General features: G+C 39.8%; 2 protein-coding genes and 1 pseudogene across 3 annotated transcripts; 1 reads left to right on the top strand and 2 right to left on the bottom strand.

Annotated features, from left to right (window-relative positions):
- Window positions 1–3,531: 3,531 nt before the first annotated feature.
- ZGRF1 (zinc finger GRF-type containing 1) lies at window positions 3,532–56,030 on the bottom strand. The gene is made up of 31 exons (XM_074950752.1): window positions 55,873–56,030; window positions 53,273–53,380; window positions 52,470–52,546; window positions 52,295–52,375; window positions 52,099–52,155; window positions 51,017–51,202; window positions 47,583–49,950; window positions 44,962–45,041; window positions 40,406–40,495; window positions 39,819–40,004; window positions 38,937–39,042; window positions 38,770–38,852; window positions 38,393–38,546; window positions 36,736–37,412; window positions 34,617–34,755; window positions 33,462–33,646; window positions 32,874–33,061; window positions 30,965–31,104; window positions 28,728–28,874; window positions 24,496–24,610; window positions 22,937–23,190; window positions 21,522–21,681; window positions 19,937–20,014; window positions 19,120–19,267; window positions 18,479–18,606; window positions 17,459–17,582; window positions 16,515–16,691; window positions 16,228–16,362; window positions 12,762–13,023; window positions 9,023–9,154; window positions 3,532–3,642 (listed from the first exon to the last, which is right to left on the bottom strand). Exons 3-31 carry the CDS (start codon window positions 52,488–52,490, stop codon window positions 3,626–3,628), a joined length of 6,618 nt encoding a protein of 2,205 aa, XP_074806853.1. The 5' UTR covers window positions 52,491–52,546; window positions 53,273–53,380; window positions 55,873–56,030; the 3' UTR covers window positions 3,532–3,625.
- Window positions 56,009–92,130, top strand: LARP7 (La ribonucleoprotein 7, transcriptional regulator). Of its 2 annotated transcripts, XM_074950754.1 has the most exons (13): window positions 56,009–56,219; window positions 60,149–60,364; window positions 61,814–61,914; window positions 62,018–62,101; window positions 66,846–67,010; window positions 68,235–68,343; window positions 70,128–70,502; window positions 72,655–72,790; window positions 78,303–78,457; window positions 79,562–79,680; window positions 82,684–82,843; window positions 85,151–85,242; window positions 91,841–92,130. In XM_074950754.1, the coding sequence occupies exons 2-13, from the start codon at window positions 60,157–60,159 to the stop codon at window positions 91,919–91,921; spliced, it is 1,785 nt and encodes a 594-aa protein (XP_074806855.1). In that variant the 5' UTR covers window positions 56,009–56,219; window positions 60,149–60,156; the 3' UTR covers window positions 91,922–92,130. The 2 variants fall into 2 exon arrangements, with proteins under 2 accessions (XP_074806855.1, XP_074806854.1); XM_074950753.1 differs by lacking the exons at window positions 56,009–56,219; window positions 62,018–62,101.
- Window positions 92,131–93,585: 1,455 nt separating this feature from the next.
- LOC141986199 (NADH dehydrogenase [ubiquinone] iron-sulfur protein 3, mitochondrial-like) lies at window positions 93,586–94,392 on the bottom strand (annotated as a pseudogene).
- Between the last annotated feature and the right edge of the window lie 49,787 nt (window positions 94,393–144,179).

Below are 144,179 nucleotides of genomic sequence, written 5' to 3' on the forward strand. Positions count from 1 at the left end.
ATGGCAAAAAGCGATTTCAGTTCGTCGTCGATTTTGAGCCAACCGTGACCAAAGACCAATGTACTAAGCTAGGGCTGGGCTTTCTAGCACTCTTTTAACGTAGCTAAATTCAAGAGGCACTTGTGTGGTCTAAAAAACTGGCCAAATGAAACGAAGCTGAACTGTTATGCAAAGACCGCTGAATAGCCCCGGGGGGGTGGAAAAGAAGTGTCGCCTACTGCCCACGGCATGAACTGTCCCCAAAGGGTCAAACTGTTCAGCTTCAGCCCCTTTGCCAGGCTCAAGCCTACTTTGCAGGAACAAAAGCCCAAAGCAGGCAGTGATCAAGAAACAGAAGCACAATGATTTAAGCTCATCACACAGCCCAGAAATAAAGGGCACTGAGCTGGCGTGTGAGTGAGTGAGAGACCTTTAGAAAGGCTTTGTTCGTCATAAGAAGCTTGAACTCTGAGGCGACCCAAAAGTCCTAAAAGTTTAGGGTAGGTGTTGCTCAGGGACCTTTGGCTCCAGCCCATCCACGCTTCGACCTCACAAGTTGCGAGCGAGCATTAATGGCTGGCTGCTGCCCCAGGTGAACAGGGGCCAGGGCGGGGGCCTGAGCAGGGAATGGGGGCTCAAAGTGTGTGTGTGTGTGTGTGTGTGGATGTCGCTGTACTGTCACTAAAACCTAGGGCGCTCTGCACGTGCTGCGGATTGCAGGGAGGGGCTGGACGGCGTGAGAGGTGCCGCGAGCCCATGGCGCTTAGCTGCAGTTCTCGGGCCCCTCTCCTGTGTGGGGCAGTGTTGGGAGGCGAGGGCAGAAACTCAGTTCCTGTTGGCATTTCTGGCGTTGAGAGAGGCAGCCCGGGGCACCCTCCCCCCCCTTCAGTGTGTTACAGGGCCAGGGCATCGAAATACACACCACCTCTGGGAGCAGCCCCCGCCCCCCCATCCCAAAGACTCGCTTTCCTCCCCCCATAGTGTCTGTGGCAATGAAGCAGCGGGCCAGATTGATGCACTGGTTGGGTTTCACCCGGAGCTGTCCTTGCCCCTGTGGCTTCAAGGCGTCTTTTCCCTCTAGCACAGAGCCCCCCCCCCGGTGTGGCTGCGCCCCCGTTTTAGGCCGATTGTTCCCTTCCAGATTTGCATGGCAGGTGCAGGCCCGCGGAGTGATTTTTAGACCCATGGCCCCTCCCGTCTCCCCCAAAGGGTGTCTGCGTGCCTGTGAAAAAGGCCGCCGGTCCCCTCCTTTCCAGAAGAGAAGACTCTGCAGCCCGCGTCAGCATGCTTCAGTTTTCTTATTATTTTCTATAGATCTGGGCAAAAGAACAGCCGATTGTGTGGAAAAACCCGGTGCCTGCAAAAGGGACATTGGCCATCCAGGCGAAGGTGCGAGAGCGAGCGAGCGCTAATCACTGAACCAGGAGACAAATACGATTACCAGCTTCGAGCCTTGAGTCAGAAAGTCTCATAGACTTTAAGATGTTAATCCCCAACATAATCCTTCCTTTGGCGTGTCGGAATAGTGCAGCCACAAGAGTTGTTTTGTTATTTATATTGGCGTTTAATAAAACTCAGCCAGTGGTGAATGGGCTGCCCACTCTCCAATGGTAATTAATTCCCTATTTCAGTGACCCAATTGTGCTGGGATAGAGCAGTGGGACAGTCCCACTGCCCCAACCCGCCTTTGTGCCGCTACACGGCTCTCGTGCTTCAACAGCTATGGAAACTCGTTCTTTTGATGTCATTCAAGGAGTTTTCCTTGGGCATCTTCTAAACTTCAAGGACCCTTTTCTTTCTCAAATGCATGAAAAGCAGGGCTAGCTTGACCACCTCTGTAGAATGTAATGATTTGGTGAAAGGGCCTTTTTGGGGGTTGTGTAAGGGGAGAGAGAAAGAAAATTGGGCAGGGGGCTATCCAAACTTGAGCGCACCCACCTCATTCAGCTCCTAATATATACAGATCTTGAAAGCCATCCTTCCTTATTACACATACTTCTGGGCTTCTCTTGGCCAAGCCATTTTTTCAAAAACGATCTGCTGGGAAACATGTATTATTTCACACTCTTGCCACACATTCGAATAGGAGCATGTTGGCATTGTGCACTCTCAGCCCTGGGGAAAAAATGATTAAAAGACGGAATTTTCAGCCCTTAAAAGGGAAAGCTAAGATGGGTGGAATCAGTTCGGTTCGTGTTATAACCAAGGCTGCGCTATTTGCTTTTGTATGTTGGGGCTTAGGCGGAGCGGAGGAGAAAGCAAGAGCTATTCCGTGGCTGCGGGGGGAAGGTGTGAAATAAACACGTGAAGAACATGCAGTGGCGCTGCAAAGCGGTCCCACCACAAGCAGCTCCTTCTACGTCTTTATACACACTTAAAAAAAACACCCACCTTCGCAAGTCACAGAAACAAGTCCTGAATTCAACTAAGAAAATACAGAGTGAACCATATGGCCAGGGTGGCTCGAGTTGGCTGCATTTTCCCCCAGACAAAGAAGGGATTGAGAGTTGAAGGAAAGGAGAAAAAAACCAACTTTCCGGCTGATGAAGCTGTTGTCTGGAGGCAATGATCCCAAATCTCAAGGCTTTATTCCAGGCTCCGACTGAGACGTGATATGTCATATGATTAGCATCTTTCATATTTACAAGAGTAGTATAGGCTGCCAGTCTTTAGAGAAAGGCGAGAGAAAGAAGGGGCATATGCTGAAATGGATTTAGCATTTGAAAGAGTGAAAAGAGATCGGATAAATACACTTAAACGAGGATTTAGTTTTACTCCTGTTGAGTTCTAATGGATTGTTGATTGAGATTTTAGGGAGCTGTAACAGAGGTGTCAGCAGTAATTTAAAGGAGCTATTCAGTCGTCTACTGTTTCTTCTCCTTCCACACTTCACTTATTAATGTCTTCAGTCACTCCCTGGGCCCGAAACACTTATCAAATATGATTGTGCGCGCGCTCTCTCGCAAATTTAAGAAAATGGATAGCTGCAAAGTTTAGGCTGTGTAATGCAGTTCTGTTTCTTCACTCACAAAGAACAGCACTTCAGCTTCTGCTGGCAGCAGACTTGCATCAGATTTAAGTCATTATCTGTACTGATGTCGTGTGATTATTCAAATGTTCTTTCTTCACTACCTTTCTTTCTTAAACCTTTGATAGTTCAAAAGGATATTCAGATTGGTCTAGCAGAAAGAAAGAGTGCACTGGCACCACCTAGTGGACAATCTTTATGTTATCACAAGATCATTTTTAGGCTCTAGAAGAACATACAAGTACAATGACCAACACATGCATATTATATTAAATCACATTGCAAAACCAAGCTTTCTACATGATATACAAGAAATACCAGTTACTGGTTTCAAGTTGTTTCAGAAACTAGGAAGATTGGCTTGAATATCTTAACTAAGTGACTTTTTTCTAAACAACTAATACTTTCAACGTAAAACATTATTAGACCTGGGGCCTACACTTATTCTTTGATTAAAATATATTTTCAAGAAGCTACAAGAGGCTTCTCTGGGTTGTTTTTTTTTTATCATTTTATAAGAGGCTGTTCTGGTTAGTTTCTAGACTTCTTGTACAGGTTTCCTCTTTTACATCCAGCTCTGTCATGGAATACCATGCTATGAAGTTGTATTCATATCATTCAGGTGGACAGCAGCACTGAAAAGAAAGAATAAGTATTTGCGGGTGGCTAAAGACACATTCTTCTTTTTCAATTCTCACCACAGATTTTATTTTTAATGGGAGTCACGGAGTGTTTCATTTACTCATGAAGGAAAAAATAAAAAAGCTTCAGTGTCTTATATCAATGGATTTGCAAGTAAGCCAAGTAAGAACTCTTCTGAGATAGGCCATGCTAAATGATGATGTAATTCTAAAGATCAATTAAATACTTTTCAAAGGTTATTTTTAAAAAAAGGGAAAAATGCATTTTTTTCTTTATAAAAAGCTAACCCAAATTTTGTAGGATTGGCTGAAAGAACCCATGTTCTCAGAGAGTGAAAACACTTTAGTTTTTATTATTGTTTGAAATACTGTGTCTAAAATGTTTATCCACACACCAAAAACACATTAGGTTACACTCTTATACCTTCAGTCACAATGATTAACATTTCACTCCACAAGTGGTCCCACTGGAAACAAAGGTGCCATTTAATGTGAGTAAGGGTATCATCATCTGGCCCATAAAGAAGATGAGATAATCAGCTTGTGAAACAACCACTTATTAAATCATAGCAAAAATCCCTTTGAAGTCACTGGAAGCAAGAGTTGGCCCAAAGTAAAGAATTACTCCATCCTTTGTAAAAATTCATAAAGGGCTGCCAGCACATGTAATAGATTCAGGTGGTGGCTATGGTTTGTTTCCTGGTATTTAGAGCCTGGGATGATGGCAGTAATATCTTAAGTTTTCCAGCACGGCTACATGAAAAATGCTTTTATCACACCAACTCCTGATAGTCACGGTCACATAAGAATGCATATAACTATCGGCAATTAATATACGGGCAATAGGAGAGGGGAAGACACTGCATTAACGTATGGTCTGCGAATATACCATCTTAACTTAAAACATTATGTTTTCAGCAAGTATTTAATATCTCAACTACAGCATTAGATAAGGCTGGAAAGGACTTCTTGGATCTACAGAACCTATTCTGCATTACACCCATCACTACGTTATTTGAGCACCCAGTCCAACCTATATGTGTGGTAAATAGCATAAAACACACCATGTGTGAGAGAGATGGATGTTTTCTTTTTCTCCATTAACGATACAGCCATGTGGTATTGCTGGAGATATTGCATATTCTCTCTCCACTAGGTATATTTCTCTCTCAGTTAGTCCTAAACAATGGCTCAGGTCACCAATAACCTGAGTCCTATTTTCAGTGTGTATTTCATTTTGCCCTCTTGCTCTTACCACTGTAATTACTTTCAGTGCTAGACTAAATTACCAGGAATATATTTAAAACTAGGAAAACAAACTTTAAAACTTCTATTAATTGTTATGTTTCAGAATAGCAGCCGTGTTCTTCTGTATCTGCAAAAAGAAAAGGAGTACTTATGGCACCTTAGAGACTAACAAATTTATCTGAGCATAAGCTTTCGTGAGCTACAGCTCACTTCATCACTCCGATTAAGTGAGCTGTAGCTCACGAAAGCTTATGCTCAAATAAATTGGTTAGTCTCTAAAGGTGCCACAAGTACTCCTTTTCTATTAATTCTTATGATCATTATAACAGTATATACAAAATTTGGCATAATAATTTGAATTGCTGCTTCACACTAAAAATCCTGGTGGCACCTTGGAGACTAACAAATTTATTTGGGCATAAGCTTTCATAGGCCCATGAAAACTTATGCCCAAATAAATTTGTTAGTCTCTAAGGTGCCACAAGGACTCCTTGTTGTTTTTGCTGATACAGACTAACACGGCTACCACTCTGAAAACTAAAAAGACTGTGTGTTGCCAAACCAGCCAGAGCTTTTTCAGGATGCATGGTTTCATTCCTAGATATAAGTGGCAATAATTAAGCCTGGAGGTCACACAGACACAGATAACCAAAGCTAGATCTGTGTTGGATAGGATGGGGTATAATCTTGTGACTATTTGTAAATGGAAATGGTTGTAGTTTGCTGACATGTCTATTTGAGCATCCCGCAGCAATAATTTGTTCCCCATGTAGGTAGTTACATACTGCAATCAAGTCACCCCCTTAACATTCTCTTTGATAAGCTAAATATATGTGTGTTACAATTTGTTCTGAAAACACGAGTCCTTCTTCACCCTCCAATCCCTATACAAATTGTCTGATTTATGGTACAACTATTTCTTATTTTCAGGTTTTTAAAAAGGCTGAAATTTGATCAGGAGTATCAACAATACATGTGGCAAAAGCATACCCACCATTAGACAGATTCCAGAAAATCCCAAACTTGATATTTATGTTAATAAGGAACACATACGATCATCCATAACTCAGTGCCTCCAGCTACTGGGCCTTCTGATTTTGTGTATAAGAATTACCCCATAGGCAAAATCCCATATCCGGAGTCTCCAGGCATTTCTTTTGAAAGGAGGAAACCATTCACTGTAATGTATACAGGATCATGGTTCCAAGCCAAGTACTGGACTCAAATGGTGGACAATCCCAGAGAACATCTGCAGGGGTCTTCCAATATTCCTTCCAGACTCACGGGTACACACATCAGATGCCTGATGGGGTGAGGAGCAAACTTGGGGCACAGAACAGAACAGGGCACTTGGAGCTCCACAGGGCAGCTATGAAGCTCCTAAAGGTTACTTTCTATGAAGGTTCCAGAGACACCTCTAGGGTGACCACATTTTGTTCCAGTCAGACAACACTACCACTGTGGCTTATCTCAACAACCAAGGGGGAATTTCGGAGCTCATTTCTACATGTAGAAGCAATGGAGATAATGAAATGGCAGAGAAGAATGTATTTTCCATAAGAGCAATATACATAAAGAGAGAACGGAGTCAGAAGGCTAAGGAGACATGAAGTCAACAGCTCAGATTGGTGTATAAATCAGGACATTGTTAACCTGATTTTACAGAAATACGGCCTCCTGTCAATCTGTTTGCCAGTCAGAACAGAATGTCGACAAAGTACAGTACTTCACATCGGGGGAGCGGATGCCAGGTCCCTGGGGACAGATGCTCTCTTGCACAGATAGCCACAGGACCTGTTTTACACAGTCCCACCTCTTCTACTTCTAGGGAAGGGAATTCAGAAGATAAGGTGAGAAGCAGCAAAAGGTGATAACCCTGGTCTCCTTAACCAGTATGGAGATAGAACTTTCTTGGCATTAGAACCCCCCACTGCATCTACTAGTGAGACTGGTTATTCTTCACCAAGGTCCTATCCTCCATCCAGGCCGTCTACTCAGACTATCTACCAAAGTGATTGGGACTCTCCTCTCTTCCAGAAAGGATTAATTAGTAAAGGATTTCCTCTTTTGTCAGGAAAAGATATAGCTCAAAACAAAAAACTCAAGGACCCTGGCATCTCAGCTATTCTGGACTTTCTTCAGGACCGTATAGACCAATTACTTCAGCCAACCACCACAGTGCATCAGGTGTCAGCCATATGTAGTATCTTACATGCAGATACTTGGCAGGGAATCCTCAAGTATCCAGATTTCTCAGGACTATCAGATTTGTTAGACCTGCAGTTAGCCCAATCTTTCCCAAATGGGACCTACCACTGCTGCTGAAAGCCCTCACCCACCTTCTTGAACTACTGACATCCGTCACTCCCTTCTATCAATTCCATCAAAACCTATTTCTGGTCACTATCACATCTGCTAGATCAGTCTCGGAGTTGGCAGCGTTATCCAAGCACTGATTCATAGACTTTTTAGACTCTGATGACAAAGGTGGTATTAAGATTCACATAATCTTTCTTGCCAAAAGTGAGCTCATGTTTCCATGCCTCACATTAGGGCATCCTACAAAAAACTGTGGCATAATCAGGATGTTTGTAGATCCCTAAAGAGCTATCAAGCATATCAAATTGACAATAAGATCGGGCTCCTTGTTCATCTCCTTTCATCCGAAGTGTCAATGGCTCCAGGTAGCCAAACAATTTCTGATCAGACGGATCAAGTTATGCTTCGTAGAGTTGTACAATGCATCAAGAGCACTTGTTCCTGATAGAATCAAGGGACGCTCCACAAGGTCTATGGTGACTTCATGAGCAGAAAGAGCCTATACTTCCACTGAGATCTGTAGTGCAGCAACATGGTCCTCTATTAATGCCTTTATTAGACACTATAAGGTGGAATTTCTATCTTCCACAGAGGCTTCCTACATAGCCTTAATCATTCCCATAACTTTCTCTGAGCCCCTTATAATTCTGTGATATGGTTTTGGAGATGGGATGGCCAGTACTGCACACAGTATTCCAGAGTAAGCGGCACCACTATTTCACATAATATCATTATAATATTTTCCATCTTATTCTTCATTCCATTCCTTATGCATCCTAACATCTTATTTGTTTTTTATTTTTTCTGACTGCAGCTGCACATTGAGCAAAGGTCTTCATTGAGTTATCCACAATTATGCCCATGTCCCTTTCCTGAGCTAATACAGTTAATTTAGAACCTGTATGATGTATGAGTAATTCAAATTTCCCCTTCCAATGTGCATTATTTTGCAATTATCAACATAGAATTTCATCTGCCATTGTGTTGCCCATTCACCTACCTATAGTAGGTCACTATGGAGTTACTCTATCTTGGACTTGACTAGCACATAAAATTTTGTGTGGTCTGCAAATTTTGCTACCTCGCTGCTTCAACTCTCTTTCTTGATTGTTGTTAAATATATTAAACAACACTGGACCTAGTACAGAACCTTGAGGCACCCTTGTATTAATCTTTTGCGATGATTAATGATTTATTCCTACTTTTTGTTTCCTCCTTCTAAGCTAGTTTTTGGTACATGACAATATTTTGCTTCTAAAACTAAATAGTTTTTGAGTAGTCTCTAACATCTCTGAGAGATTGTCATAGGCCTTTTGAAAGACTAAAGTAAGTGTCAACTTTTCTCTTCTGTCCACTACTCACTAACATCTTTAAAGAATTCTAATAGATTACTGAGAACATTTTTCTTTGCAGAAACTGTGCTGGTTAGACCATATCTGATGTTCCAGGTGTTTTGTTATTCTGTTTGTAATTATTGTTTCAACCAATTTGCAGGTATAGATATAAGGCTTACTACTGGCCTGTAACTTCCAGGATCACTCCCAGGGCCTTTTAAAGTTAGATCTATCATCTAAACGAGGGAGTTAACAGAGAGAGACAATGCAAGTTACAGTGCTCTTAAATTTAAGGACTTCAGTTATCAAGCAATTAGATGTAATTATTTTAGTGGTTCATATATGGAGTAAATACAGAGGTATGCATGCACTGGAATATAAAAAAATTATGTTACAAATGCTTATTTATTATATTATACTATCTATTTAAAATATTCTTTGGCGTTACATAGAAAAGCACACAATTTTTATACCTTTTTCCTGCTGTGAAAGAGATTTTTTGATTTTTCTTTTGCTTATTCTTTCTTTTTTCTCCAAGTAATATTTAAGAATGTTGTTCAGTTGTTCCTCATACTGGCTTACATGTTGCAATCCATTCTCTCTTCCTAAAAGCAGTCACACAGGACAATTACACCTTATGTTGCAACATCTATCATACAATCATATTGTCATGATGAAAATATCTAATTCCCAAAACACACCAAAAGGAAATGTTTCCCTAACCTTGAAAACTGGATTTCTGCAAGGAGCCTAACCATTATAAATCAATGGGGCTCTTCTTCTAATGTCAACAGGTAGTTAACTAATTTAGTGGGTAGAGTTTTGGCATCCAACTCTTCTCTTGCAGCAGCTCCTACCTCTTTTCTTTTTTTTTTCCCCACCAGCTGAGAACGGCTGTAGCACCTGCTAACATGCTAACTCAATGTTTCTCAAAGTGTGTGGTGTGCCCCACACATGGGTGTACAAAAGCCTAGCTGAGGCTGTCAGTTGTACTTTAGCTTTCAGAGTAGCAGCCGTGTTAGTCTGTATTCGCAAAAAGTAAAGGATGCATCCGATGAAGTGAGCTGTAGCTCACGAAAGCTTATGCTCAAATAAATTAGTTAGCCTCTAAGGTGCCACAAGTACTCCTTTTCTAGTTGTACTTTAGAGTCTCCGTTTTCATTTTTAAAAGTCTCTGGCTGTCACGGTTCCAAGGAAAACTTTAAAGATCTGATGATGGGAATATGGCCTGGTCTATGGTGCTCAGGGGTGTGAAAAATCCACATCCGAGTGCTGTAGCTATGCCAACCCAACCCGTGGAGGACACACAGCAAAGTCAATGGAAGATTGTTTCAGTTGACCTAGTTATCGTCATCTGGGAGGTGGTATTCCTACAGTGACAGCATTTCCATTGCTATAGACTGCATCTACGTTACAGGGGTTATGCTGGCATAGCTATCGTGTTGTAGTTATGCCACTAGAGTCCCCATAGTGTAAACATGGCCTATAATTGATTCAGTAATGTCTGCCTGAGTTTGCAGAGAGCCTGAAACAATAGCTTTGAGGTGTGAACTGCCTCGTTTATTTTATTGGGACTAACTCAGATGCCAATGATATTTCAGATGTCAACACAGAATCATAGAACTGGAAGGGACCTCGAGAGGTAATCTAGTCCAGTCCCTGTACTCAAGGCAGGACTAAGTATTATCTAGACCAGTGGTTCCCAGACTTGTTCCACCGCTTGTGCAGGGAAAGTCCCTGGTGGGCTGGGCCGGTTTGTTTACCTGCCGTGTCTGCAGGTTCGGCCAATCGCGGCTCCCACTGGCTCCAGGCCAATGGGAGCTGCTGGAAGCAGCGCGGGCTGAGGGACATACTGGCCGCCGCTTCCAGCAGCTTCCATTGGCCTGGAGCAGTGAACCGCGGCCAGTGGGAGCTGCCATCAGCCAAACCTGTGGACGTGACAGGTAAACAAACCGGCCCGGCCCGCCAGGAGCTTTCCCTGCACAAGCGGTGGAACAAGTTTGGGAACCACTGATCTAGACCATCCCTGACAGGTGTTTGTCCAACCTGCTCTTAAAAATCCCCAATAATGGAAATTCCACAACCTCCCTAGGCAACTTATTCCAGTGCTTAACCACTCTGACAGTTAGAAAGTTTTCCTAATGTACAACCTAAATGGGCTGCAAATTAAGCCTACTGCTTCTTGTTCTATCCTCAGAGGTTAAGAAGAACAATTTTTCCCTCCTCCTTGTAATAACCTTTTATGTACTTGAAAACCGTTATGTCTTCTCTCAGTCTTCTCTTCTCCAGACTAAATAAACCCAATTTTTTCCATCTTCCCTCACAAGTCATGTTTTCTAGACCTTTAATAATTTTTGTTGTTCTTCTCTGGGCGTTCTCCAATTTATCCACATCTTTCCTGAAATGTGGCGCCCAGAACTGAACACAATACTCCAGTTGAGGCCTAATCAGCGTGGAGTAAAGTGAAAGAATTACTTCTCATGTCTTGCTTACAATACTCCTGCTAATACATCCCAGAATGATGTTTGCTTTTTTGCAACAGCGTTACACTATTGACTCATATTTAGCTTGTGATACACTATGACACCCAGATCCCTTTCCACAGTACTCTTTCCTTCATAAACATACAGATAAGGGTAGCATAAAATCCCTCCTGGACAGCTGTACTAAATCTTTACCTGTAAGGGGTTAAGAAGCTCAAATGACCTGGTTGGCACCTGACCAAAAGGACCAATAAGGGAAGAAAATACTTTAAAATCAGGGGTGGGTTGGGGGGGGTTGTTTGTGCTCTTTTTGTTTGTTCCCTCTCCAGCCGGAGAGAGAAGCCAACAGGGACAACATCTCCTGAAAATATACCTGGAATAATCCATCTAAGAATTACAAAAATTGTAAGTGAGGCAAGGAAATGTGTTAGGTTATCTTTTGTTTTTAGCTTGTGAATTTTCCCTATGCTAAGAGGTAGTTTTATTCCTGTTTTTTTGTAACTGTGAAGCTGAGTCCAGAGGGGAGTCCTCTGTGTCTTAAATCTTTTTATTACCCTGTAAAGTTACCTTCCATGCTGATTTTGCAGGTGTGATTTTTTTACTTTATAATAAGGCTCTTCTTTTAAGAACCTGATTGATTTTAGTGTCCTAAAGATAGAGGGTTTGATCTGTGCTTACATTGTAACCAATTGGTTGGTATATTATTCTCAAGCCTCTCCAGGAAAGGGGGTGAAGGGACTTGGGGGGATATTTTGGGGGAACAGGGACTCCAAGTGACCCTTTCCTGAATTTTTGTGTAAAATCACTTGGTGGTGGCAGCAATACTGTCCAAGAACAAGGAAAGGAATGTGTTTCGGGGAAGTTTTTAACCTAAGCTGTAGAATATAAGCTTAGGGGGTCTTTCATGCAGGTCCCCACATCTGTACCCCAGAGTTCAGAGTGGGTCGGGAACCCTGACAGCAGTCATTTCCCAAGGAACTGGAGTGGACTCTGGGGTAGGAAGCTCCCTTTTCATCACTAATTCCCTAACTGTAGATTTTGAAAAAAAGTTTTAGAGGGAAGACAGGGAATATAACCAAAGAGGAAAGCTGCAATTTTTAGCGCTAATTATGCTGCTTGTTGTGTTGGAGGGGAGAAGAGCCTTAGTTGCCAAAAGGAGAGATTTCAGTGAGTGAGGAGGGAAGATGGACAAGAGGAAGTCCCTGTATTGATAAGAGAGAGCTAAGTGGAGGGACTGATGGCTAAAAGGTCAAATTCAACGGGTGTATAGGGCTGAGGTTTGAACTGCAGAGTCTGTAAGAACTTCAGGCCCCTACCCATATTGTACCTTGTGCTGGGTTTCAGCTGTGCATCCACAGGCCCTGAGGGTTGCCTGGTGTTGGGCAGTTTGGTGGACCTCACTTCTTGAGGATTTCACTTCCTCTTTTCACCTGACTTGACTGAGTGATCTGATTGTTACAGGGGTAGAGAAGACCAATGAGAAGTTGGGAGCTGCTCCATTAGAGGAGCTGGCTGTTAATACTTTTTTTGACTTGTTGGCTACCTGCTGATATCAGGAAAAGAAATAGCAGCCTCATACTTGCAAACTGATTACAGGCTGCTAAGCATAAATAACTGTTTGCAGATACACTGCAGACATTTAAATAAGGTGCAATACAGTTTTATTACAGCCAGAAAAAAACTATATCAATTAAGAGGTGGTTTTAAAATTAAAAATATTAATTTTTACCTTCACAGTGGTCAATTACGCGTCCCCATAGTTTGTTCTTACTCAAACAGGCCAGATTTCCCACAATCAACAAATGCCTCTTTCCTCTTGTCAGAGCAACATTCATTCTCTTTTCTGAGTCTATGAACCCAACTTGTTTTGTTCTCACACACGACAAAACAATGATTTCCTTTTCTGCTCCTTGGAATGCATCTACAGTAGACACTTGGATGGCTTTAATCTCAAGAGCATCTGAGTGTACAGCACTAAGTAAATTATAAATCTGTGGACAAAAGAAGTTGATGGAGAGTCATTGGTTTATAAATATACCAGTTACATAGTCACACTCATTCATGTCTCCAATAAAAATACTGATAAGGAGTCTGAGTCTACTCACATTAAACGAACTAGCAACTCTATTGATTATATATTACAGGAGTACCTCCATCAAGTGCAAACACAAAATTTTGCACTGAGTCTATCCTGACACAACATCCATACATCTAATGAGGGACAGCATTCCTTCCTGGCAACCAGACAGCCCAACATAAGACTTTGAGGACAGAGTGACAGGTACATATGACATACAACTCCTCATTTGCTAAATAGAGAGCACCATGTTAGACACAATGATTCCATTCCTGGCATACATAATCAATTCACAATGGGCTTCCCATCCATTAGTTAAAATTAGAGAGGTTCTGATGTATTATCAGTCAGTTTTCTATAATGCTGATTACACTTGGGGGAGGGAATGAACCAAATTTCTGAGACAGTGAATCTCAGCTGTACGAATTAACACAATCCTTCTGAGTTGTTTATTAGCAAAGTTATGCAAATTTATGTAAATGTGTTTAACAGCAAAGTAAATGCAAACTTTGGTCTATCTATGATCAAATGTTGTTTAGCGCTCCTTCCTCACTATTGAATCCACCAGGAAAAAAAAATCCAGATTGCTCAGTTCAAAGACACACTGTTTATAACAAGATATATTCTTTTGGAAGAAACAACTATATAAACATTACCATTTTTAATAAAGAATAGAAACTTACATTATGAAGAAAAATACTTTATTGCAACTTCTTAAGAACAGCCATACAGGGTCAGTATCCTGTCCCCTGAGAGCTGCTTTAGAGGGAATGAACAGAACAGGGCAATTTCAGTTGTCCAGTCCCAGCTTCTGGCAGGTGGAGGTTTAGGAACACTCAAAGAATGGGGTTGGGTCCCTGACCATCTTAGCTAATAGCCACTGATGGACCTATCCTCCATGAACTTTTCTAATTCTTTTTTGAACCCAGTTATACTTATGGCCATCACAACATCCCCTGGCAATAAAGTTCCACAGGCTGACGGTGTGAAGAAGTATTTCCTTTTGTTTTACACCTACTGTTTATTATTTGAATCAAGTGATCCCTAGTTGTTGTGTTATGTGAAGGGGTAAATAACACTTTTCCTGTAACTTTCTCCACACCACTCACGATTTTATAGACGTCTAGCACTTCCTGCCTTAGTCATCTCTTTTCTAAGATGAACAGTCACAGTCTCTTTAATCTCTCCTCGTAGGAAAGCTGTTCCATACCCCGATCACTTTTGTTACCCTTCTCTGTACTTTTTCCAATTCTTTTTAATGAGACAGGGTGCCCAGAACTGCACACTGTATTCAAGGTGTGGGCATACAATGGATTTAGATATTGGTATCATGATAGTTTCTGTTTTATTACTTATCCCTTTCCTAATGGTTTCTAGCATTGTTAGCTTTTTTGACTGCTGCTGCACACGGAACAGATGTTTTCAGAGAACTATCCACAATGACTTCAAGATCTTTCTTGAGTGCCAACAGCTAATTTAGACCCCATCATTTTGTATGCGTCGTTGGATTATTTTTTCCAATGTAAATTACTTTGCACTTATCAACATTGAATTCCATCTGCCATTTTGTTGCCCAGTCACTCAGTGTTATGAGATCCCTTTATAACGCTTCAGTGTTTTTGGACTTAACTGTTTTGAGTAGTTTTGTATTGTCTGCAAATTTTGCCACCTCACTGTTCATCCCCTTTTCCAGATCATTTATTGATATGTTGAATAGCACAGGTCCCAGTACAGATTGTTGGGGGAACCCTGCTATTTACCTCTCTCCACCGTGAAAACTGACCATTTATTCCTACCCTTTGTTTCCTATCTCTTAACCAGTAACTGATCTATGACAGGACCTTCCCTCTTATCCCATGATTGCTTAGTTTACTTAAGAGCCTTTGGTGAGGGCCTTGTCAAAGGTTTTCTGTATATTATATCCACTGGACCACCATTGTCCACATGCTTGTTGACACACTAAAATAATTCTAATAGACTGGGGCATAATTTCCCTTTAGAAAAGCAGTGTTGACTTTTTCCCAACACATTGTGGTCATCTGTGTGTCTGATAATTCTGTTCTTTACTATAGTTTTAACCCCATTTGCCTGGTACTGAAATTAGGCTTAACAGCCTGTCATGCTTACCTCTGGAGCCGGTTTTAAAAATCGCCATTATATTAGTCATTCTGCAAAATTTCATATTTGAGTTCCTTCAGAACTCTTGGGTGAATACCATCTGGTTCTGGTGATTTATTACTGCTGAATTTATAAATTTGTTCCAAAACCTCCTCAATCTGGGACAGTTCCTCAGATTTGTCACCTAAAAAGAATGGCTCTGGTGTGTGGATCTCCCCCACATCCTCTGCAGTGAAGACTCATGCAAAGAATTCAATTAGCTTCTTCGTAAGTCTTCCTTGAGTGCTCCTTCAGCATCTCAATCATCCAGTGGCCCCCACTGACTGTTTAGTAGGCTTCTGATGTACTTTAGGACTAAATCAGAAATTGCCTCTTCCCTTGTGGGCTTCAGGACAAACTATTCCAAGAAGCAGTCATTTATGTTGTCTGAAATTTTATCTCTGCATCTATTCCTGAGATAACATATCCAGTCAATATGAGGATAGTTGAAAATCCTAATTATTTCTGAGTTTTCTGCCTTTGTAGCCTCTCTAATCTCCCTCAGCATTTCACAATCACTGTCACCATCCTGGTCAGATGGTCGCTAGTATATTCCTACTGTTATACTCTTATTGTTCAAACATGGAATTCCTATCCAGAGAGATTCTATGGTGTAGTCTGATTCATTGAGGAGTTTTATTATATTTGCGTTAATGCTTTCTTTCACTTATAGTGCCACTCCCCTACGTGCGCAACTTTCTCTGTCATTCCATATATTTTTATCTCGTGCTATTACTGTGTGCCAGTGATTATCCTCATTCCACCATGTTTCTGTGACAACTATTATATCAATATTCTCATTTACTGCCAGGCACTTTAGGTCACCAATCCTAGTATTTAAACTTCTAGCAGTTGTATATAAGCACTTGTACATTTTGTCAATATTCAGTTGCTTGCCCTCATGTATTACATTTAAATGGGACTCATTTATGGTTGACTGTTCATCACTTCTTATACATACCTTATACATCTGTGACTTATATAGTGTAATCACTCCAATTATGGATCCGTCTATTCCACTTGCAATCAGAGACTGGATAAGCTTGATTATAAAATGAACTTCTGCCATATTATAAAAGCTATTATCTCTTTCAATCTGGAGATGGGAAAGAGATTTCAAATTATGCTCTGCTGAAAGGCTATTTAAAAAAAACATTTAGCCATCCAAGGATAATGCAAAAACCCTAACAAGTAAAATCCCAAACCAAGATATCTATTGACTACTTTTGAAGTTATTTAAAAACCTACCTGCTCTGTCCCATTAACATTAAAGAAACATAGTGTTGGAAGCCAATCCAATAGTGGACTTCTGTCCATCTCTGAAATGCCATCCAACACATTTCCTTCATAGAACAGATCATTGACTACAGCACTAATAGCAGGGTGACAGCGATACTGTGTCCTAAGAAAGACTGCATCATGTCCCTAAAGAAATGCAACACAAAAAATATGAAGAAAATGTAAATAGTTGCTAATCACTGGGAAATTGCTTAATAATTTATATCAATCAAGCAACTAATAGAAAAGATTTATTTAGATCAGTGGTCCCCAACCTTTTTTGCTCGTGCGCCCCCCCACATTTATCTGGTCTGTGTCCCCCCAGAAGCCAGAGTTGGGGGCCTGGAGCACGACCAGAGCCGTGGTGGGAGCTGGGGCCAGGGCCAGGAGAAGAGCTGGGGGAAGAGTGGAGCTGGGTGGCACTCCCTTACCACCCCTGCGTGTGGGCTGACCTAGGCCTTCCCATGCACCATCCCCAAATGTTCCTCCACACCCCCCTAGGGGGCATGCCCCACAGTTTGGGGATCACTGACTTACTCTATAGTAAAAAACAAATAGAGATTAAACTATTAAGATCCAGTTGCGTCCCTGGATACATTCCTGAAGCTCTCACTGATGTTTATGGAAACTGTACCTGCACAACTGAGGACAGAAGCTGGCAAGTATACTGTAATTCACTCCCATTTTATTCACGCACATGATGTTTTCAAGCTTCTATGAGGGGTTCAATTATTGATAAGTAATACTTATAGAAAAAAAAATCTGGACAAAACGACAAAAAATCACTCTCCTACTAAGATGCATTTAGATTAACTACCTCAGAGAACACGGGAGTGAAATCCTGGCACCACTAAATTCAACAGGGCCTGGATTTCATCCCATATCTTTTAAAAGATGTGTTTAGCAGCACATACCATCAAGCAAAGCCGGTCAAAGAGAGTCTGCTCCAATCCATTATCATGAGCACCTTCAGACCCTTGAATAGTTGGTGGAAGCTGCTTAGGGTCTCCAACTAGAATCAGCTTTTCACACTCAAACCTGCAATCAGTATTCCAATGAAAATCCAAAACACAAACTCTAATTGTTGTTAGTACTGTAATTAATTCATTTTACAATGTGGTTCACTTTATAATTAGCAGTTTGCTTTGTACTGGGCTCCTCTTCTATTAACCCCTTGTGACAGAGTGAACTGTCACATGGGAGAAAAAACAAAAACAAAAAACCCCCAACCCCACAAGCAGGTGACTCCAATTAACCTCTTAGGGGCTGCTAAGAGTGGGAGGGGTCTGGGCCAATATAAACCAGACATAGCTCATTCCAAGGGAAGTGAGAAGGAGAGGTAATATCCAAGAAGACTGAGATGCTGAAGGAGGCAAAACAGTGTCAGAAAGGGGAAGGGGAAGAAAACAAAATCACCTGGGCAAAAATGTTCCCAGTTTAGGAAAAGTTGGGCACAAGCTGGGGCTTGCCTCCCTAGGAAACCTTGGACTTGCCTGAGAGAAGATAATTCATGGGAAATGGGGCTAAAGACTTTGGGTGTAGATGATGGTAAACTCAGTAGTGATACACCTCTTCTAAAAGTACTCCCACATTCTCTCTAGTATCTTTTTTCTCCCCCCACCTCTTCTGTGATGGTGAGATCATCCTGGCCCCCCCAGGCAATGGCTTAGTGACATGTGGAATTTGGGGCTTAGCTGGCCAAGTCATATTCATGATTAAATTCCTGGAGCTTTTAAGAATCCACCAATTCACACACCTCCTTTGTCAACTGAATTAAATGGGTGTCCACTTAATGCATACTAGTCCAGACTTTGTTTTCTTGATGAGTGCAAATTAATTATGTTCTTAAAATACCAAAGTGTGATCGTTATTTAAAGTTGTCACTATTAGCTAAAAGTCATTGCTAAACCGAAATCTAAACAGTTGATTTGTACCTTGCAATGGGAAGGAGAGAAACAGGTTCTGTCATCTGACTGCACTCATCCAGTACCACCACAGGAAACTTAAGGTCATTCATGGAAGGGAATGGGCAGGCGGCACAGGTTGCTCCAACCACTCTCACCTTTGTGATGGGATGTGTGGGGAAGAGATTTAATAACCTACACAAATACATTGCTACTGGTTCCATGATAGCATAAGTTACATAATTAAATTTCCATCTCTCTAGGCATTTCTAGTGTACCCATCACTGTGGTATACAGACACCAAAGACTGAAGTTCAACTTCTATAACATCTCCTGGTACACATGCTTCTTCAAAGCTGCATTAACAGTTTTGCCCCCTCCCCCACAAGTAAATCTTTTATATTATATTTAAAGTTCCAGCGGACACCTCTTATCTTGTGATTCCCTTTCTTTAATACATTTGAAGTAGAACTCAATCATACAAGCTTCATTTACTAAAGTATATTGGAAAAAACTTGTCAGGGTCTAGGGTATATCTCATTCTATACGAGTATAAGGCTTTGGCAGCATCAGACATCAGAGGGGACCGCCAGTTTATACATGCTTGGCCTCTCAAGTAAAGACTTCTAAACTATTTATTCTCTCTTCTTTCAATCACTGTGTTTAAGTACCTGTTGCAGAATAGCTTTATTGGTTCCCAGCTTATGATGATCAATACTCTTCCTCACATATATTTTTTCTGCTGGAGTTAAATCTTTTTTCATCAAGGCAAGCAGTTCTTTTAATTGTTCATTTTCACTTCCAGAGCCTGCATGTAAGCTTTAAAAATATTTTGAAATGAGTTATGAATATTGAATATAACTGCTTTTAGCACTCAAATACAGGAAGTATATAAAACAGTCGTATTAACTACTTCAGTATGATTGATTTAGTTAATGTTTGTAAATCTTCACAATACCCATGTGAGAGATGTTTGTTTCTTCCATTATACAATGGAGAGAATCTTACCTAAGTCATGAGTGCCCAAAGCCACATAGCAAGTCAGCTGCAGTCTGGATTAGAATTGAGGAGCTTGTTTTTCACTCTTATGCAGGCATGCTTATATATGATATCTGAGTGTAACACTCAGCTGGCGATTCTGAGTAATTGAACACTTTTCCAAGCTCTTTAAGTTCATGCTATGCTTTGTTAACTTAAATTGCACAGAAAATGCTATCTCGATCACTTCTGCCTAAATCATACCAACTTTTAAACAGGTGTCTAAAACCCAAACCATTTTAGATTAACACAGCCATATAAGACTATTTGATTACAAACTATAAGCCATTACCACTATTACATTTTCTGTAAAATCAACTGCTCTGCAAGAGATGTTGAAAGACACATTAAAATCATACTTCCATAGCCTTCACAGCCATCACCTTACAGTACCACTTACTACTATCAATCATGTGATCTATTCAGTCCTCTGAAGATCTTAAGCCTTACCTGAAAGGAAGAATTGGCTTGGCAATTTTTCTAACACTTCCAACTCTGATAAAGTCCTCAAATCCAAGATCCAGTAGACTTCGAAAAAAGATGCAAGACACTTATTGTAGAAATGGATCAAAATGCAAAACTTGCATGGAAAATGACTACTCTTAAGAGTGACAGATAATCAAAACATTGATTTACACAAACTTTTTTACAGCCAATTTATTATGTGAAGTAATGCCATGTACTACAAAACATGCACTGGTCATTTATTTTGACAAGAGTAGATTAATGTTGATTAAATTTCTCTCAGTGATACTTGATACTTTTTGTAATAGTCCTCACCTGCATCTTGTTCCTTACTCCTTATCCCTCCTTTCATCCCCATCACTTGCTTCCACAAGCTGCACTAAACCTTAACCTCTCCAACTTCCTTCCCATGCTGGCTCCTCTTGTTGATCCTCTCAATCCCACACTCATGCTCACTTCCTTCTAATACTCATCATTGCTGATGATGTCTCTCTTTAACCCTGTCCCCTTTTATTTCTGACTTGTTCTCCTCTTGTTTTCACACCTACCACCTAACTTCATTCATTCTCTTCTCCCTCTTCCTCCCAACTCTTTTACTCCCCTTTTAGGAGCACTTGCTCCACTTAGCAACAACACTGACTTGGTACACAACTCTTAATATTCTGCTACCTATTTATGTTTGCCATCACACAATCTGGCTGTTTTCCTGCATCCATATCTGCCCTCTCCTGCAGTGACCTTGCTTTCTCACACGCTTTGTGTGCTAGATGCTGCTGCTCTCTCCTTTCTATTGTTTCCAGCCCCACGCTCTCACAGGGTCACTTCCTTTTGAAGTGTATTGTGTAACTTCCCCACCTGACTTTAGGTTGCAGTGAATCATTCTTTGACTCTGGATGGTTTTCCCTTTTCCTCAGTCCCCTTGTCTTATTCTTCGTGACTTCAATACTCATACTGACTTCCCCCTCACCCTCTTATCCGAAATGCCTCTTGCTGCTCCCACTTCCTGCTGATTTGGTCACTGATTTGACCTGGTGTTCACCATGAATTGTTGACACTCTACCTCTTCTCATCTCCAAATCACCTCTCTCTGACCATCAACTCATCTTTCAGCATCACTCCCTCTGCCTCTTGAGACTGCCAATCCATTAATCATTCTGGGCCAATAATAAAGGCATAGTGCTTCCTGAAGCTCCCAGAGCACAGGGGAGCTTCAGGTATGGCTGCTGTGCCACACCCCAGGAGGGTGCAATGTGCCTCTCCTCCATGACTGACCATCTGCTGGAAGTTAGTTTAAACTTAGCCTTGCGCAGTTAACACTGCTGGACTTACACAGTCCTTGAGCTCAGGTGAGCTGCTCTGGGGAGGAGCAAGAGCCATTACAAGAGAAGAGAAGGACACAATCTAGCCCAAAGGGTCTATACTGGAAAAAGTAACACAATTAAGTCTAACAGGGCAGATGTGCCACTAATAATACATACATACAAACAAACGTACACACAGACAAAAAGAAATGTCATTTGCTACCTATGTAGCAAAGAGTCTATAATCCTTTGAATTCAATGTTCCTTACCCAAGAAGTACCCTGTCAACAGCAACGTTAGTGGAAGAAGCAATCAGAAGTTTCCATGGGGTTGGTCTTGAGCCTTCAGCTGCTTCACTGTTTTCAAATAACTGTACCAGGAACAAGACCACAACAGACAGCAAATAGCTCTTTCCAGCTCCAAAAACACCTAGTATTTTGGGAGAAAACCCGAGGTTACAAATGAATAATTTCAAGGAAACATAATTTTATATTTATTGAAATTAGTTCAAGTATTATGGCTTGATTTTTCTCAGTACTTCCTTGGGAAGCAGACAGCTACCTGAACAACCAATAGTTGTGGGGAATCTTGTGGACCTACAATTTGCATTAATTATCTGGAATGTTTAGAAAAAGAAAAGGCTTGAAAGTTGCTAAGGCAGGAATCCCCTCAGAAGCAAATGCAAAGTGACTGTCCACAAGGTGTGCATTATGCCCCGAGGGACAGCATGCAGATGTTTAGAAAGGAGAAGAGAACAGTGACATGGGTTACTCTACAACTGGAATAATAAATTATAAAACAGATGCATGTGCCGACAGCATAACACAATTTTTTAAAAAATAGGCAGCTTGATCCAAACATTATTATAAATGTATTTATTTTAATAGGACCCAAGACTAAGAGATGTGCCTCCCAATACAGATTAAAAATAAGATCTCTGAACTAAGGAGTTTACAAACTGTTTGGATACAATACAATGAGAGGGCAAAAAGACTGTAGGGAAAAGTAGATGATCAAGGACAAAGACAGCAGCAAGCAGGTTCTGTGGTTATTTAGCAAGGCCAGTATACAGCACGATGGAGCAAAAATCACTTTTTATATTAGATAAATTGATTGAATGAATAAGCGAAAGAAACAAATCCCGACTCTGCAATTGGATCTGCTAGAATGGAACCCAGAGTTCATGCAAAGTCCTACAGAATTTAGTGGGATGCTGCAAGGGCACAGGTGACTGTGCTGATAATCCTGAAATGGAATCAAAGCCTTAATCAGCATGTTTCCTGTAGGCCTCATGGAAGAAGTGGATCTTCAAGAAAGATTTGCAAGAGAAGAGGGCAGTAGTTTTGTAAACCAGCTGAAGAAAGACATTCCATGTATAGGGGCTTCCAGTAACTTCCACTTGGTTCACTTTGAGATTAACCAGCATTAAACTGGGCATAAGGATATCCTGCACTATGGGGTATTGCAAATGGAGTGGAGCCTATGATAACTGTACAATCTATTATGTTAGCATTTAAAGAATTTAGATATGAATATTCCACTAACAATAGCATCAAGTCAACTTGTATTCTTACACAGATCAAGTCATCTAGCATCTCTTTGGGTGCTTGTGTATACAGTAAAGGGGCTCAAAGGATCAGTCAAAAATAAGGGCTGTAACTTCATGATTTTATTTGCTTTTTACCATGTATGATTGTGATAGGGAAGGCCTGTTTTTCCATTTGTGCATCGTTTTCAGGTGATGCCATCATCTGAGCTATCTGAATCAGTGCTGAAGCTTGATCTGGGTTCAGCTGGAATATCTGGATCATCTTTCTGGCCAATCCCAGTGTTACTTCTGGACTGAGAAGTCCACACATCATTGTGCTCTTGGTATTTAAAGCTGGCGGAATAAATTTTCTTTTGTTGACTCTGTTAGCATGTTCAACTTTGAAAGGCCTAAGAAACACAAGAGTTGACAGATCAGTAGATTCAGACCATTTGCAACACAATGCATCTATACGTAACTTATAAACATGATTTTAGGTGTGCGTACATACATGTAAAATTGCTGCTCTAAGGGGAGGGAATCAAAGTGTACTGTAGTTTTGACTTACTTTCACCAGATTTTCAAGTAAAAAAGGAGAAAATATTTTCACTTTCATCTCTGTATATTTAAATATAATCCCAAATTCATACATTGTTTTTCTGAACTTCCTTCTATTTTGAAATATAGTAAATCTGTATATGGCTGCCAAATATTTTCATATTCTGTTACAAATAATCTAAATATCAATTTGGTTTAAAAAGCCCACTGTCCTTTTTATTTTTTTTTAAATAAACCATACCCTCACTGCTTATCTGGGCCAAAGATTTCTGTTTGCTAAACATAATCTCACGAAGTTTTAAAAGTTACTGGTATGCTTATCAATACAAGCCACCTCATGAGTCTAGGGTTATAGCTGTTAGATTGGCTCTCTTTCCTCCCCCCCCCCTTCTTTCCCCCCAGGGAATATATATTTTAAATCTAATATATATTTTAAATCTAATCTTCCTGTGATTTCTTAGTCTTGCATGCTTTTTCTGACACTTCTCTTGAGTGAAGGATAGTTATCTGAAATGTGTGGCAAACAAGTTTGCATATCTATGCATTTGTACTGTACATGTGGTTTATAAGTTTATTATTAGAGGTCTATATTTCCATATGGTTAAACAAGTCATTATACATGTGAATGATAACTTTAATGAGATCATTGCAATTATCTTATACACTGAACAATTACTTTGTGACTACTCAGAACATTTTTTACCTTTGGCATGAATTTGTTCCTATGTTACAAATGTAGGGAGGAAATACTGGAAGATTAATTAATGGAATATAAAGGCTGTTCCCATTAAATTAGTATGGTTACTGACTTTGACATTAAACTTGTATTATAAAGTTTCACAATCCAGAAATCATTAAGAAGTCTAATATTAATCTCCAAGTTACAAGAGGTGGGGCACAGGTGTATGTAAATCTAAACAAATACTTCAAACCCTTGAATGAGATTTAAGCAAGGAATTACTTGCATCATAGATTAATGAAAACTGAAGTGTGACAGTAGGTGCTAACTATACTTGATTTATAGTTCCACATTTTCCAGCTTTTTTTTTCACACTTACTTTTTGTCCAGAACACACAAATGAAAGCTTGCTTGTTCCTGTCACATATATATAACACACACGAGACAGTGTGCAAGCACAGAGGTTACTTATACTTACATTTCTAGTAGGTATTTCATTAGTGGTAGAGTAGCTGGATTGAAGTACTCCAGCATATTTCTCAAAGTTGTGAGCTCAGTGCTAGCATTACAAACCAGCAAGGCATAAACAATCACTGGAAAGATTACAAAGCAGGTTACAAAGTATAATCAGCCACAGAAAACAGTCTAGTAATTTATTTCTAATGTTGAGTAAATAACTTTCCCTGTTGTAATGGAAGCCAAACTGAGGACTTTACAATGTCTAACCTATGATTCTAGAGCAAAAGATCAATGAGAATGTCCTTTAAGCCCATTATTTTGAGGGATTTCTAGTTCTGGCATGAAAATCCTTCAGGGATGGAAACCTGGATACAAAATCTCAGCATTTCCTCTAATATTTTAAGGAAATTATTTCATTGGCTACGGAGTTTAGGAGATGAACTTTTAAAGTATTATTTGTTCATCAATAGACCAGCTTCATTTCCATTTTGTAAATCTTATAGGTGGAGTTTTCTTTCAAAGCATGAATTACAATACATAGCCTGCAATCTTTGGTCAGCTAAATAGCTTGTTCTTTTTAGAATGTGGTGGTGGTGTTTGTGCAGAACAATTAAACTCAGGGTATATCTATACCACAATTAGACACCTGCAGCTGGCCTGTGCCAGGTGACTCATGCTCATGAGGCTCGGACTAAGTGGCTGTCCAACTGCAGTGTTGATGTTTGGGCTCCGGCTGGAATTCAGGCTCTAGGCCCCTGCGAGGTGTGAGGGTCCCAGCCAAGCCTAAACTGCATTTAAACAGCCCCTTACCTCAAGTCAACTGGCACGGGCCAGCCATGGTGTCTAACTGCAGTGTAGACATATCCTTAGTTTGCAGATTATTTTTAGTGCCTACCTTACTACTATAGACTCCATCTGAGGTGTATTTTACAAACTATGCAATGAAAAACTTTACCCAACGAAAACTACAATAAAATGATGGGAAGATAACAAAAACAAAAGTTCACATTTAAGCATCTTCCAATGTCTTCTGACAATAGCCCACACAAGACCTGAAAGTTGTTCCATTTTTCTGCAGTAATGAATGCTGCAATTAAAGTCACAACACCTATTTTTACTTTAGTCTTTCTGCAGTCTGAAATGATGGAAAAACATTTTGTGTTTGGTTTCAGCTCAAAAGTGTTTAAGAACTAAAAAATTCATTAAGCTTTTCTGAATTAGCCAAATGGGAAGGAAGAACTACTTTTTATTATGGGAAAATGTAAACGTTGTTGCATATGGATAATACAAAAATAGCTAAACCTTAACATTTCAAGTTTATGTAGCTAGACCTCCATGAAGAAAAATTTGTTTTTTAAATCTAGTGTCTTACAATAACATTATAAGCTATTTAAAAGTCTCTTTAGACATGCTTAATCAGGACTGGCTCTGGGCACCAGCAAAGCAAGCACATGCTTGGGGCGGCACAATTCCAGGGGCAGCATTCCGGCCACCCTTTTCTTTTCTTTTCTTTTTTTTTTTCTTGGGCAGTTGCGCTCTCAGAGCTTGGGGAGGCAAATCTTTTCCTTGGGGCAGCAAAAATCCTAGAGCCGGCCCTGTGCTTAATTTAACATCTCCATTAGGGTTTTCAGCTTTGTAATTGACCAAAGTAGTATGAAATAGCCCTATTTCAATGCCACAGATAGGGTTTTTTCTCGTTTTAAAATCTAAAAGGAAAATAAATGTGAAACCTTATACTAAAACATTAAAATTGCAAAGCTAGACACAATAGTCAGGGAATGGAAGAGTTAAGGGCCCAATCCTGTGGTTCTCACTCCACGCAAAACTCCCGTTGAATTTTGGGCACCTGGCTATGATAGGTTTCAGAGTAACAGCCGTGTTAGTCTGTATTCGTAAAAAGAAAAAAGAAAAGGAGTACTTGTGGCACCTTAGAGACTAACCAGTTTATTTGAGCATGAGCTTTCGTGAGCTACAGCTCACTTCATCGGATGCATAGCATATCGTGGAAACTGCAGAAGACATTATATACACACAGAGACCATGAAACAAAACTTCCTCCCACCCCACTGTCCTGCTGGTAACAGCTTATCTAAAGTGATCATCAGGGAGGGCCATTTCCAGCACAAATCCAGGTTTTCTCACCCTTCCCCCCCCCCCCACAGACACACATACAAACTCACTCTCCTGCTGGTAATAGCCCATCCCTCTTTGAAACCTCTCTTTATAATGCGCATGATAATCAAGGTGGGTCATTTCCAGCACTAATCCAGGTTTTCTCACCACCCCCCCCCCCACACACACACCCCCCCCTCCAAAAACCACACACACAAACTCACTCTCCTGCTGGCAATAGCTCATCTTACAATGTGCACAGCAATAATCCAAGTTTAACCAGAACGTCTTGGGGGGGGGTTTGTAGGAAAAACTTGGATTATTGCTGTGCACATTGTAAGATGAGCTATTGCCAGCAGGAGAGTGAGTTTGGGTGTGTGGTTTTTGGAGGGGGGTGTGTGTGTTGGGGGGGGGGGTGGTGGTGAGAAAACCTGGATTAGTGCTGGAAATGACCCACCTTGATTATCATGCGCATTATAAAGAGAGGTTTCAAAGAGGGATGGGCTATTACCAGCAGGAGAGTGAGTTTGTATGTGTGTCTGTGGGGGGGGGGGGGGGGAAGGGTGAGAGAACCTGGATTTGTGCTGGAAATGGCCCTCCCTGATGATCACTTTAGATAAGCTGTTACCAGCAGGACAGTGGGGTGGGAGGAAGTTTTGTTTCATGGTCTCTGTGTGTATATAATGTCTTCTGCAGTTTCCACGATATGCTATGCATCCGATGAAGTGAGCTGTAGCTCACGAAAGCTCATGCTCAAATAAACTGGTTAGTCTCTAAGGTGCCACAAGTACTCCTTTTCTTTTTTCTTTTGGCTATGATAGAAATGTTTGCTTGGCCACATTGCACATATGCACAGTGATATTTCTTCTTAATCTTCAGTCTATTAAATGAGTAACTTGGTATATAAAGCATGTGCAGTGTACCTGTGTTAACAAAGCTATTGAAAACATAACTCTTGAATTCTTTGTATTTGTGTAAACTCTTAAAGTTGTATCAAAATAGTGTCAACAGGTGTAGGCCTCTATCCTGCTCCATAAAGAACATACGCTGCACTACAAAGAGTTCCTACTTACTTCCTCCTTGGCTTATTTGTAACTCCAGCAACCAAAAACCATAATCCTCAACATAAGCTTTCCCCCGTGTTTGGCTGTTCCTTGCGTTTCTCTGTAGGACCGCCTCTGCTCTAGCACCCACTTCCCTCTGGTCAAGCAATGCTCCAAACCCCCTAGTATCACTTTCCAAAATACCACCACAAAATATAACAAACTGATAATGAGTGGGTCTAAAATGAGGCTGGGGTGGAGGGGAGAAGAACAAAACTAAAAGAAGGAAGATAGCACTAATTTACTTTTGAAATATTTGGCAAATAATAAATGTCACTGTGTCACAAAACAACTCCAACTCTCTCTCTACTGGCAGTGTTCACTTTCCGAAACATTTACAAAAATAACTCAAAACTGAAAGCCCTTTAAAAATTTATCCAACTTTATTTTTCTGAACATTCCAAACACTTTGATTTTTAAGGTGTACCAGGGTGTGGGAATATAACAACACAGGACGGAAGATCAGCTGAGCCGCAGAATAGATTAAAAGAAAAGGAGGACTTGTGGCACCTTAGAGACTAACAAATTTATTTGAGCATAAGCTTTCGTGAGCTACAGCTCTTCATCGATGAAGTGAGCTGTAGCTCACGAAAGCTTATGCTCAAATAAATTTGTTAGTCTCTAAGGTGCCACAAGTCCTCCTTTTTCTTTTTGCGGACACAGACTACCACGGCTGCTACTCTGAAACCTGTCAGAATAGATTAAATAACTCCAAACTTTATTATGTAAAATTACATTTTACCTAGCAAGTTCTTAAAACACTAATGACATACTTCCTCAGTTGTAACTGGTGAGATAGTCACTGTCTACCACTTTGCCTTATGGGCCCTTAACTTCTTCAGCTGCTCATTGCTCAACCAGTAAGGAATTGTTTAAATGACTGACCTGAAAATAATACTTTGCACAGTTGGATAATCAAAAAATAATTCATAATAACGTTTGAGAAATAGTCACCCTATTCCTCATCCCTACTCAGATACTTCTCATAAGTATTGGTCTATTAATGTATTAAACAATTCTTTGGGATAAAACTTACTATTTGAGCACCAATTTGAGGGATAATAGCCTTTAAGAGGCAATAATTCAACTTCATTGCTAGATGATGGTCCAAAGAAAGCACTACATGCAATGAAAGTGTCCAGGGATTCAAAGTATAGAGTCTTTGAAACAACCCAAAGGTCATCTGTCAAAACAATAGATCAATTTATTTCACTTAAGTTTCTGCTATTGCAGGCTTTTAAAAAAACTTAACATTCATTATTTTGCAAATTAAGCCATTAATACTCTTTAAAATAAAGAGGGGGAAGGTAGTACAAAATTTAAAAGATTTGTTGGTACAGTCATTTGAAAGGGGAGTCATCAGATAATTCACAAGCTTCTTAATACCTTCTTTACTTACCATGAATTACAGTAAGCACACAACTAATGTACTAAAGGTTTTTCCCTATGGTAACTAGTATCAAGTGACTTCCGACTAATCTAAAACATTTTTTTAATGCTTTTCACACTATTTGGATTTCAGACAAATTGTTTAAAAGAACAGTAATCATTGCCAGCCACTAAACCAGATTACAATTATACTTAGCAGCTATTTTGCTAAAGAACAGTAAAACACTAAACACAAAAAATCCTCTTCACGCTAGATTCTGATACCTTTAGGCTATGTCTATGCTGTGCACCTTACAATGGTGCAGCTGTGTCACTGCAGCTACACTGTTGTAAGGTGCGCTGTGTAGCCACTCCTTATCCACAGGAAAGAGCTCTCCCAGTGACACAATAAAACCACCTCCAGCGAGGGGCAGTCACTCCTGCCAACGAAGTGCTGTCCACACTGGTGCTTTTCGTCATTAAAACTTTTGTCACACCCCTGAGCGACAAAAGTTTTAACAACGAAAGTGTCAGTGTAGACATAGCCTTAGTAATGCTGGATAATACTTTAGTCCACATGTAGTCCCAATGAGGTATAACTTCGTAAGTAAGGTGCTACTCATCATGGTTTAGGCTGTCAAAATCTGGTCCTTAGTTTTGTATGGTAGACCAACATTTTCCTCTGCTCCCTTAAAGGGTACTGTGCTGGCAGAAAAGAGTGATGCAGGATGAAGCCTGCAAAAGCTCTATAAATTCTTTGCCATACATTATGAGAGTAAAATGTAATTACATTCTCAATTCGCCATATAATGGAGAACATAGAAAGGGGGATTATGAATTGTGTTAAAAGTCAAGTTTTCTGAACTGTGCAGGTATAGGCACATAGTTGCCCACACTCAGTTCTGGCACAAAGTACTTCAGTGTATGCAAGTCAGAGGTTTGTCCACACAGAGTTTCAGTATCTCTCTGTAAATGCAAACCTACACTTCAGATACTGATGTACCTAGTGTGCGCAGAGGCAAATGTGCATGTACACTTCTGAATTGTCCCATAGTTATATTCTACCTTTCAATTAGAAAAATCTCAAAGTGCATAAATTATGTAGATATGAGAATCACCTCATCTACCACTGAAGTGCAGCCACTCGAGTGGAATGCAGTAGCTGTCAGACAGAGGACTACAACACTAAATTTAAATCAAGAAGTGAAAAATACCTTTTCCAAATGAAACTGCAGAGAACTTTAGGTAGGCAGGATGTAACTATAAAAAATGGAATATGATTGTAGCACTAGGGCAGACAACTTCCTTAATCTTGTGAAAAGTTCTTTAATGACCACAGTGGTCAAGAACCTTGGAGGTTTTTTTTTTTTTTTTTTTTTTTTTTTTACATTAAACGTCTACATTGACAGTTCCTCTCGCAGAACACTAATCCCTAACACGGCAATGGGTCATTAGGTCAGAACCAGTTCAGAGAGAAGAGTGATACCTATTGAATAACCTACACTAATTTCTATGACCTGAGCTTTTCTTAAAGGCTCTCCATTCAAATACTGACCATTCCTGACTCTACATAGCTTGCTAAATCTAACAAAATCACAGCCCAAGGTGGCATGTCTGTAGACCATAAATACTATAAAATCACATAAGCTTATATTAAATATTTTTACTTTGTACAACATTCACTTTCTATTTTTCTGAACATGGTTTTCAATGTTCATGATTACAAAAGCAAAAGCTGACAATACATCTAGCTACCTTTCTAAAATCAGAACTAAGCGTCATTGCTTGCCAGGATTGATGGATTTGAGGTTTTTCTCTTCTGTGATAAATGCTTTAGAAGATCACTTTAGAGACAAAACAGGAACCTGTATTAGACCTGACACTGAGATACTCAGATTCACTTACCTTTGCTGTACACAGAGGAGTATTCCTTTCTGCTCAATTTAAGATATAACTTGCTTTTAGAATCCCCATCAAATCTGTCATTTGCAATCATTGATTTCTTTAGCTTACTACAATGTTTTCTTTGAACATCAAAGGCTCTTCTGTTTTTTTTAAAAAAAATCATATTACTTCGAGAGTCAGCATGTAATCTAAGCAAAAACCTTGCAGATTTCTGATTCACCATAAGAAACAAATTAGTCTTGTCAAATAACAGCAAAAATATGAAAAGATTTTAATGATTTTTTTCAGTCTTTTCTCTCCTTTGAAGAGTTTATGAAACATTTATACCTACTAAGAAATACTTTCTTACCTTCCCACCTACTTAACCAGGCAAGAAATGGGAATGTAAAACATTTTTCCCCTTTGCTATTAGTTGTGTAGCTGAATATGAAAGCATTAACTTCGAGAACACAAACATTTAGTGTTTAAATTTGTTTTCCTCTGCTATACGACTTCAGTAGCAAGGAACGCATGACATATTAAGCCTAATTTTTAGAGCTGTTTGGAAAACTTTAAGCATTTTGCAATTTCTACAAAAATGGAAAATATTTTTCACTTAAAATGATTTGTTTCAAGACTAGCCTTACTAATTTTCTATCCATTATCAAACCTATACATTTTACCTGTAGAGTAACCATGAGCTTCCTGAGCAGCTGCCTCTGCTGCTGCCCATAAATTGCAGCAGCAGCATGAAACTTTGACAATTGCCTGCAGGATTTTAAATGGACTGCTGTGAAAGCACTAGAGTTGGCTGTCTGCTGACTCAGAAAACACCATAGAGTCATTTTTTACCTTCAGTTAACATCAGGAAGTTTATCTCCAAAGCCAGGAGGACTAGTTTTCGGTTGGTTTTTTTTTTTTTGTTTTTAAATTGACAGTGTGAGCTCTGCAAAAATGTATGGCTTAGACCCCCACAACTTGTTAGGGAAAGTTTCACATTCACCATTGGCAAATGGCCAGGTGGAGTTTCAAATGGTAATGATTTTTAGTTACTACCAAGCTGGGCCACAATGAACTTATTGTTCTGAAAATGAAAAGCTCAATATACCACTATTAGTCACCCAGTCAACACTGGAAATTCTTATCTGGTGAAGAGGCTGCAGCAAGTTGCTGGCTAGTGAATTATCCCATTTTAATCACTTTAATGGAGAGAGCACTTGTAGCAGAGCTGTTAAATAGAAAATGCAATAAACTGAGGTGGAATTTTACTTGTCCCACCATAGTCACACTGCTAGGGCAAAGATCTGGGATTCAGGCAATTCACACCTTTATTGCTACACTTTGTTGTAGATTCATGTTAACATTCAGAAGTTTTTCTTTGCTACCTCTCTACTCCTACTCAAGCTGCCCTGTTTATGCATCCCTGATGCAGCTCTTCTGGCCATAGCATCCCACTGAGAGCTCTGTTCAGCTGATTATCCACCAAAGATGGAAGCTTAAATTCTGGAGAAACTGACTAGTAAGCATGCTTACCAAAGAACATTTCCAATTTGGCTTTATTGAGTGGATTTTTGTCAAATCCTGCTCAACAGAATGTATTTATGGGAAAAGTTACACTAATGGTAACAAATGACAATCAGAAGGGGCTTAAATGATTTATCAGATAGCAGGTATGCAATAACATTTTCACAAGACTGATGAAGAAAGCAAAGTTCTGATACTGACAGTATCTTTCTCAGTCTGAACTTCTGAAAATTTCCCCACAGAATCATTATCTCATTAGAAAAGATGGTGAACGTGGGCCAGATTCTCTGCTGGTATAATTCCACTGAGGTTAATGGGATTACAGCAGCAGAACATTTATACCTGGGTATTTACAAATGTTAACTCTTATAGTGCCATATGAAGTATATTTTGTACTCCACTATACCTCACCAAAAGCTGGCATTCCTCATAGATAGAAATCTTTTGACATCTGAGGTAAGCTCCAATACTCTTTATATCATGAAGCACTAGACTGGGTCTGGATTTTAGCTGTCCTGGGTTCACTTCTTCTATCCACTTGAAAAACTTACACTGGTCAGCTTTTGGGGCATCACAGGTATAAAAAAGGCGACCCTAGAACAAAGATAAGTCATACAAATTATATTTTGAAAATGAAAATCTGTAAATTTGCTAGCCCATATTGCATGCTATTCGTATAAGAGAACAAATCTGCTTTTTCAGTATGCTCCATAAACCTGTTGGAAAACCAAGCAGCTTCCCAGAATACTCATTTCTGTAATTGTGTACTAACTGTGTTTCACCACTATCCACAGAATCTGATATTTAGCAAATTTATAGATTTAGAAACTCAAGTCTCAACTTAACTACATATGTGTGTAAATAAAATGTTTATAGATGAAGATGTATTAATAATTAAATTGATACTAACACTGATCTTCACAATATTGTAATCCATTTTAATTTGTAAGTGTTAACAGAATATAATCTAAGTACCATAAAAAAGAAACAGCACCTTATTTTGACCTTCTTTTTTAACCATAACAAGCTTTGCCGGATACTTGTGATTGCAAAGTGGAACACAGTTTTCCTTCCTTTCCTCTTGACCATCTTTCACTGAAGTGCAAAATGATGTGTTCACTTTGGAAAGAGCCTTGTGTAGCCTTTGTGACAGCTCAAAAAGCAATATGTTTAATTGCTCTTTACATAAAAAAGAGAAAGGGGGATTAAGATTACCGTTAAATAATACTTGTGTACATAAATTAAGTAAACAAATGCATCTGAATTTGTTACTATCAACCTCAAATCTAGAAGGCCAATTTTTCAAAGGTGTAAACCTGACCTCTAAATATGATACCATCTTCTGAGTGGTTTCAGAGTAACAGTCGTGTTAGTCTGTATTCGCAAAAAGAAAAGGAGTACTTGTGGCATCTTAGAGACTAACACATTTATCTGAGCATAAGCTTTCGTGAGCTACAGCTCCGATGAAGTGAGCTGTAGCTCACGAAAGCTTATGCTTAAATAAATTGGTTAGTCTCTAAGATGCCACAAGTACTCCTTTTCTTTTTGCATCTTCTGAGTGTGAACAATTAGAAATTTAGTTCCAACTACCTTATTTCCACAAGTCCCATTTAGGTGTGTAAATTGAAGGATTTACATATTAAAATGATTGTACTTGAAAAAAGTTAAGTACAAATTTTGATGTGGGACTTAAGTGGTATGTGGGCCTTGGGCTAGACAACAGCACAGAGGTGAATTTCGCCCTTAGTCTGTTTTTTTTGAAAAATTGGATAAAAACAGCAATCAGTCTGAACCCACTGTTGTCAGAGTAACTAAGACACAGTCAAATCAGATAGAAGTTACTGTTCCCCACCATGAAAACGCACTACTTTGAGCAAAGCTACATATATCACGACATGGCATATGACGTTCTTTAAATAAATGGTCAAGGAGTGAAGAGGCAGAGGAGCCTAATAGTCTCAACCATAACTAAGTATATGTCAGAATTAAGGTGTGTGGCCAGGAGAGCCAGTCGGGTGCCAAAACAGATAGATAGAAATCTAATATTAACATAACATGGATACCACTTCTTCACTTTGTGAAATTTTAGAAATAAATTAATAGGTTGTAATTTTTTTTTATTATAGTTTCCAACAGATGTCAGCCATACCTGTCAAAGCAGCTGTAAAGATCTGTTTGTAATGAACATAAGACTGAAACACAGTAGGTATATATGTCTGCCTTTTAGGAAGATTAGTACATTTTACTTTATCCCCACTCGGAAAAGACAGCTCAGAGATAGATATATCCTGCAAAGTAACAAAATGAGGCATTAAAAAGCCTTGCCAAACCCTGATTCTCCCTTATTCTTTTTATAAAATAAGTAATCCCGAATGGGAGGAATTTTGATTCCTAACTGATATGCAAAAGTGGTCCGATTCACCTTCACCTTTACCCACGTGTGTAAAGATAAGCACATACAAGTTTGCAGTACTGGGGCTTTGGACAGCACTTTACACAGTACTAACATGTTCACTTCCAGTATGCTAAACAAAGTGAAGTTCACCCCTGTACTGAGGGCCTGCACAAAGTCTACGCACAATCTAAGTGCTATTTTGAGAGCTTTAGTGGAAATGAGGCATAGACATGGTACAGTTCTTAGCACACAGATGAATTCCACTCAATCCATGATAAGTACAATTTCTGCACTACAGCAAAACTAGTTTCACTTCTACAGTTCAGAAGACTTTTCGGCATTTCATTGTGTATATACCTTATTATCTGGGGGCTGAAATATGGCCTGCCAGGTTTGTACCTGGAAACAAATATTTTCACCAATTCTCAAACATCTATTTTCTTGATGTGTAAACTGTAAGACTTTTGTTTTTGGTCCCCCTCCTCCCCAATTCAATCCACTTTTCACTTGTTTTAGACACTGCTTTTTGTTCCGAACTCAAACATCTCTATTTGTATTTCTCAAGAAGTTCTTAGTTTATTATACATGACTCCTAATTGGTTTGCTTTTAATGCTAAAATGGATGAGAACTCATGAAAATTAACTACTGCATTTTGAAATAATACTTTTCAAGCCTTAATATTCTTACTTCTGTGAGCAGTCTATATTAATAACCATAACCCTCAAGCTATAACTATGAAATATTAACTTTAAATCACAAAAAAATTAATTTATTTTTATCTTTCACATTTTCCCCAATGTTCCTCCCTCCTTCTGCCACTGCTGTGTCAAAGGCAGGAAGAAAATGACTAATTATACAGGGGAACGATGAAACTTACTGTGCATTTGACTGTATTATGTAGATAAAGTACCCAAACCTTGTTTTAAACAGATGGAATCTTACATTTGTAGTAACCTTAGCTGTCACTTACTACAGTAGTAGGTAAAGTGTGACTTTTTTTTAAGTTGACTGTCACTAAAGATTGCAAAAGCATGAAATCAGCCATTATAGTCTATCAAGTTCATTTCCCCCCTCAAAACATTAACTTCTTTAACAAACAAACTAAAAATGGCTCTTTTCTCTGAAGAAAACATGAATTTAAAAATAAATTTGAAGGGGAACAAAACCTAGAAAATTTGGAGACAATTTTCATAAAGACCACCTGAAGTCATATGTTCATGCACAAGGAAATATAGGTACAGCTAAATATCATTTGCCTATAGAATTATCTATTTCCACCTGGTATGTGTGTGCTTGCTACAAACATGTTTTCAATCAGAATAGCCAATTTTTGAAAGTGGCCTTGCCAATTCTGGACAAGACCATAACACCACAAATGGCTTCTTGTCATCCCCCGGCATCAAAATTCAGAGCGTACAAGTCTATATCTGGCAGTGGATGAGTCAGGAGTTCGTCATAAAACAGTTATCAGAATAAAAATGTTTGTACCATAAACTGTCTTTGTGCAGCAGCTAAAGATATAGGAAATAGTTCAATATTTAGCTCTAATATCCCAAAGGAGATCAGACAAATGCAGTTAGAATGCTCAGTAAAATGTTTGTCTATCAACAATAAACATATCACACCATTCAGCCTTGCAAGTTTTTACATGCCAGGACTTTTTTTTAAACATAAGTAACATGTCATTGATCTTTTCTTCATCAAAAGTGTGGATAAGTAGGTGTGTTTTTTGTGCTTAGAATGGTGAACTTTCATGACTATTTTGCAAGGATGTTTTTGATAAGACCTGCTCCGGATAGTACAGCCAGACATGCATCGCCAGTGGATCAAACATGTAGTAAGTGTACACAGTCTGCTTGAACAGTTACACACCTGGGTGCCTCCTATTACACCACGGTGAGTCAGCTGACCTAACACCTTTTGTGCTTCTTCAGCAATAGGAATCTGGTTTAAGTGCAGAGAAAGTATCTTCCCTTCTGAAACAGAATCTTGGCTGCTAAAATTTCGGCCGTGTTTACCAAGTATGCCTTTTATCATTTGCAGATGCATAGAGTCTGGAAGGCTTTTATTCATGGCATCACTCTGACTCTCTCTAGTGTCAGCAAGTGGCATTCCAAAGACATTGTCAGCACAGAAGTAATCAGTCACTTTCACATCACCTCTGTTTTGAGTTATCAAATCACATTGAGCCGTGTTTTGATATTTCAGCCACTTGCTTTGTCTGTTTTGTGAAGTTGCATTAGAAAACACTGGCTGTATAAACTCCCCTTGTCTTTCTTCCAAGCACTCTACAGGCACAGAAGTTTCATACTTCTTGTCCTCAGGCCCAAAAGCACAGACAGGAAATGATGCTGACTTGTCATAAAAGTTGACTGTTGGAGAACCAAAGGATTGCTGGACTTCCTCACAGTCAATTACACCTGAATAATAAACTTCTGAGTCAGGAATCTCCTCAGTGGCAGGAACAGTGATAAGTGGCATTCTTGTTCTAAGTGTGGACGGGAGTCTTGAGAGGTTGCCATCTCCTGAAGAGAAAGACTCCTCTATTCCTATAAGGCAAATATGTCTTTATCAACCTGCTGCACCAATCCTTCAGACACCATATTAATTTTAAAGACACACAGAATAAGCAAAATATTCCAATTTCCTCATGCATCTTGACTTTATCATGTCTGTCCTCCTAGGCAGCAAGCCCTTCATGCTGGTGTACCCTGAATCGTACCAAACTAAATGCCAGCACTTAAATAGTCATTTCAAATGTGATTCTTACATCATTTAAATTCCTATTTTCAAATAAAAATTTAGAGGAGTTGCACTTAAGAACTATATTCCCTAAAAATTGTTTCAGTACTCAAGCAGTATAGCCTCTACTACTGCAGTTATTAATAAATATTTGGAACTAATAGCTGGGTCAGCAGCATGCTTTCAAAAAACATTATAGATTGCAGCTTTAACATTTGCAAGAAATAAAACAATACCACAAAGTTACTATTGTCCCATGTGAAAAATAAGGTTCTGGAATTACAAGAATCCTTTTGCCCAAATTCAATATGAGAAGAAATAATAGTCCAGGTGTTAATATAGTCACTAAAAGTAGGTTCAATGGAAGAAAATTTAAAAGCCGGCAAATAAAAAAAATTACTAAGGGTGAAAGCTTGGCTTTCAGCTTTTTTTTTTTTTTTAAATGCCTTATTATAAAAGGCATTTGATTTGTTGCAGTTTCTTACTGGAGGAAATACTATTTCGGGAAAAAACAGAGTACATCATTGCTCTAATTAACTTACCCAGGCCAGCGAGATATTTTAGATAATTGCTATTTACAACTTTACAAAAACATACATGAGACCTGAAACAAATGACAGTTGAAGGAGCTTGGCATTTGCCAGGAAGCACTCAGAACATTTCAGGATCTAGACCCAAGCATATAGTAGCAGGTTTATGCAATGGAATTTATTCTGTGTCACAGAACTTCAAAGCTCTGCAGGCAAAAGTAGCATAACCTGTAATTATAAAGAATATTTTTTCTCACTGAAAAAGTATGCTGAATTTTCTTTATCACTTGGTAAACATCTGGATGTGAGGAACTTCTGTTCTTGTATGTCTATCCTATTTTCTTCACTCCTTGGAGTTGGGGACGTAGAATCAGAATTCAACGAAGGAATCTGCTGCACTGATGAGAACACCTACATGCAAGGAAGCAATTCGTAAAGCTAAGTTAGGAAGAGAAACAAACGGGAGACAGTAAAAAAAAAAAACAGTAATACTCAAAACATTGTTTACAACTACATGAAACTCTTCCTCCAAAACTTTGAGGAAAGGCATCTAACAAAATATAATATGCATATTAGATACTACTGTTATTTCCATTATAGGAAAAGAGACCTAAAATAAACAACCTATTCACACCTTGTTGGGCTCCCAGGAAGTAGACTGTGTCAGTCCCAAATTAAAATCGGAATGAGAAGATGATGTAAAATTCAACATTGCCGCTGGGGGGAAAAAAGAAGGAAAGACAACATTCAGACAGAATAATCATTCTGGGGGTCAGTCACTATTACTTCACATTTACTTACAAGATGCACTGGGGATTGCGTCTTCAATAAAGTCAAATTTCTTTTGAAAATTATCTTTTGTAATAAAGTTCAGATCATCTTCTGTAAGACTTCTTGAGCCTGGGGACTTCAGAAAAAACTAACTTTATAAAGCTGATAAAATATTATTCATCTTTCAAAATAATCATTTTCATTTTAAATGGGAAGAACTCATTTCCAGTCAAAAACTTTCAATCAAAAGCAAAAAAATTTGCATTAGCAATGTTGCAGTTCTGGAAATAAGACATATAAATGGCTTTCCTCCAGTTTCTTCAGTACTGTAAAGGACACTGTTCTGGAGAAAAGGATGGCACAATATTCCAGGAATCTGAGACCAGACATTTAAGTCAGGACAATATGATCCAGACAGATTTTTTTTTCTTCTCCTTGATTCAGGACTCTAAAGTACGTCATATATTGTAACAGTACTGGGCAGTTACAGGTGCCACTGTCAAGAACAGATCAGAATAGAACGTTACACTCCTGATCCCCCCCCAAATGAGTAAATTGTAAAAGGCCTTGGTTGCTTTCCTCTAGGAGGAATGTATTCAATTTAATACCCCATGTTACAAATGTGTGTGTTTCACTGATCGGAGACCTTGATTAGAATAAAATTAGAAATTCAGTCTTATAAACTCTTACTCATATGAACAAGGCCTCCAGCAAAGTAAAGATTTGTAGGATCATTACTCATTATTACTCTTAAGCAAACGTTGTGAACACAAACTAACTTTTTTAGTTCTTAGTGATTTTGATATATTTATGGTGGTTTTAATAAACATTTAGGAGGAGAATTAGCTATCTTCACATGATGTTTTCCTGGATTAGACTAAGGAAAGGCAACTAGAACAAACCTCATTTTACCTGTATTAGGCCAGTCACGATAGAACTGCTTGGTAAGTGGGGTGACAATAAATAATTGTCTGTTGTGAGGCTTTCGTGCTCAACAGTATCTGGGTATTGATTCCATTTTAGCTGTGAGTAGGGAGGTCTCCTCACTAACTCACTAGCCGCTGATCCTTGTACGTGGTGCCCTTGAAATTCAACTGGCTATACAACATATTGTGATATTATTAAATGAAAGCAAAAACTGTTTAGCAACAATATATTTACAGATAATCTGTTTCCGATTATAGAAAGGCAAACACAATTTGTTTGCTCTTACAATACTGTATAGGGCAAGCATTCACGCATGTCTCTGCAACTCAGCACAAACTATTTTCCACATCTTTAATTCAACAGAAAATTGTGACATTCTTCTTTCATTTAGTGAACTATGAATTTGCAATCCATAATAAACTGCATACAGAAAGTTATATTAAAATGCGAACAAATTGGGAGGCCTAAGATGAATGTTTGTTAAATATTTTCGATTGGAACTTTACTCAGCATTCTATCTTAAATTTTAAAGACATATGGCATTGTTAGCACTTGAACTCCTTAGACTGTACCTTTGGTTGGTGGACAAAGGTTTCCTGGCCTGGTACTACAGCTAGGAGAGCAGCAACAGATTTCTCTCCTTTGTTGTTCATGGAAGATTGCTGGATACAAAGCAACAAGAGCAAATTCGTCAGACAGTGCGATTGGTTATTCTGTACATAGTCACTTTTGCAAAGGAGGACCTATTCTGGCTTGAAGTCAAAATTTGTTTCATGGAAAAAGTTCTGAATTTAACATGTAACCCGGATATAGATATCAAGAGTTTTCTGGCAGCTAATATGTCTATACACTGAAGAATACTGTAACTCATGCCCACTGTTTGGAAGCCAGAAAACTCGTGGCCCCACTGTTGACTAACTTTAGTACACAACTTGTATGGGGAGAAACAGAAGAATGTGCTTAGAAAGATGCCTATTTCTGTCAGATGGAAGAACATGATAAATTTTAATTCTTGAGGGTTAAAACAAAGGGCTAATAACAGTACTAGATAAAATCAACATAATGCAGGCAGGCACTGAGCAAATGTCATCACACAGTCTAACCATGAACCTCAATTCAATCAAGCACTGCAGCTCTTAGTAAAGTATGCTAGAAAGCAGTAAGAGAACTCTTAAATCGTGAAAAAAGAAAAGGAGTACTTGTGGCACCTTAGAGACTAACCAGTTTATTTGAGCATGAGCTTTCGTGAGCTACAGCTCACTTGCATCGGATGCACAAAAGCTCATGCTCAAATAAACTGGTTAGTCTCTAAGGTGCCACAAGTACTCCTTTTCTTTTTACGAATACAGACTAACACGGCTGTTACTCTAAAACCTGTCTTAAATCGTGAAAATTAAAAAAAAGTGGGAAAAATAGCAACAACAACGAAATGTCAGTAATAATACCAAGAGCTTGGGGAGTTGGGGGGAGATATCAGCATACTATAGCAGTGGGAGTAGGCAGTAAGTATTTTGGAATAGGAGATACTTAATCCCAGATTCAGCTCCACTACAGATCCTTTAACCATTTTAAGAAGATATGACACTTCTTTTCTTCAAACTGCAGTGGGACCACTGGGGGCAACCGTTACCCATCTTTTTGGCCAGGCCCTATTTCATCACACTGTAGTATCCCATTAAAGATTCTGGATATGGAATTGTTAGAAACAAAAAAATCAGTCACTGAGACCGCTTTGCCCAGGGTGGGAAGGGTCAATGCAAGAGAATGGCTGATGGATAGGAATGTAGGAAATAGGGCAGTGTATGAAGAACCTTAAAGAAATATTTATCAGAATGATTGCAGCAAGCAATGTTATGACTGCCATTATTTTCAAAATTTAATAGCATTCTATAACATTTTGCTTTTCAGCTTCCCCATTCTAATTTCCAAACCAGACTGAAAATATTCACTTGTATGCCCAATCCCATTAATCTCTTACTAAGGTGGATGGGAACTTTATCAGGGGAGTGTGGGACTGTAACTACTGTTTGTTTTACAACACTGAAAAGGGTGCCAGGCACCTCCCACTAGATCGACAAAATAAATGTGCTGCTGTGCTTAATGCCTTACAATCTAGTTTCAGGCAAGACAGAACAAAGCAGGCCCCAGAATAGTAGGGTGTGAAGGAGGAGGATTACATGAACAAGATCCCATGGTTAGCCATCAAAGGCATGTAAGCAGAATGATGAAACAATTGTTCTTTTAAATAGCCCTTAGATCCTTTATATATCGAGAATTGGAGCTGTAAGAGCATGAGATACATGTGTGTATACATGTCATTTCAGAGCAGAACCATTTGGTACATCATATTAAAGATGATAATATAAATGCAATGACATTTTTAAAATATTGAAAATTCTGGAATTTGTGTGTAGAATATTTCACTGTTTGAGGCTGAAACAAGAAGTGTGTTCTTTCACTTTGTAGGGCCAAACTGGTAAATTAATAACAATATCCTCTCCCTCTTACCTTCTCACCCTTCAAAAAATTAAACTTCAACATTATTCTGCCATCACTGATTTATTTGGTATGTTTTTTAAGGCAATAATGATTCAAGAAGGGAATTTTTACTAATACAATCACAGCTCATCCAAACTAAGGCCCCAATCCAACACACACACACACACACACTCTCAAATGTGTAGCTTTAAGCATGTGAGTAGTTCAGCTGACTTCAACATAAATATTTACGTGCTTGATTCTAAACACAAGCATTAGTATTCTCAGGTTTGAGCAGAATATCTTACAATGGAAAAACACATAAATATGCTATAAAGAACATATCTTTTAGCCACTCTTATTTTTAAAGACAATCAACCTGTAAAGGTTTAAATGGTTCATCCACTGCAGATAAAATGTCATACTGGTTTCCTTGCAGAAGCAATGGCATCTGTGCAAATAAAAACAGTGATTATCGATTGTTTATTTAATCCTTCGATATGAGATATATTTCAGTGGTTTGTCAGGTGTCTAGTATTCATTGCAGTTAAATTGTACAAAATATAGTTAATTTTTAATAAAATTTCAAATGACATTCACATTTTGTAGACTGTAAACAGGAAAAAAATTGAAGCAGTTTAAGTTTTCCTTAGATTAACTGTGGTAGGAAGGGCAGAAGTTCCGAGTACATTTACAAGAAAACTTGGCGTTATTAGTTCCCCATTTAAAAATTAAACTCGGTAGGAACATAAGAATCACCATACTAGATGGGACAAGTGATCTATCTAGACCTGTGTCTTTCCTTTAAAAGTGGACAGATGCTCTAGAAGAAGGTGTTAAGAAACCATGTAAGAAACAGTTAGAGAATAACCTACACAAAAGAGAAGTTTCTTTCTAATCCTAGGCATACTGTGGTTGGCTTTTCCCTTGAAGATGTAGCACTTTTATGGTATCGAATACAACTCTGAATATTTTATATAGATGTCCTGATAAGCTCTTAACCTAAATAATATAGTACAAAATGCAAGATCATGCATTTAGGGTCTAATCATGAGCACAGTTTATATCAGAAATTCTTATCAGTTGGAAGCAACAGAGGAGAAACCTGGGTCTGTAGGTTGATCCCAAGAGGACTACAAACCACCCATGCAGCTGTGAAAAAGGCAAATGCAGTCTCAGGACGTATTAAGTGAGGCATTTCCAGCACACAGAGAGAGAGAGAAGTCTTAATGCCATTGAACAAGACACTGTTAAGACCTCATTTGAAATACTGTGTATAATTCTGCTGATCCATATTCTAGAACAGTAGTTTTCAACTTTTTCATTTGTGGATCGATAAATTTCGAATAGAGGTACAGACCCCTTTGGAAATCTTAGACATAGTCTGTGGAACCCCAGGTGTCCACGGACCACAGGTTGAAAACTACTGTTCTAGAAAGATGAATTTAAACAAACAGGTGCAAACAATAGCTCTAGGATGATCAGGAAAATGGAAGACATATGAGAGACTGGAAGAGTTTGGCTTATATAGTCTAGCAAAAAGAAGACAGAGGGGATATGATTACTCTTTATAAATACATCAGAGGAGTAAGTACCAGGGAGGTGAAGAGCTATTTAAGCTAAAGGGTAATGTTGGCAGAAGAACAAATGGATATAAATTGGCCATGAACAAATTCAGGCTGGAAATTAGAAGGTTTCTAACCATCAGATGCGTGAACTTCTGGAACAGATGCATAATAGGAATTGTTGGGGCAAACAACTTCATTAGTTGTGAGAGAGAGCTGGACAAACAGGGTTGCTTGTGAAGGTACAAGACAGAGGTCAGAATCCCTGTGGCTCACTTCCGGTTTGTCTTATGTTCCTTAAAGCTCATGCTTCATGGCTTCAGCTAGCAGAAGGTGTCAGGAAAGGCTTTTTTCCCTCCTGTGTATTCTGGGAGGTGTGTGGGTTTTTTTGTTTTGGTCTCTTTCCCTAGAAGCATCAGGGGTTGCCATGACTGGAAATAGGACATTGGACAGTGAGTCTCAGGGCTCTGAAGTGGCACCAAGCATTCTCTCTCTCTCTCTCTGATACTTGGGCTGGCCGTTTCTTCATGTGCCCAGGGTCTAAGTGATTGCTATACATGGGTTCAGGAAGGAATCTTCCTCCAGGTCCAACTGGCAGTGACTCTGGGGTGATTTCGCCTTTCTCTGCAGTGAGTGGGGGTGGGTCACTTGGTAGGATTATCAGGGTTATCTCTCAGTCATTTTCCTGCCATTGTGAGTGTCCTGGGCACTGGTAGACCTCGGTCCCTCCTATTCTCTGCTTGTGACACATAAGAATCTAATCTTCTGTGGCTGTAATACTATGGTCTAATTTTGGTTGTTGGGTTTCACGTGTGTGTGGTATTGGTGGCTTGATATACAGGTGGTAGGACTAGATGGTCTGGTGGTCCCTTATGGCCTTAAACCTTATGAGCAATATATTTTGGCAATGAGGATCACAGGTTAATAATGTGTTGAATTAAAAGTATGTAGGTATATTACATTATTTGTTTATATTCCATCCTGCAGCTCAACCACTGTGGTTTCTCAAAGCATCAAGTGGATTTAATGAGTAGCATGGGAGCTGATTTTATTTTGTATAGGAACATGTACATGAGCTTTATTACCATCAATTCAGGAGAGTCAAAGTAGAAATAAGATGTCTGCATATCTTCTGAATAAGAGACTTCAGCTAACTGTTGCCTAGCTACAAAAGAAGGAAAAACATAAGTCTAAGTTACAATTTCAATTCAATCAGAAAAAATCTGAACGTTTATACAGTCTGATCCTGCAACCCTTACTTATATAAGTAGTTATCCCCTTGAAGTCAATGGCACTACTCATGGAAATAAGATATTCAGGTTTGGGGCACATGTTTAAGAAAGTTGCTACCAAGTACCAAAAACTGCAGAAGGTATCTTAGCACACATACTTCTTGCACATGCTTATGTCAGTGGTGTATATAAAATAGTCTGACAATACCACTCCAAAAGAGGCTGATACACTGTCGATACACATTTAAATCTGCAAATTACTATAAGAGGTCCTCTGGAGCTGTTACTACTTCATTCCAAGAATGTCAAATTTTTTTTAAAGCCATTTCCTAGGCTATTCAATGGTTATATATAAGAAAAAAACCCAACATTCCAGCATAATACCCTATCCCTGAAGACACTGGCAACTGCTCATATAAGTAAAGTTAAGTCTTTGAAGGATGAGGACCTTACTAATTAATATTTTTCTTCATGTAGTTTTGATATAAAAGCAAGTATATGAAAGTTTCACATGGGAAGAGACAAAAAAAATTGATTGACAAAAGATCCTAACATCTTTGGAACTAATCCAGTGTCAAAACACGCAGCTTCCTTTATAAAAAAAAAAAAAAAAAGCCAAACCCAGTGCTTTTAATGTAACCATTTTTTGATGTGGGAGTAGGAGGGTGGGGTGGAACTCTTCAAAAGGAATTGAAAAAGGACAGCTACATTAACTGAAAACTGCCAAAGTAAATGTTTCCGCTAAGGACCGAATTTGTATTTTTCTTTTTTTGTAATACCTCCTTAGATATTTGAAAAGCTTAAAGACTACTTAAACGATATTTAGCAATATCCTTTTTAAATAACTGAAAACAAATTTTAAATTAATTGAGGCCAGCAATTACAGTTGTTGGCACTGGAGGCTTGATATTTGCTAAAGTAGTTAGCATAAATTCTTTTTTTGGCTGGTTATACCTTTATGTCTGTTTTTTTAAATTATTTTCAGATTGTTATACCACACTTTTCAAATTAGCATCTCTAATTCACCACTGAGTAATCATGTTATCAGGGCCCACTGCTAGAATGGGAAATCTGAAATAAAATTGCAATATACAACAGATATTGCTTTCAGGTGGCTCAAGTATACATTCTCCTACCTGTTATACATTTTCCAGGAATTACAGCTGTTCACCCAGTTGTAAGAGTTGCTTTGTTTCCTCAACTACCACTAAGTTCAGAATTGATCCCCCTTATGTGTTTTCTATTACATATGCGGGGTCTGATTTTTATCATTTTAAATCTTTGTTTAATATACAAATGACAACGGCTTGAGGAAAACACTGTTTATTTTAAATCTCAAAATGAAAGGAAGCCATCTTCAAAAAAAATCTTACTTCTGGAGATTGCTCTCCCTTCACATGTTGTGCTGCTCACTTTAAAAACATATTAGGGCTAAATACTGTCCAATTAGTTTAAATGGCAATTCACAAATAACTGCAGACAGAATTTGACCCATAATGAGATTTTCAATTTTCTTTCAATAATTTTAATGGTATACTTTGATAAAAATTGTCAAATTTCAATGCTTACAAATTACCATGTTGATAAGTTAAATCCTTACCACAGACTCAAATGTTAGTGGGCCCCGCTCTCAAATCCACTGAAGTCCATGTAAAGACTTCAATGAGCTTTAGGTCAAGCCTAAGAGCCTACTCACTGTAGCCAAAACTGTGATGTTAACTAATTATCAATACAAAATGTTACTCTATTTGTCTTTTGCAGTTTTGTGTAACAAATCATCCATCTTCAATCCTTTTATTTTCTAGCTGTTCCAGCATTCTCTGGCTTGGGGTGGGGAAGTCGACCTCCAACTTTCAGGCAATAATGAAGCATAACATTCTGCTTAGTCACTATTATGGTCATCATTTTTCCTACAGACTCTGTTAAAGGGCCCAATCCTATATCCACAGGAGTCAATGGCAAAATCCCATTGTGTTCAGTGATGCAGGACCAGATCCTACATGAAATTAACTGTAAAAAAAAAAATTAAATTGTGAATTCTAATATTAGTGAAAAGTTATGACTAGCAGTTCTGGAAACTGAAGCATTTTATTTAACTACAGAACAGGTACAGTACAAAGTGATAGTGCAAGCTTCCCCTGCAGTATGTTTCAACATGACCTAAAATGATGACTTCTAGGGTTGAAAGGCAGTTCAGTCTCCATGCCCATTCAATCCTTGTCTCCTCTGTTGAGACTAGATAAAAATAAGTTTGTTCGTTTATCTATGCCAAGATACTCATGGACAGTATAAGATATCATCTGTAGAACATATAAAACTCATACCAAAATTTAATTTTCTGATTGGAAATACTTTTTTTCAATAGAATTAAATCTTTATGGGAAAATAAAGCAGCCAGGTCAAACACTAATGTAGAAATCAAATATTTAAAAATGTAATGCCATAATCCAATGTCAAATGGAATTTGACCTAACCTTCCAATTCTTCAGCTGGTTCACTTTTCTCTTTAGTAGTCTCTCGTTGATACAGCAAACTATTATTTTCCTCCATCATTTGTAAGCTTTCTAATGCTGTCTTATGTTCAGTCAAAGATCTTAAAAGAGTAATGCCATTTGCCAACTCAGGAAGCCCTGAGGAATTATCAATTTGAGCCAAATGTTTCAAGCAATCAGTTCCCATTCTTTCACCTTCCCTGGCTTCATGGATAGAAGGCATGATGCTTGATCCATTTTCAAACTCCATTTCACCTATTCCGGCTCCCTTTGAAGATGAATGCCCTTTTGTTAAAGGATAAGTGGCAGTTCTGGAAACCTGAGTATGTTCTTTATCTAATGTATCTAATGCAATACAATATTTACTTGTAATATACTGGCATGGGTCATTGGAATTGCAAGCCCTTAGTGGTAAGGCTAGTAAAGAACTAACTGGTTTAATGTCATCACCACTAGCACCCAAGTAATTTTCTAAAGAATTATCCTGGGAGTTTGTGCCTCCAAGATGTAGAACATCTTTTTCAGGATTTTTGTCCATGACAGAAGTTTGTAAAGTAGCAGGAATATATGAAATAATTTCAGTTTTCTCAAACTTGTTGTTCTTAGTATCACATTCATAATTACTGACTCCACTGTGCACAAAATCATCAGAGCACTTTTTATTCACTAGTAAGTCACTAACAGTACACACTGGTGAGAAATCAAAGCCTCTCTCACTGCCAGTGGTTTCAATATTTAATGTACTTGCACTCATCCCTTTTACAATGTTTTCAGCCTCTGAGTGTCCCAGTTCAATCAAAGAAGGAGTTAGAGCATCTTTCACACTCTTGTCAAAACCTTCATAAGTTTCATCACAAAGTTTTAATGGCAGAGACTCTCTGATCTGATTATCATCTCTCTCTCCCAGCATTGCTGAATATTTGACAACTCTTTCCTCATTACTATGTAGCATTACTTCACAGTTCCTGTGAACCCTCCTCTCACCATTTTGTGCCATAGCTCCCTTTTTCAAGCATGCTGAACCCTGTGAAAACATATTACTTTCACATACTACTTTATCTTCTGTGTCACTAAAATCAAAAGCATCCAACAGATTGAAGTTAATTTCCATGAACTGTTCAGCTTGATCACTAACATCTCCACATACAGTTAATTCCTCATTTATAGCTCCAGGACCAGCCCATGTTACGTCCCCAGAAATCCTAGACTCATTAACTACACTTCCTGAATTTATTCTTGGCAGAGGTTGACTTTGTGACTGAGCAGAAGAAGCTGCTGAATCTTTAAGACTCTCAGTTACTGCATGTTCATTGGATTTGGGGAGATTTATTTCAAAGGTAATGGACCCATTTGTGCTTCTAGAATAAACCTCTTCTGAAGATGAGACAAATTGAATGTTACTCTCTTTATTTATGTTTGATTCAGATAATACACAAGTATGTGGTTGGTCTTCGCCAGAACTTTCATTAATAGTTGACAGTTGAGTTGCCCAGTCACTTCTGCTGGATGCAGAAGCTTGAGAAGCTATTTTACAATCCCAGCTGTATTGCCTCTCATGATCTGATAGTTTCATGCAACTGTAATTTAGCTCTTTTTCAACAGGCTGCACAAAAGCTGTCTCGAACTGTGAAACCTTTGGGTTGTAAGGGTCTTGTAAATCCAAACCTAAATTACTTGTTTTGTCATGTCTCCTTTCTGTGACTTCTTCATCACAAGATAGTTCTGTTGAATTTGGCAACATATAAACATCCCAACAATTATTAGTTATAATTTTCTCTGTAGTATACTGGTGCTGTATATTCTTGGTGCTTTCTCTGTCAGAGTTATCCATATGTCCAGATAGAGTTTCACTCTTTCGTTTAAATAAAATGCCTGTGCTTTCTGATGGCTGACATCCAGAAAAACACTCTGTGATTTCAGAAGGTTTTTGCTCTTTGCACAGTTGTGTTGGCTTGGATTTCAGAAGTGCTATAATCTGTGCTTTGCTTCTGATGTTCTGTGAGACTGCCTCACCATTGATTATCTGACAATTTGATTCCATCTGTTCAGAAATGGAGATGCTGTGGTTTCTATTGTGTATCACTTCTTTGGGAATGCCAATATAAGAAGTGGAAACCAGTGAGGAGACAGGCATACCATCTCTATCGCTACTTGCGCAAGAATCATTATTAGAGTGTGACGGTAAATTAGTTTTTGCATCCTTCTTGCAAGTAGTAGAAAATAAAGGAGAGGTGATATGCAACTGAGACGGAAAGGAAGAATGAGACCACTTAGATGAAGGGGATATTATTGCTGCATTATCTTCCATTGGCACCATTTTCTTTTCAATTTGACGTGGCCCCTGGAAGCCCTAAGAGAAAAGTTTTTAATTTTAATCTTATTCATAAATCAGCTTTTAAATTTGAAACCTAAACTGTAAAAAGCAACAGGCCACCTTTTATGCTGCATGTTCTTATCAAACAATTTGACACATTCATTGAACAACCCCAAATTATGCTTCTTTTGTACTGCACCCTTAAGAGCAGCAATGCTGCTAAACATAACAAATCTATTAAACCAGGAAAAAATAACTTTTGATAATATTACAGTCCCCCCAAAGCACAAAAATGTATCAGTACATTTAATACTGAAACTCTGGCATTAAGCCACTCTGTTCCCAGGCACTGCAACATATACATTATTGTGCAAACCATGTAATGTTTTGAGCCCCTCTGAAAAAAGGTAGTAAGAGAAAAATTGATAGACGTTTAAGGATAATGGTATGAACAGAGACTGCTGAAATATACATGCATAAGAATTCACAGAATGATATGTATCAAAACAGTAGACATGCTTACATATGCTGAGCAAGCTAGTTTTGTTCATCTGCGGCAGCACAAATTTTAATTATATATTTTATTTCCAATACATCTTACTTATTTTATTTGTACTACCCAAATATGTACTAATGCATCCACTGGAAATTTAATACTCTTCATTAATACTTTAATGTTAACGACCTGTAACTAAATCGAACCTAATATGCTGTAAAATAAAGCTGGCTAGGATGACATATTTAGTGTGAATTTAACAAGTCACAGTTCTAAACAATATACTTGTATTAATGTAGTTTGCTGCTGAGAATTATACTCAAACATTTTATTTTTATCTTCTTGTCTACACACACCTCACTTGATTTCACTCCACTGGAATTCCTCCCTTACATGCCCAAAACACAGCCTTATTCCTTGGATAAGCAGAAAGCACTAGGAAAGACATTAAGTTGGATGCAGGTACAGGGAATACACAACCAGGAGGAGGGAAACAACTGAGTACTCTGAAATAGGTTTTCCCTGACACTAGTGCAAATTAAGAGGTTCCATTAATGTTTTAAATTGTATATGAATGTCAAATATACATAAGAAACAAAAACATACAGTATGTTTCCTTTTCAAGCCAACAGGTAGACGTGGCAGAGATAGACCAGTGGGCTTCAAACTATTTCTGTTCAATATAGGAGCTTCTGTTTTCTTTGGCTGCTCACTACCACAGTTTTCAGTAACTTTTGCTTCTTCAATTGTGATCAAATATCGATCACTTTCTAAGTCATCTCCAGGTTTCACCTAGTCGAGACAAAGAACAAAAGGGATAGTGTGTGTAATGGCCAGTGAAAATATGACAGTTTATCCTAAATGTTGCAAAACGTATGCATAGTGAAAGAATTTTTGTTTACAATATTGTCATAAATGAAAGCATAACACGCAATATTCACTCTGTCCTAGACAACTGGAGCAGACTAGATATGAAAGCAAACATTAGCCCTTAGTTTCAAATTACGTTTGTATAGGTTTTAATGTAAAAACTCCAATTTGCTCAGATTACTGAATACTGTAGCTTTAAAAAAATGAAGTTTTTAAACATCTAGCTCCTTAGATCCTAATTATTTATATAGGTCCATCAGTGTTTGGCTGTACAATAACTCAGTAATACCAAACAAACAGCTCTCCACCTCAGGAGCTTGCAACATGAAAAGGTACTACACAGATCAAAATCAAACATGTAATGGTGAGAGTACATTGCAGTTGTAATGCTTTCTAGAATAGGTAGGTCTATGAAGGATGTTTTTTTTTCTTTTTGTTTTTAAAGAAATGGTGTGAAAGAATTACATACTTTAGTAGGAGGATATAACAAGCATAGTGGGTTGCACAACCACATGCAGTGAAAACTTACTGTACGTTACTATTCATTATCCACCATAAGCACATTTGTCAGTTATCCACTGAATACATCTGCTATGTACTGCTTTACATATAGTGGCATACAAACAACCTGTCCAGATGATTGTTTTTTAATGCAAAAATTTAACAGCTGCAAGGATCAGAACATTAGCAATGATAAGCTAGACAAAACTGTAGTGTATGGAATTTTGGATCATGTGAAGATAAAAGATGCTGCCTCAACTTACTATCCAAACAAGGATAAAAGCTTTTAAATTATTATAAAAATAATAATGAAATACCTGAGATTTAACAAATACACTCTCCAAACATTGTCCTCTGTCATCAAATAAGGTTGCCTGTATCAAAATAGGATAATTTAAAACAACAATTGTGTTTCAAAAAGCAAACAGAGTGACACAAATAGAAGATGCAAGAGTAGTACTATATATGATACAGTATTAGAGTATCATACTGTACTAAACCTGAATTCTTCACCTTATTTCCTCCAATACTGGTCTTCAAAACTCCATCTTGCCATACTTTTAATTTCTTTGTCTTCTGATGAGTGTACAAGATCTTATTTTTTTAAAAAAAATGTAAATACAAATTATTTACAGAGGTCCTACATGCATATTTGAATTTTATATACAATTATAAAAATAAGACTCACAGTAAACTCCTGACAAGCCATTGCTTTGGTGAAACAAAGCAATCCAAAGGCTTACTGCAGATATTCAGATCTTCACCCTACCCAAAAGAGAGAAGGGCAGATTTGGAATTCAACTCCGCTGCAATGCAAGTGTCAGACAAAAAAGACACACATCCAGTACTTTCCCTATAAGGGAGTGGGAAGTAAGACAGGGTAAAAACTGGGTGGTGGTGCTAGTGAAGGAATTTTGGAGTTCTAAATACTCATATGATGAAAATAAGCTAACAAAAATAAAAAATATTAGCAAAAATAGCATTTTTAGTACATATCAAGAAGAGGTCTAATTTTCAGAGGTGTTGAGCATCTTTAACTCCTATTCATTTTAATGGAAGCTCTACCTGATAATATTAGCACATCTCTGAAAAATCAGTTTAATTAATGTTTATGCACACTTTGAAAATTATTAGGCTAATAATTTTCAAACAGAAAACAACATATCCACTACTAACAAATTAAGAAAGATTTTCAAGTCCCTAGTGATTTGGTGGGGCTTCATTTTTGGTACCTAACCTTGAACACTACAAAGGGGCCTGATCTTCTGAAAGTGCTGATTACACATACTGCAAAATCAAGCCTCTTTCAGGTGTCTCAATTTGGGCACCTAAAATCACTAGTCACCCATGAAAATCTTGGCCTAAGGCAGTCAACAGTAATCAGAACTTTATAAAACATTTTCTCATCTTCAAACACTGACACACCAATAGAGTAGAAAAGTAAATGTTAAACATAATAACTTATATTTAGATGTAAAGACTTGCACTTACATTGGGATCTTAATCATTATCAGTTGCTGAGACTTCAATTAAAACACAACCAAAGGAACACAGCTAACACTGGCAATTGCTCTAACTTCTTGAAATCACTGGCTGGCTCTGTAGACAGCAATATAAGTAAATGTTTAAAAGTAATCAAACATAAGAAAAGGCACACGGCAAGACACAAAACATGGGAAAGCTGTAGAGATTACAGAAAAAAATATGATGATTAGACTAGCTATTAAAACACAGCTGAAGGGATAATGAGCATACTTAATATATTTTAACATTCGGGTTAGGGTTGTTATATTTTAACAGTCGGAGCAGTAGAGACAAGTTGAAATATCTCATAGGATACTTTTCTAGTTGGTCCCCAAAAGGTATTTTTGAAAAATCATAATATGCTGATTATGCTGTTAGCAGATAAACAGATATTAAATTAGAATATATTTTCTTTCTACATAAATGTATTTACAACTGAATCAAAAACATGTATTAGAAGATAAAATATATTCATGCTTTTTCTCATGACAATGTCTCTCAAGCTGTGCTACCTTTTTCATTATGAATTCCAGTTTTAAAGTGTCTTGTCTTTCAACTTCTTAAATTCTACACACTCACCACAAGGTGGCTCCGAACCTTTAGCTATAAATTTATTCTTCTCAGTCTTTGTACTGTTTAGAGAGATATATGGAAAATCATGTTCCCAACTGTGCAATTCACAGATTCTGTGGCCCATCACCATTCTTGTAACAATACTAGAAGTCTGCACTTACCCCTTACTTGAGCTAATAACAATGCTAAATCAAGCCATTTTACACAAAGATGGTTACTTAAGAGCAGAATGGGAATTTTCAGATAGTCTTCATCTCATCCCAAGTAACAAAATGGAACAAGAATAAGAATGGAAATTATAGAATCTGTCAGTCAATGGGTGGGCAGCATGGATCAGCATTTATGTTGCACTCCCCATCAGCACCCAGCCCAGGGGAAACTAATGATTAGAGCCTTGCACAGATACAAAATGTATATCTGCATCCAATCTGCAAACATGATCTGCGGATATAAAGCACATAACTGCAGATCCATACTAATGATCCAACCACCGGACCAAATTCAGTGATGAATCCTGATCATGTGCCGCCTGAGGCACAATGCGGATGTGCTAAGAAGAATCAATGGGTACAATATTTTAAGGTAGACTGAATTATAGGGCCACTAATACAGACTTCATGTTGCTTGTTTTATTGTCTCCTGAAAGAATATAACTGCAGCTGGTGAAAGCCTTAGTGACCTAGAATAAATCAGCAATTTTGATAATGCCTAATGTTAAAAATAAGACTGTACTGCATAGTTTCTATGAAAGACAGTATCTTATAATGTTTTCATAGTTACAAATTTAACAGCAGCAGAGGAAGAGAGAAATTAAAAGAATGAAAAATAATCAACTTTTCTTTCTGATCCAGCACTAATTCCTAGAAAGTATTATGGTTCTGAAAGGATTTGTACCAGAACAAACTGTACTCATATATTTCTGGCAGGGCATGAAACATTATTATTTTGCTCTCATATCACTCCCTTCATATTAAAGGTGATTAACAGCCACCATCTCAAACTATTTACAAGGGAATTTTCAAAAGTATTCCATGTTAGCTAAACACTGATCTTACTGAAGTCAATGGGGCTTTTACCACTGACTTCAATGACAGCAGAGTTCAGGCAATACCGAGTGCTTTTAAAAATGCCAATGTTAAAGACTAATACTTTTTACCCTTGAAAGTTGGGTTATTAGTGTAACTGAAGTTCTTAACATTTCAAAGTTATATATTATTTTTATCTTTTTCTGTCTGATAGCAAGACATTAGGTGCTATACTTTTTAGTGGTTTCTTTGGTATAGCAGAGCTTTAAGAAAAAAAAGTGAACCAGGATTGACTTATAGCAAATCCTGTCTCTGGGGCAAGCTGATGGAAAGCACTAAGGTGACCTGCAATGGAAAAAAGTTGGGCTTCTGCTCTTTGCCTCTAGAGGCCAGAGTACTGTACAAACATCGACCAGAGGCAGTCCCTGCTCTGGAGAGCATGCATGGAGCAATCCACCCATCAGCAATTCACACGCTAGCTAGGCTGGAGGACGCGGGTGCCGGAAGGACTAGACAGGAGGCGAGGGTAGACATGCTGCCACGGAGCGGAGAGAGGGGTACGTCCCGACGGCCGGGGGCTCTTGTTTTCGTCACCAGACGCGTCATGTCACTGACTGACCGTTTCTATGGAGGCGGATGAGCCCCCTCCCGAGCACACAGGGCGAGCGGGCGCTGCACTCCTGCTAGTCCTGGTGTAATAAACAAGCAGCCCGAGCCGGCCTCCCCCGCCCTGGTCTTTCCCAACCCCCCTGGCACGGATCGCGAGCCCAGCAGCCCTGAGCCTCTCCGGTCACCGTTAAAAACGGCGGGGGAGGGAGGGCTGGCGACGTGAGACCGGACGCGGTTGCGCTAAGGGGCGATCGCTGTGCTGACCCCGATGGGGCCGGGTGGCGCCTGGGCTACGTCCGAGAGATGCGGGGCCGGGGGTGTCAGAGCGCCAGGAGCCGGCCTCCCCCTCTCTTCCCGCACCTCTCGCGGTCTCCCCCTTTCTCCCATGTTCGAAGGTTTCCCGCGCCGCCCGCTGTCGATGACGCTGTTTTCCAGCGCGACAGGATGGGAAGCCCCGCCCGGCCCGTAGGCGGCGCGCCAGTGGCACGCGCTCGCGAGCGCTCTTCGCAGAGAACTGACGCTAGGATCCGGCGGAAGGGCAGGCGGGGGCCTTTCTTCCTGCGGCCGAGCGTCGCGCGCTGGTGTCGATGCTGTGACTGCTGCTGCGCCAGGGAGGGCAGGAGCCCGGGGAGGAGGCGGGCTTGGGTTCTCTGGCCGCGGACTTCTGTGTCACGCCGCCAGAAGCCCGCAGGAGCTCGCGGCGGCAGGTGAAAGTCCGGCTCTCCGGACGGGGTGGGGGAGAGACGTGGGGATTTAGGGCAACGTGTAACCCCTTCCGCCCCGCGGGCAGGGGGCGCTGCCAGGTGCTTTCTCTGCGCATGCGTCAAGGCGCTTCCGCGCGGCTCGTGCGCTGGGAAAGAGGCGTTAGTGGCGTTGGGCGCGCTGGGGCGGGAGGCACAGCTCATCACTTGATCCTCCCTCTTGTCCGTCAGGGCTTGAGGGGGTGACTCCGAAGTGCTGTTGCTGCCCCCTGTGTCACCCCCTCCCAGCACTCCGGAGTGAGGCCATTGGCACGGGGAGGGGCAGGTCCTTTGCGATCACTGCAGTGGTGTAGCGAGGGAGTTGACTTCTGCCCTGCTGTGGTCTGCACTCGCCTCTCTGGCCATGTCTACACTGCATTGTAAACCCGACCCACGCTTGCGCATTGGGTTGAGTATCCAGGCTGTATTGTAAACCTGGGCTTACAGTTGCTGGAGTTGGGCCCACTTGTCCAGGATGTGCTACACCGATCATCTGACTTGGGTTTGTTGCTTGAGCTGCATTCACCCTACAAAATGATAGGGCTTGGACCCAAGTCTCACATAGTATCAGGCTCTTCCCTCCCCCCTCTTCCCCCCCCCCCACCCCTTGGATGGGCCCCTTGCTGATTAGTGTTGTGAGTGGATGATAAGGGGGTGGGCTCAAACCTGAGTCTGAGCCTAAGTTTCCAATGCAGTACTGTATAGAACATACTCTAAATGACTGCAATCTAAGTTCAGCTCTGCAGCCCCCAATTCAGTTTGATAACCCTACCATACTGCATTTACACCTGCTCAACATTGTAACAAAGCTGCCAGTTCTTTTTACATGCAGCACCTTGCACGTGTGAGAGTAGAATAGAATCTGGCATTGTACGTGTTAAACATATCTCTCAGTACCACTGTGACTCATGAACCTCTGACCCATTTCTGTTGGTCAAAAGAAGGCTTTTTTTCCTGACAAAACCACAGTTTCTTGACAGTCGCTTACATCCTGTAATTCTTGTAAATGTCTAACTTTCACTGAAGTCAACAAAAGCTTATCTGAGGAAGTATAGCATTGTTTGGCCCATAGCTTTTACTGATAAGTTCTGTTATTGTTTGTTCTTTCTGTTCTTTCACTCTTTGTACATAATGTGCTGCTCCATTTAAAATCTTTTCTATTTAAATTACCTGAGCAGCTGGTGTGCATGCCAGTTGGAAATTGAAGAATAATTAGAAAATACTCCTCTAGGTAATAGATGTTAACTGTGAAAATGCATTAATGCTGATTTTAATATAGTTATGTAAAATCAAGTAGTTCTGACCGTTGATATTGTGCTAGAGCAGGATATTTCTATAGCTAATTTGAGTAAGAAAATAGAAAAAATTGGAAAGTACTTTGGTGAGTGCCCCATTCATAAGACAATGATTGAGAGTGCTAGCTTTTTTGATCTTTGAGCATTTTCTATGACTTCACTATGGTTGAAACCCAAGAGACTTTTTTGTACAATCCTTTGTTTTTAAAATACAAATCCAATGAATGTCAATTGTTTGATTTGATGCTGAGGCCAAGTAACCTAAACCTCAGTGGTGAATGACTCAAAGGGAATAATATGAGTTTCTTCTTCCACAAATAATAGTGTTGGTTTCCACCAGTTTTACAATACAGTGTCAGGTTGTGACCCAGCTAATTCAAAGCATTTTCTTGTGCTGGCTACCAGAGTCATGACTAGCAATGAAAGAGGGAGGATTTCCGCTGTTGCAGGGGTGTCAATTATTTTTTGTCACAGTCTAAATTTCTTGGTCAAGATATAGTCAAGGTCCAGATTCCAGAGAAAATAATAATAATAATGATTATAATAAGTAAATAAAAAATTTCTGGGTCTATTCAAAAGCATCTGGTGGTTCAGATTTGGCCCAGGGTCCACCTGTTGACTACCCCTGTTCTGCAGGATCACTCCTCCTCCTACTAGAGCTGTGGCTCTCCCTTGTCTCCCCACAAGTACATCAGCCAGTGCAGCTAAGCTGGCATGTTGAAGAAAGGTTTCTTTGCAAGGTAATAGAGCATTCATCTTCACTTCTCATCCCCTTTCTTCCCTTGAGCATCTTATTGTGACTCCGAGTCCTGGGGCAGTGCATCTTCAAGCTAGCCTTGCTCAGGACTTCTGGCAAAGTCACAACTTGGGACCTGGTTAATGCTCCCAGCACAATCTAGAATTTGCCTAAACTAAAAGTTGGTTTTCTAATGTCCTTAATACTTGAAGCTTCCTAAATAGTTTACAGATTGGTTGGATACTGATAGTTAAGTGCTGGTGTAGACAAGACAAGCACAGCTGCCATTTTATGATGAGCTGTAGCTTTCAGAGACTTGGGATATTAAGGGGGGTGGGTGTTTGTTTTTCAGAGAGGGGATGTTGTCTGGAACACATCTATAATGCCTGAATATTTTATTTAGAGAATTGGCTTGCAGTCTTTAACTTCTAACTGGACATTCATCAGAGGCATCCTCTATCGGGGGGAAAAAGTATCTCTAATTAATAGTACAATTTTTCCTTTAGCCTCCTTCCAAGTACTGTATTGCATTGCTGACATTTGTCTTGCTGTGTGACTTGAACTCACGTTGAACTTCTGGCTCAGTGGTCAGAGTATGACCTCACTTATCTTTTCAAACTAATTGACAAGTTGTTGACCTTAAATCATCTTGAGCGGTCAGCTCACAGCAGGGAGATAAACTGGAATCTTGCTAAGAGGAGCCTGATTTACACAATAATCTGAAAACCATTTCCATTTTTATGCCATCTTGTTATAAAGATGAGCTTCCTCTCTGATGTTTCTCCCTACAAGCACCACTTCCTGGTATATTGTATTGCAGTACTAACCATTGGCCAAGCAATGGGAAGACTTATGTAGCTATCATGCATAAAATATTTCAACCGTTCTGATAACTTCATTTTTAGACAGCTTCCCACTTTTTCCAAGTTGTATCTGTTTTTATTTTACACATACAGAATAAAGTGGTCTGAAAGACTGGTCATTCTTAAGGTTGAAAAGTGAGCAGGGCTCAAAATGAATTAGAGTTTATAGATGCCCAAGACCAAGTTTGATATTTTCTCTCTAATTATATAAACCCATGTAACTTGTTATCTTTGCGCAAGTTACATTCTGTTTTCTAAGAGCTTCATTTTATTAGTTGCCAAGAGCCCTCAATTTGCCGGTTAGGTCAGTGGGAGTTGAGGATGCACAGCACCTCATAAGATCAGGCCCCAAATAACTGAGAAAAAGGAAAACATTATTTTTAAATACAGCATATCCAGATTATAATGTAGACTTGCAAAAAACAGTATTCATCAGTGAGCCCAAAAATATGGTGCTCTAAATCTTTGACAGAATATTAACAGTGTAGTGAAAATGCATTTTACTGTACTCAGAAGATGTCGTTTGAAAAATGTTGGCTCGCCACATCCTTTCCTGGTATAAGTACTCGCAGAGGTGTGTTTTAGCTTTTTGATTATCTGGCAAGGACCATTTTCTTACGTGCATCCCATTTCCACCACAAGTCCAATTGTGCTGAATACTACTGTCAAGTGTTAAAATTCATTTTGGTGTGGGATTCCTCTACAAAGAGACTGTTCTTAAACTTGGGGTTCAAACCAGAAACTCATACAGCCAGATCCTGTTGATAAGCAGCATAAGACTCTGGAAAGACAAGGTGGGTAAGGTAATAACTTTTACTGAACCAACTTCTGTTGGTGAAAAAGATGAGGTTTTTGTGCTTATGCAGCTCTTCTTATGTAGGACCAACATGACTACAGCAACACTGCAAACATAAAGCTCTTGGAAATTATTGGATGGGAGGTGCAATAGAAGAGCAAAGCAGTATTGCCTACTATTATTACAAAGTTATGTTTAATTTTCAGATGACAGAATGACTGGCATAGAGAATGAAACTGTAAGAGGCAAAGCCATGGAAGAGGAAAGCACTGAACAGAAAAAGGAACGAGAGAAAAAGAAAAGGTCCAGGGTTAAACAGGTGCTGTCAGATATTGCAAAACAAGTGGATTTCTGGTTTGGAGATGTCAACCTTCACAAAGACAAATTTCTCCGAGAACAAATAGAGAAATCTAGAGATGGATGTAAGTTTGCTCTTAAATAATAGAAAAAGTGGTAAACAAATTTCTGTTTTGAATTGTAATTTCATCTGCAGTGGTGGTGGTCTGAATTATTGCATATATAAATTATAGAGGCATTCTGTATGTGTAGCTGCTGTGGAGGAAAAAAGCCCATTCAAGCAACTGGAGCAATGACCGTCCACTCATAAGAGAGATATGGGTACTGCTCATACGAGGAATCTTATTTATTCTTATTCTTTTCCTTCCCTTACAGCCAATTATGATGGTGCTTTTGGAGAATCTTCATGGGTGAAAATTTGTGGTTCTTTTGATTTTGTTTTTGTTTTGTTTTACATCAGTGAAAATAATAGGAAAGCATACAATCTCACTATTAATATTTGGTTTATAATGTAGCTGGTATGGAATCATGGAAGCTCCCACTTTAATTTTGCTTTAGGTTTTGTTCCAGCTTTTTTTATTTTGTGTTTTAGATATGTCTGGATGAGCGAATGGTTGTTTCTTTGCATGGCAAGGAAGACTAGTGAGTTCTGTAGTCTGTCCTTTGATTTTTTGTTTGTGTGGTTTATTTGACTTTTACCTTACAAAGCAAAAAGCTACAGGTGTGTCAGATTTTTTGGTTAGGCTTCTTAAAGAACCACAGAATACCTGTCATTTAAGATGGAAAAGGTTCTTTCCGCTGTATTGTGCTATGTGATGTGATTTTATGATGCTAGTACAGGCTCAAAGGTCCTTTGATTTTTTGGTAAGGTATTGTGGACATCCTCCTACGTGGGATTGTATGCTAAATGAATGTACTAGAGTTACTTTATATCAAAAGCTATGCAATCTAAAAATAATGTTAAAGCCCTCTTCCAAATGGCTATATTTTAACCTTTTTTCTGCATGTTAATATTAAATAAACTTGGTAAAAAAATTTACCAGTACATATATTGCAACAGTTTCTGTCAAACTTTTAGCAACATAACTCATTACTACTAAATAGAGGGAGTGAAGGGATCTTTTGTAATGGAAGCATTGGGTTGAATCTGAACACTAAGTGAGTGCTTGGAGGAAAGGCACATCTTCAGTGCAAAAGATTTTTACATTATAAAACCACAATAGAAAGGGGGTTTTCTTCATTTATTTCCAAAGAGAATAGTTACCAGTGGGAGTTGAAAGAATAGATCAAAATTCCTTTGGGAAGAAGGTTAATGGGGAAGAGAAATAAAATCTAAGCTTACTGAAACCCTAAATTACAGATGGTAAAAATCTACTTTTATGTAAGTTCTTGTCAATACTCAAACCAGAGGTATGCTCTTGCGGTTCTTATGCATGGAAATGGTCCCAGTGGCTTCTATGATACTTTAGAACACCTAGATAATACTGATCTGCTGCTCATGTGAATGAGGCCTAAATATGCTTTCCTTTTGAACTTGCACTCTTTTCACCACTTGCTTTTTTTCTCTCCCCCAGATGTTGACATATCACTTCTTGTATCATTCAACAAAATGAAAAAATTGACGACTGATGGGAAATTGATAGCCCGAGCAGTTAAAAGCTCATCTGTTGTGGAAGTGTGTATTGTTTTTTCATTCTTTTTTAGCTGCTATTACTGTAGTTGGGGTGGCAGATAAGACTGTAGAAAATGCTGCCCTAATTTGTCTTTGTTGCTCTTAGCTGGATTTAGAGGGAACTAGAATCAGAAGACGTCAGCCACTGGGTGAGCAACCAAAAGATGTGGATAGTCGTACTGTGTATGTGGTAAGGTTGCATCCGTTACGTGTCTCATGTGTAGAAGGTTAATGGACTATTTTTTGTTTTTTATTAGGGTTAATTTTAAACTTATTTCTTACTGAATTGTAGACTGTAAATTCCACAGCACCTGGTCTGTTTCTGTCTTGTAAAGTGCCACGCCATGAGAATGAATAAAGGATTAGAAAGCATGCCTTATAAATATAGACTCAAGGAGCTCAATCTGTTTATCTTAACAAAGAGAAGGTTAAGAGCTGACTTGATTACAGTCTACAAGTATCTACATGGGGGAACAAATCTTTAAAACGGGCTCTTCAATCTAACAGTGAAAAAGATATAACATGATCCAATGGCTGGAAGTCGAAGCTAGACAAATTCAGACTGGACATAAGGCATACATTTTTCATAGTGAGAGTAACTAACCACTGGAATAATTACTAAGGGATGCATGGATTCTCTGTCACTGATAATTTTAAAATCAAGATTGAATTTTATTCTAAAAGATATGCTCGAAGTATTATTTTGGGGACATTCTATGGCCTGTGTTATACAGGAAGTCAGACTAGATGATCACAGTGGTCCCTTCTGGCCTTGGAATTATGAATCTGTGAACCGGTTAGGATAATGAACAATAAATAATGAATACTAGCTGGTACTTGAGGCAGCTTGTTAATGGAATTAGAAGACTGGAGAACAATGCAGCTTTGGTGAAAGGAAATGATCTACTTCATAACATGAATATTCTAATGTCCCTTTTACTACTGCTTTTCTTTTGCTGTTAAATCAAGATGTAGCATATAGAGTGAATGATTGAACTCAAATTAACTGTTAGCAAGATAAGCAAGATCTATTTTAACACACAAGGGGTTGTGTTATATTGGAGAAATTTTCATGTATTTTCCTGCACTATTGCTTCCACAGTTTGTAACATAAGAGGAGCTGCGCTGATACAGACGAGTGCTTATATATATATATATATATATATATAAAAAGAAAAGGAGTACTTGTGGCACCTTAGAGACTAACCAATTTATTTGAGCATGAGCTTTCGTGAGCTACAGCTCACTTCATAGAGTAAACAAGGCTTTAGGATGATGATGATAAAGATAACTTGATCAGAGAAGATGAGCTGGATGAGTCTGACAGATAATCTAGACCTATTTTATAGGTCGTTTGTAGAGCATACAGTACAATAGTAGTTATTAGTTTTAGAAGTACCAACATGTTTGTTGCAAATCTGGTTTGCCCTATAGTATCATCAGTCTTTTGATAGCAGAAAGCTCCTAAATTGGTTGGTTTCAGTGTTTTATTTTTGGAAAACCCTTCCAGTATCTATGCACTGTGTCTATACTGAGATTTTTCTGAAAATCGCTATATTGCTACAGCACCAGCATACCAACAGTGCTAGCAATGGCAGTAAAAAATGCTGCTGGCTGATGTAAGCTAGTGCTCCCTCTGAGGAGCTGTATTCTTGAAAGATTTTCAGAAGGAGCTCTGTGTAGCCAGTTCCCATTTCACTGGGGCGTTACCTAGGAGTCCCTTGGACTTCAGAGAGCTTTTATGGCTCGTATCAAAGTAGGTATGTAGCAGGAGCCATTAGGGGAATTGAGTTTTCATTGAACCAGCATTTTTTTTATTTGTAGTACCAAACTTTTTGTGATGGCATGTATTTGGTAACCACCATGTCGGTATATACATGTGCAAAGTACCACAGCTCTCCAGATCAGTAAATAACATGGGTTGCTCTGATGATTCTAGAGAATAAAGTATTTATACAGCAGCTCCTTTCTTTAACAACAAATAGTGATGGCTGGGCTTTTGTTAAGTGTGGTGTGATAGTGCTAATAGAATTCCCGAACGCAGTTGTAAGCTCTCCTTATTCCAAAGCTCTTCAAATATTTTGAAACTTTTCTGTCAATATTATTTGAAGTAAGCCTATTTTAATAAGCTAATTAGTTAGGCTTTGATTTGAAATTGTTGTAAAAAGAATCATTGGTGTATATTTTGTAGACCACCAAATTTCCAAAGTTCTTATATGGAAAGTAATTTGCAATATATATCTGATCCTTCTTACCACCTACAGATTTTTTTAAAAAGAGAGAGAGACCAATTTTTTTTTTTTTTTTATTCAGTGATTAAGTAAATTTCAGACCCTGCTAAATCACTTCTTTTGGTGTGCAACCATGGGGCGGTATAGTTCTATTAGGGTATGTCTACACCAGGGGTTCTCAACCTTTTTCTTTCTGAGGCACCACCCACCCAACATACTATAAAAATTCCACAGCCCACCTGTGCCACAACAACTGTTCTTCTGCAAATGCAGTAGATTAAAAGCCAGAGCCGGGGTTAGGGGACAACAAGCAGGGCAATTGCCCGGGGCCCCACAAAGCTAAGTTGCTTGGGCTTTGACTTCAGCCCTGGGCAGCGGGATTCGGGCTTCAGTTTTCTGCCCTGGGCCCTAGGGAGTCTGACAGTGGCCCTGGTCTCTGATTTATGTCGGTGAACCCCCCTGAAACTTGCTCGCAGCCCCCAGGGGGCCCCGGACACCTGGTTGAGAACTGCTGGTCTACACAACAATAAAACATCCTGCGACTGGCTCGGGTTTGCGGGGCTCAGGCTGGTGGGACTCGGGCTTCAGGGCTGTAAAATTTGTGGTGTAGATGTTTGAGCTCAGACTGGGCCCTGAGCTTGGGCTCCAGTCCAAGCCTGAACATCTGCACCACAGTTTTACAGTCCTGCATCCCAAGCCCTACAAGCCCAACTCACCTGACCCCAGCCAGCTGCAGGTGTTTAAATGCTGTGTAGGTATTCCCTAGGGCTATGTCTGTACTGCAGTGAGACACCTTCGACTGGCCTGTGACTAGAGTTTTGGGCTAAGGAGATGTTTAATTGCAAGGTAGACATTTGGGCTAGGGCCTGAGCTCTGGAACTCTCCCACCTTGCCGAGTCCTAGAGCCCAGGCTGCAGCCTGAGCCCAAATGTCTACATCGCAATTAAACAGCCCCTTAGCCTGAGCCAACTGACACAGGCCAGCTGAAGGGTTTTTAACTGCAATGTAGACACATCCTTTGAGTCCTTGATAAGTTCTGCTTCCATACTGGAGAAGGGGGGAGAGAGGTTTTTGTGCAGGATCAACACAAAGACCGCTTTTGTAGTTTCAGATGAATAGGAACACATCCTTTGCATTTCACAAAAAAATCTGCTACTGCACTTGGGCTCACGGGGACAATAGCGTATTTTTCAGCGTATGCAGCAATGCACAGCTCCATTTTTGAAACAAGAATAAAGGCCATGTAATGTATTCCTTTAAGGAGTTGCTTCATTATCTTACCTATAAAAAGAAACTTCCCTTAAGGCTTAATTGAAGTTTAAATTTCAAAACAAGTTTTACAAAGATAATCTTACGGTTAATAAACTTTCTCTGCTCTACTTTCGACTCCCTAGCAGTGCGTAATTGTTTCTGATGCTGTACATATCCCATTAAATATTTTATGTAGTTTTAAATTCACTGACATTTAGATCAGGCAGGCAGAGAGCCCATACTAAACCAATCATTTAACAAGAAGTTTCTCTCTGTTTTGGAACAGTGTAGTGTCTTGTCACTAAGTTCTTCAGTTAAAACCTTTTTAGAAAGATAAACCCGTTGGGAGACTATAAATAATGCTGACATTGCAATTTTTGTTTCTATAAGTGTTCGAAGGTGTATCTTGTCAAATGGGCCACCCATAAGGGCATCTTTAGAAAGGTATAGGAAGCTATTACTGAACTAGAAAGAGCTAATAGTTTGGACAAGCTTCCACTGTCAGCAGTAAGGGGAAGCTAGTAGGAATTGAGGCAGGCTGTCTGCAAGTTGCCAAAATGTGTAGCATAAAATTGCCAATTCATATGTGCCCCTATTGCTCAGGTGACTGGCTGAAAACCCCACACTGGTCATCACTACAAATGGGCAATTAGCATACTAGTGCTCATCATAAAGTTTAAAAACTAAAGAGCTACCAGGTTTAATTTACCAGTTTTTTCACTAGTGCTCGTTTGTTGTTGCAAATGAACACGTATTTCTCTGAAGTGTGAGTTACCCAAAGTCAAAAAACCATTGTGCTGAATTGAATTGAATTGATTGTTTCAAGCCAATGAGACTGCACTGGCTCAAGGTTCCTTATGCATGGATGTGATTGCTGAATTGAGTTTCTGGTACAGGAAACGAGAAAATAACATATATCAAATGTACATTGTTGTTTTTACCAAGGGTACAGTTTAAAGCTGTGGTGGGCAACCTGCGGCCCATCAGGGTAATCCACTGGCGGGCCGTGAGACAGTTTGTTTACACTGACCTTCCGCAGGCACGGCCGCCTGCAGCTCCCAGTGGCCAGGAATGGCAAACTGCGGGCAGCCGTGCCTGCGGACAGTCAGTGTAAACAAACTGTCTCGCAGCCCGCCAGTGGATTACCCTGATGGGCCGCAGGTTGCCCACCACTGGTTTAAAGTGACATTTCCAGATGAATACTAAAACCTGCTGTTCCCCATACTGATTAATTTGCTATTATTTATCTACCTATTTCATTCAGTAAGCAAACTTGTCTAGAAATGTGAAAATATTTCCTAAATTTTTCTTAGGTATTTCATTGAAAACTCTTAAATAGCTAGCAGTACTAGGCTACATTGAGCCTCTGATACTGTGGTAACTGACTATATGGGAATGTGTATATTATATTGCTAAAAGAGATATGTTTCATCTTTTTTTTTTTTTTTTAAGGAGCTGCTTCCCAAAAATGTCAACCACAGTTGGATTGAGCGGGTATTTGGGAAATGTGGTAATGTAGTTTATGTCAGTATCCCACGTTATAAGTCCACTGGAGACCCAAAGGGATTTGCATTTGTTGAATTTGAAACAAGAGAGCAAGCAGACAAAGCTATTGAGGTAGGCCCATCTTTAACACTTCTTTCCATGTCATAATTAAGACTACGATTTAGTCATGGGTATTTTTAGTAAAAGTCACGGACAGGTCACAGGCAATAGACAAAAAGTGAGAGCCAGTGACCTGTCCATGACTTTTACTAAAAATACCCATGACTAAATCTTAGGTGCTGGGGGAGAGGGGGTTCTCCAGCAGACGCTGCGGATCTGGGGGAGGGTGCTCTGGTGGTCGCTGCTGCTCTAGCGGGGTGGGTCCCCACCACTGCTTCTCTAAGGATGGGGGCAGCCCAGGGGGCCCCGCTGCCACCACTCCTCCGAGCCAGGGGGCGGCGCCTGGGACCAGCTGCCTGGGGCTGCCCAAACAGCGGCCGGTGTGGCTGGCCCCGGGCCAGGCACGGCTGCTTGGGCAGCCCTGGGGTCAGCAGCTGAAGCTGCAGAAGTCACGGAGGTCCTGGAAAGTAAAGGAATCCATGATTTCCGTGACCTCAGTGAAAGACTCGCAGCCTTAGGCATAATAGAGTGGCAAACGTGAATAGTCTCTAGTGCTGTAAAGGGAAGTGGAAGGGAAACTTAAATACAGGAATTCTCAGAAATGATATAATTTCAAAGCCTGGATATCACCTTGGTTTTTTTTTTTGTCATTTTTTCCCCCCAAAACCTGCAAATAGCTTCACAAACTATAAAGTTTTCTAATTCAATTAAATTAAGTGAAGCAAATAAGAGACACGCACACTGATATTTTCTCCCTTAATTTAATTGGGCTATTTTTTAGCTCCTTTTGAACCCAGAATAAAAGTGTCTGTTTATGACAGCAGCAAAATGGGAATGAAATGGCCTCGCACAGCTCACTGGAAGAGGATAGTGAAGGTATTAATACTAACTTTTATCATAGCTTTGTGGTGTGGTCTTAAGGTTTTAGAAATTATCATTCCATAGCACAACAAAAACAAAAGTAAAACTGTTGTATTGGCCAAAGGAGCTAGTAAACTAATGACTTGAAGACTAATAAACTTTTAAGCAGTGCTTGTGGACTAATTATCAAAAAGAAGGTGGTTCCCCCTTGGTTGGATTCTTCAGAGACCACATCTTTCTAGAATGAGTGTAGGGGCAGTATATATTTTTAGTAATTATTTCTTTTGGGGGAGGAGGGTATTCCGCTGTGAATAAATTTAGTTTTTAAATAATATTTTGTTGATCTTAAATACTTCCTGTTTTTTTTAATTTAAGTTTTTGAATAATCCACCAGAAGAAGCACCAAGAAAACCTGGGATGTTCCCCAGAACAGTAAAAAATAAGCCTGTTCCTGCGCTGAATACAAGTGACTGCAGTGTAGTGGGTAAGTATTTTGGGAGGGGGAGGGGAATATTTTGGGCATAATAATTTTTAATTCAGACATCTTAAACTCCTTTTGCGTAAACTCCTTAATTAATCTATTAATTTAAAACTTTATTGAAACGGAAATTTGTAATTTTTTTCGTTTTCCTTGGCAAATATGGGTTTATGAAGCATCTCTGTTTTCAGTAGTAAATTTCTGCCTCTCTTTTCTTTCTTGAATAAGGATGAAAATGTCCTTTCTTGCTAACCAAGAAGCAACACTGTTTGCTTTCATACTAGCAGACTAGGCTATACTATTTATTAATCATCATTTAAACAATCACCATGAGTCCCAGTCAAATTTGTCACACTTGCGTAAAAACATTTAGTATTGAAGAGAAGGCTATAAATTACAATAGCAAAATTACATTTAAAGATTGTTAAGGCCACTAAAACCAAAATGTGACCACCTAACAGGTCTTGGATGGCAACCATCTGGCATTTTTCTTTCTGTTGAACTTGTTAGCTGTATTTCTTTACCAGTTCTTTCACTAGTAGAACCAGAGAAATTTACCAGAATTTTACTGTCTGAACATCTCACTGAGGATCATTCACAGTCTTCATAACTCCATTGCCTCTGAGCAGAGACTTCTAAATGTCAGTAGAATGTTTGCTCACAGAAACATGGGAAAATTGCCAAGGGAAAGCCCTTCAATATGCTTGAGCAGTGGTTCTGTAAATGATCTGTAGATTAATTTTGATAGCATAATCTTTCAAGGAGCATGATTATAGTTTCAGTTGATTTGCCCAGCTCATTCTTACCTTGTTTTTGACGGAGGAGCTCACTTTGTCTCATACAGGGTCTTGAGGCTCCCTCCATTCATACAGTGAGTTTCTCCATCACATCCATCATTTTTCTGGCCAATGACTGACTACTCCTTTATTAACAACAAGGCTTTGCTCCTTAATCATTTGTAGTGGTGATTGGTGTGAATCAAAAGGTGGAGGTGCTGCTTCTATGTCAGGGCCTGACTGTGCTGCTTCTCAGTAGTGTTCCCAGCCCATGCCAGTCTGGAAGCAAATAAACAGTACTGGGTATCAGACCTAATTTTCCCACATTACAGTACAGATAACCTCCCTATTAGGTAATTTGGCAGGCATGTAGTTCTTGCTATATACAAATTGTGATAGATTCAGTGGGTTCATAAAAGCAGTTATGACATTTTCCCAATATCTACCAAAGGTTGGGTCTCCCCAATAGACCTCCTAATTTAAGTCAGCCAGCTTTCCTGTTTACGTGTCCATCTTGACTCAGTAAGGACCCTTCTCTTTCCTGCCAACCTCCAAAAGCAGCCAGTTCCAGGGAATGTTGTAATCACATACAAATCGTGAGGAAGAGCAGGACTTTACCTCCAACCCTTTCAGGCACTCTTGATTCTCTCTGCTAACTCAACAGGAAGCATTCTAGGAAACCTCTTCTCAACCTTCACTTACAAGACCATGCCCCCCCCCTATATTGGGAGATTCCAGCAAAAACCGCTCTAGTTTTATCTCATCACCCTAAAATAATCAGTAAAGCCCTCTGGGACCATCTCTTGCCTCTTTCCAGTAATTGAAAAGAAGTCTTACAGGATGATCCCCATCCTAACTTTCCCAGGAACTGAAAATTGAACTTAAGGCTCAAACTCTGATCCCTTCATATGAGGGCATGTTTTGCTACCTCTATGTAGTTAGGCTCTCTGATCTAAACTTTCATCAGGAATGCTAATTGACAAAGTTTTAAATGTGGTGTTTTGCTTTATACAGAAGAGAAGAAGAAGAAGAAAAAGAAAAAATCCAAAATGAAGAAAGAGAGCAGTGTACAGTCAGCTGCAGAAATGAAAGAATCAAACATGGACACTACTGCAGATCAAATAAGCAAGTCAAAGAGACACAGAACAACATCTGAGTGCTTGGAAATGGAAGTATCTGGAGTCCATAGGCAATCTTCTAAGAAAGAGAGAAAAAAATGGGATAGAATAGAAAGTCCAGAATTAACTGAGGAAAGTAGGCTAGGGAAGAGAAAAAGAAGCAACTCTGGAGATGTAGAGGCATTAGGTGCAAAAGTCAAGAAAACTGCTCAAAAAGATGATGTTCATTCTGCAAAAGAAGAAACGACAGAAGCTCAAAAGGATTCCAAAGGTAAAAATATTATTGAATTTTGTAACTTTTGTATTTCCTTTTAGCTGCAGAAAAGCAAAATTAAAGAGAGATGGATTTTGGCAATCTTCCAGAGATAGTGAAAGGTGGGTTTGCGGAAGAGGAAGAAGTGGGAATCAGGGAAGAGATTGGGAGCCAAAAAAGAATTTCCTTCTCAGTGTTAGAAATCTTATTGTTATGGTGTAAGTAAAGGCAAATCAGTTACTGAAAACCCACTTCCTTATGGAAAGGTGGAATTTTGGACGAGTTAGTATCTTGTGGCAGACAAGTGAAGGAGTAGGGAGCCCAGTAGGAGTCAAGGCTAGAGAAGAGCAGGGTTCCATGAAAGGAGGAGGGAGTGAAGGAGGTGTGCATAGAGGGAGGTGGGGGATACATGCTCATGGCTTTGGGAGGGATGGCTGCAGGGGTTACTAGGCCTAGTACTTGGACTAGTGTGTATTGGGTAAATTTATGTGCTAAGGAGAGTGGCAATGGATTCAGACATTGGACACCAATTCCTTTTTATCAAAAGGACTTTAGTCTTTTGAAGCATTCATTAGTGGTATTTGGGCCAATAGCTGGCAGATACATAAGGGTTCAGAGAGTGAGTTGAGGAATATGTAGAGTTGGATGTCATTGCTCATAGAAGTTCTGTCAAGTTTAAAGCTAGCACAGAGACATTCCAGAGAGATGAGCTTGATGGAGAATAGCAGAGCGACTAGATCAGATTTGAGGCTCTTATCAGAAATTAATACGGTTTACAGGGAAGGCTCAAATCAGACCTGGTGTGGGCAGCTGGAACGCCATTGAAATTAGGTGTAGATTTAAAAACTCAGACTATGTTGAAAGGCCCCATATAAAAACCTAGATGGGTAGGTTTAAAATCAGAAAAGGAATGTGTTGGAGACGCTTTTTTCTTTTTCTTTTTTTAACTAGAAATAGGAAAGATCTAGTGACACAAGATATCAAAAGCTATGTCAAAATTACATGTGAAGATAAGGATCCATGGTTAAAGCTAAAAGTAAATAGCTAATCACTTAGACTACAGCAATCTTAGTTTGGGGAAAAGGTTGATATCCACAGGTCAAAAAGTTTGTGTTGAGAAAACAACTTCAGAACAAAAATCATAAAATCCTGGCAGGGACCTTTTGAGATCGAGTCCGCACACTGTGGCAGAGTGGGTTGCGACCCCATTTTAATGGGGTCACCAGGGCTGGCTTAGATTTGCTGGGGCCCAAGGCCAGAGCCAAAGCCTGAGGCCCACCTCCCTGGGGCCAAAGCTGAAGCCCAAGCCCCCCCCCTCCCCCCCCCCCCCCCCCGGTCTGGGGCCGAAGTCCAAGGGCTTCAGGTCAGCAGGGCTTAAGTTACAGGGTTCTTGCTGGGGCGGAAGCCCTTGGGTTTCAGCTTTGGCCTCCCCACCTGGGGTGGTGGGGCTCATGCTTTGTCTTTGGCCCCCCCACCCGGTGCGATGGGGATCGGGCTTTGGGTCAGACTTCAGTCCCCCACCCTCCTGAGGTTGTGTAGTAATTTTTGTTTGAGAATCCCTGGGCTAGTGGCTCATGCTACTGATGAGGGGGAAAAAGTAGGGAGACAGCAACTATTGTTGGAAATCCATTAATTAGTTTCTCTTATTCACAGAGCTGGCGATGGTTTTGATGTGAACTGGAAGGGGTGTGGAGAGGAAAAGAATGATGGATTATAGGTGGATTAAGGGAGAATTAAGAATCTAAAATGAAGGAAGCAATGGAGTACAATGTCTTTTCAACTTTGTAAAGGATAAACCGAAAACTCAGTGCTCAGTGTAGTAAGGAGTGAGGGGTTGGGGATGAAACAAAGTAGAGAAGAATAATAGTCTAAAACAAGCACCATTGCGTTCTGCATTGTTTTTCATGTTGGCTGACAGAGACAGTTTGTACTTGTCTGTACTTTTTTAAATATACTGTGGAAATAAATTAGAAGAGACCTCCCTACATTTCACTGTGATATTAGCAGGAAAAATTCAAACGGAAAAAGTTGATCATAAATGTTGTGTCTCAGCAGTGCTTCTTAGAGCAATGTAAATGAAGGAACGTGCCATTTCAATTATGTTTATCGCTTTAAATATGATCTGTCCAAGTCATGTCCAGTTATCTTTCTTTTGGGGTTTTTCATTTAGAAGTTACTACAGAAGAGGAGAAAGACGGTGATAAGAAAGATACATCCCTTTCAAAATCAAAAAGGAAGCATAAGAAAAAGCACAAAGAAAGGCACAAGATGGGAGAGGAGGTCATTCCATTGAGAGTACTCTCAAAGTACGTTATGATACCAACTAATATGTTTATAGCATTCAGAGTAGGTTTCTGAAGCTAGTAGTCCAATTTTTGTGCTGATTGCTATATCTTTTTGAATGGTATGGTATATAGTCAATGGTATTAACCTGCTTGAACTGTAGGGCAGTAGAATTTTTTCCCCTCCTAATCAGTTAGCTGCTATAAGCTCTCAGTCAACATTAGTTCAAGTTAATGTGACTGCATTAATATATCAGATGAATTTATTTATTTGAGAACTTGTCAAAATTTGTCTTAAGACTGCTGTTTTAGGAGTAGTATTGGGGAAAATATTGTTTCCACCATATGGTGGGATGTTAGCTATATTCAGACCATGAAAAATACACAGAACCCTGCTGTCTTTGTGGCAAGTAACTTTCAGTAAAATTTTAAGGTCTACAGTTCTCACAGCATATGTTGATCACTAGCTGGGATCAAGATTAACCCTCCTTCTCTTCCCCACAATTAGGTTCATTATGGAAGCTTCTTAAACCTAATTAAGAATCTCTCATTGACCACTGTTGGATACTGAACTAAATGAAACTCTGGTCTGTACTTTGATGGCATTATACAGTTTGCATGAGGCAGACAGGTCTACTTTTTCTTCATGTAAACTGAGAGGACTAAATTACACCAGCGTTGCACCCTTTCAGTTTATGGACCATGCTTTTTTCCTTCCTATTAAAGGAATTAAAGTGCCTGAGATAGTAAAAAGGAAAGGAGTACTTGTGGCACCTTAGAGACTAACCAATTTATTTGAGCATAAGCTTTCGTGAGCTACAGCTCACTTATGCTCAAATAAATTGGTTAGTCTCTAAGGTGCCACAAGTACTCCTTTTCTTTTTGCGAATACAGACTAACACGGCTGTTACTCTGAAACCTGAGATAGTAAATGTTCAGGATTGAACTTCAGGCTTTCAGTTAATTCTTTCAACAAGTTAAATATTGTTTTTTGCACTTGTTTTCCAATTAATGAAAACTTAGCTTCAGTTATGATTTTACTATCCATGCAGACTGTGGGATCAGTCATGGCACCAAATCTGCTATTAGAAAGTCACTTTTCTCCTATGTAGTCCCATGATGTGTGTAGGTAATGTTTCATATATTTTACGTGTTTGTTTGGAAACCATATTAGGATACTCTTTTTTATAAATTTTAACAGGCAGAACAAGCTATGTAGCTTATCTTGTAACTAGCAATAAGTTGAGTCTTGTGTGTGGTAAGTATTTATGGGATAAAAGCATTAAGTTTCCATTTTAAATGCTGCTTTTTAGCCAAGCTGTGTTGCCAAGTCCTTTGAATTTAATGGGATTCCTTCAAAAAGGATACTTTTAAAGAGTTGTGGATAACTGTTGTACTTTCTTAGATCCTTCCAAGATCAAAATTTGAATTGTTCATGATTGTTGATTAGTATATTCTACAAGTGAACAGACCAAATTAATCCCCAGAAACAAGTTTATAAGCAGGATCTTTTACATGTTTAAACTGTTATATAGTTACCCAAATTTAAATGCCTTCATGTTTTGTCATAATGGTATATGTGAATGTGCATACTACTTTTACACCAACATGCCACTCTTAACTTTGTGTGACATTTGCAAATAAAAATAACTGTCCAATAAAATATCACAAGTTTCTAAAGTTTTACATACTTTATTAAATATTGCCAATCTGTGAAATTACATATTGAATACAATGCATCTTTTGATATTTATCTGAGAACATCTTGTTTCTTTCACTAATTTGTCCAGTATTATATTGCTATTTCCTGTAATATCTATTTGTATATCTTACAGTCCATCACCATTGCTAAAGTGCAATTCCAGCTTTTACACAACAGAGTTGCATATTAGCAACAGTAGTGGCCTGCAGTTAAGATATTTGACAAGAGATATTTACAGCGAACTTCAGATAACAAAACAGGCTATTCAAATTAAAAAAACAAAAAATATTTATGTTGCATCATGGAGTCCCGTATGTAGCTCGGTAAAACTTCTCTTTAAAAAGGTTGCCATTTATTTAAAAGTAAAATTTTAAAAAATCCATACTAAAAATAAGTATTGTTCATATAAAAATTGCTATTCTCCTTTATAATAGACAGTAGTATAGAAAATGTAAATTGAGTAGTTTTGTTTATTTACATTCCTTCTAATACTCTTAATACCAACATTTCATTAGATTTAAAAAACAGCTATCTGTTGCTCTGTCTGTTGTATGCTACCTGGAAAATACAAAAAATAGGTAGAAAAGCCCCAAAATACAGTACTATCAAATACAAACAACAAACTATCAAACACAAACAACATTCCAACTTGGGGGGCCTCCAGATAATCGGTGTACTTTTAACCAGAGTACTTAAAACAGCATTGATCTGTAAATAAGCAATTAGGATTCACCACAACTAAAACATGGAAGCACTTACTTTTTCAAGCATCCAGCAAGTACTTCCATGTTAAAGTAGAGGGGGTCCTTTACAACAAAGACTTAACTACTTTTGCAGGAGGGAGTGCATAGCTGTTATGAAAAGAGAAACTAACCTTGTATATAAAGATGCATTAGTGCTGTGGTGTCATGATGCCAGTCTAAGCCATGGATTCTGTCTAAGTGCTACTTACCTCATATGGGCAGGATTTCTCCCTTAGAGTATGTTTTAAATTACTATGGTAGGGTATTGTTGTATAGTTGAAATCTACAATGCATGGAATGTTTTTGCTACAGATTAATTACAATACTGTAAATCTGTACTGTAAATCTGTAGTTCTCTTAGGTTTCCACATCAAATGTTTTCTGTGGAAATGGGCATTTTTTTCAGTGTAGATGTTCTGCAGTTGGAAAAACCAGGATTCACCATCACTAAAACATGGAAGCACTTACTTTTTCAGGAGCAAAGCAAGTACTTCCACATTAAAGTAGTGGAGGTCCTTTAAGCTGAGACTGCAGACTTCTGTTATGCCTTTTTTCTGTAAAATATAACTACATATACAAATTTGTTAAAATATATATATATAGCATGCACATTCAGACTGGTATTTTCTAATAGTAGAGTAATATATACAATATAAAATGTAATCTTTAGGCAGCATTATTGTTGTGAAAAATCTGAAGTTTGAAGTACAAACAACAATAAGGGTTGATATTTTAAAGGACAGACTTGCTAGCATTTGTTACTTTTTGCACATTTTAGTTTTTCTTTCTGAGTTGTGATCAGTCTATTTTGTAGAAGTGTCATAAATTCAAGACACTCAGATCCACCACCACTGAAACATAGACGCACTTTTTCTAGGCAGCAGGTACCCCCATGTTAAAGCAAAGAGGGTCCTTTAAAAGTTGTCAGTAAATACCTCACCTGTAATAATCATTTATATTAATTACAACATACTCTCACTTAAATAAGTTGACCACCAAAATCATACTAATTTTTTAAAATATAAATATAATTGTTACCTGACCCATATACTGGTCTTGTCTGAACACCAACTATTGTATAATAAGAGATTTTACACAATAGGTAAACATGATTTCTTATTTTTCCTCTTGTTGTGTTTATTTCCTTTTATGGGTCCACAAATCCTGTGACACAAGAGCAGAGGCAAGGTTCCTGTTTTTTCCACATGCATATTCCAGGACTGAGATCAGGATTCACCTCTACTAAAACATGGAAGCACTTACTTTTTATAGTCACAGAAAGCACCTCCATGTTAAAGTAGAAGGGGTCCATGTAAACCAGTACTTTGCAGTGTCTGCTATCCTTTTCCACCAGTTCAGTACACCTGCTGCATGAAATATAACACAAGAATATTACATTTCTGTTCATTATTGCATAGTAGAAATGCTTCAGAAGAACATTATAAACACTGAATTACTTGCCTGGCTCATTCCTCATGGTCTTCTCTTCCTTTTCAGTCTAGTTAACAGGGAGTGCCTCCTCAGGCTCTTATTTATACCATACCTTACTACAGAGTGGCTGTTGCCTTTTTATCTCAAAGAATCATTACATGGCTCTTTTGTTATTTTAATGTCTTTGCTCTGTGAGAACGTATGATCCTGGGTGAGCTAGATGCTTTTTTGAAGTATACAGTTGTCAATGTTAACAGCTAAAACCATTACCACAAGATATCCTCCTCTTTAAAAATCCCCTATCAGCTTGTTTGATAGCACAGATTAGGGTAACAATGAGTCGTTCTCACAGTGGCACTATAGGCATTGTGTTTCTTTAGAGCAAAGCTCTAGCTGTTTGCAGAAACATCTCCATGTTAAATGTATGTAAATATATAAATTGCTTCCATGCAGTGTGGATTTTTTTAAAAACTCTAATGCATTTGAATAGTAAGGAATGTTCTTATCTCTACAGATTTGGGGGGAGGGTCAGTGAATTTTCTAGAGAAAAGTGACTAATTTTTAATGTAGTAAAACTAAAGAGGGCTCTGTGAACTAACCAGTACTGAATTAGTGTCTGTGCTCTGTGTAATTCCAGTTCCAAATAATATGTCTGATTTACCAAAGCATTCAGAATGCTTTCTGAAGAAGATGTAATACATATGGCAATTTTTCAGTAATTTTGTTCTCCTGTTAGTATTTATTGAGGCCATTTAGAAGATAAAACGAAGTGGTAATTTAGTCAGATAACCATCAGACCCTAGACAGCTATATAAAAAGATGGGGAGGCCATTAAGCACAACAGGGGAGAGTCTCAGCTGGTATATATTGCCATAGCTCCAATTTACACCAGCTGAGCATCTGCCCCCTGATGTCAGCTATAGTTTGCGTATTTTATTTGCAAGTCATTTTGACCATGTCAGCCTATCCCCACTCTGGTTCGCTATCAAGATGTTGACTGTCACCTCCAATCAGTCCATGATGCTCCATTGCCCACTTGTTAATTTTTCAAACAAGCACCCTTGTGCCTTTTCCATACTGTGCTTTGCGCTTGGGGGGCACTCCCCATAAACATCTTCAAAGCTATCTCATTATCCTCCTTCAAAACCCTCCTCAATACTTGTCTTTTTCATCATGCCTACAAAAATTTGATAAGTTAGACTGTTGATATACTGAGACCACGCATATCATGCTGACCATTGTTTCATGTTCTCTATGTATATAAATCTCCCCACTTGTATTTTTCACTGAATGCATCCGATGAAGTGAGCTGTAGCTCACAAAAGCTTATGCTCAAATAAATTTATTAGTCTCTAAGGTGCCACAAGTACTCCTTTTCTTTTTGCGAATGTTGTCTTGTTCTCTTGTGCTACCCCATCTGTCTCTATCTGTTGTCTCTTGTCTTATACTTAGATTACGTTTTTGGGGGTAGGAACTGTCTTTTTGTTCTGTGTTTGTACAGCACCTAGCTGGGGTTCTGGTCCATGACAAGGGCTCCCAGACTCTGCAGTAATACAAATAATATCATAATTTTGTCTTCATGTTTGCAATGGCTTTTTTAAGTCTAATTATTTTTGCACAAGTATTGACATTTTTATTCCTAAATCTTTGTTTTACGTAGGAGTGAATGGATGGATCTGAAGCAAGAATATCTGGCCCTTCAAAAAGCCAGCATGGCTTCCTTAAAGAAAACAATGTCCCAAATCAAATCTGAGTGTGTGGAGAAGATGGAAACAGATGGTGTACAAAAGCGTCCTCAAACAAAAAATGTCAAATGTAAAGGTTTTTCTGATCTTTATATTGTGTGTTTTTATGATGGGGTTGGTTTTTTTTAATGCAGTTGGTGGTCATTAGAGTTTGATATTCTAATAGAACTGGAGACTAGATCTATATCAAAATAGTTCCACAGTGTACTGACTTCTCTGAATGGAAAAGGCAGAGTGAAATAAAGTTTTTACTACACTTCATATTAAAGGAGCTATGTTATATAAAATAAATTGTATTAATATTGATTCTGATTTATTGCATTATCTGAATTAATGAATAATCAAATATTTAGAAAATAATCCAAGATTACAAAATGATCTTTGGTTTTGAGACGTTTAGTTTAATTTAATGATAATGTTTCATAGTAAACTAACACATGTATTGCGGTAGTTTCCATTTAAGGACTGTCTATATAAGCAGTGCCTCCATGGTAGTCAGAACCATGTTTCAACTCGGTTCTTGACAGTACAATGCTAGCAAGGTTTCTGTGGTGAGTGTAGATGGGATAAACAGTGTTCCAGAAAGGTTTACAAAACTATATGGTAGAAACAGATCAGGTTATGATTCACCCTGTTTAGTGACCAAGGTACTGTACACTGTTTGTACCTACTAACTCACAAGAACTACACTAAAACATTTTTCCAACAATAATAAGGAAAAGTGCCTTACGCTGTTACTGGGTTGCACTGGATCCCCTGAACTTCTGTCCACAAACTTCTAGCCTAGGAGCGTTAAACCTTTTTCAGCACTCTTCAGGATTTGGGGTGCAAAAATCCTTACCATAGGTCGTGTTTAAAACTGCAAAAGGACTTGTATATGGCCCTTTTTTAGGAGGGATTTCTAATTGATTCATTCATTATGCCACCTGGTATTGTCACTTTGGTTTTTATCCTTTGAAATACTAGTCATTGCCATCAATAGCCATATATATAAACTGATCCAAACTAAGTATATATCCATTGCAGCAGTGTTTGGTATCTGTTGTTTCATTCAATGTCTGAACACCACCACAAGATTTATTGCATTGTTTGTGTGATTTTTGTGGTTATCTTGTGTTTGTCAAGTTAATACATGTGAACTTTCATTATGCTCTTTTCCTCTTCAAATTAACAGCCACCAGTGAAGATTCTGGTCCCCCTGAGAAAGCTAACACAATGGGACCACAGTTTGTGAATGGAGTAATTGTGAAGATCATTAGCACCGAACCCCTACCAGGCAGGAAACACATCAAGGTAATGCCTTTGTAACCTCAGGGCAGCTGTTATCTTTTCCCCTTATACCATCCTGAAAATGATTGAATGCCATTTAAACAAGTCGTATTGAATTTCTATCTGGCAACTAGCTGTATACATATTTCTGAATAGTACCCATTAATGGAAGATTTCATTCAAGCAGAACCAGGTTGAGAGAACCTATATCAAAACCAAAAGTAATAAAAGCTTTGGGCAGAGGAAAGCGCTCTTCCAGAGAAGTCAAGTTTACCATGAAAATAAGTTTTATAAAACAGATTTACTTTTTACTGGGGGTGAGTTGTTTTCTCCCTCCATCACCAGCCCTGACTGCTCCACCCTTGCAATATAGGTATGACAGACATCAGTTGAATTCTGTATTGTTAAGAAAACAAACAAAATAACTATTTAAGTTACTGGTAAGCTGTTTTTACTTCATATAAAGGCAAAATGCATGATAGTTGCTTAATATAGAATAATCTCTATTAAAAATAATATACTGTGCCAGTAATTTTTTACTGAACTTTTTTTTTTTTACTTAATAACGTTTGTTCATCTAAGAGGAACTTGAGGCCAATAAAGTGCTGCCTGAATGAGAGTAATAAAATATTTCCCTAGGTGACTCACAATTATTCTAAAAATGCCATTTATGTTGCATGTGGCTATATGTAATTTGATAAATGAAATAACATGTAAGTGTTACTTATTTTTGTGCTTGTCAAATTGGTATTTTGGCCTTAGTTTACACAAAACTTGATATAAATTTGCAACGCTGTGACATGATAAAGGACCAGCATTTTTTTTTTATTATTTGCAACTTGCAGCTTCTTATGTATTTTTGGTTGAGATAAGAAAGAATAAATAGAGACATGAACTTGTGCCTGTTTGGGGAAACACAGAAACTGATGGTCATTTTTATCACTTGCCCCTAATTTAAATAGGAAACCTCCATTTCAGAAGCCCCGGCACAGTACTATATGAAGTATTAGTGTACGCTGGTTCTTTTTGTGTAGTTAGGGCCCTGAATTATTATATGGACTGAATCAGTTCTTTTATGACACTTAAATCAGAAGGTTTAACACTTGTTTACTGTTTGAAAAGCATTCATTATGTTATATTGGAATGAATACTCTGTAGATCATTTAAGGCAATGAGAGAACTATTTCAGCCCTGGTCTTGCAAAGAGTTATGCAGTTGCTTAATTTTACAATCCTGTGAATAATACAATTGAAGTCAGGGTGGCTAATCATAAGTGTCTAAACTTCAGCATGTGCGTAAATTTTTGCAAGATCTGGGCCATATCTCTCTCACTGAAAACAAATTGGTGATATGCTTTCAACTGAATCAGTCTTATCTATTTAGGTATTTATAAGCAGCTATCTAAGATCCAAGAGACATTAATGAGAGAATGTCTGACCTCCTCCCTCCCCCTCGCTCACTCATCACTTGTAATAGCTAAGCGCTATTCAACGTTTGTCTGCTCTTACATGTTTTATTATGTCAGGGTTTGTGTTACAACATGATGTAATATAGTCAAGGGGATAACAAAGTTTTGGTCTTGTTTGTGTAGATGAAATCAAACTGTATTAGACTCTGGTATTTTCAGATAAGTAAATCAAATTACTTGCCTGATTTGCGTCAGTCTTAAAAAATAAATGATCTGACCTGTGACTAAGCATGAAAATTCTCAGGGGAAAATAAAGAACTGTGAAAATATGAATTATAATAGAAAGTCACTCCCCATCTTAACTGTGGAGTCACACCATGACTAGAGAATAAACAGGGTAGACATAACATTTTACAAAATGTTACACAAAAATATTACTATGTTTTGGCTTACTTTAGGAAATTATGGAAATATTCTGTTGCTGGTCTAGTCACCTCTATGTTGTAAGTCTATGTTTCAAAGTACATTCTTGACAGATGTGCAAAATATCTTTTGCTGGCTTATTGCATTATTTTTAATGTAACATTATTGCTTAAACATTTCAATTCTTATTACCAAAATGTTGTTTCATGCTACTGAGTGGAGGCACTTTTCAGAGATCAACCAATAAGCAAATATTCTTGTAAAATTAATTTTGGTAGTCTGAATAATTTTCTGTGGAAATGTTAAGTGGGAATACCAAACTTGGGGTGAAAAGGTTTTGTTTGGACCACACATGGTCTTATCAACCTAGGTGCTGGGGGGGGGTTTAAGATTCAGCCTTGCAGCTGGAGAGTTAAAAGTAGTGCCTAATTCTTGCATAGAAACATTTTTACTTGAAGTAAGTACCTGCTGTGAATGAAATTGACTAGGAATGAGTGATACCAGTTAATTTCCCTCACAGCAAGTTTCACAGGTAAGGTATTTGATTGAAAGAGTGTGTGTGACTCTTCCTTCTTCGGCTGCTGGTGTCAGTTTTCAGGCGGAGATCATTTGGTATAGGAGAAAAGGAACTCCAGTATCCACCGTAGTGTTCCATGTACTGATTTCCTAACTTGTTCACCATTCTTGAGCTTTTTCTTTTCATTTTCCACAGTCCTAACCTTAAATAAAATATTTAGGTGTGGAAGTAAATATATTTTTGTTGGACTAACATATGAAATGGAAATACTATTGCATTACATAATTCTTCTTCTGCTGTCGTCCCTCCTAATGACTGTAAAGAACATCAACAAGGGTTAGCTGTTGTGTGGATTCATAATAGATGTAGCCTGAGCTTGGGTTCTTGGGAAACATACAACTCTGAGGTAAATTATATAGTTCTCGATCTAGTAAAAATTGACTGTTCATAGATTTTCTTCTGAAAACTCAATCAATGTTAGCCAGAAATTATTTGACGTCAGATTCGTTTATTAATGTAATAAAGTTCCACTTTCACTTCCTTGTAACTGACTTTGGAGAATATTTCCCAAGCCATTTCTCCTTTGTGTACACCTTGGATTTTCAAAGGACAGTATTTGAAAATACTGCAGTTTATTTTTGTTCTGGCTAACCTGTCTGAGTTCTCTTTTGTGCCACAGGATGCTCTGGCAATGATAGCTGATGTTGCTTATGTTGACATGCTGGAAGGAGATACAGAGTGTCATGTTCGGTTTAAAACTCCTGAAGATGCACAGGTTGTAGTGAAAGCACATAAAGAAATTCAGATTAAAAACAACTGGAAACTCGAGGTTCTAACTGGTAAGAGGTTTATTAAAATATATGCATGAGAGACAGCTCCTAGGAGCCAAGAGCAGGACTGTTGCTGCATTTTAACTGTATTGCTGATATTCAGTTAAGATACTTTTCTGCATCGTTTATAAATTACAGAATCAATATTTTTGTTTTATATCATTATTTCTTCTTGTTGCTATTCTCCCTTTTCTACAAAAACTAAAGCTTCGAAACCTCAAACATAGTATGTCACTTTTTCTTTAGTCTGAGTAAAATGTGTTGGTATTTTAAATTGGTTGCCTTAACCAGACCACTTAACATTATTCTTACAAGAGTGGTCATTTGACTTTACATAACTTCAACTGGCAGATCACTTTTTGGTTTCAGTGACAATGGACAATTGTCACTGCGGTGAACCATATTCCTATTCCACTCTTCAGCCTCATAATTACAACGTGATGGTGAAATGCAAGAGTGTGTCCCTAAGACATTTGGAATAATGAGTTTTATGGAAATTTTTTACTAGACTTGCTGATGACTATACAGGTATAGTTAAAGTAATAAAACTGTCTTAGTTTGGATGCAGTTATACTGGTATAAAGATGTACTATAGCATATTGCAGTTAGGGAAGTGGAGCAGACGTATGTTAGTGCTATACCTCTCTCTGCTAGACAGAAGAGCCCATTATTAAAGATTTGTTCCCGCATGTAGATACTTACAGACTGTAATCGAGTCACCCCTTAACCATCTCTTCATTAAAGACAAACAGATTGAGCTCCTTGATCTATCACTGTAAGGCAGGCGTAGCTATGCTGATGTAAGTTCCCGGAGTAGACCAGACCTAAGAGCAGAGGTGGGCAAATTACGGCCCACGGACCACATCTGGCCCGAGGGACCTTCTTGCCTGGTCCTTGAGCTCCCGGCCGGAGCTCTAGCCCCCGGCCCCTCCTCTCCCCTGCTGTCCCCCTTTCTTCGCCGCCATGTGGGCAGCGTGGCTGGCTTCTGCTGCTCTGAGCATCATGGTAAGGGACGGAGAGTGAGGGGGTTGGATAAGGGGCAGGAGGTTCTGGGGGGCAGTCAGAGGACAGGGAGCAGGGGGCGGTTGGATGGGGCAGAGGTTCTGGGGGTGAGGGGGTTGCATACGGGGCAGGGAGTCCCGGGGGACAGTCAGGGGGCAGTTGGATGGGGCGGAGGTTTGGGGGCGGTCAGGCGACAGAGAACAGCAGGGGAGGTTGGATAGGCATGGGAGTCCCGGGGGGGCCTGTCAGGGTGTGGGGTGTGGATAGAGGTCAGGGGACAGGAAGTGGGGGGGGGGTGGCGGTCCCAGGAGGGGGCAGTCAGGGGAAAAGGAGCCAGGGGGGGTTGGATGGGTCGGGAGTTCTGAGGGGGGGCGGGAAGCGGGAGGAGGCGGATAGGGGGCAGGGGGCCAGGCTGTGTGGGAACGCACAGCGTTACAGTTGCGCAATCCCGATGTGGCCCTTGGGCCAAAAAGTTTGCCCATCCCTGCCTAAGAGCCATAATGTAAGCGTTTATTTGTTATGTTAATTCTTAAGCAGAGTTCAGTTGGAAGTTTGTGATCTCCTGAAGGCAGCAATATTTCATTTTGCGATGAAGCCTTGCCTTTAAACTGTTCCAGTTCTGAGATCCAAAGACAATCTGAAGAAATACAGCATTTAGTTTTCAAGTTATAATTTTACTATTCTTTATTTTTACTCTGTTTTTTGCCTTCAGTATTTTAGCATTGTCAAGTAAGACTAGAGTATTACAGTTGGGGTTGATGGACCTTGGCTTTGCGGGGGAGACTCTTACTTTACCATAGATCCCTTTCTGGGTTTGTAGTGCTCTCCAAGTCATGGCTTAGGATTTTTTTTAAAAATCAGCTAATTGAAATGAAAATAAGTAACTTTTAACCATCAAAAAATTTCCCAGACTTGACCTCAAAACAAAGATGATTTTTGGGGAGCAAATTTTCTCTGTTTTTTTCCCCTGGGCCTTCTTCCCCCACATAAAAATATTCTTTTAGATTAACAAAAAGTCAGTGGTTGAAGATTTATATGTATGCCTAATTGTGTATTTAAAACTACCTTTATTGCAGTAAGCAAGCTTCCATTTTAAAACAAGGTTTTCCCCCTCTCCTAATGAAAAGCGATTAACCTGTTCTTACACAGAAGTTCCTTCCGTACTGAGAACTGAAGTGCCAGGTTTCATCCACAAATATTGTTCACACGGTTATACATATTCAAATAAGTTGACCTGGCCATGACAGATGAAATGCTGCATTCTTTATATTGGATAACCTTATTAATACACTATCGCTTCATGTGTATGTCAAGGTGATCATGAACAGCGGTACTGGCAGAAAATTTTGGTGGACAGACAAGCTAAACTTAACCAACCTAGAGAAAAGAAGCGAGGCACAGAGAAGGTAAAATAAGTTTGAATAGTGGATTGTCTGAATTTATGTTTATTTTTGTGCAACAGTGATTGAAATATGATTTCTGTGATCAAAAGCCTGGGTGGAAGGGAAATATCTGTATTTTTCCTAAACTTTGTGATCTTCCACTCCACTTTCATCTCTTATCTAATCCTGGTTACTTGGGAGTAGATTTTACAGTCAAATGCAGCAGCAAAGTAGGGAGCACTTGGTTACTGCAGGGTCCGGTCCAGTTGCTACACATAGAAAATAAAAATGAATGATTTGCCCACCTAGACATTGGTGTTCTGAAGCAGTCACTGCTAATGAGTGTTGTGTTTGCATGTAGTTAAAGAATTCTGATTTATGGTTCTAAGAGGTAAGACAGCTTTACATTTAATGGAATAAACTGATTGGTCTGAATAGTATTTTAAAGCTGCAAAACAATGCATTTCAAATGGAATTTAAAAGGATTTATTTGCTCTTCCATGATAAAGTTAAGGGGTCTGATTATACTAGCATTGCCAACTCCTGTGGTTTTTATCAGGAGTCTTTCAATATTTGGTGTTTTCCTTAAACCCCTAGCTCATGGTGTCAGGCAATTGCATGAGAATCTCGGCTTTTATTTACAAGTAAGCTCACAGCCCTCATGGTTGTTGAGAAAACATGAACCCTTAAAGTCTCAAAAAGCAGATGGTAAAAAAAAAAAATCAAAAACTTTATTTTTTTAAATTATTATTATAATTTGAAGCTTGACTCCATTTTTAAGACTGAACAGTTTGGATTGCATACACCATGTTGGAGACCAGCGCATGAGGAATACTCCCTGCTACATCTGTGCTCTTGTATGTGCACAAACTCACACATTTACTGTCTATGGATGAGATTCTGTGCTACACCAGAACTTACAGCAACAGGGCATGGGGGTGGGGGGGCGTGTTCGGAACCCTCACAATTCTGTGCTGCTCCGAGGGCCAGAGTGGTCCCAGTGGAACCTAGGCTCTGCCCATAATAGCTGTTCTTGCATAGCCCCCTAGTGCAGACACAGCATATGCCGACAGGAGGACTTCTGTCAGCATAGTAATACAGTACCATCTTCCTGAACAATATTAGCTATGCGTACAGAAGCCCTCTTCTGTCTGCATAGCTGTGTCTATATTGGGGGTTTTGCCAGCACAGGTATATAGCCCAGGGCACGGCACAGCTAGATAGCCCAGCCCTAATGCCAGGTCTACTTTACAAGCATCTGCCACAGTCCAGTATTGCCAACCCCAAATGTTGAAAAAGTCATGAGTCAAGCTCACCAAAAATCATGAGATTATGTAAAAATAATAGATTTGGTCTTTTTTATTTGTCTTCTGCTTTTTGAGTCTTTAGGATGCACTGGGGTCACATTTTGAAGCTTTTTCCACAGCCACAAGGTCTAGAAACTTACTTTTTCTTTAAGAATGAAGGATGAAATCATCACATATCCACTTGACTCCAGTAGCTGGGGTTTTAAGAAAAACAATGATTATCATGAGAGTTGGCAACACAGTGATCTGGCAGAGGTGGGAAGAACTGTGTTCCCTGAGTGATATAGCTGTGCTGACAAAAGCCCTTTAGTGTAGACACAGTTATATTGGCAAAATTGCACTTTTGCTGGTATAGTTTTTCGTTTGCAGAAGCCGGTATAAGTTGTACTGGCAAAAGTTGAATCCATACGAGGAGTGCTTTGCTGCTATAATGTAATAGTATAACTATATTGGAAAAGCACTCCAAGTGTGCACCTGGGATAAGTTGCTGCCCAGAATATTTGTAGAACTGTGCACTGGGGCTCCACCTAAAACTCTCCTCCCACCCTGTTGTACCCCTTAAACCCCTGTTTGTTAAGGGGTTCTTAGAAGACAGCTTGTAGCTGTCATCTTCAGTTCCTGCCCTGGGGAATTTCTCCTTTGCCTAGATCTGGGGCTTTTAGAGCCCCTTTATACCACTCTGTCCCCTTTATCTGGTGTACAAGGGCTGGAGAAGGGGTGAAAATCTCCCCTTACGTCTCTTTTGTCTTGATCACCATATATCCACTGCAAGTAAAGTCTTGTGTTTGAATTTTAAAACAACCCTTTTGTTTTCACTTGTAAAACTGGAAAATCATCTGGTTTTCTTTACCAGTCTTAGTTTCCCAGTTGCATATATAGATGAAAAGGAAAAATCTCATCTGGCTGTATTGCTGCTTGCTTCTTCAGGTAAAAATGCTATTAGAAGCAGTATTTTTTACATATAATTAATTACTGATGTTCTCTGAGCTCTCACATAGATAAAACCACCATGCAGGGATTTGTTGTTGCCATTTTTGGTTAAATGATAGATTTTTATTTTTATTTTTTAAATCAAGGGTTTGATTTGACTTCAGCTGGGGTTGTGGAAACTCAGCACCCAAGTTTCTAGCACTTCTTGTTGTGAAGATAGTACAGTATTTGCTGTGCAAATTGATGTAAGGTAGCCTGTAATGTGTAACTCATCTAGGATTGCAAAAATAAACTCTCAGTTCTGCCTAACAATAACAGCAGCAAAAGGTGCAAACTCTCACTCCTCCCCCTCTCCCATCACCTTTCAACCCGGAGAGGTGTTAGCTTCAAAGCCTAGTCAGGTCTATTTAAATGCTAACATTAGTAAGCAAGGCTTTTTGAGAGGAATGATTAACGGAAGTCAAATAAGTTTAACTCTTTCACTGCTCTTTGATAGTCTGTGTTCCAACTGCAATTTTCAACAACTCTAATATCTGTTTTTTGCCATGCTCATCATTGTTCATTTATAACTGTCAAACCTTTGTTAAAGATCCTTCAGAATTAGTTATGTTTTTTTTCTTTAAAGTCACAATTTAGGAAAGCAAGAAAATTATGGTAGTAAAAACTTTCATAATTAAGGCTGTACAGTTCAAGACATTACAGTTAAGAACTAATATTGGGAATGGGCAACAGGGGATGGATCACTCGATTACCTGCTCTGTTTATTCCCTCTGGGGCACCTGGCATTGGCCACTGTTGGAAGACAGGATACTGGGCTAGATGGCCATTCTTATGTTCTTAGCATTAAAGGGATTTAAAATCCTGTTTCTTTTGTAATTTACACATACAAAATTACTCTTTGAAGATGTTTGTAAAGCACTTTACAGATAAGTGTTAAACGTGAATCTTATATACAAATACATGCACTTTATATAGTCTGCATAGGATCATAATTCTAGTTGGAAACTCATCTATCATAAAATCAAAATTATCTTCCAATTATATGAATGAATCTGAGGATGACACATTGAATACTTAGAGTAACAGCCATGTTAGTCTGTATTCAGAAAAAGAAAAGGAGTACTTCCGATGAAGTGAGCTGTAGCTCACGAAAGCTTATGCTCAAATAAATTGGTTAGTCTCTAAGGTGCCACAAGTACTCCTTTTCTTTTTACATTGAATACTGAAGGTCAGGATATATTGACGAGTATTTGTCAGACTTACCTGGTACTTGGCTCTTCTCTAAAGAATTATGCAGTGTTTTTGTTCGCTCTACGGTCCAGCTTAGGCTCTGCCTACATTACATAAATTTGCCCCAGTGTAATGTTTGAGCACTGATGTAAAGTGGGGCTTACAAAGCACTACCATCAATTCAGAACAGGGCTGTGTGCTCATGTGGTTTCTACTGCAGTACAAGCATTTGGTGCAAGCACAACAGTGTGAACATGCACAATTGTTTAGTTTAACAATTTTATATTCATATAAGCAATACAGGTGCAACTTTAAATATAGGTAAGGCTTTACAGTGGTGCCCCAAAGTTAGCTGCATTGGTGTAAGCCCTGCTCTATGTATGTGCAGTGTATCTACATTAGGGAGTTAGGCTAGGATAACTGCATCAGTGTCTTTAAAGTGGTGCAAGTTTCCCTAGTATAGGCTGGGTTTTATTCACAAGAACCTCTGTCTTCCTACACACTTTCTACTTAGACTTGAAAGAAATTGAGGTACTTTTGTCGGTTTCTTGTTTCTTTGCATTTTCTCTGCTTCCTTTCCTATAGTTCATCCCACAGATCTGCTATGACATGACATCTGGATTGTGTTCTGGAGGATAGTGAGGGTGCCATGGAGTGAGTTTATACTTCTGCTATTGCAGTACACAGGGCCTATCTACATACAGACTTGCACAGATTTAGTTAAATCAGTGCATGCCCCAGTATGGATACTAAATGGCATATATCAATTTTGACTCAATATCCTCCAGAACACAAGCAAGATGTCACGTTTGTGTGGACAAGACTGCAGTTTTTTAAAGTCGGTGATTTGAGATAATTGATAAGATTCTGTGTCTTGGGGTGAATCTCAGCAGAACTTGTCATCTGTCTTTTGCAGATTTATTGAGGCCCTAAATGTGTACAGTGTATATATGTAAGATTACTTTAAAAAAAAAAAAGTACATTTCTTGAAGGGAAAAAAAAAAACCAGTTGCATAGATGTGAGTCACCATGGATCCAGTGATGGCAGAAATTTCCTGAAATTCTCACTTTCGTTTAAAATAAACAGACTTTGTGGTGTCCCATTTAATTTCTTCAGAATGGGGACAAAAAAAGCTGAATCTGCAAGTTGTTAACTTAACTAGTAGTGCAGTTTGCTTCCCACAAGGGTAACACATGAATATTTTTGCATTTCATATTACTTTGGACTGAGAGCTTTTCCCAGCTATTGTTCTTAATCTCCAAGGAGTGAGGGGAGGTTTGCTGTTGAGTTATGTAGTGTGTGCTGTGGTTAGAATAAAGGGAGAGGGGTTGAGAGTATATGAGTAGAAATGGAAGAAAATTTGCAGCACATATGTTAATTGTGGTTTGAAAAACTGAAGACCTCTCTTGGACTGGCATAATATTTTGAGCCTGTGTTGAAGAAGAAAGAGGGCCCTCTGGTCAGCGGCTGGACAGTGGGTGATAGAATTGCTTTTGTAGTGGGAGAGTTCCCTGTGGCAAAACAATATCCAATATTTTTTATTATTATTATTATTTTTAAGATTCCAAGTTGTCCCAGTGTCTTCATGGTGAGGTCTGTGTGCTGCTGTGCAAGAGACTAGGTGTTGATTTCCTGGCTAGGCTATCGAGGGCTGGGAGTGCGGAGGATATAGCATGCTCAATCTGTAGGGGAGCCACTGCCTCACATTCATTACTCTGCCCCAACTCTTGTGGCTCAGCTACCAATGAGGGTAGAGCTCCAACAATGGTGCTGTCTATCCTCCCTCTGCAAAGGTGGTAAGATAAGTTACCATGACAGAGAATCTCAAGGTTAGGGGAAAGGTGCAAGGCCCTTTGGTCAATGATGCAAATAGTTGTTAGGCAGGTCTTCTGTTAATGCCAGTTAAAATGGGACTCCTTCCCTGGGAATGTTCAGGGTTTTTTTTTTGTTTGTTTGTTTTTTTAATTATTATACTATATATAATGTAATATCCTTTTTAAAATTATACAGGCAGCCTTGGATTTTGAGGTTTGTTTGATTCACAGTTTTTAAAAGCTATAAATGCTTTATTTCTAAAATGTACAATCCTGTCACATTGAAGGGTTGAGAGAAATTGTCAGTAATACCACAATTTAACATTTATAATTTCAGGTTTCAGAGTAGCAGCTGTGTTAGTCTGTATTCGCAAAAGAAAAGGAGTACTTGTGGCACCTTAGAGACTAACAAATTTATTTGAGCATAAGCTTTCATGAGCTACAGCTCACTTCATCGGATGCTCACGAAAGCTTATGCTCAAATAAATTTGTTAGCCTCTAAGGTGCCACAAGTACTCCTTTTCATTTATAATTTCATACACCTTACAAATATTAACTAATCCTCAGCCCCTATCTTATCAGGGTACTATCTCCATTTTACAGATAAGGAAACTGAAACACAGAGAGGTCATTGATAGAGCTGGCATTTGAACTCGGGATTCTTCTACCCAAGCTCATTCCTGTGGCCAGTACTGTTTACATTCAGATGAGTAGTTATCTCAATCTAGAGGATGGGCCTCCTTCTGCATTTCAGTCTTTTGTCTCTCCAGAACCTGACTCTAGAAAATGACATAGCATTCCTGACAAATTTATTTCTTTAAGGTTTGATCCTGCTATAGTTAAGTAAGTAAGAGTTTGAAGCCTCAAAGAACTAGTCCATTTAAAAATGGCTACGAAGGTCGTGTTTGAGGTCTTTCCTCCCTCTCTCCCTTCCCCCACTTTTGATGGGACACTGGGATGGAATGTTGAAGGAATGTTAAAGACACTAATCTGTCCAGAAATTAAGGGAAAACTTTGTGCTATTTGTGTACTTTGTGATGCTACTGAGCAAAATAATATCAGGAGCCTCTTCATTTTTGCAAAAAGAAAAGGAGTACTTGTGGCACCTTAGAGACTAACAAATTTGTTTGAGCATAAGCTTTCATGAGCTACAGCTCATTTCATTGGGTGCAACTATCAGAGAACTGTGCTCTGTGCATGTTGGTTCAACTGTTCAAAGATTAGTTATCTTCTGTGAGACCTGCTAGCATGATTATGACTTTGATATAAACCTGTAATCTGAATGCAATTTTTCTTTCACCTTTACTTAAATGTTATCGGGTTTTTTTGTTTTTTTGTAGCTGATTGCCAAAGCTGAAAGAATGAGACTTGCAAAGACACAAGAGACAAGTAAACACATCCGCTTCTCTGAAGATGACTGACCCAAAATTGATTTTATTCTATAAAAGGATATTTAAAATAGTCACTGGATATTTTAACTAAACCATAAACTGTTCTTATGAAGAAGTCAAAAACAGTCCATTTGCTTCATAATTCTTCAGTGTGCAATTTTATTCCAAATCCCATTTTTAAATATGCTGAGTGTTTGCTGCTCCTGAGCCTGTAGGTAAAGCTTTCTGGGAAAATGTATCGAACAAGGTCTTGCTTTGTTTTACATTTAGTTTTTACTTCTGATGAATTTTTGTATATTGCAGTTTTATAAACTGAATTACAGAAAAGACCAAATAAAACATTTTAGAAATTGACCATATTAATTTGACTTTTGTTTTAAAAAGGTCAGCAAAGAGTAATGTGAATAATAAAGCTAATTTATGTTAAATAAATTGAGGTCTCTGCTTCCTCCATCAAACTGTGGAGGAAAAAAAGTAGAAAGATTGAAATTATAGTAAAAACTGGATAATTATATCATCTAAAATCATATTTAAATACTTTAGGGCTGTCAGAATATTGGATTGTCACAGAGATAGTGGGCAGGCTGAAAAGAAACCTACTGAATATGCCAAAAATTAACTTAACACCTCCTTCCTTAAAAAGATCTTCTTTGGAACAAGTTTTGCAAGCATATCTGTGAGGAAGGTAAATAAGAAAACATTTACATTTGTTATTTGAGAATTCTAGTTCCATAAGTAATTCCTATTTATAGCTAAAAATTTATATATTGTCCAATTTATGAGTTAAAGATGCAATCTAGTGCACTTAAATATTTCACATTGCATTGTAGTTGACAGTATGAAATATTTTATAGCATAATTTTATTTCTGCAGCTTGAGCTGTGGGTTTTGGTTTTGGACAGAATAATGGTTAAACGTATGAATGATCAGCCCTACTCTTTGAAATTATCTCTCCATTAATGTAAAGAGAAGTTCACACCTTTGTTTGTGCTTTATTGTTGTCTGATTGCAGAGCAAATAAGACACTAACTCATTGATCTATAAAGTATGAACACTGCTAGTTGCAATCAGAAGGGTGAACAACTTTTTTTAAAAATAGATATTCCTAAAATATCAGCATAATCTATTTAAATAAACTAAGCCAGTGAAACGCATCGATTTTCTGTGCCCAAAAATTGTTTTGCTGGCAAATTACAGGAGCAGTGTAAGTGTTTGTACTAGCCACACACACTGTGCTGGTGATATCAGTATATTTCTACTGTATGTAGCAATGATAGTTCACGGTGCAACACCAAGCCACACAATTCTGCCATTATTGACAGCCAGTGTTACACAGCCATGGATAAGAAGGAACCCAATAAGAGAAGAGCATGGGGAAAATACTAGAAAAGGAGGTAATACAGAATTTACCAATCGGGGGGTTTCAGAGAGGAATGAAGCAGAGCAATAGAAGCAAGGAAAGTTTCCTGAACATAGAACGCCACAATTTACTTTTTCATTGCATGCTTCCTGTGGCGTCCTCTAATGTGGCATACTTGCTCCAGGAGCAGTGCTGGCCTGGTAGGCTCAGGCAACTGTGTTTTTGTTTGGTTGGTTTTTTTCCCTCAAGTCAGGTTTTATTCATATAAATATTAAGGTAGAACAGGAGGGTCAGTGCCACACAGGAAGTTCCCAGTATCCTCTCGGTCCTGCTGCTATTTTGCATCTCCTTTCTTGTCTCCTGCTTCTAGTTTCAGGGTCTCTGGAGCTGTGCGATAGGCAGGAAATGTCTCCCAGGGACTATTCAGATCGAATTTGCGGAACTCCTGAACCAGCTCCACAGGCTCTGCCACCACCCGTTTCACCTCATCATCGTACCACACCTCTGCATATCAGGAGAGTGGAAAGTCCTTCCGAAGTGGATGGCCCTAAAACCCGTAGTCTGTTAGGATTCGCCTCAGGTCAGGGTGGTTGGCAAAGAAGACTCCATACATGTCCCAAATCTCTCTTTCTTTCATACCAGTTTGCTGCCTGGTGCACTGACACTGCTGATCAACAGGTGTCGGCTCATCTGTGTACGTCTTCACACGGATCCGAGAATTGAAGCGCAGAGACAGGAGATTATAAACAATCTCAAAACGATATTGTCAGATTGGGACATCAATAGCAGTCAAATCAGCCAGGGATTTAAATTGGGCATTGGTGTGATTGCGAAGAAAAGTCAGAATTGGAACAACCCCATCAGGAGGGATAAATATCTCCAATTCATTGAAACAGGTCACCTGGACTTGCTGGATATACTTGGGCAGAATTTCAGCCACATACTCTCCAAAAGCACATAGCTGGTTCTGGGCCATTTCATGCTTTGGTCGAACAGTGGGATGGGTCTCTGTTGTGGAGCTCCTTTCAAAACGAGCTTGCAACAGCACTGCAGGGCATGCAGCAGCTCTAAGGCCAGCCCCAGCACTGCTGCCAACATCCTGCCCCGGGCAGCGAGCCGGGGACACAGACAGACAAGTCATTGGCACAAGCTTCTGTCCTTTGCTCCCACACCATTCAGCTCAGCCACAAGAGTGAGTACATGCCTCAGAGCCAGCGTGGATGTGGCCACACCCCAAGCAGTATTTAGATATAGCTATCTGGGGAATAAGTGGGGAGAGTGGAGAGGGAGCAAAAATTAGGAGATCAAAAAAGATTTAAATTAGTTACCAAAAATATGCAGGAAAAAATATAAGATAAGTGAAAAATTGAGACTAGAGAGAGAAAATGGACAGAGAGAAGAGACCATTACTAGTGGTTCGAGGCTATTGCACAGGGGGATATAAGGAGATGTGCTAAGAACCACTGTGTTTTAAATCCTCCTCACACAAAATCAGATCAGCCTCTGAGTTTCACCAATATTCAGAAGTTCTCTTATTTGCAGCTTTCAGACTATTAAAAATCCTAACAAACATATAAAATGTTTAATTTTCTGCCTGGTAACACATTTCATTATAAAGCAGGGATATTCTTTCCTTTCACTGAACCTTCCATGTCGGGGATCAGCAACCTTTCAGAAGTAGTGTGCCGTCTTCATTTATTCACTCTAATTTAAGGTTTCGTATGCCAGTAATACATTTTAATGTTTTTAGAAGGTCTCTTTCTTTACGTCTATAATATGTAACTAAACTATTGTTGTTTGTAAAGTAAATAAGGTTTTTAAAATGTTAAGAAGCCTCATTTAAAATTAAATTAAAATGCAGAGCCCCCCGGACCGGTGGCCAGGACCCGGGCAGTGTGAGTGCCACTGAAAATCAGTTCGCGTGCCGCCTTTGGCACACGTGCCATAGGTTGCCTACCCCTGTTCCATGTTTTGCACAGGGCTGAGATGGCGATGGTCTGTAAAATAAATCATGTACCCATCTTTAGTGCCACTGATTTTTTTTTTTTTTTTTTTACAAGTGGAACCTTCCCTACCCCTTAGTTCCTCTACATTTTTACATTAGACTAAGCGCTTAAACAAGGAGTAGTGTTTTTTCATTTTCTTTATTTAGAGTCCTGCTTATGTATATCATATGCCTTTGTTGAGCTCCTAGCCCCATTGAAATCAATGTCAAAACTCCCATTGACACTGACTTCAGTGAGGGGTTGGGGTGGTGTCAGGATTCCATCACATGCTCTTTTTCTGAAGAAATAAACAGGACTTTTGCCACTGACTACAAAGGACCAGGGCTCATATGCACAGACCAAGTGTTAGCCATCTGCTCTTCCATGGGAAGAGTGGATGTAAGTTTGTCAGAATGGCTTACATATTTTTTTAAGATTAAATTTTATAATAGTTACTCCATTTGTTCTTGTGCCTTGCCACTTCAATAAGAGGATTCTGTCAGAGATATATTTAGCAAGACTATCCCCAAACAAAGATGTAGCCCTCCTTTCACCTTTTTGTCTTACCGGGGAGTGTACTGTCTAAGTCCTATCCTACCCAAGGTTGTTTTGGTTTTTTGGTGGAGAATATTACCATCTAGATAGAACTTCCATGTTCTCACACAATGCCTTTTATTATTTAGAATAATTTGTTCATGGTTCAGCCACACATGGGGCAACTCTAAATTGTGGGGTCGGGTGTTTTCATTTGGGTTTTTTGGAGCTAAAAAACACTGCCAGTCCATTTTTCAAAAATAATACAACTTGACTCAGAAAAAGAGAAGTCACTGATGCTTCATGCTGCAAAGTAATCCTTGATCTTTGGTTATTTAACATTTTGTTGAGTCCCCCATCTCCTAGAGTATGTGCTTTTTAGAAGAACATAGTAGTTCCGTGTTGTGCCTGGAGCAAAATCTTTAATGGAAACAGCTCTTCTTAGTTCATGACCTTAGTAGGCTTAGGAACCTCTTTCCTTTTACATGCTCTTTACAAGGCAGAAATAGGACAGTAAGGGCATGTCTACACTAAATCATCCACCAAGCGCTCTCCAGTTGACTCCAGTACTCCACCGGAGCGAGAAGCATAGGCGGAGTCGACGGGGGAGTGTCAGCAGTCGACCTACCAGAGTGAAAACTCTGCGGTAAGGAGATCTAAGTATGTCAACTTCAGCTACGTTATTCACATAGCTGAAGTTGCGTAACTTAGATCGACAACCCCCCCTAGTGTAGACCAGGCCTATGTATGAGTTAACTGAGGCCACTGAGCACTATCAAAATACAAGCGTTATTAATCACTTGGTTCTTTACTCAGAAAGAATTAAAGGATGGTAAAAATATGAGTTATCCAACTATGAAACAATTGGATAGTCTTGAATTAAGAGCTTGGATCTTGGAGTCTCTGATGCCTTATGGAGGATTTCTTACAAGCCATCTTCTCTAGGTACCAATCCCTTTCAGACAGTTCAGATTCAACAGACTTCAGCATGGAGGTGGGTTTTCCAGCTACACCATTTGTGGCTGGGGAGCATACTTTTTCGGAAGGCTTCCCTGTGTCTGGAGCTGTTCAAACCTCCCACGTCAGGACTCCTAGGCACTGTCTGGAAATGCTTTGGGAGCATAGTGGAAAAGGTCCTGCACACAAAGCAATTCTTTGCTGAGTAGCCTTCTCCCTAACAAAGATGGTTAATCATGTTTATTAAAGTAGTGCCTGGAGATCAACCAAGATTAGGGCCCTATTGTGCTGGACGCTGCACAAACAGAGCAATAGGTGGTCCCTTCCTCAAAGAGTTCATATTCTAAATAGACAATATAGTCAAAATATAGGGAAAGGGGTAGAACAGGCAAAGCAGAGCAACCAGTGTGATGGCAACAAACAGCATGTTCATTTTGCAATTTCTTGGTGGGATGGGGAGGTATGTGGAGTAAGGCTGAGGTTAAGAGACTGGAAGGGGTTGTTAGAGCAAACAGCTAATCAGCAGAGGGGAAAGTCCAGTCAAAACTAGCAAATACTATCCATGTCTGTTGGTCTCTGCATAAACCACTTCTGCAGCTGCTCTGCTGGCCTCAGTCTCTGGTTGGGGCCTTTGAGCAGTTTCTTTCCCCTCTGGACACATGGCTGGGGGACAGGAGGCACCACCTGGGTGCTAGTGGTCCCTAGAGGTGGGGTGTACTCAAGCCTATCTGAGGCAGGAAATTTAGGATAGGAACCACAGCTTCTTTGTCAAATCTGCCATTAAGGTTCAGATTTGAAAAACCCTATGAGCTGAATAAGTTTTTCAAAAATGCACTCCTGACTTATGCTAAGTAAACCTAATATTTGCTCTTGTGGATTAAGGTCAGGGCTCTGAAGGGAGGCAGTCTCGTCATATTTAGTCCTTCAGACACCTATTGATTTGTTTAAATTCCTTCTCTTACACTGATATTTTAATTCATTATCCTCTTGAATTCATGACAAAGTAGTGGTTTTCCAGAAGAATTCCATATTGCACAAGGAAGCTACTCAGCTACAGCTTTTTGAGTTTGCCCAACATTGTTTCCAAAAACAGAGCCCCAAAACATCAGTGGATCTCTCCTGTACTTCATAGTTATTAACTGCCATTCACTTATTCATGCCTGCTGTTCTTGAACAGACTGCATACGTATACCTTCACAGTGAATGTTTCACAGTCTGGTCCTTATCAGACAGAAACGTGTGCTGGTTTCCAGCCTCTATTTTAAGTGAGTTTAACAAATGCTCATGTTTAACTTTTATGTAGTGGTTTCAAGCAATCATTGAACAGATTTTGTTCCTAAATACGAATTCGTATCGTACTGGCTCATATGTTATTTTTAATTGGTAAGCAAAGAGCCCTGATGAGGCAGAGCTGAAGCAGTGGGGCCTGCATGTTCTCTAGTAGGCAGCAGAGGCTCTTCATGTGCACACTTCATGTCTTTTGTCGGATTTTCTGTCTCACATTGTTCCTACTCTTAATGGTGTATCAAAGGCTTTTTATCTTCAATTTTTTCTACCTCACGAATGTTCATTTTATAGTTTCTGTTTTTATCTTGTTCTTTATTACTATATGTACCTTCTGGAGCAATCATGGAGTCTTAAAATTCCACCTCTTCTGTATGGGATTTCCATTGAATAACACTCAGTTTCTGTAAAAAGACTTCCTTGTGTGGAAAATGTGTACTTTGCAGTGAAAGAACACTCTAAATCATTAGTTGTTTCCTGAGTGTGTATTCAGCATCCCCAAGGACTATTTCACTGTCTTTATTATCTCTACTTAGTTGTTTTGCTATCTTAATGTTGTTTTTCCCATGAATGCCACCTATTGCCACAGTGTTTTATCTTGCACAGCTAACATTAGTGTTTATGAGTTGTGGTTACAAATTGCATCAGTTACACTAATTTTTAAGAACACACTATGTAGCCAGCTTAAATTGGGATTTAAACTGGTTCTTGAAGGTTGCTAAATAAACTAATCACATTCTCACAGGCTGTCTTCTAAAGCAAATTAAAATATTATCACTATGACTGAAGTCCAGGGGAGTTTGCCCACATAGGAACTGGAGGATTTAGGTCTATATTCTAATCAGTTATTTGTATCACTAGTGCCCAGTGGCCCCAACCAGGATTGGAGCCCATTGTGATGCACCCAGTACAAACACATAGTTAAGTCCCTTTCCCAAAGAACTGACAATGAGTTTAATTTAACTTTCCTGTGAATGCCCCCCATGCTCTCACTTCTCCATACAACACATAAATAACGTTATTTTTTCTAATATTAAAAATGTTCCTAAAGTTCTATGAGCATCTCTCCTTGCTACAAATGGTGATAACAAAATCTGACCTTATTTAAACTGATCAAGGTCAATAACACTGGTAACATTTTTTCAGAGGGGGGAAGCTTATTAATCGATTCACTTGACAGCCCTCAGAAATTAATCAAAATTCCAAACTGTCAGGCCACACATCATATCTTTAAACATTAATATAAATGATGCAATGTATTAACGGTGCTCTAAAACTGTTATAATTCTGTGTCTGTAGAGAAGGCAGAATTGGGGTCTAAGTCATGTGTTGTATCTAGGGATTCGATTCCTAGCTCTGTTATAGCTAAGTGTTCAGTTGGCCCTACTTGTTCTCTATCCCACTGTTTGTCATCTGGAGGTGCTACCCAACTATGTTGATCTCCATCATTGCTGTAGCTGAATGTTTCACAGATGTTTATTTATCCTTGCAGTACCCCTGTGAGTTAGGGAAGTAGTAATATCCCATTTACACATAGGATATTGGGGCACAGAGAATTTAAGTGAACAGCTGTGGCAATACCAGAAAGAGCACCAGATCTTCTGAGTCCCAATCCAGTGCATCCACCACAAGACCATCCTTCCTCTGTATTAATACATATCCACATATAGAATGTAAAATGACAAGCAATTGAATAAAGACAGGGATTTTCTTTCGGCCATGTATAATCTGCTCATTCTCTGTGATAAAATGCAATAAATAAAGAACCCATTAATCGCATATAGTCAGACTATTGATCATCTGCACAAAGCAGTTAGACTATCCCCCATAATAAAATTGTATATTTAATTTTAATACCGTTCTACAGAACTTTGAATACTTTGGTAAATTACCTGAATTTTTATGAATGCTTTAATATGTCCCCAATTTGCCAATATAATGTAGCTAGAGGCACAATATTTAAATATCTGTAAAACTGGTGATGTATAGTGGTAAAGCAATTCAGCAAAAATGCAGTGGGGTTAGTCAGTCAAATACCACAAACTCCTTTTCTCAGAGTCGTATTTTAGTCGCAGAAATAAGTTAAAAATCTCAAAATGTAACACAATATTCCCCAATTTGAGGGATCTTAACTCAGACCTGTGGCTCTGGGTTCAGAAGGCCAAACAGTTGCTGACTTCCTCTTCTTCATGCAGCTGCTTCTGTGGCCGCTTCCTGGAGCACCTGTGTGAGCCTGAGTTCCTTTTAATGCCTCATTTGCCTGGCACAGTGCAGGGATTCTACACCCTACTACAGACCTGGAATCGGGAACTCCAGAGCTTTAATCTCAGGTCTGAGGAAAAAATGTGACTTTGGGCAAGTCATTTAGGGCTTAATCTGGCTGCTACCCTTGTTGACTTCAATAGGAGCAGGATCAAACCCTTAAGCTCTTGATTTCTCCATCTGTAAAATAGGGATGATATTGCAGAGGAATTTGTGAGGATCAGTCAGATGGTGTTCGCTTGGAAAAAGGATCACTAATCAAATAAGGGAGTTAAAAATCTGCAAGTAAGATCAGCACAGAAAGTGATTTTTTTAAAGGTCCTATTGATTGTATCTAAAGTTCTCTATAAGCAACAGCCCATTGTACAAGCCAGCAAAGCCATTTGATTTGCAACAATTGTTAATTTATTATATAAGAGTGCTGCTTTGTTACCTCTCTCTAGGATTGTTCTGGATTTGTACTATGTTCCTAACAATCCTGTTACATCGAGATACTCATTTTTTGGACATTTGTTTTTGGCATGTATTGGAGGATGTCTTAAATGCAAGCACACACACAGTTTTTATTTCAATATTATAAGTATATTGGCATATACTTTAGGAATGCATGGAGGACAAATGGTTAGAACTATTAAGTTCGCTCTGTGAAACTAATCATGTCACTACATCCTTTGTGTTACATTCTGAGTAACTGAATGATGTACATGTAAATTATGTGTATTATCATTCATTCACCAGGAAACTACAAACGCACTAAATTATTTATTACTTTGGTTTTGGATAAAGTAGCCGTAACTAATCATGGCCAATTGCACAGCACAAATTGTTGATGTATATCAGATACTGCTTGAACATATAAGAAAACTAATAATATAAATCTTTTAAGTGAATCCCAGTCCTCAAAGGGTCTCTGTTTAATGGAGCTGTAAGTGGAACAGAAGTACAAAGTTGCAGATGTCTGACCATCTCAAAATGCAGTGATTGCTATTATTAGTAGGGCTACAGTACTGTATTGTAGATGGTGCAATGGTACATGGACGCTCTGAATTTAACAAAGGTATGTTGTCAAAGTGCCTGTCTGTTCTTTGGGGAGTATTTGGCAACTCATCAATTTTTTTTTTTGTTAGTTTACAAGCAGAACCAACCCTACTTTCTTATTCACTCAGCTTCTAATCTGCTGGAATCAATATTGATTTGAATACTTAGTATGCATATCTATTATCCAAACAACTAAGAACACAAGAGAAAATGAAGGCAGCATAATATTAGAGCGCTTTGCTTGCTGTTACTAAGGTAACCAGTTCCTAGGTATACACGTGTTCAGTCACATCTACAGTTTTACTGCAGCTGTGGCTTTTTGAGAAGCAAAGTGTGAAGGGGGTGGGAGAAAGGTAAAGGAAAGAGGGAGGAAAACAACCCAAACACTTGAAAATGAATGACCATTCTGTGAGCAATAGTGGCTTGCTTACCAATTAAATGGAGTTCTTGTTTGGGATTTGGGTGACAGTGCTCTGATGTGTGTGCTGGTCAGTTGTAGAGGGCTGCCAGAAATGCAATTGAATTGTTAGAAAAGATTTTTAAGTGGATAATTTTCTCATGCTCGGTGATGTTGATTTTGTGCAAAGGACGAGAGTTGGAATGATGAGGAGGTTACATTTGTTTGGCATCTGTTGAGTCCATCCAGCTTGGGGTGATTTTATTCATGCCCATTTAACTTCCTTTATTTCCACCTACCCTTCTGCAGAGATGGGCCAGACATTAGCGCTGGGGTGGGTCTGTGGCTGGTTCACTGGGCCCTATTTCTGACTTTTAAGCACTGGTAGAGTTTTATATACAGCATCCATTTGGTGATGGGCACATCACGTTTATTTATATGGGCCAGGATTTTCCAAAGTAACTAATAATTTCAGATTACCAACTAGAGACATCTAAAAGGGGTCTGATTTTCAGAGGGCAGAATTTTCTGAAAATTGGGCCCCTTTAAAGGTGTCTGAAGTTGAACACTCAAAATTGAGGCATCCCAAATCACTGGTCATTTTTGGAAACATTGGCCATAATGTATAAATACATTGCTTGCATAAAATTATCTACAACCTCCCATTAATGACTCAGCATTTCCAATGTTAATCTAAAGTAATAAATAGGGGCAAAACCTGACTGCCACTTCCATGGCCATAGAGAGCCCCTATGCAATGGAACAAGTTTGGTTCCATGCAACACAGGAGTTAGGAGGTGGGAGGGAGTCTGTGCAGAGTGTCCGTAACACATACTCACTATGGAGCTCAGTTGTATAGGGGCTTTGTGCACTTCCACATGCTGTAGGGTTTGGGAGTGGGGCAGAGGTGATTCAGAAAGGAGAAAGGCCATGGCCAGGGATCAACTGTTATACAGATCCACTCAGCTTTGCAGAGGTGCAGAAACTTCTGCTAAAACTCTAAGGCTGTGTAGTGGCTGTGGAGCAGACAAAGAAGGATCTCCAATAGATGTCTTTGGCCAGTAGAGGGCAAAATCGCTATATAATTCTCCTCCTGAAAAGGTGACATGCAAAGTTATATTTTGAGGTAGGCACCGGTTTCTGTGTTTAATGCCCTAACTAACCTGACTAGGCAGGCCATTCTATATGTAACTTAGAACAAAAAAATCTGTGAAAATCCACTGCCAGTCTAGTAGTTTTAGAGATCCCCCAAGTACATCATTGTCAGGAATCCTAGATACCAGAAGTCTGCTACATTTGCTGACTCATCTCGTGTCTGTGATCTGCCAGAATGATGGATTCTGGGGCTTCTGTAGTGAATACAGGAGAACAGATTTTTACAAGGAGAAAAAATACATTGTATAAACATTAATCAAAACTTATGTTTGTGCTGAATGCTCCCATGATTCCCCCCAGACTATCAGAAGAGAAATCTGGGTTTAACTCAACACTGATTTTTTCACTGCAGTTCACCTTCATTCAACTCTGAACACCCAAACACATAAGCAGCTGTACATACTTGGTGTAAGCTACTGGACGTATACAAAGCTGCAGCGTGGTCAACACTAAAGGATGCTTCTCTACACAAACCGGACACCAATTTGGGAGTTTCATCCTATTGAAACATTAAACTGAGCATCATCCTATCTCAAAGCAGCAGGTCTACCATTTGGGGGGAAAAAGATGAAGGGCACTAGTAACAACTACAGTGATATATAGGATGTATATTACGTACATTCTTCACTTTTACTCTCCTACTATGAGAGGGCAAAGCTATTACAAAAGCATGGAATTCTCTGAATCCTTACCTCTGCTGGGAGAGTGTATTGTTGTTCCCCTCTTTCCATCAGTAGTATGTGTCTTTCCTCTATATAATACATAAGATCAAGAGGGTGCATACCCATTTGCCTAACTAGTTGCTACATTTTGCTGTTTGTTCACCTTGGCAGACCTTCCTGTTTGTTTCTCTTTTCCTTTCCTGCTGCACTCTTATGTGGTTACAGTAAGAAGAGTGATTGTGTAAAACGGGGGTCTCAAACTCAATGTACCTTAGGGCCAGTACCAGTCCTCAAATCCTCCCAGCAGGCTAATAATCTCACTGAAGATGGTGTTCAGAAAAGAAAACATTTATATTGTATTTTTATTTTGAATTTCTTAGAAATAATAAAATTGTCATACGACTTTATACAATTCTTCGCCTGCCAGAGAGTTTTTAGTGTTTGCCAGACACCTGGGAGTGCTTCAGCTCTGTCAGTTTGTTGATGTTTGGCCTCAGTGACTGAGCAGTTGAAACCTTCAGGATTGCAACAAGGTGCGCCTCAGATAGGTGTGTTCGGTATTTTGACTTGTTTATATTCATTGTGGAAAAAAGTGATGCTGCCTCCATGGCTGACTCTGCCCAGCGACTAGTGATGGTATCTCTGTCCCTCTCCCCCAGCCAATGGGAGCAGTGAGGGGGGGGCAGTGCCTGCAACAGACATTGCTGGCAGCATGGCTGCATGCGTGTCTCCTCCGTGGGCCGCAGTTGGGAGGTTCTTGGGCCACAGATGGCCCACGGGCCGGAACTTTGAGACCCCTGGTGTAAAACATCACTTTCTTACTAAGTATGTCTCAAGGACACAGAAGGAGCAGATATATCTGGTTACTTCTCTTTAAAACCATGCTTGCCTTACAAAACAAGTTAGTAACTCCAATGGGATGTCTTGTAGGGGTTTGCCCTAAAATAAGACTTTACTATTGTTGGAAGCACTTAGGTGGTGCAGTTCTGGAAGAATAAACTTGATTTTATTCCTCTTTATGTACCATCAAGAAAATGGCAGTTATGTTGCTACCAAAGAATCATTTAATTTGTTACTAGGCTTTTTCATCAGATCCCGAATTGTATTTTTTTCCAGGTTGACTGGTCCAGCTCAAGTGTTCCAGTATTTCCCTAGTGGGAAATTTCCTTTTGGATGTCATCTCAAGTGGAGATTGTATGAAATAAGGCACATAGCAGGTATTTTTATCTCAGTATAATTTAAGGTCTGATCCTATGAAGTGCTGAGGACTCTAAACTCCTTGAAGGGTTGGACTCATAGGCTCAGTCCTGACAGGCAAAACGGGTGTGTATTTCAATCACGTTAACTGAGCTAGCTTAACACAGCTGGAAATCTCTATCCAGATGCAAACTAACAAATTGGAAACCATATTAGTTGGCCGTGTTATAAGCTATGTCTACACTGCATACCACTGGTGTCAGTATGTAAGGTATGTGTAGCTACATGCTGCGGTGAAAGGCTCTGGCAGGGGGAAGGCAGAGGGGAAAGGCTCCGGCAGCTCCTCCCTGCCCAACTTTTCCCCCTACCAGAGTCTTTACCTGTGTCAAGGAAAGGCTCTAGCAGCAGGCAGCTGTCAGAGCCTTTCCCTGCTGCTAGAACCTTTCCCTGTGGTGGAAAAAGACTCTGGTAGCAGGGAGGTAGTGAGACCCTACACTGCTACAACTAGCCGTGTAGATGGGAAGGCACGGCTTGGGTGTGTAGAGAGCTGTGTAGGATCATACCTTAAGTGTTCAGGTGTGTTTTTACTTGCCTCTGCAGTGCCTGTCTTCACTGCTATTTATACCCATGCTGGGGTGTGTGCAGTGTATGTACTTTACATGCCACCATGAGGCATATGCAGTGTAGACATACCTTAATCTAGGCTAGAATATGGTCAGTTAATATGGCTTCAAATGTGCTAGCCTACATCTTGAGGCTTTTCATTCCTGTTAAGCTAACTTGATTCATCTAGCATAGTGGCTAAGGCTTAAATCCAATTATCTCCAATCTGTATAATATGTCAAAATATAAATATTACAAATCAGGATTGAATGTTCTTAAAATTATGACTGGCAATGAAAAATGCATACTTTACTTTTGAAATTTGTTTTTAAAAGCTTCCCTTTTAATCCTCAAATCCTCTACTGTTGTTCAAGCAGGATGCCCTCAACTGAAACACCAAATGGGATGTTCGATAATTTATTCCCATTTATCCTCCAATAGCTATACATCTAAGCAACGCTTCTGAAATTTCTTCTCTTGTAGAGGGGTTTCACCTCTCTAGCTGGTAATGTCAGACACAGAAGAAGTAAATCATCTCTAGGGCCTGGGACAGTGAACACTGTGTACAAACTAGTCAAATTTTACGGATTTTCCAATTGATTATCGAGTGTTTTGATCCTATAGGGACTTGTAATCACATGGAAAGCACGTAATTTATAGGCAAAGTGTGTTTTACATCCCCCTCTAGTGGCTGATCCATTAGAGGATAACCGTCTCCTACTACTACCAAGTTTCAGAGTAACAGCCGTGTTAGTCTGTATTAGCAAAAAGAAAAGGAGTACTTGTGGCACTTTAGAGACTAACCAATTTATTTGAGCATAAGCTTTCGTGAGCTACAGCTCACTTCATCAGATGCATACTGTGGAAAATACAGAAGATGTTTTTATATGCACAGACCATGAAAAAAATGGGTGTTTATCACTACAAAAGGTTTTCTCTCCCCCCACCCCACTCTCTTGCTGGTAATAGCTTATCTAAAGTGATCACTCTCCTTACAATGTGTATGATAATCAAGGTGGGCCATTTCCAGCACAAATCCAGGGTTTAACAAGAACGTCTGAGGAACAGTGGGGGGGAAAGGAATAAACAAGCGGAAATAGGTTACTTTTTATAATGAATCAACCATTCCCAGTCTCTATTCAAGCCTAAGTTAATTGTATCCAATTTGCAAATTAATTCCAATTCAGCAGTCTCTCACTGAAGTCTGTTTTCGAAGTTTTTTTTGTTGAAGGATAGTCACTTTGAGATCAGAAATCGAGTGACCAGAGAGATTGAAGTGTTCTCCGACTGGTTTATGAATGTTATAATTCTTGACATCTGATTTGTGTCCATTTATTCTTTTACGTAGAGACTGTCCAGTTTGCCCAATGTACATGGCAGAGGGGCATTGCTGGCACATGATGGCATATATCACATTGGTAGATGTGCAGGTGAACGAGCCTCTGATAGTGTGGCTGATGTTATTAGGCCCTGTGATGGTGTCCCCTGAATTACCAACAGGAAAGTGGGTTTTGGGGGGGGGGGGGGGGAGAAAACGTGGATTTGTGCTAGAAATGGCCCACCTTGATTATCATACACATTGTAAGGAGAGTGATCACTTTAGATAAGCTATTACCAGCAGGAGAGTGGCGTGGGGGGAGAGAAAACCTTTTGTAGTGATAAACACCCATTTTTTTAATGGTCTGTGTGTATAAAAACATCTTCTGTATTTTCCACAGTATGCATCCGATGAAGTGAGCTGTAGCTCATGAAAGCTTATGCTCAAATAAATTGGTTAGTCTCTAAGGTGCCACAAGTACTCCTTTTCTTTTTACTACTACCAAGTAATGGAGTTACTCCTTTAGCTCAAGTGGCAGAGGTCTGTGCTACAGTTTCCAGGTCTAAATTCTGTTGATGACTTGTGGGGGTTTTGTCACAGATGCAGGAAACATCCATGGTTGAAGTTAAAGGGGAGACCTGCTGTTATAATGCAAGTGGAAGTAGCAGATATGGAGAAGGGAAAATAAAATACTTTCCTGCTAGACCATATTTTCTTTTGCTTACTTTCCCTTTCCATTCTTCAATTCTCCTTTCCCCTTTTTTCTTTCCTTGCTTTGGTTACTGTTCTCTTCCTTTCTGCTTCCCAATAGTTGTTTCCCCCTCCTTGTCTTTCCTGTGTCCTTATCTCTTAGCATTTTTCTTCTACCCTTCCCTTCTAATCTACCACTTCTAGTTTTGATTAATTCTCTTTTCCCCCTGCATATTAAGGTTCCTTTCCCCAAAAAACTCTTGCTGTCACTTCCTTATGCTTGAAGTCCTAGGGCTTGATTCTTTTCTCCATTACACCGATTTTACCATGGTATGAAACTAGGGTAATATAGTTTGGCTCTTGGTCCCTGATTCTGATTTTTAAAGTTATGTAGGCATCTAAAGCTGCAGAGAGGCAATCCCAGTAGGTATTGTGGAAGTATAACATTGTATAAGTATAACGTTGTATAAGGGGACATGCTGGATACATTGTATATGAGAGGGCATGCCAAAACATGTTACAAAGTATCTGAGGGAGCACACGTAGGGACAGTTAGCTTTTGAATGGAGAAGCAATTAAGATAGAGCCAGCACGTCTAAGAAGCAGGCATCAGAATGGAAGGTGTGAAGGGCAATTAGTTAAGTTAACTGGAAGCTGTTAAAGGAGATTAAGGGTGGCAGGTAATTGAAGATACGTGACTGGTCTCAGGGATCTCGAAGGGTGGTGACTAAAATCTTTTTCTTCTTTTGTCTGTAACTTCTCTGTAACTTGTTCTCCAAAAAACTGTATAAATTAAGAGACACAAGCCCCACTCGGGGGGCTCACTTCTAAATGTATTAGCAGAGCAGCTTTGCTAATAAAACAGAGTGGTCTGATAATTGTGAGTCTGAGTCAAACTGTGACAGTATCCATCATAATCTTTAGGCACCAAAACACCTTTGCCCCCGAATCACCAGTGAGAGAGGATGCGACTGCTGTGGCAGGATGGAAATGGCGATTAATTTACATACACAACTTCTAGTGGAGGAAAATATATTCAGCAATTTTACAACTATTGTCACAGTCCCACTTTTTATATGACGTGGGCCGGTGCTGCATTTGGTATGATCTGACTGCACGTGGACAGCGTTTTACTTAAGGTAAGGACCCAAAACCAGACATCATTAGTCTGGTTTGGAGTCAAGCCTCAGAATGTGGCTTTTTTACCAATATTTTTACCAAGTTTTTAACCAATATTTTGGTTGTTGAAGAGACACTTCATCTATTTCATTTTCTTCTTAATTATGATATTCACCTTTTTAATCTGTGACACTTTGAGCTCAGAACACTTTGAGCTATTTATGACCTCATCAATTGGTGTTAAAGGATCCCATGTAAGAATGACTAATAATTCATACTTGCTCAAAAATGAATGCAGGATAGCTAACCAGTCCATAGTAGGCTTACTGAAAATACTCGCTGGGGACTTGATGTCTGAAATGTACACATACAACTTCCATAAATATTTCCACATTAGCTGATGCTGGAAGCAGACAGATAAAACACATTTAGATGATGATTTGGCCATCAGAAGAAAGGCAACAGTATTTTTGGGAAGTGGATTAACTGGTATAGAAGCTGGTGGTAGATTTCTAGAACAATGTTAATGCTGGAAAAACTGTTTTATTTCTGTCTTCCTACGTTCACTCTCCATAGTATGAAACCAGCGTGACAGCTGACAAATTGATGCCAAGCAATGAGGGCATAATACAGGCATCCTGCTATACTTTGGTAAAAGGCATCTCTTCTGGTACCAATTATTCCTCTCTGCCAGCACCGGTGACACACAGCCCTCTTTATGATAGAGCACATTTGTTCAGATATAATGGAGATGCAAGAACAAGCCTAACACTGATTCTGTCTAAGCAATCTTACTTCACTTATTCTGCTAATGGGAATCTTCCCAAGATAACAATTGCTTTTCCATCACTCACCTTTCACATTTGTTAAAGAAACACTGATAGGTTCCAAGACACACGTACATTCAGTGCTGCGTGCTGAAAAGTAGATGAAAACACTCCAGTCTTATCGACCTAACTATCTAGATTTTTACTCCACGCTCACCGCCATGGTATCTTCAATCCTGGCTCTCTTAGAAAGATATAAAAGGCATCACCGAAGAGAGTTCTTGAAACAGGCGGATAAGTGCCATGATCTCAAGGACTCCTTTAGAGATGCCTGCTCCTTTCAACTGAGCCCCAGTTTCTCAGGAATGAATTCCCTAGACGGAAGGTTATACTTGTCTTCTCAGTGATCTGTGAGGATAGCCAGAATCTGAAGGTGAAACTCCCAGACCTTTGTACTTTTTCTCCACTGGCACACTGCAGCCTCCTCCTTCATTGTCTGCTCAGACCAATACAATAGTTATTCCTTCTTCAGTTGCAGGAGATGAGGGATTCCAGCCCTTCATTATTCTCTCTGCCCTCTTTGCTGGAAGGCTAATGTTGTATGGCAAGTATTCTTGGAGAAGCTGGAAAGAAATACAATGTAACAAAAAAAAGTATAGTACACTTTGTAAAGAGGGTCTGAAAGTGGGAGTAAATTCTGTTTATACATCCACTTTAATACCCCTTTAAGTTGCTGTAGTGATGTAAAGGAGCCTTCGTATTAATGAGAATCAGGCCTTAGTCTTTAAGATTCCAGTTCAGCAAGGTACTTAAGCACATTACTAACTTTTTATGCGTGTGAGGCATCCAACTGCAGCAGATGCTTAAAGTTAGGCCCATACTTGAGCATGTTGCTGAATCAAGACCTAAATGTCCATGTATTGCATTTCACCACAAGATTCCAAATGACACTGATGATACAAGAGTGAATGCCAAGAGGGACTCTACAGATTCTTTGAAACTCTTCTGACCTCAAGGGTGAAACAGGAAGAAATGTTAGTGATACCTGATGATTTCTGACCTGATGGCGCAGGAGGGATCTTCTCTCTCTAGGTACAACCTTAACTTGTCTGGTGAAAAATTATACCTGCTGTATATAAGCCTCATGTTCCAGAGCCTGTAAATGACAATAATGCTGACAGGAAGATCGACATGACCACAGACACATGGCTGGAGAATCCACAGTAAGGGGCAGGTCAAGGGGTGGTGTTGGGGAGTTGATTGGTGCAGAGATTCTATTTTGAAGAATCATTCTGATGGAATTTATTTTTTTGCTGACTCAGAAAGACACATGAATCTTGAGCATCTGGCCAGCACACTTGGGATTCTATTATCTGACAAAAAGATTTATTATATATCTTCTCTTAACGTTTTGTTTCTTGTAGGTGAGTGTATGTAGCGGAGGAGGGGGGATGTAGACATGGATGCGTGTATGTATATGTATACAACATGTCCTGTTGTTCCCCATAATAGATTTGTAGGTTTGTATTTTGTACAGAATATATCTTGTTTGTGTTAAACAACATTTTATAATACAGTAGGTGTGTAAATACAAGATTTTGTTAGCATCATTATTTATTATTTTATTATAGGAGCATGTAGTGGTTACAACCGATTGGGGACTCCCATTGTGCTAGGCACTGAACAAACATCGTAGTCCCTTCTGACCTTAAAGTCTACGAGTCCCTGCCCCGAAGAACTGGAGTCTGGGTGAGAGCTGGGAATAGAACCCAGATATCCTGAGTCCAGGTGCACTTGTCTCCTTGTTTTGCATATTAATAGATACTATGGTAAGTAACAGTGGTATAATTCTGTTCTCTCCAGTAAAGTTACACCACTGATGAATTTAGCTCGTCATGTAAAATTCAAAATGTTGCTCCAAATTAATAAATACACATACAATAAGAGTTATATGAATAAAAACCTCAGTGATGGCCTCCAAAGCAGCTGTGTATTTTGAAAGTTAAATATGAATTTAGCAAAATAGATAAGCAAATATATATTTATATCAGACTGGAATTACTTGGTAAATTATTTCCCTAATACATCGTCAGTCACCTCAGAGATAAATATGCTTTTACTATGGCTTCAGAGTGATGAGATTCTCTGCCATGCAGTAAAATAATGTATACTTTCCCTTTAAATATTTATTTTTCTTAAGGGACAAAACAATAGGCCCAGTCCTGCTCTCATTTTTTTTTTTTATTTCTTCATTGGCTTCAACAGGGTGTAGAACTTCTACCACTGTTACAACTGTGACAGAAACAAAAGCCAGGCAAGTCTAAATGAAAGGCTGCTTCCCCCTTATTAAATCACAGCCTTGCGGTGTTTTTGCAACCCCAGCAATGATTTTTCAGATTCTGCAAGTTAAAGGTCACCTTCAGCAAGAATTTTGTTAATACATATGAATGCATAGGAGCCTGTTGTTTGCATCTTTATTTGGTTTAAAATCCAGGATCCCCTACATATGACATTGCTATTTCTGGTTTTGCCAGCCTCCTTTTTCTTCTGAGGACAGAGCTACCAAACGAGTCGGATCTTGAGCATTTCCAATGATAGGGATGACCACTAGCAAACAGAGGAAATCCCTCCAGTCCTCACAAATGTGTATCTCTGTTGAAGAATCAAGACTAGAATGAGAGTCTGCAGCTGCAGAGCACACAACAACAATAATACTAGCTCTTTTGGAGTGCTTTTCCACTATAGCTCCCAAAACAGTTAGCACTGAGCTATCAGCACGCAGCCCTGGCTACCCATCACAAGTTGTCAGCTTCAGAAGTCAGATAGAGAAGGACTTGAACCTGAGCCCCCTCCCTCTTTGCAGTGAAACTGAGGTGCCAGGGAGGGAGGGAGAGGGGGAGGGAGAGTGAGCACTCCCTGCACTCACCCCACAGCGGCAGCTTCTGTCCCATGAGGATGGGGCTAGTTTCCCTCTCCAGGTGTTGTGACCTGGTACATGGGGTTGCATCACCACTCAAGCTTGGCCCAGCTGTTCCTCTGTCATGACGGGGTGGCACTGGGCCAAATTTGAGTGAGTGGCATTGTGACCTGTTCATAGGGTTGCAGTGTCACTCAGCACTTTCAGCAACTGGGCCAAACCAGAGTGGGGTTGTAATCCTGTGCACTAGCACACAACACCACTCACTCAAATTTCATTGGTTTGGGGGCTCTCTCAAATGAGGGATCCAGAGCAAACTACCCCTTTTGCCACCGCTACCCTGGGGCAGCCCTGTAGATATATACATGATTGCTTTGTGTTAAGATTATAACACATTGTATCTGACTCCTGAAATTGCCAACTTGTATTAAGATTTCAAACCACAGATGTATGCGTACAGTGGTGCCATGTGTGTATGGACCCTGTCTCCCCTGGAAAGTATCAGGGGATGTGCTGTGAAGTTCACAGGCATTAGTGGGAACAGGCAAGGGAGGAAACTTGTGGGTTACTGCAAATTAGGAAAGGTGGAGGCAATTTAAATAAGATAAGAACCTACCCAATGCACCCTCCAAAACTGTGGCCGAACTCTGTTTCAAAACAGTTAATTTTGAAAACAGGTTTTTGCATGATGTCTCTGCACATTCTGGCTATAGCCATGATGGGAATTGGAAGTGACAAAATATCGCAGGCAAGGCTGTTCTTGTGGCATTTATAGCATGACCAGAAGTTGGGAGTACCACAAACCTCATGAGAAAAGCTGTTTTTGTAAACTACTTGAACCTATTTTGCAGATACCAAGAAGTGTTGGTAACTCAGTTCAGATAAGCACCCCAACATTTGGAAGCTTATCTGAAGGACATTTCCAAGCCTGTTGAGGTTCACGTATCCTTATTTATTGCAAATGCCTACAGCCATTTAGCAGGCTGGAGAGAATGGATGGTGGAAGAGCTGGTCAGAAAGGGCCCATCCCCAGATAAACCTGGGGCGGTTTTAAGCCTCCCAACTTCATCCACCTCCTAGGAACAGCCCAGCTCAGCGGGGGGAAAAACAGGAAACCAGCAGCAGCAGAGGACCAGGCAGCAGCACGCCAGTCCTGCCCCAGCAGCCTCACTCCTGACTTCTGACATCAACAGAGACTTCCTGCTGGAGCGACATATTAGTGCAGAAAAGGCCCATTTGTACCGTAGATGGAGAAGATGATGGAAGAACCATGTCAGGTCAGGAAAAGGGGTTGGCAGGAAGGGTGGGAATTATATGTAGGAGACAGTTTGATTAGGGATTGGAATTTAGAAGGTTTAATGATAAAAACTAAACAATTTTTGAGAATGGTTATGGTTTGTGTTTTTTTTAAAGCAAGAATATTGATCTTGAAATCTCTTTGTTTGTTTCTTGATTTATTTTTTTAAGGTGAAGATTTAATTCAAAACAAAGTGAAAAAGTTTCCTAGCATCACATCCTCCCTCACTGTGCTCAGATACTGTGGTGATGGGCACCTGTAAAAAAATCTACTACCTAATATCTAGCTAGCATTTTCATGTTGTCGAGGTACCTCCAGTTCTGTGTACTGTATCTCTTTGCTATATACTTGTCACAAAGGCAACATAAATGCATTTTGTTACTATTACAGAGTGAGAGCAAGGTGACTTGGGGCTCAATCCTGCAGAGTGCTGAGCAACTGCTGTAGGTGTTGAGTGCCTCAAACTCCCAACACAAGACAGGATTGCGCCCTTTGTGAATGACTGAATGTGCTGTAACAGGTCATGCAGAAACTGAATAATATTCTTGGTCACAGAAGGCTGACTCATTTGTGAGACTACAGTATCTTTGGAAACATCCCATGTCTATTGAGGAAAAGGCAAAGAATATTTTTTCCAGGAAGAAAGGGCATTCATTTGAAGTGGCTCTCTCCTTCCCTCTAGATGCTCTGAGAGTAGCTCAATAGAGGTCCCCAACCCAATGGAAAGTTTGGGTGTGCTGCTATGATTAAATATAAGTCTACATTTCTAAAGCAACTAACACATAGTTATAAAAAGACCATACACATTAATAGCAAAATCTAAAGCATGCACAATAAAAATCTGGTAAAGGCAGACAGTTGCATCAGCTGTTAGTCTTTTACCTACTTGCTTTTCAATAAAGGCCTAAAAGCTCTTCTGAGTGAGAATAAGTAAGACTCATTGCTAGGGAATTGCTCATGCTAGTGTTCTGATACGTTCTGTGCAAACAATAAGCACTGAATTGCCATATGTAACTTGGGGTAGGGAATAAATAAAAGCGATGTTGTTCAGTTTATTTAAAAGAAAAATAAGCGTAGCCAATTTGAAGCATCATGTTAAAATTAAATTTAGAAGCATAAAGACAGCTAAAATTGCACACACGGCTGCAATATATTTTGAGTGAAAATAACCAGGTTTGCCACAGTTTCCTAACAGAAAGAGATATTGCATATCAGCTCCCAGTTGATGCAAGCTGATTCTGTAGGCCACCTTTATAACCATTATAATCCCTTCTCAGTATTAGCTAAAAAGATAAGGAGCCAGATTCTCAGCTGGTGTAAACTGATGTAGCTCCAGAGAGCTATGCAAGATTACACCAGCAAAGGATCTGGCCCACCATGCATAATAAGAGAGAGAACAAATTAATTTTCTCTTCTGTCTCCTACTTCATTATCACCTCCAATAAATTCTCTTTTGATGATAATATAATATTTACAGAAGAAAGCATATTCTTGCTCTCCACTATATGCTGGACCTATCATCACGCCGTCAGGGATGATGAAATCAATCTTTTGCAGAATCAGTATTTGCAAAGTCTGATTCTTACGTTGCATCATATCAAAGAGCAACAAAGACTAGGGCAAAAATCTTGGTCCTCTTGAAGTCAGTGGGAGTTTGGCATGATTTCAAGTGAGGCCAGGATTTCACCTTATGTGAATGGACTCAGTCAAAGTTATTTTCTTGCGGTATATTGCCCATTTCTCAGGTTAGTTGCACCACTTGTGCCTTATCCTGTCTTATTGTGAGTCCTTTGTTCTTGAGCGATTTCCTTGGGGCCATTGCCTTGCCTGCAAAGAGTCTCTGAAGACTGTACTCTCATGCAACACAATATACAGCAGGATTTTACAGTGTTGTCTTGTAAACCCATTATATTACATTACTAAGTTGTGAAGCTACAGAGTTCCTGTGAACATCTTGTTATTTTTTCTAATAGGACCAAGATCCTCAGCTGGGGTAAATTGCTGTTGTTGCATTTAAGTTAATGGAGTTTTGTAGATTTACACCATATGAGGATTTACTCCAGCCTTTAGCTCGTTGACTTTGGCATATTAAAGTAACAACAGGTGTGCTCATATCTAAGGGGATTTGTGATGGCAATGTAGCTTTGTTGTAAAGAGAATAGGAGAGATAACAGAAGTGATGTCTCATGTTGAATGAGGCAGTCCACCCTACTAATCCCATCTTCGTTTGGCATCTTTAGTGAGGTGAAACTAGCATACCTTAGTGAGCACAGTATCATCCTCTTCACATGAAAGCATGCAGAGAAGACATCTGTCTCATTTATCTAGCTAAAGTATTTATTATCTGATTATCAGGGGGTAACTGAGCACTCAGAGCCTGCATTGTCATCAAAAGGTGCTTGTTGAGGACAGGATTCTTGGTGATATGACTGTCCTGAACAAGGTCAAAAGGGTGAAGAAATCAGTGCAGCCCACTTTTGTACATGGGAAGCCCAGATAATAACTCTGAATGAAAGAACACTTGAGTGTTGAGGTCACACAGAGGAACATGCAGAATGAGAGAAGGAACATTATTTTGCTTACATAAATCTGTTGTTTCATGCAAGAAGAAATGTGGAAGTAACTGGTAATGATGTAGAGTTATTATGGCCTGATAATTGAAATGTTTCAGAGAGTAAACTAGCTATATGAATGTTATTGGCCACTTACCCAAAAAGAACAACTGGAGTGTGAAATCACTGCTCAGATGAAAAAGCAGGCAAAAGGGCAGAGTTGTATTAATGGGAGATTTTAACTCCCAGGCACAGAGAGGAGCGTACATTAAATGGAGGAAATAAGGCTGGAGGTATGTTAGTGGTGAGAGTACAGAAGTGCAATTTAATTCAAAATGTGCAACTAACGAGAAGTGGGACAATATTGGAGTTGGCATGAAAAGATAGACAAGATATAATTGAGGACAGAAAGGTAGGGGGGAAATATGAGATATCATTACAAAGCTCCTTAGGTTTTATTAAAGTTTTCCTAATTAAAGGGAAATCTGAATGGTATATATTATGGATGGAATAACCCCCTCCCCAAAGTTAGCCACACAAGTGACTTGTAGAGGATGACAGATATTTTCAAAGCTGCCTAGGGGATTTGAATGCCCAGTTAAAATTAATGTGAACTGGGTATCCAAATCCTTTAGACTTCTCTGAAAATCTCAGCCATTCTCAACACTATAGCTAATTTGTTCTTAAACTTTTTCTCTCTACCTACCATCCATAGCTGCTTTTTCCACAGGCTCTCCTAGGTGGAATATGGTCCCAATAAATGTTAAGAGTTCAGGCTCACCTGTCAAACCCATGATGTTCAAGTGGTCTCGAATGGAGGCAAAAAGAGTTTATCCATCCCTGGATAAGCAATGTTAAGTAGTATCTGCAGAGATGGATAAGCAATGTTAAGTAGTATCTGCAGAGTTCTAACATTAGCAAATACATATGAATGGGAAATGCCAGATCATCAGCTGGTGAAACTGTACCAAGCTCCACTGAAGGCAATGCACTGCTCCCATTCATACCAGTTGAGGATTTGACCTATAATATTTACCTCCATTTCTGATACCATTTTCAAGGCTACTGTTAAAATCACAAATTACATATAACCCTGCAATGTATGCATCTGACCAATGCATGTTGCAACCTTCAGGTTACAGGGCTCTCAAGTCCACTAAGGCCACTTTGTGCCATGTAAGCAGGGCAAAATGGCCTTAAAATGGCTGGAGATAACCAGCGCTGTACTCCTCCTTTGCAGGGGAACTCTCTGCTGGCGGAAATGTGGCATGTGCTAGCCACCTCATTGTCCCCAGTGTAAGGGCATATTGAGGGCATTCTGTTGGGCAGGGCAGCTAGGTAACAGGGAAGAGGTGTGGTGAAGTGAAGCTCAATTATGCCTGTTCCTCCATTGATGTAAGATCCCTCAGGAACCATATGGCTGTGGCATAAATTAATTGCCCTTGTGTACCTCTCAATTGCGCTGAGGCTGGGCAGCTCTCAATCAGGGAACTGCAACCAGCCTGATATGACACTCCTCCCACATTCTTCCCCTTCCACTCCATCCATGTGGAATGTGAACAGATTGGAAGATCAAACCCATGGCATTATTACATCAGGAACATTGCAGGAAAAAAAATCTGGGGCTGATGTTGAGAAGAAATCCAACCTCCCCCATTACACTTTGTATATTTCTACAATATATGGCATTCCTTGACATCTTTCTTTCTTTAACACATTGGGATATTTTTTCCTAAACTAAACAGATTAAGAGGATCTTCTACCTGGAAAATATTTGGGGGGAAAAAGTTCAAAATTAAAATTCTAAAACACAGTAGAAGAGAAAACAGGAGGGGAATGAAAACATTTTCTGAATATGATCAGTTTCATTGGAACACCAGACCATTAACTCTTGGAATCACCCTCCAATAACACCATTAAACACTGGAGAAACAAAGGGGGAAATTACTCAGATGTTATCATCTCCCAAAACTGAGTTGCTGCTTTGAATAATTACCTTTCTCTGAGATACCCATCTCTCCCGCTTTAGCATTGCCTCTACCTTTCCACCTGAATCCCACCCACGCCCCTCAGCCAACCTTCTGTATACTTGCTTCCCAGTCTTAGTCTCCTTCTGTCCCAAAATCCTATCCATAGCCTTAGAGTTCCTGAGCCTCTTAGTTCTTTGCCTGCTTGCAACAACCTTGATAGACCCTTCAAGTCTGTGAGTTCACCAACTGTAATTATCAGGAACAAAGCCATCTGATGTGCATTCCATACTTTGGTGATGGGCATTATAAAAAACCCTGAGACAGAGAAGTGCTGATCCATGAGGGCAGGTGGTGTATGGGTTCAGCAGTTCTAGGGATGTTAATGATGTTGGAGGCTGAGAGGATGCTAATGGAATATAGGTTTCAGAGTAACAGCCGTGTTAGTCTGTATTCGTAAAAAGAAAAAAGAAAAGGAGTACTTGTGGCACCTTAGAGACTAACCAGTTTATTTGAGCATGAGCTTTCGTGAGCTACAGCTCACTTCATCGGATGCATAGCATATCGTGGAAACTGCAGAAGACATTATATACACACAGAGACCATGAAACAAAACTTCCTCCCACCCCACTCTCCTGCTGGTAACAGCTTATCTAAAGTGATCATCAAGGAGGGCCATTTCCAGCACAGATCCAGGTTTTCTCACCCTTCCCCCCCCCCCCCACAGACACACACACAAACTCACTCTCCTGCTGGTAATAGCCCATCCCTCTTTGAAACCTCTCTTTATAATGCGCATGATAATCAAGGTGGGTCATTTCCAGCACTAATCCAGGTTTTCTCACCCCCCCCCACCACACACACACCCCCCTCCAAAAACCACACACACAAACTCACTCTCCTGCTGGCAATAGCTCATCTTACAATGTGCACAGCAATAATCCAAGTTTAACCAGAACGTCTTGGGGGGGGGTTTGCAGGAAAAAAACAAGGGGAGATAGGCTACCTTGCATAATGACTTAGCCACTCCCAGTCTCTATTCAAGCCCAAATTAATAGTATCCAATTTGCAAATGAATTCCAATTCAGCAGTTTCTCGCTGGAGTCTGGATTTGAAGTTTTTTTGCTTTAAGATAGCGACCCTCATGTCTGTGATTGCGTGACCAGAGAGATTGAAGTGTTCTCCGACTGGTTTATGAATGTTATAATTCTTAACATCTGATTTGTGTCCATTTATTCTTTTACGTAGAGACTGTCCAGTTTGACCAATGTACATGGCAGAGGGGCATTGCTGGCACATGATGGCATATATCACATTGGTGGATGTGCAGGTGAACGAGCCTCTGATAGTGTGGCTGATGTTGTTAGGCCCTGTGATGGTGTCCCCTGAATAGATATGTGGGCACAGTTGGCAACGGGCTTTGTTGCAAGGATAGGTTCCTGGGTTAGTGGTTCTGTTGTGTGGTATGTGGTTGTTGGTGAGTATTCGCTTCAGGTTGGGGGGCTGTCTGTAGGCAAGGACTGGCCTTTCTCCCAAGATTTGTGAGAGTGTTGGGTCATCCTTCAGGATAGGTTGTAGATCCTTAATAATGCGTTGGAGGGGTTTTAGTTGGGGGCTGAAGGTGACGGCTAGTGGCGTTCTGTTATTTTCTTTGTTAGGCCTGTCCTGTAGTAGGTGACTTCTGGGAACTCTTCTGGCTCTATCAATCTGTTTCTTCACTTCCGCAGGTGGGTATTGTAGTTGTAAGAATGCTTGATAGAGATCTTGTAGGTGTTTGTCTCTGTCTGAGGGGTTGGAGCAAATGCGGTTGTATCGCAGAGCTTGGCTGTAGACGATGGATCGTGTGGTGTGGTCAGGGTGAAAGCTGGAGGCATGCAGGTAGGAATAGCGGTCCTCGTGGCTGGATTTTACTAAAACTAGACAAGCCATTTACAACGCACACTTTACTTCTCTACAAAAGAAAAAGGACACTAAACTTTCTAAACTACTACAGGCTACAAGGGGCCACAGCAATGGTTCCCTCAACCCACCCAGCAATATTGTTAACCTATCCAACTATACTCTCAGCCCAGCAGAAGCAGCTGTCCTATCTCGGGGTCTCTCCTTCTGCCCCTCCACCCCCTCGAACATGATAGAGTTCTGTGGTGACCTAGAATCCTATTTTCGACGTCTCCGACTCAAGGAATATTTCCAAAATATCTCTGAACAACATAATAATCCACAGAGGCCTGCCTACCAACATTACAAAAAGAAGGATTCTAGGTGGACTCCTCCTGAAGGTCGAAACAGCAGACTGGACTTCTACATAGAGTGCTTCCGCCGACGTGCACGGGCTGAAATTGTGGAAAAGCAGCATCACTTGCCCCATAACCTCAGCCGTGCAGAACACAATGCCATCCACAGCCTCAGAAACAACTCTGACATCATAATCAAAAAGGCTGACAAAGGAGGTGCTGTTGTCATCATGAATAGGTCGGAATATGAACAAGAGGCTGCTCGGCAGCTCTCCAACACCACTTTCTACAAGCCATTACCCTCTGATCCCACTGAGAGTTACCAAAAGCATCTACAGCATTTGCTCAAGAAACTTCCTGAAAAAGCACAAGATCAAATCCGCACAGACACACCCCTGGAACCCCGACCTGGGATATTCTATCTACTACCCAAGATCCATAAACCTGGAAATCCTGGGCGCCCCATCATCTCAGGCATTGGCACCCTGACAGCAGGATTGCCCGGCTATGTAGACTCACTCCTCAGGCCCTACGCTACCAGCACTCCCAGCTACCTTCGAGACACCACTGACTTCCTGAGGAAACTACAATCCATTGGTGATCTTCCTGATAACACCATCCTGGCCACTATGGATGTAGAAGCCCTCTACACCAACATTCCACACAAAGATGGACTACAAGCCATCAAGAACACTATCCCCGATAATGTCACGGCTAACCTGGTGGCTGAACTTTGTGACTTTGTCCTTACCCATAACTATTTTACATTTGGGGACAATGTATACCTTCAGATCAGCGGCACTGCTATGGGTACCCGCATGGCCCCACAGTATGCCAACATTTTTATGGCTGATTTAGAACAACGCTTCCTCAGCTCTCGTCCCCTAACGCCCCTACTTTACTTGCGCTATATTGATGACATCTTCATCATCTGGACCCATGGAAAAGAAGCCCTTGAGGAATTCCACCATGATTTCAACAATTTCCATCCCACCATCAACCTCAGCCTGGTCCAGTCCACACAAGAGATCCACTTCCTGGACACTACAGTGCTAATAAACGATGGTCACATCAACACCACCCTATACCGGAAACCTGCTGACCGCTATTCCTACCTACATGCCTCCAGCTTTCACCCTGACCACACCACACGATCCATCGTCTACAGCCAAGCTCTGCGATACAACCGCATTTGCTCCAACCCCTCAGACAGAGACAAACACCTACAAGATCTCTATCAAGCATTCTTACAACTACAATACCCACCTGCGGAAGTGAAGAAACAGATTGATAGAGCCAGAAGAGTTCCCAGAAGTCACCTACTACAGGACAGGCCTAACAAAGAAAATAACAGAACGCCACTAGCCGTCACCTTCAGCCCCCAACTAAAACCCCTCCAACGCATTATTAAGGATCTACAACCTATCCTGAAGGATGACCCAACACTCTCACAAATCTTGGGAGAAAGGCCAGTCCTTGCCTACAGACAGCCCCCCAACCTGAAGCGAATACTCACCAACAACCACATACCACACAACAGAACCACTAACCCAGGAACCTATCCTTGCAACAAAGCCCGTTGCCAACTGTGCCCACATATCTATTCAGGGGACACCATCACAGGGCCTAACAACATCAGCCACACTATCAGAGGCTCGTTCACCTGCACATCCACCAATGTGATATATGCCATCATGTGCCAGCAATGCCCCCTGCCATGTACATTGGTCAAACTGGACAGTCTCTACGTAAAAGAATAAATGGACACAAATCAGATGTTAAGAATTATAACATTCATAAACCAGTCGGAGAACACTTCAATCTCTCTGGTCACGCAATCACAGACATGAGGGTCGCTATCTTAAAGCAAAAAAACTTCAAATCCAGACTCCAGCGAGAAACTGCTGAATTGGAATTCATTTGCAAATTGGATACTATTAATTTGGGCTTGAATAGAGACTGGGAGTGGCTAAGTCATTATGCAAGGTAGCCTATCTCCCCTTGTTTTTTTCCTGCAAACCCCCCCCAAGACGTTCTGGTTAAACTTGGATTATTGCTGTGCACATTGTAAGATGAGCTATTGCCAGCAGGAGAGTGAGTTTGTGTGTGTGGTTTTTGGAGGGGGGTGTGTGTGTGGTGGGGGGGGGTGAGAAAACCTGGATTAGTGCTGGAAATGACCCACCTTGATTATCATGCGCATTATAAAGAGAGGTTTCAAAGAGGGATGGGCTATTACCAGCAGGAGAGTGAGTTTGTATGTGTGTCTGTGGGGGGGGGGGGGAAGGGTGAGAAAACCTGGATTTGTGCTGGAAATGGCCCTCCTTGATGATCACTTTAGATAAGCTGTTACCAGCAGGAGAGTGGGGTGGGAGGAAGTTTTGTTTCATGGTCTCTGTGTGTATATAATGTCTTCTGCAGTTTCCACGATATGCTATGCATCCGATGAAGTGAGCTGTAGCTCACGAAAGCTCATGCTCAAATAAACTGGTTAGTCTCTAAGGTGCCACAAGTACTCCTTTTCTTTTTTCTTTTTAATGGAATATAAATACAGGTAAGTAGGATGAAAAGAGACATAATTTTGTTCAGTTAAAATTTGCATTGGTGCAAGGTGGCAGCAATTGCCCCACAGACTTCATGCCTTGTAACGAAGGGAAAGTCTATCATGAGCTGTCTTTTTGGTTGTGATATGTGAATAGACTGTGGCATGGGGGCTTATTCAGATCTCCCACTGTTTTACACTCATCAAACTGCATGGAGTTACTCCTAATTTACACCCAGACTCAGATTACATTTGTTGCCTTCTCTCACTTTTCACTTCACACCTTCTTTCATGTCACTCCTACACTCAGAGCAGCTGCCTTCTTTCATGCCAAACAACCTTTAATCTTCTTTCAAATCTGCCCTGAAAACCCAAGTCTTTAAAGAAGCCTTCCAACTTTGATCGCCATGCCAAGGATAGCCATTCTTCCTCTTCCTTTTGAGTTATTAGCCTACATTTGTCTGGATTAGATTGCAGACTCCTCTGAGCAGGAATCTTCTTTTGTAGGTGTCTGTAAAATGTGATGCACACTTGCGGTGCTCCGTAAATAATAACTCATCTCAGTCAACATACCAATGTGTTACATGGCTTTCCCTTCTTTGCTGAGAGACATTCACAAAATCCTGTTGTCCCCTCTCATAGATTATATGAGCAATTTCCATTCTGTGCTCTCACATTTGCTGTTCTGAAATATAATGAAGAATATTTCAATCTTCTATTTAGTAATAATGTGTATTGAATTGTTTTTGAGTGAATTAAATGAGGACTATTACCAAGACCATACTCTGTCAGTTAACAAGAATGCATATGAATGAGTGTAATTCATTCATTGATTAACAGAGCTAGTATCTCCAACCATGTCACAAATCTACATTCCTGAGGGTTGGATCTCTGATTTAGCTGAAAGATGTGTACAGCGACATGTAGTTCAGAGAGTTCCTTGCTCTACAGGCATTCCTGGACATTTTTCCTCACTAGCCACTTTCAATATATTACACTGAGGAAATTTGTTTTGTTGTTAGTTTCAGGTATGAGAATGTGAAGAACAGGTGTGTAAGGTTAGAATGTCCCAATGTCAATAAATTAGTGATAGGAAAACCCCTAAAAAGGTGGTTTGCTCAGGATTTTTCCCAAAATTTCTAAACCTGAGAGGACCTCAGCAGGTCCCATGGACTTCCTTCTCCATGCACCCACTTTCTGAATCACTATCTTAGCCCATCCTTTACACACAACGATATGCTTCCCTCTAAAAGTTCCTGATTCTCCAACCAGCTGTGTTATCTACTTGTGGTGAGGTTCAGCAGCCCATTTACACCCTTTGTGGATCTCCTTCCACCTCAAGAAGAGGACTGGGGCATGCTACCCTATTTGTAGTATTATGTTTTCCTAATTAGGGTGTGACTAGGTGTCCCCCAAATCTCTGGTTTATCCCACTTCTCCCACTTCCCCAACTTCAGTCAAGTGGTCTTAGCTGGATGTGGCCCATTTCCTGTGCATCTAGTAATCTCTCTACTAGGTCCATTAATAATTCACACACTATGTAGTGAGGTAGAGGTGTTGGGAAATTCAGAGCCTGCAAGACCACTCCCTCCATTCCCATGAGAGCTGTTAATTTTGTTCCTGAACCAGACGTCTCTGAATCTGCACTAGCAAAAGTCTTCTCCAACCCTAATTTTCACAGTCTGTCCTAATACAGCATCCTGGAACAGCAAGAGTTGAGTGGAGGCCTCTCAAAATTAGACACAGTGGCCATTTTGACACAAAGAACAAAGCTGAAATGCTAAAACATGTTAAAATCTTAGTGTAGCAAAGTTATTTTAACATATTAGCTGCTAGAGATAATTTTAATGTTAGTTAATGCATATTAGCCAACACATTAAAAAGCATACTTTCTCCCACTGGTAAAAATATGGTCAGTATGTAGCACCAAAAATGCACAAGTCTGAGCTCATGCACAAGTCTACAGAGAGTATAACCTAACCCAGCTAAAGAATAGTACTTAGGAAAAGAATTGAGAGACTGCACTACAATTATGTACATAATGTTTTTGACAGCAGTATAACAAAATAGTGTGGGGGAAAGACTTCTGATAGTAGAAAGCTCTTTAATCCAGCAGACATAGGTATAACAAGATCCAATGGCTGGAAGCTGAAGCTGGACAAATTCAGACTAAAAATAACAGTTTTAAAAATGTGAGGATAATTAACCATTGAAACAACTTATCTAGGGATGTAATGGATCTCTATCACTTGAGGTCTTTAAATCAAGATTGATTCTCTTTCTAAAATTTATGTTCTAGCTGAACCAGGAGTTATGTGCTTGATGCAGGAATCACTAAGTGAAATTCTATTCCATAACAATTCCTGTGTTATGCGAGAAGTCAGGCTAGATGATTATAATGATCCTCTCTAGCCTGAACATCTATGAATCTTTGGGGCAGGGTATGTCTTTTATTTTATGTTTGTACAGTGAGGGCTCCTGACAATACAAATAAATAGTGAAACCAGGTTGTAATATGCATACACATGTCCTATGATAAAGATATACCTAAAAGACTTGGATGTACCATAAGGATAAAGGCCAAAACCACTGGTGTTCAGCAAATGAGAAATATAGGCATTCCTCAGCAATCAGACTGTGTTTGTGAATATAGTAAACACATATGAAAATATGAACTTTTTTTGCATCTTAAAGTAAGTAATTTTATTTACAATTTTATTTAGAGCCTACTTGGAAGGTAAAATTTATCCTTTAGTATTTAAAAATAATATATTTAAAATAGGAAATAAAATTTCTTCCCTGTCATCTTTGGTTTCTTCTTGATATCCAGCTTGAGATGAAGCTGCATCAGTTACAAAGACTCAGTGAACACACAGTTGAAATAAAACATCTGGTATACAACCTACGTATCACAAGCTTTAGAGTTCTATGGCCTCCAGAATTATTTTTTCTGAAGAAACCAGAGAAGGAAAATCGCAGAGAAAAATAAAGCTTGAAGATCACTCTCATTGACGTCAAGGCAGTTATAAGTGGAGTGGAAAACATTTATATCCCAATATACTCAACACTACAGTAATGGCTATTGATCTCCAGGAACAGAATAAGGGATATTTAAAATTATCTTGATTCAAGTGGTTCTGAGAATCTCCTCTTCTTTGCTGACCCAAGCACCATCTGATGCCACATCCCCAGTTGCCTGCCCTTCTTTCTCTCTCTCTCCCCCTCTCTCTCTATTTATTTTATTTTACACTTTATTCTCTCGCCTTAGCTTCTTCTCCTCCATCTCCACTTTTTCCATCTCTCCCTCCCCCGCTTCCTTTTTTATCTGTGTGATTGATATGGTACATAGACAAGGTACATGTAAAATAATCAGAATTCATGGACTGTAGCATACAGTGTGTTCTTGTGCCTATTATAGGGAAAGAGACATACAATAGCTTTGCAGTCTGACTGGCTGATAAATTCTACTTTCAAAGTAATAAAAGCTTAAGTGACCTGTCTCTGGCTGAAATATATTAGCCTCTAGAGCATTCAGAATTCTAATGTGGAATCTTTTGAAGGTACAAAAATGGTCACCCTTTAATGAGTGCTCTAGCAGGGACTGAAAAGACAAGCCTGCCAAGGAAGATATGCATTCATTCGTTATTACTTTTACCTAATTAATTAAATTCTGTTAATCCCTCAGTGAGGTGACATGTCAGAATGTAAAGTTTTGGTCTATTATAAGGATACTTAGGGCTTTACAAACAACTATTATAAACACAAAAATATTTATGTTTGCGAAGTCCTAAGTATCATTATTATATTTCATATTGTCTTGATCAGTGTAAAGTTCTCAGGGGGCTGGCCTGTTCCCTGCAATGCATAGTACAGCATCACACATTAAACGACACAGTTCCTTAAAGGTCCTCTAGGCACAGAATTGTATAAATGTGTACCTGTGCAGGACGCTCCCTCGTCCCCCGGTCTTTAATTACAAACTTGCTCTGGGTAGACCCAGCCTTATCATTAATGCATTTGTGCTGATTATGTTAATTTCCTAGCACCATTTCCCCAGGGCTCAGAGACAGAAAGCAGAGTAAGTATATACAAACACCCGCTACCCCACCCATACGCATTTTTCTTTCAGTCCGGTCACCAGAAACTTCACGAACCCAGATTTCTGTAACTTTGCACTGAAGTACCCTTGCTGTGATGAAGCTCCGGGCATCCAGCTGGCCCGCTAGTGGACTCACGGCACCTTCACTCAAAAGAAAGATCAACAACGTTTTTGTCTCTCCCAAGGCTCACACTCCCCTCCCCGAAGCACGAGAAGGCCCCCATGCACTTTTCCCATTGCCCCCCAGCAGGAGACCTGCTTCCTAGGCCAGTTTGCCAAAGGGCTAAAAGGGAAGCAAGTCACGTATCAGCTCCGCACTGCCTGGGTTAATTCCTGGTGCGGGGCTGCGGGCTGGTAATGGGGTGGTTAGGTGGTGTGTGTGTGTGTGTGTGTGTGTGTGTGTGTGTGTAAGTAAGGGCGGGGGGGGGGGGACGACTCCCTCTTCCCACTTTCCCACCCTCGGCTCCAGCCAGCAGTGGTGCAGCGAGACGTTATTTCCAGGAGCTGTCCATGAGCTCAATCAGCGGCCCAGCCTGCTCGCCGGCTGGCTGGCTCGCTCGCTGCTCTCTGTGAGGGCCGCTAGAATAATCCCAGCGCTCGCGCCGCTCCCCACCCCCTCGCTCGCACACACGCACACACGGGCTGGAGGAGACTGGAGGCTGGTGTGCGCGGCTGCCGCAGAAGCCGCCCCGCCGCGGAGCCCGAGCGGAGGCACAGCCGCACTGCCGCTGACTTCTACGGGCAAGGTCATGCAGTGACCGGCTTCCAGCCCTTCCCACGCACCGCTGCAGGGCGCGCCAGGGGCCCGGGTTGGCTGGGACTGCGCTGCGCTCTGCCGGGGCCGCTCGGGGCTGCGGCCAGGGGCGGCAGAGGGGAGGTGAGGCGCGGGGCTCTGGGATGATCAGAGCTCCCTCCTCCTGCCCTTGGCGCTGTCAGAGGAGAGGCCGGGAGGCGGCTGCGGCGGTCGCAGGCGGAGGCCGGGCGGCAGGGCTGGGGAGAGCACAGTGACAGCGAGAAGGAGCCCAGGAGCAGGAAGATGGCTTCCCCCACCTCCCCCGGCCCGGGAGGCGGGTCCTCTCCCCCCGCCAGCCAGGCACGCATTCGCCAGGTGGGTGCACCCTGGAGAGGGCACATAGCTTGGGACTGACACACACCGCTTCACAGGACCCACTGCATGGCACTGCCACACAGTGCCTCCCTACACTCACTGCATGGCACTGCTACACACTGCCGCACGATACCCTGCATGGCACTAACCTACACTGTCTCACAGTACACTGCATGGCACTGCCACACAGCCACACAACACTTACTGCATGGCACTGCTACACAGTGCCTCTGAACACACTGCGTGGCATTGGCACAACAACACGCCCTGCATGGCATTGGCACAACTACACATTGTAATAACAGCCTGGCGCACACTGACTTGATGCTGCACAATACACACATTGCAAGGCACTGGCACACAACACAGTCTGCGTGGAATGCATAACGCAGAGTAATGTATGCTCTCTGTACAAAACAAACACACACTTCACACTGACACCAGGTGTCACACATAGCAGACACACGTCTGACATAGAGAGCACTGAAACAAATACCACAGATGACACTAACCACCACGTGTGTTAAAACATCACAGACCCACACAAAGCCTGATTCATTCATCTCACACACAAAACACTGCACATGAGAAACACCACATAACCTGGAAGAGTCAAATACCAGGACATTGTATGACAGACAAACACCACTTGTCTCTTTTTCTCTCTCTCACAGACACAGAGTTTATCATTGTATTCTAGAGGAATGTGGGTTTCTATTTGCACTGTGTCATATAAGAGGGGCTGAAGCCATCTGGGTGTCTAAGAGCTGTGTGGTGTATGCTTGTGATCTGCAGATGTACTGATGACAGGAAGGGTAGCACAGAGGCGGTATGTCAATGTGTGTAGGCGTGAGTGTGATCTTTCTTGGCTGTGTTATTATTGTCATGCTCTGATGGGACACGGAGATGGCAAGGGTGGCTCTGACACAGGAGGAGGCAGGCTGAGGATGAAGTTTGGAGTTTTCCTTGGTTACTGGCTCAGCTAGGATTGGGCTTCAGGAAATGAAGTGGGGATATGTGAGGATAGCAGATGGCAGGTTTTTTTCTCTGTAAATGATCAGAGCTGCAATTGTTGGGAAGGGGTGGGGGTGGGTGGAGCGGAAATTCAATGTAAACATGGAAAAGTTATGATAACATCTAGAAATGCTCTCAAGTGTTATGCTCACCTTCGGTTTACATCGCTTTCCACATCAGGATCTCCAGGGGTTCATGGTCTGATTCATGTAAGTTGTAGTATTATAAGGACTTTCAGTTTCTGTTCCCTTCATTCCACTTGTTTGGCAACTCAGTGAAAAATTAAGGGGTTATAGATCTACCTGTTTGTAATCTAATTAAGTTCTGGTGACTATGCTGTACTGGATCTTTCTTTTGACTGCCATCTTGCTGCCTCCCTCTGTTGCTTCTGTTGATTTTGACATGCTGTGTCAAGGGCAAAGATAAGATATCTATACTGTTGAAATCTAATAAATATGTTCTCCAGTGACATGCACTAAATTGTCTAAAATGAATTCAGTTGTAGAAAGCAAGACCCTATGTTTTGATGACGCTCACTTTGTAATGTGGTACCACCCTGTTAAAAAAAAAAGAGAGATCTGATAGCAATATTCCTATATAATGTCTCTAAACAAAATTCACTGTTGCAATCATTGTGTATTTTTGATATTTACATGGCAAGGATTTGTAAACCTGTTAATACTTCCTAAATAAATATATAGAAAGTAGGACCCTAGTTGCTACTGAATTACATTAAAATTATGACAAAAAACACATGGGCCTTTCCCATCAGTGTGTACCAATCATGTAGAACCCCTCCCAACTCAGTGAGCTAGATGATGTCATTTTATGAACATTGGTGGTGAGCGATCCAAAAACCAAAGTATCACTGACTTTTAACAACGGAAGAAGGACTGAAAGGTAAAGCACTGAAAGAAAACAGTTAATTATTAATCTGTTGACACATCTCTCCTTACCTCTTTACATTCTAATATAAATATACAAACAAGACTATTTCAAATACTATGTAGGTGTGCATGTGTAATACATGCATGTATGTTAAATATAATACTCATATGTATATATACAAACTTGTGTATGCACACATATTGAATTATATCAGGATGCCAAGAGATTAATACAAAGTTACATTAAAACAATTTGAATAACAGTAGCTACACATTCACCAATATTTTAGAGTGTGTTACTATTGTGGGTGAGACATGTTTATTGAAGCACATGAATACAATTCCTAATTAATATAATGCAGCAATTTCCAGGCTATTGTTCCAGCTCCTGTTTTTTGTAACACTGTTGCAGCTCTTTGCAAAAAAGAGCTGTAAATTGTAGTGACTGGTGCATTTTTTGAATTTTGAAATTGTTTTTTAGAGTTATTTTGCCATTCTCCACCTGGCCTGGTCTTCATCCACTCAAGTAGAACAGAAATACTGCCAACTTCTGACTGCAGGGAATTGCAGTGATTCTGTTCTGCAAGTGTTTTTGAACATACTAGAAATAGAATAGATAATAATGGGCGTGTCCTGCTAAGGTCTGAAATGTTGAGTTTGCTTTTTATATTAGGACTTCAAAAGTAGCATGATAAAGATGGTAAAATTAGTAAATTAAAAACTGTTCAAAAAAGGATTCTTGGTAAGTAATCAGATTAGTGTGCCACATATGTATTCTTCTTTGTATCTTCTGTTGACAAAAAGAAAAGGAGTACTTGTGGCACCTTAGAGACTAACCAATTTATTTCAGCATAACTTTATGAAGTGAGCTGTAGCTCACGAAAGCTTATGCTCAAACAAATTGGTTAGTCTCTAAGGTGCCACAAGTACTCCTTTTCTTTTTGCGAATACAGACTAACACGGCTGTTACTCTGAAATCTGTTGACAAAGTAGTCATAGTGTTTATGGGGAAATCTCAGCTTTTGGAGTTCAGATAACCCTTCAGAAGTTTGGATGATTATCTGAACTAGCCAAATCTATTATGTATGGAAAGGTCAGGCTGGAAATCTTGGGTAACAAGGCTTTTGTGTGAGATTTCAAGACACATTTGCTTCTGGCCCCAGCTGGAAATACCACAAGAACAGTCTTTTTTTCAAGTATTTTGGCACTTCCTGTTCCTTCCCAGCTGGAAACTGAACATGAGGAAGAAAGTATCAGGGCTTTAATAGTTCAGTCGGAGTTTGAGTCTAGAAATGAGCAAAGTGAATAGGGGACTTTCCTGAATTCATTTGACCCTCTCTACACAGTGAAATCAGCAAAGACTTGGAGTATTAGGACAAAAAGAAGTTACAGTAAAGAGCTAGCAAGGACCTGACCTTGAAGAAATCAGGTCCCAAACCTAAACACTAGGAATCTTTGAGAAATCAGGCCATAGAGAAACTTGTAGCTTGTTTGCTTATAATTTATTCAGTATGTTTATTTGAACCAGATATGCAGAATCATCCCTTGTAGTGACTGAGAGCTGCTATGGCGACTCACCTCAATAGAAATTTGATTTGATCCTCCTGCACATTTCAACCCTTTGGTGCATTTCTTAGATCTATGGTCAGAATCTAAGTCATGAATATGACTTGAATATTACGTTTCCAGTTATTTATTTTTAATAGCAAACAGTTGCGGGTTGCTGCTGCCACAGCCCATAGAGGGAAGGGAAAAAGAGAAGCCATTCTAGAACCAGTGAGTTGTTCTCTACATGGTAATATTAAAAACACAGAGACAATATTGCATTCCATCCAAAAGAAAAGTGAGATGTTACATACCGGGGAAGTTAGACAAATACCATAGGCTTCACTGGGCTGTTACGTGTGCTCAAGTGGCTAGTGGCAGGGGTGGCCTTACCATGAGATGAACTGAGGCGGCTGCCTCAAGTGCCAGACCTTGGCGGGGTGCCACTAGGACCCAGAGTGTAAAAATTGTGTCTGCTGCTGGTGCATATGTATTCTCTCTGCTCTAGATGCACAGGGATGGTGGAGTGCTGTGTTGGAGGAAGGAGGGCACAAGAGACATAACAGGCAGGGAGGAAAAAAGGTGAATAACAGAAAGCAGCAGGAACTGCAGGGAGAGAGAGGAGGAGGAGCCTCTTATATACCTCTCTAGCACCCCCAGGAGCCTGGACTGATTAACACCAGCTTCTCAGGGAGCTTCCTGTTTCCTGCTCCTTCCCTGAACTCTCTTGAGGAGAACAGGCAGTCAACTGAAGTAGTAGGAGCCAATTAGGCCCTTAAGATGCTATCTTCTCTCACTCAGGCCCTGCTCGTAACCTGCTTATTTGTCCCCTTCAACTGAGTGTAGAGAGCCACTATAGCTGGCACAGAACAGCAGTCATGAGTGAGAGAAGAAAACACCCCTCTGGGGCAGCATTCAGAAAAAGCAAGCAAGCAAAGGAAGCTTTTCTGTCTGAGCAGGAAGGAGCTCTCCTGAGCTACACAGACACAAATGTTCACGGTGAGCCTTCCGGCCCCAGTGAGGATGTGAGTGGTGAGGAGATGCCTGATCTTCCAGTTAGTCAGAATGCAGGTGACCTAGCAGCTACTGCAGCATCCATATCTCCATCTCAAATGGATGTAACCATGCACATTCTTGAAGAAAAGTGTAGATCAGAGAAGAGTGTGGTGGAAGCACAAGAAACAGCTGCTGCTGAGTTTAGTTCCTTAAGTCTAGGACTGTGGACCCACTTGAGCGGTAGCCTGAGGGACTTCCTCGTATTGCTTGGGCCACAGCAAATGAAAAACTTCATGTTCCCCGAAGACAATGAAAATAGAAGTTTCCATCCAACCCCATTGGTGTGAAATCCCCAATGGTGACAAAGTGTAGAGGCCATGGCTTATGTACTCAAAACCCCAAAATGCTGCATACTGTTTTTGTTGCAAACTCTTCCAGTCTAATGTTCCAGCCACATTGGGTTCTACAGGAACAAAGGACTGGAAAAATCTGGCAAGAAATCTGGCATGCCAAGAGAAGCAAATCACCAGAAAGCATTCCACAGATGGAAAGAGCTTGAAATGAGACTAAGGTTAAAGGCTACCATAGATGATCAGCATCAAGAGAAGATTGCATCAGAGTCTCTTTACTGGCAAAATGTTCTGAAAAGGCTCATTGCCATTGTGAGAATGTTTGCTACCCAAAACCTAGCACTGCGTGGCACTTCAGATCAGCTGTATGTGCCAAACAATGGAAACTTCCTTAAAATTGTGGAGCTGATGGGTGAGTTTGATGCTGTACTCCAGGAGCATCTAAGAAGAGTCACCACCCAAGAAATGTACACACACCACTACCATGGAAAAACAATTCAAAATGAGATCATACAGTTACTGGCAACAAAAGTCAAACAGAAGATTGTGGCAGATCTGAAGTCAGCAAGATATTACTCTGTTATTCTGGACTGCACACCTGACATCAGCCATACGGAACAAATTACTTTAATGGTGCGTTTTGCAACAACAACAGAACCTAGTGAAAATGTCCCTGCAATCGTGACGGTCAGAGAGCATTTTCTAGAATTTATTGACATTGATGATACTACAGGAGCTGGTATGACAAATGTGCTTCTTAAAAAGCTGGAACATACGGGAATTGCGATAGCTGACATGAGAGGTCAGGGCTACGATAATGGTGCCAACATGAGAGGAAAGAACAGAGGAGTGCAGACACGGATCCGAGAGTTTAAACCCTTGAGCTTTTTTTGTCCCATGCAGTTCTCATTCATTGAACTTGGTGGTCAGTGATGCTACATCAGCTTCTAGTGAGGCTGCTGAATTTTTTAATGACAGGTTTCAGAGTAACAGCTGTGTTAGTCACTTCCGATGAAGTGAGCTGTAGCTCACGAAAGCTTATGCTCAAATAAATTGGTTAGTCTCTAAGGTGCCACAAGTACTCCTTTTCTTTTTGCAAATTTTTTAATGTAATTCAGAGCATCTATGTATTTTTCTCTGCATCAACTCATTGATGGCAAATTTTGAAGCAACATCTGGGAACATCCTCTCTCACACTGAAACCACTGAGTGCCACATGAGGGGAAAATTGAGAGGAGGCGATAAAGCCTATAAAACACCAAATTGGGAAGGTAGATGATGCCATAGTTGCCATTATGAAGGATAATGCTATGACAGGAACTGTTCGTGGGAGAACAGTGGCAGAGGGAAATGGAATCACCAGAAACATACATAACTTCAAATTTCTGTGTGGCTTAGTGTTGTGGCATGACATACTGTTTGAAATAAATGTTGTGAGCAAGAGACTCCAAGGTGTTGACCTTGATATGTCTGGAGCAATGGAACAACTGGACAAAGCAAAGTCATACCTACAGTCTTACCGGTCAGATGAGGGATTTCAAAACGTTCTGAAGAGTGCACAGAAGTTGGCAGAAGAACTTCACACTGAGGCTATTTTCCCACCCATTCAAGAATACAAGAGTCACCGAAGAAGAAGACATTTTGATTACGAGGCACGGGATAATTCCATAAGAGACCACAAACAACAATTCAAAGTTGAATTCTTTAACCAGGTGTTAGGTTGTGCAATATAGTCAGTTGAAGAACGTTTCATGCAGCTCAAGGAACACAGCAGTATATTTGTGAAGTTGTATGATATTCCCAAACTCCTCACTATACCTGAAGAAGACCTACACCAGCAATGCAGAGCACTAGAGACAGTGTTGACACATGATGACATGTGCGATATTGATGCGAGTGATTTAGGTGATGAACTGAAAGCCCTTTCAAGATACATTTCATCAGGATCAACTCCAAAGGCTGTTCTGGAATATGTGTGCACGAATAAGATGACGACCCTCTTTCCAAATGCTTTTGTTGCTCCGCACATACTTCTAACACTTCCTGTAACAGTTGCCAGTGGAGAACGCAGCTTCTCCAAACTGAAGTTAATAAAAACACATCTACACTCCACAGTGACACAGGACAGGCTGTTTGGCCTTGCAGCCATCTCAATAGAGCATGAGCTGGCCCAGACTGTGGACCTTCAGGAAGCAGTTCAAATCTTTGCAACCAGGAAGGCACGGAAAGCACCACTTTGATTATTCAAACAGATAAAAATGCCAGTGTTTACTATGCAGACAAGAAAAGTTACATTTGCTGTTCAGGTGTTTGAAAGTTAAGTGTTACTTAAAATTTTTGAACAAGGCATTTTAAGTTGTTAGTTCTCTTTTATAGGGGTAGGTAGCAGAGCAGTACCATGAGAGGAGCAGAACAGGAAGAAGGCAGAATTGAGACCTTTCAAAGTTTTGGCCCAAGTGAGGGAGCATGGGGGCGTCATTTGAGCTTCCCGCCTCAGGTGTCAAAATGTTGTGGGCTGGCCATGGCTAGTGGAGTATTCCATGTGTGTAGGAGGATCTTCTAATGTAAATTCCAGTACCATACCCCCTTCCTGACCATTGTCAAAGGGGCATGTCTAGGGTAAAAGGAGTATGTGGTTGGGGCATCTCTACACACTGGCTGTCCTTGGTTACCAAAATGGCTCCTGGGGGTCAGAAGCAACCAAAGGGAAGGAAAGGAGTCTTCAGACTGTAGCAAAATTAACTACTAACTAGTCAGATATAAATTTAATGACAAATTGAAAACCTTATTTTTCTGTGTATATCTTTATTTTACTATTTTAGAAAGAGTTATTACAATGATTTACAGTGTTACCTAGCAGTCAGTTTGTTAGCTGCCACAGTTACATGTATCTCCATTAGGGGTCTGATGGATTATTTTTACTTTCAAATCAAGTACTTTTTAGCATTCTGAATTAGTTTTTCAGCATTCTGAATTAGTTTTTAATTCAGGTATTTATTCTGCAATGAACATGAGACAGCGACACAACATTCTGAATTAATATGTAGGGATGAATAATGAAAGAAGTGTTTCATGGCTACAAATGCCTTACATGCTTAATATGCATTTTGTCTACTGTATGTTTAGAATTATTTTTAATTACACTTAGAAAGGAGCCACTCAGCAGTCATGTTTCTGATCTTTGGATATGAGTTTGGTATTTCTTATTTGGACTTTTACTAGGCTGCAATGAAACAGCATCCATACAATGCAGTGGATGCCCTTCACAAACATTTAATAGTACATATACAAAGATATAAGCCCCAAGATGAAATCAAATAACCCAAATACAGCTAAAATTATTGACTCTCCTGTTGCAACCACTACCAGAGTCCCACACCACCACATCTCTCACAGCTCCTTATGAGGAAGGGAGAAGAGAGGCCTTGCAGCATGGCAATAAACTCAGGATGTTACAAACCAAATGAGTACATTAACAAGAAGCCATTATGCTGATTACATTTTGATGTACTTATGTTATCACAAAAAGAAAAGGAGTACTAGTGGCACCTTAGAGACTAACCAGTTTATTTGAGCATAAGCTTTCATGCATCCGATGAAGTAAGCTGTAGCTCACGAAAGCTTATGCTCAAATAAATTGGTTAGTCTCTAAGGTGCCACTAGTACTCCTTTTCTTTTTGTACTCCTGTATTTTTGCGAATACAGACTAACACGGCTGCTACTCTGAAACCTGTCATTATGTTATCACAATAACACTTATGATTATTGGGCCACATCCTGAAACCACTCTACATGCAAACCTCCTACTGACTTGGGTCACTTATCTCTATGGGAGTCTTTCAGTTGATTTTAATGAGCTTTGGATCAGGCTCCTGAACCGGAGTTAAATTTCTGAAATGCTTGCTGGGTTGAGTGCATTATTTGCACTTGCTAGCTATGACCCTGATTCAGCAGGGCATGTGCTATTCCTTAAGTACGTGAGTCATCCCACTGAAGTTTTGTTTAAAGGCCCTGCATCCTAATGTCAGTGGTATTTATCATATAAAGCTTAAGAAATTACTGAATGTTAAACAAAGCTATTGCAAATGACACCATTTCAGAGTGCAGTGTTTTGGAATATATTGGGGGGTGTTGTCACCCACACTTCGGATTCTGCAAGTTGGTTTCAAAAAATTTTCTTCTGATTTTCAGTGCTTATTTTAGGGGCTATCTCCTCAGGAGGAAAAAAACCCTATAAAATCTAGATAAATATAAAATTTCTCATGCAGATCTTAATTGTATTTTCACACTTGTCTTCAGCACACCCGACATTTGGTGAAAACAGGGCAATATGAAAATACTTTAAGTTCTTTATTACCAAGATCTTGAACTTGTCCTGTGGCGTAACCACATTTAGAAGGCCCCTTCTACAGATCTCCTACTACTTTTGCAGAAGATGGGTCAGCTACCTCCTTGTCCCAGATCCTATGGAAACCTTCCCTGGCTCTGGACTCCACACAGGTGACAGGCACACTATCTGCATTGTCGTCTATAGCAACCTGAGCCCCCACATTGTAAAACCACCCTTTAAAGTCCTGATCTAGCCAAGTACTTTGTCATGTGCATACCTTTTAACCACGAGTAGTCGATGACTTCAGTGGGACTCCTCATGTGCTTAAATTAAAGTTTGCTGGATCAGAGCCTAAATGTTGGGTTCTGAAACAGAAGTTGTCTACACAAGCAGAAAATCAGAGGAATTATCCAAAAGTACTAAGGAGGGCCACAGGTCATATTAAAATTCAGTTAAGGCTGGGATTTAAGGCTTTAAATTTACTGCTCTTGGAGGATGCCAGATTGACAGCCCTGGGAAGATTGAGGAGGAGAGTCCTCTGTGATATTTGGATTAAAATATTTTGAATGAAGAGAAAAAAATAGGAAACAGCTCTTCCTTACTGTCTTCCAGGATCTGTTCATCATCCATAAGAAGTGAAGACTGCCTAATACGTTAGCAGGAAAAGAATATGATTTGTAGTGCAATTTAAATTTAAGGGAGAAAAATGGAGTGCTCGGATTTGAGCTGTCTATAAATTAAAGAGAAACTACTATCAATACCAGAGCATGAAAATACGATCAGACATCCCTTTAAATGGCACTGTTTAACTTTTATTCAAGAGACCAAAGAATAATCTTGGGTAAAATTGGTGGAACATCCTCTTATCGGTGTTGCTGATTCTCTGGAGCACTGAAATTGTAGCTAGTGACTTTTGCTGCATTCCAGAGGTGAAAGTGAAAACAAAACTGAAGCAAGAAGCAAAGGTGTCAGAATGTATTATATAGTGTGAAAAGAAAAGGAGTACTTGTGGCACCTTAGAGACTAACCAATTTATTTGAGCATAAGCTTTCGTGAGCTACAGCTCACTTCATTCACTGAATGCATCCGATGAAGTGAGTTGTAGCTCACGAAAGCTTATGCTCAAATAAATTGGTTAGTCTCTAAGGTGCCACAAGTACTCCTTTTCTTTTTTTGCGGATACAAACTAACACAGCTGCTACTCTGAAACCTGTCATTATATAGTGTGAGAAATTCAGCATGCAGGTGAGAGAGAGATGACAACATGATCAGCAATAGCAATGAAGTCGGTATTAGAGGTGGTGAGGAAGTAGTTTTCCCATTCAATGAAAATGTTCGCGATTACAAAGATTTTTCCAGTCCATATCAGGATTAACCCAAGACCTTTCAAAATATTTCATAAAAACAGAGAGAAAGAGTCCCCAGAGTACTCACCTGGGATGTGAGAGAACTAGGTTCAAGTTGCTGCTCCAAATGAGGGAGAGCAGGGGTTTGTACATCTCAGGTGAGTGCCCTAACTTCTGGGGTGGGTCTCTGTGTCTCATTTTGACCAGAAATTCTATACTGGACAAGAGAAACCTTCCTGACAAAAGTGTCATCGGTTCCTATGAAAAGTTTTTTGGTTTTGACAAAAAAAGGTTTTGGTAAAAAAAAAAATTGCAACTAGCTCTAGTGAGTACGCGCACAGAGTAAATACACCACCTAGGAATGTGGGAGCCAATCATCAGTAGGAAAATCAGGTTAGCAGCAGTGACTGAGTAATCTGAAATCCTTCTGATCAGAAAACCTCTCTATGTTCTTCCTTCTTTTTCAACTGTCTTCATTTTGGTATCTGTAGGGTTTTTTAACATACATGTTTTTAAATTTACTGCTCCTGGTGGATGCCAGATTGACAGCCCTGGAGGATGGCATTCTCTCTCTACAGAACAGGTACAGCCAGGCAGTAACTGAGAAAACTTCCTTACACTGCTTTGCCACTTTGCTTCATCCCTGGAGGGCTTCAATTCTGAGAGTGAGAGTTCATGGTGACTCTTCTGGGACAGCCAGCAAGGGTGCCAAAGAGTATTAGTGGCTTTTGTGATGTGTTAACTGGTCTGAAATTACTAGACACATTTCCCATAGGGAACAAACAGCAATCATATGGTAACAGTGCTTGTTCACTACTGAACTGGGCTGGATTTAAACCTGTGGTCCAGAGGTGGAAGATTCTTTAATCCATTAACAGTGTCCTAATTTCCCTCTTATCTACATTTTTTGGTGCAAGTATTTTACTGTATTAAGGAAAAGAACTGCAACTATTTAGTAGAAATTAGCCTAGTTGCAAAATTTGGATATAGGTCTAGCTTCCCTCCCTTCCATCCAGAGTCTGAGAATGTTATTTTTTTAGAGATTCAACTGAGGCCAATCTCAGCCTTTGCTCTATCTTTGGATGCAGAATGTGGAATTTTGGACTAGTTAAAAAAAAATTGCGCAGAGCCCTATTATGATGTACATGCAAGGGATCAAACTCAACCTAGACCTGTGCTGGCTACTACTAGCATAGACCTTTACCACACCCTGCTGTAGCCAAAGATCCACTGAGAGGAGGTTGCACTGGTATAAAGTGGTCACAACCTCTTCTGTGCTAAAGACTCCAACAGGTTGCCAGTGTAGTTGCATAAGACATCCCAGGAAACCCTATTATGTGCAGAAGCAATTCATCCCCTAGCACTCTCGGTGTTTGTTTGGCTCCAGTCACAGATTAAAGCAGCCTACTTCAGGTGGAATATTCTGAGGGAAGGCAGCAGCAACACCTGTGGCCTCCCAGGGGTGAACCCTGTCAGATGCATGGGGGATCAGCTGGTGGAGGGAGTTGTAAATTGCGCCTGCGACAGAATTAAGGTGAAGGTTGTGTGGCTATAATCGCCACTTTAATGATATGTTAACTGCTGTTGTTTGTATATGATAAAACACTGTCCACAGACATACTTGAATATATTCATATTGAGAATAATACTGAAAAGTTGAAGATGATAAATAAATAATCCAGTTGAATGAAGCCTCTTTAGAAAAGTCAGGGAAAGATGCAAAGACAATCACCAGAATATTTACATTAACTGATATATTATATGATTTACCATGTGATCTTTATAAATATACCCTTTTCATGTTTCATTTAATCATGAACAGAGATGGACCCAAACAAAGTTTCCAGTTCTAAACACTTTATCAGCATCCAGAGTTTGGTTCAATCTTATCTTTAATTTTGACCTTTTAAAGCTATTAAAAAAGTAAAAGTGGTGACATATGAGCTTAGGCAGGGCAACATTAAACAAAGAGAACGTCTGCAGAAATGAACAAATATGAATTCGTGATTTCAGTAAACCACGTGTGATTTATTGGGAAAAATGCATGCCAATACAGAATCTCTATTCAGCATTTTAAAATAATCAAACATAATGGGTAGTGAAACTGTTTGTATAATAGGTGTAAGGTATAATAGGAAAAGGTAATTATAGTTAATGCATAAATAAATCAGTGTAAATAACTACATTAAAAATATTATTCAAGTTGCAAAGTTAAACACTCAAAAATTAGGAGATATTATTATTTAAGGTTGCCCGTGCAATCTTAATTCTAACCCTTTCTGTGTCTCTTCCATGCACTTAATGAGGCAGCACTCCTATGGAAAAATAGCATTTGATCATGTAATTAATGACTATCATAATATACAGTAACACTCTTCAGAATGTTCATGTTCAGTGTTACTGTTTTGGCATGCTGCTAATATTTTTAAGGCAATGGTGATTTTCAAAAGTTTTATAATTCAACCAGACCTAAACAGAATTTCATAGGACAAATAAAAGTCACGCCCCTCGCCCAAGGGCTTTGTCTCTGCCAAGCTTCAAAGTCTTGCAGCAAACGAGATGTTAAAGCTTCTAAAGAAAAAGGTTGCAAAGATTCTTTATAATGGAAGGTGATAGGCAACCTAGCTATGGAGGGCACTATCAGCTCTCCTTATATTGTATATAAAAATACAGGGTGTATTGTATAGACACAAATGTGTACACTATATGCTATCGGAAAACAATTTTTTCTTGGATGAAGTCCCAGATCTTCAAAGGGATTTAGATGCTTGACTCCCATTGATAAAAAAAGAAAATGGGCATTATGATGTTGTGATATTAGTATTAGAATTTATATCACCTAAAAATGGACGAAGTGATAAGCAGTTAGTATTAATAAATAAAAACTGTTTGTAAACATAAACTTTTGATTGAAGTTGCTTAGGTCTCGTACTATATGTATATATAGTAGCCAGCGTAATGGGGCTCAGTCACTTTGGCCATAGTATAGTACAAGTAATAATAAATAAAAGCCTGAGTAGGAAGATGGGAACATCCATTGCTAAATTGCATTATAATTTTATCCTGAAAAAGCAAACCAATTAAAATACAATAGGACTGTAAATTACACTCCACACTAATACAACAACAGTGTCTTCTGGAGAGGTATTCACAATCCTCGTGATGTCTCTGGAGGGAGATTAGCCATGCCAAGCCAGACTCTGGGATGGGGCTCTTTGAGTTAAATTGCAGCTGAGGTTTTCAGAGTCTCAGCTGGGAATGCCTGCCTGAGCTGAAGCAATCAGGTACAGCTGAGCCTAATTAGGTGCAGAGTCTTAAAAAGAGCTTTGTGTGTGAAAACCAGAATACAGAGCTCAAGAGAAAGATGACTCCCTTGTTGGGACTGTTTAGAGCTGGTTTTGGTGTTTAACCCACATGGAGGCAATGTAGCCAGAGATAGGAAAGAGAGAGAACGGAATGAGAGAGGAAGACTGTCAAAATAAACCTGAAATCCTAGAGAAAGGGTTTTTGCTCTAAGTTTTCTGTGAAATTTCTTTCTAGCTGAATAGTTCCCTGGTCTTCCACAATGATGTAGTAGATATACGACACAACCAGAAGTGAGAGGATGTTTGTAAAATAGGGTTAATATAGTTACCACACAAACCCTATGTAAAACAATAGGTGAAACATACCATGACAACAGTTTATAAATAGTGTCAGACTTAATGTGTATCTCCCTCTGATGCTAACTGAAGACTGATAATTATCTGCAGGACTCATAATCCTTCAGTTAGCTAACAACCTGATGCTATAATCTAGCTTAAGATGTAGTTATAGACAAACCAACATGTGAAGCACTTGAAGTGGAAAAGAGACAGTTCTTAATTGCATGGAAACATTACTACAGCTGGCAATATTGCTGTGACAGTTGCTAAAAATAGGTGTGCACACAGTGATCATCGTCCTTATCCTTTGATACAAAAGCCTGAAGACAAATGCAAGTGAGGAGGTCTGGATTTGGTGAGTTTTGATTCTGCTCTTGATATTCCTTAGTCGTTATAATGTTCCTTGTCAGGAAAGTCAGAGACTTTGGGATAGGCCTGCTTTTCCATAGCATTCCATTAACTTACAAAGAATTTATATACGTGCATTGAAGAGGCTATACCATGTTGATGGCTAGACCACAGGGCTATAACCTGCAAATGCTGTTGGAGGTGAATATGATTGCTTGGTGTAGATTGTTTCACTTGCTGGTTTGCATACATTAGCAGGATGCTGCAATGATTGGGTTTTAAATCCCATAGGACAACTCCTATAAAGATAAATTGTTTCCCTTACAATAATATAAAATTTATGGAAATACTTATTTTGATAAACTTTGTCGGTGCTTAATTTTCTGAAACATTATTTTGCGGTCTCAACTGACCTGATGGTATCCTTTTTAAGTATGTGTATGCAATGAATGGAGAATAACCCCCTGGGTTATTAAAGTAAGTAAACTGTGCTGATCTATTAAACTGGATGTTTCGTCTCCCAGTGGAATTTTTTTAAAAACTTTTTAAAAATAGCAACTCGTAAATGGACTTCAGAAGTTGCCAATAAGCTGCTAACTTAGACTGAGAATTGACTTAAACTGAGAAACAAAAAGGCTTTCACAAAATGTGGAACCCATAGCTATGTACAATGCTATGAAATAGACTCTTCCTTATGTTGTACTTGCTTTCAGCCATATCCTGCTTTCCTTGCTCATGAAAATCTCCCCTTGTCCTTAGTGGGCATTTCGAGTGAGTAAAGAATATAGGATTAAATCCCATGATTTTAAAGCAGAAATTCTGTGTGATGTAGCAGCTGTCTGTATAATGCTCCTTATACACACGCTTCAGTAAATGATAAATATTTAAAGAAAAAGGAAGGGAAAAATCAGCAGCCTTTGTTCATTTTCCTGCAGAATCTTGTAAGCCCAGGAAAGATGCAAGGTATTTTCATAATCCATTGTTACACCAAAAGAATCCTGAAACAAAGTCAATGAATGTGTGGATTAAATCATATGAAAAAAACCTTGTCTGAGAGCTCACCACTAGTTTAAGTAAATTTTACCCTCTTTCAAAGTATTAGGAATAATATTGAAGGGCAGAGGGGCAATTAGAGATGAGACAAGAGAAGAATTACTGAGTGAAAAAGAGCTAATAAAACAAATGTTGCAAATTATCTGTTTTCAGAACTAAAAACTCATTGTTAAGGGAAGCTCCCCTTAAATTTAAATTGTAATGATAGTCTCCTTTTTGAATCATAATTTTGAATGAGACACTATCCAAAGAAATTGAAGTATTGTGAATGAATGACCAGTTATATCTGAAGGTTATGTCAACTGATAAAAAATATTGCTAGTTACCAACTCATATGCAATATATGATGAGTGGTTACTAACTCTTGATGGACAATCAGTGTGATAGCTATGCTAATGCAAGTACAGGTGAAAGTGTCAGAATTGCACTTCCCCTGCCAGCCTCAAAATACAACTCTCAGATCTGAAGGGTTTGTCAAAGTCACTCTGGGGAGTAATGTTTAAAAATGTTCTTCTAGTAAATTGTCTGATAATGCAGTGGATAATATTTATATCTATTTTTCCTTCGTCTGTGACACACACTGCTGGTCCCGGTTATGTGCAACTGCTCTACATTTTTGGATGTAATTAAATCAAAGTCTTAGTCAAGTCATACATCATAGCTGTGATTGCCAATATGAAGAAAAACCCGACCGCTGATACTGTACAGTAACAGAGCTTTAAAAAGTATCTTTC

The sequence above is a fragment of the Natator depressus genome, chromosome 4 (genome assembly GCF_965152275.1).
Source record: "Natator depressus isolate rNatDep1 chromosome 4, rNatDep2.hap1, whole genome shotgun sequence".
Taxonomy (NCBI): Eukaryota; Metazoa; Chordata; order Testudines; family Cheloniidae; genus Natator; species Natator depressus.

Excerpts from the sequence above, each read along its gene's own strand:
- ZGRF1 (XM_074950752.1), bottom strand. The coding sequence starts at position 52,490 with ATGGCTTGTCAGGAGTTTACT. Across the intron at positions 39,043-39,818 it reads TCGTGACTGGCCTAATACAG|TCCCCAGGCTCAAGAAGTCT; the intron begins GTAAAATGAGGT and ends TTTTTTCTGAAG. Across the intron at positions 19,268-19,936 it reads AAGCCAATTCTTCCTTTCAG|CTTACATGCAGGCTCTGGAA; the intron begins GTAAGGCTTAAG and ends ATATTTTTAAAG.
- LARP7 (XM_074950754.1), top strand. The coding sequence starts at position 60,157 with ATGACTGGCATAGAGAATGAAACTGTAAGAGGCAAAGCCATGGAAGAG. Across the intron at positions 72,791-78,302 it reads CCATTGAGAGTACTCTCAAA|GAGTGAATGGATGGATCTGA; the intron begins GTACGTTATGAT and ends TGTTTTACGTAG. Across the intron at positions 85,243-91,840 it reads AGAAGCGAGGCACAGAGAAG|CTGATTGCCAAAGCTGAAAG; the intron begins GTAAAATAAGTT and ends GTTTTTTTGTAG.